The sequence below is a fragment of the Vespula vulgaris genome, chromosome 3 (assembly GCF_905475345.1).
Source record: "Vespula vulgaris chromosome 3, iyVesVulg1.1, whole genome shotgun sequence".
Lineage (NCBI taxonomy): Eukaryota > Metazoa > Arthropoda > Insecta > Hymenoptera > Vespidae > Vespula > Vespula vulgaris.
The window spans coordinates 8930936-9070000 of NC_066588.1; the positions used below are offsets into that span (position 1 = coordinate 8930936).

The window sequence follows — 139065 nt, forward strand, 5'->3', positions numbered from 1 at the left end:
TACGATGATGAATCAGTTATTTTTATAAAAGTCGTTAATCGGTTGCCCACCATGATAGTCAATGTGTTAAGAAAATTTAGATTTTTTTCTTTTCATTTTGTTTGCGGATAGATCGATTATAAATTTATAAGTCGATGTTCAACAACGAGAAATTAATAGAAATACTTTCGAGGTTCGAAATAAGAAACGATATTATCGACCTAGCAAATATAATTCTATTCGTACCAAATTGTTCTTATTAATGGAATTCCTGCTTTATTTATTATTATATCATACGAGTCAATTGAACGGATGAAAACTTATGTAATATGAATATGTGATTGAGAATCACTGTTGTATCGTAGGTTAGTTGTCTTTGGTGAGTTGAGTGACGTAAAAGTCGATATCTGCGTTTATGCTTTTTTCTTTTTTCTTTCTTTATTTTACCACCACTTCGTCCATTTTCTCGACGAGAAAGAAAACCGAGACGAACCGAGGCTCCGCGTGCAGATAGTAAGAAGCTGACAGGAAACGCCGGTATTTCCATCGTTCATTATCCTTTTATCATTTATGGTACCATTTATTCTGACGTTCTTTGAATTATAATAACCGTTTTTTTTCTCTTTATTCAGTGGTTATACAACGGGTGGTAAAAAACTTGAAATAAGCGGTATAAATAAAGTAAAAATTGAAAATCTCAACAAAATGACATCGCAAGTGAATGATTTCTATAACGGCAAGAATATTTTTTTAACTGGTGGAACTGGTTTTCTTGGTATTTGTTTTGTTGAAAAGCTTCTTAGATCTTGTCCGGATGTGAAAAATATTTATTTGCTTATTAGACCGAAAAAGGGAAAGCAAATTAACGAGAGATTGGAAGAACTAACACAAAATTCGGTAAGATTGTCCTATAAGATATTCTCTTTAATATATTTCATTTTTATGCTTTATTAAATTTACTTATACTTTGTGGGTTAACTTAGGTCTTTGATAGATTGAGAGAAGAAAATAAGACAGAATTATTTAAGAAATTAATTGCTATTTCTGGTGATATTGGCGAAGACAATTTAGGTTTGTCTAACGAAGATCGGTCGCAACTGATAGAAAATGTACAAATTGTTGTACATTCTGCTGCTACTTTGGATTTTGAAGTTAGTTTAAAAAATGCTGTTCTTATTAACTTGTTAGGTACTCGAAGAGTTATTCAGCTTTGTCAAGAGATCAAGAATCTTAAGGTAAGCCAGATCGTCGAAGATAAACTTGAAGATATTTTATCTATGAATATACGTACATCTTGTTTATCTTTAAATATATATTCTTTTTTATCATAATTACTTTTTTATTATAGGCTTTGGTACATGTTTCCAGTGCTTATGTTAATTCAGTATTATATGATGTTCAAGAAAAAATTTATCCACCTCCAGAGGATGTAAATAAAGTATTAAAATTAGTAAAAGAACTGGATGATAAAGCATTGGAAGATGAAACTCCAAAACTATTAGGAGAACATCCAAATTCATATACATTTACCAAACATTTAGCCGAGCACGAAATAGCTAATGCTCACTTACCGTCTGCGATAGTACGACCTTCAATGAGTGAGTTGTATATAATGTGTATCAAATTAATAAATATTTAGAATTGTGGTCTTGTACTTTTATGTTTTTTTTTTTTTTTTTTTTTATAATTATAGTTGTAGGAGCATGGAAGGAACCGGTACCTGGATGGACTGTATCTAAAAATGGGCCAACTGGCTTTCTTATGGGTGCTAGTAAAGGAATTGTGCGGAGATTACCTATTGCTAAATCTTTGGTATATGATTATATTCCAGTAGATATTGTTGTGAATACTCTTATTACTGCTGCTTATGCTGTTAATCGTGATGGGTAACTTAAATTTTAGCTTTTTAATAAATTCTTTATAAGGTTATTCTTATAATATATATATTTCTTCTATTAGTTTCAAAAAAGATATTAATTATAACGAAACAGAATTTATAACAAAAAAGAAATTAATTATAATATATTTCGTTGATTTCAGTGGAAATAATGTGAAAGTATATCATTGTACATCAAGTACGTGTAATCCCTTTAAATGGGAATGCGTAGAATCAAAAATTACTCCATTTCTACACAAATATCCATTGAAGAGTGCTGTTTGGTATCCGCATCTCAAAATTATAAACTCGTTATTTTTATTTAGAATTTCTGCTTTTTTTGTACACATAATTCCTGCATTTATTTTGGATACAATTACAAGATTACTCGGAGGACGACCGATGTAAGTTTTGAAAAATATATTTCAATAAATACATATAAAATATTATAAATAAGTTATATTTTAGATTAATACGTTTGCACAATAACATTAATAAGTCACTAGACCGTCTTGAAAAGTTCATTTTTACGGAATGGAAGTTTAATAACCCACTTTTTATGGATTTAAAAAAATCTTTATCTGAGGAAGATAAAGATAAATTCTTTATGAACATTGAATCATTGGTTTGGGAGGATTACTTTTTGAATCTAGTTTTAGGTGTAAGAATATATTTAAGTAAAGACCCTAAGAAGACGCTCAAGAAAGCACGTTCAAAAAATATGATGTAAGAAAAATGAAATGCTTTGTATATCTTTCAATATTTTCTTATTTTTTAATGTTAAATGTATTTTGTACAGATTGATGGTGGCTCATCTAAGTTTACAAGCTCTATTATTAGGATTTTTTTGGTGGGTTGTCAAAGTTTTGTTCAACTCATCTTGGACAAAAACAAGCATGGCTGTTCCAATCATATACTTTTTCTTCGATCAACTTTAAATATAATAGAAAGGTTATTCTATTATTTGTTTATATAATATTTAATCTGGGTATGGTATTTTACATGATGCATGTTATTCATTTCTTAGCTTTTTAAAATTACTTTGATTAAAATAAAGTTGCATATTAGGATACTTTTATTTATATATAAAGCTATTCGTATATGATTATATTTATGTTGAAACTTTTTGCTATCAAATGTATGTACACGAGATTGCATCATAATAAGGGCTCACTCGTAAGATTAAAGATAAAGACACGTAATAACATTTTGATTTTTGAAAAAGACATTGTTTTCTTTTGTAAAAATCATGTCAAAATAAAACAAATAATCTTTGAATAAAAATAAAAATAGCTGTAATGTGAGTGTAAAAAAAAATGTTTTTTATCAATTTTTGTTTTTGATCTTTTGGATGAGTCCTTGATCATCGAAATCCAACAAGAATTGTGATCAAAAGAATTTTTAGTTATTTTAGTTCAAAATATCATTATACTGGTTTCGCATTTGTGTTAGACGATTAAATACTTGCACGCTATAGATTTTATATGCTTTGTATTTTTATAATTCAAAGAAATGTCTATATCTATACTATACCTATACTAATGCTATAGTAAGGTACTACAAGAGCACCATGAAATACTCTTAAACCTAATTCTAGATCGATTTTAATAATCAAGGGTTTATGTAAAAGATGAGAGATGAAGACACAAGGTTCTTTAAAGAAAATAAATATATATATATTTTTTTAACAAAGTTATATCTAAAAAAAATAATTATCGATTAATTTAAAGAAAATCTTCTTTAAGAAATTTAAAAAGATTTTCTTGAATCTTCATTTTTTATTTTTCAAATGAGCTTTTGATTATCAGAATTGCTTCATAATTACAGGATGGAAAAGATCTATAACAATTTATAGTTTATAATACAATAATTGGAAATATTAAATGTTCTTATGAGAAATTTATGGCACATATGTAATAAGGTGAATATTCATAAATATATATATTTTCTACTTTTTTGTAATATTGCACACTATGAATATAGTTAAAAAATATTTAAGATCATTTTTATGATCTGAATATTAGAGATTGGTAACGCATATAATCAATAAAATTATATTCCTCAGATGCAAAAAGTTTATAAAACATCTTTTATCAAGGAGAAAGCATTTTCTACCCTACCAGCATTTAACAATTCGTTTTGGTCATCGAGATAAGATAAAGTTCTACCAAGGTCAATTAGTACGACTGTTTTGAAAATTACACGTTAATTGTAAAAATATGATAACGATTCTACAAACAGGCGACGAGAAAGCGATTCATAAAATAAATATGTGACTGCTTTGTTTTATTAATATCACAACTTATGATGCTATTTGAAGTATTCAAGTATCATTCATTGTTCAAGTATCATCCACGATTTAAATACAATAATCTTATTATCTACATTATATTAACATATATAAGATTATAATGCGTTATATACCTTAAAAGTGAAACTTATAGAATGAAATAAAAAAAATAATTATACCTTTATAGTTTTTTTTTCATTTTGTAAATTTCTCTGATCTTTTATGGTACAGTTTAGATTGTTTTATATTCAATGATATACTTATTACATCAATTTTATCGTTTGTGATATAATTGTAAAAAATAGTATATTAAAAAAGGAATTATAAAAACTCAAAAAACTATCAATAAATTAACAATATTAAAAATGGTTAGTTAGAGGAGGTAGATTTAATTTTTACGCAAGAACTGATTTATATTATTAATTATTACGTATAAATTGTGCCATCTATTATAACGAAACAGTACTGAATTGCAGTGTGAAAAGAAACAAATGCATTGTTCAGATAACTGACTTTGCAGAATGCATATTTGATCTTATTTATGAATGGTTATGTAGTAAACTGAATGCTTGCAAGAGATTATTGTTTGTAATATTTTAATGAAATCATCCAGATTTCATAGATTTCTACTAAATATTCTATTATATGTATACATACATACATTTATTTACATAAATATACACGCTTTATTAATCAATCTATAATAAATTAATCAGTCTATATTATAATGTCTATATTAGCTATAATGTCTATATTATAATGTCTACTAATACAGTCTATATTAATAATGTTTTTGTCATTTGTCTCATTATTGTTCTAACTATTCAACTAATTTGTCGATTTGGACACATTCAAGAGTAACAATCATGTACTTTCTTCTGCTACTCTTCGTATAGAGAGTATACAAATAAATTTATCTATAAGAAATTAAATTTTAATTAACAAGAGCTTGGACAATATTTTTATCTACTGTTTTTATCTACGATTTGCTGCGTTCTATTATAATTTTATTATAAGTTTATATAATGTAATATGTCTAGAATTTTCATTATATAACATTTTCTGTTTTATTGAATTTGGAGAATATTACAAAGTATAAAGAATAATAAAAGTACGCGTTAAATTCAAATAGAATAAAATTTCCAGATACGTTCAACTAACGACACGATTTAATTTAATATAATAAATTAATGATTAAATTAATTAATATTATAAGTTTTATTATTTCAATGTTAGTCATTTTCTTTTAATGCTTTTTTTTTTCATTCATTTTAATTTTATATTTATTCACGCAATTAGTATTCTGCAAATCTATTGCGATTATATTTCCATGTAATTATACTTCTGCAAACCTATTGCGACTAAATGTATTTTTAAACAATAGGTAAAACGTGATTTTGTTTATTTGTTTGTTTTTCTTCATTTATTTTAATATAGCTAACAAGTTTTATAATTACAATTATTGTTTATTTTATCATTTATTTTTTGAGAATAATAGATAAATTGCGGAAGTAAACACTACACTTTAATTATTTTTATTTAATAAATAATTCTTTATTTAATAAATAGTTTTTTATTTAATAAATACTACAGTTGATCGTCGTTCAGTGCTTATATTTGTAAAATAGTATGATTAATTTTCAATCTGATAGATTGCTTTAAAAATAAAATAAAATTGCGAATTAAAGTCAGCGCTTTGAATAAATAAGAATAATAAAGATATTAGAAATTTTCAGTGCGTTTCTCTAAGAACTTTATTTTAGAATTCTACTAAATGTTTGAAATAATTGTAAGTAATTGTCAGTAATTCGAAATGTAAGTACTTCGATGTTTAGATAGAATTAGAAAGAAGACAAGATTTTGAAAACGTACTGAAATATGTAGCCATTTGACGGTAATTGTACTTTAAAATTGTCATTCTCGGAGTGATATGAATTTACTGAAAAAACTATCTGGAAGAGGGTCAGTTTTCGATTACGGATAACAGTATTATCGTAACATCGTAGCTACATATATCTTGATATATAGATCAGTTGTATTAGATCTTCTATTCGAAATTTTGAGCTATAAAACGGAATCTACGGTAGGACTTTTAATAGTGCCTGCGAATGCCTATACAGATATGAGAACGAGTATTCTCCCTAACTTATTACTGTATTTCCGCATAAAATCTTTGATGATGAATCTAACCGTTACATTGATATGTATCCTCACAGATTAACTTACACAGTATCCTTACAGCATATGAACAATTTATTGATGAACTAGTCTGAAGAAGAAGTGGAAGCAAAGAAGAGAAAGAGCGCGAAAATGATGGAACATAGAAAAAGGGTTCAATCAAAAGTTCGAATTTGTTGACATTACATATAGTAAAAACTGTGAGGAAAATTTAAACTACTGGAATGTTAAATCAAGATTATTTTATATTTATCATTTATTACAAGTTTTGTAATGTTTAAAAGAATGTACTATTATATGAATATTAGTTTATTGTATTCCGTGTACATTAAAGATTGTTTAAATAATTGGAAAATTATCAAAAGTATGTTATATTTAAGCTTAACTGTTTGGAAGAGACTTGGATGTTTATTCATTGAAATGCAAAAGAAAACTATTTCGATAAAAATTTGTTAGAAATGCTCAAATCTATCTTTGTTACTGTTTGTATGACTAGCTATTATTGAAAACGAGTATCAAAATTTGTACCAATTGAAGTTTAAGATTGAAATTATTTTATTTGAATGATATATTCTCGCTTATGTAATGTTCTAACGAAGGTTTAATATCGTCGAGATCAGCATTCTTATATATTTGTACAGTAGATGTATGCTACTAAGCGAGAAAGTGTTTATCTACTTATCTTAGTATTGAAAATATGAATTTTTTCAAAAATTAAATATGTACGAATCAGTAGTGTTCGTAAATTTAAATCGAACTTATTCCTCGTGCAATCTTGTGCAGCATCTGTGAGATAACAAACGAGTTATTCGTTCATCCGCATATTTTATTATTAAATATAGATATATTTTCAAAAAATTATATTAGTCAGTGTGCTAATTCTTTTGAGAATTTACGTAGGTTAATAATATTTGAAAATGTAAGTCTTCTTTTTCTCATCTTATTTCAATTAATTATTTCTTCGTCCCAGCATTATCTTCTAAAGTCATTAAATCTTTTGATTATGATCGAGTCCATAACAAATACCACGAATATAAATTTTTTGTGAATTAATATTTCTAGAACTTATTAAGCAAGTATAATATAATATTATTATTTCTGAATATTTATAAGAGAGATTATTCATAGAAAAAGATAAATTATTCGATTTACTTTTTGACTTCCATAATAGAAGAAAAACGAAAGCTAGGTAATTATATATCCGTGGTCGAAATTTATTTTGTAACATATCTTAATATAAAAATAATTGTTTATTATCATAATAAAACGATTGATAATATCTTTTTTATGATTTTATATTATATTTTATACTATTTTGCAATTAAATGTTAAATGTCATGCAATGTTTTTTTTTGAGCATGATATAACTAAAATGATGCAAATGTATACGCTACACGAAACGTTTAATTTAATCATCTTTACGGTGTGGATGATGCTATTGCTGTTTCAGTTCGTATCAGAAAGACGTAGATCAGTATCAGCTTCGTCAATTACAAGTAATTAGTAGCGGTTAAATAAAACGTTAAAAACAATTACAAATAAAAAATAACAGATCTTTTCTAACTTACACCCTTTCCCTATATACCAATCGCTAATTAATCGTGCAATTTTATTGATATCACGTTTGGAAGTTGGGAAATCATTGAGTTTAAAAGATATTCATAACAATAAAATCGGCCTCTCATAGATCCTCCTGGGAGTTATTGATTAATACTTTTTTTCTTCTCTTCCAGCTTTATTTTCACAATATCGATAATTCTCAAGTTTTTTAACAATGCTCTGGTTAATTATTTTAGTTGATAGTTGTTAACAGTCGATATCTTGCATTAAATTTGATATTCATCGATCAGATATATATATATATATATATATATATATATATATATATACACATACATGTACATATATATGCGCGCGCGCAGACATACACACATACAAACACACCAATACTCGCTATACAGACTATATATACATTTGTGATCCTATCCTGTCCTAATTGATCTTACTTTTTACAGATTTTAAAGAATTTTATGAATTAAAATAATATAGCTCCGAATACATTAGTTTTATACATATACTTTCTTTTTGTATACATACAGATAAGTTTGTCTCATTTAGTAACATAGAACAAGACTTAATAAAAAGAGAAATAGATAACTTTTGATATAGAGATACACATTAACAGATTAACAGTGTTTCCAAGAAATTTTTCGGCCAAGAATAAAACAATAATCGAGCTTTCAAGTTCATTCAATTAAAAGAGATTTCTATTTTTAGACAGGTACTTTGGCGGATTTTACGAAAGAATTGATTAATTTTATATTATTAATTACGTGTTTTATTACTGAACATTTTTATTCTAACTTTATCACGATTAATTTAATGTTATAGGAAATTTATTATTACATAAAATGATATAAAAAATTAATTGTTTTTACATTTTTACATTATCGCTGTAATTATTGTTCCATTTTAGACAATTTATTAGAATTTTATTAACAATTAGCATTCCAATCAGATAGTATGCAACTATCTTTAAATTTTGAGATCTGGACAATTGGTATTAGTTAAGTTTGTATTTTAAGATACTAAGGAACTATCTTTTCAGTTAAAAAGCATAGTTTTATCAGATATTGTATGGAAATACTTGTGTATTACTAGTATATATATATATTATTACGTACTAGTATGTTTTGCTCGAGTCATTTACGCAATAATTATTAATTTTGACAGTCAATTACAACAATTAATATATGTTAATTAGGAATCGCGTTAGACTAAGCCATTGGAAGTGTCCTAGAGGCACTACTACTTAGTACTATATTTAGGCACTATTATTCCCTAGTATAGACTATTGCATTGTATAGATTATGTGTTTAATTTTAATCAGATAAGATTGAATAAATCGTATATTTATCCCGTTTCCAGATATTAAGCAAAGTTTCAGCAAATTTTAAAATTATTCAGTATGTGTTTTCCTTTTCTTATATTTTGCTGATACTCTGTATTGCGAGATATACATATCACAGAATCAAACAGTTTAAAAGATTTTGCATTTATTTAAATATTCGGTTCTTTAAAATTAACTAAGAATTTTGAATGTGTTGGATACTTAGCATTAAGCATATTAACACGTCGTACTTTCTTTCGCGATTATTTCAAGAATGTAAAATTTGTTATATATGTAATTTATGGTAATGTAAAGATAGTAAAGTAAAAGTGATTCTATAAAAGAGCAAGGTCTTAAGATGTATTATAGATTTTGTATTTTTTTTCGATACTTTATAATTTTCAAGTGCGGAGTGTTAGTAATGGACCTATTGATTAGATTAAATATCTATTTAGGTATTCGTGTAAATGTGTCTGTGTAAATGCGTACGATCGATAGATTCTTTTGATCCATTGAGCGTCTACGAAGGCTATGAAACATCAAAGTTTTCATTTTTAATTTTTTTTTTTGCGTTTCACTTAGAGAATGCTCTACAGCTGTGGTTAAGATCATGAAGCAAGAAAGAGGCTATTGATCATGAGTCATCTTATCAGAGGGTCGAAATATGTTAATGCAAGTCGAATTTTTCTTTTTTCTTTTTACCAAGTTATCATTTTCCTTGGCAATAGTAATTGTTACAACTGGAGATGATGCTCCATCTCCATGACATGTAAAGTTCGTTTATCATTCATTTAAAAAATACACAAGTTTTTAATCAGTTAGAATAACAAATACTTGGATACTATTATTAGATTTTGTAAATTAATTAATTTCGTTGGCAGTATAGAAATTTGTGTTTTATAATTTTTGATTTTGATCCGATATTGTTCTTAATTTTCAATATGTTCCTTAATTTTCAAACGTAGAGTCACGCGTTTGTATGATGAATATGAATATGCATTTCTGAACACAAACGCAAATTTTAATTTTATTTCCAGTTCTTTAAAAAATATAATTCCAATATATAATTTTAAATATTTGTAGGATATACAAACAAATAGAAAGATTTTGAAAATGTTTTTTAATAAAATATTATATTTGGTTTGTTTTTTATATTAATAATATCGGTAGGCATACAGATTGATATTGCACACTTTTGCAGTTTTATTGTTTATTTTTGATTTGTTATATATGTATTGTTTTTTATTATAGTTATATATAGAATATTTTTGATGCATGATCCATATTGGTATTTTAATACTTCATTCTTTACGCTTTAGCAGTTCCAGTTTTAAAGTTAACTTATTTTTAATTATTTTTATTTATTTAAACACACTTAGTAATTAAGTTAGTTTAAAAACTTAGGTATATATTGAATTTATTCAGGTATCTGTGTCTTTGTTTATAAATCATTATTTACTTATGAATTCATACAATAGTTTTTTCATAATTTGCGCAACTACCTTATTTCATTTTTAAATCTCTAACTTTAGATTTATCGATAACCCAATATATTAATTATAATATATTATTACTTTATATATTGATTAATTATGTTAAGATAGTTGTATACAATTGCAAAGATATTATATATATATATATATAAACTTAATGTAATAAACATATAAATATGTTTAAATTTAATAAAACTTAGACATATATAGAAAATAAGTTTATGTTATATAACATTAAATATCTGCAGAACTATAATCCGTTAGCATGAACGACTAAACATATTTTATATTTTAACGTAGAATTATCTATCTAAAGTTTATTAAAATTTCCGAGTAAGTATTTGTTTTGATTCTATCGATCAGTTTACGTATATAAACAAGCAGATTTGTCATGATATTGAAACACACATTATATAAGCGTGTATATGAAAATTAGTAGTAGTTGTATGAAGCTTCGTTTATATCAGCTTAGATTTTTAGAGACGCCACTATACAGAAATTAGTTTTCATAGAATTTATCAAAAACTTGGCGTTTATACCAAGAAAAAGTTCTGACGTAATTCTTGATCGATTTTGATACATAAAGTCTCATCTTAAAAATGACAATTTAAGTTAGGAGATAACTTTTCAAGTATCAAAAAATTTTTTTTGTAACACATAAAATTTCTTAAAAGAATAACATTCTCTGCCACGATTTCTTTTAAAAGAAAATAAAGCTTTTTCAAAAATTTAACGTAATCAAGCAAAGGTTTAAAACTACGTTTATAAAATGAAACCTTGTTCATCGAAATCGATCAAGAATCGCTCTTGGTTTCTTTATTATTGTAAACCATTATAAAATCAAGTGCGATGGACACTCTTAGCAAGTTGATAATTCTATCGAAATATCAAAGATAATTTCAAAATTAATTAGAATAAAAAAGATGTAATTATTTGTACAGAAGAAATAGAAATATTTATCAAAAGTATTTAAAAAAGATAAAATTATTTTTTATCAATTTTACATATCCGAACGATTGCGTATTTAAATAGATTGTTTATATTATATATTCACACACAATTTAGAAAAATTTTGTTTTGATGAACAAATAAGTAAGATTTAAATAAATATGTGAGATATATATTATTCAGCAAATTTATATATATACTAGTACAAAAATACGTATACTGTGTTCGTTTGCTGACACATATATAATAAAAGCAGATTAGAGACGAAAGAAAGGTCTTTTATAGATACAATTATATATTATCATTGGACTCTTCTATCTCTGACTCAGATATTGATATCGTGCCGAAGCAGAAGGATCTGTCGATACAAGAAGTTGAATTTTACGTAGCATTTAAACTCATTCTACATAATCTAAATCACTTATACGATTTTTTCATCAGAATTATATAGGTAAATATATCTAAAGAATTCATAATTAAATAAATTGGATTAATAATGTGGATAATAATGTGGATAACAATGTGTTATTATAGAAATAAATGTTGTTCGAAGATCACGCTAATCGTAATACTATCGAACGTGTCCTATAATTATTTAATATTTATAGTATACAAAACTCATATGAATATATATACATTATATTAAATTAAATAACTTTTTTAGACTTAATATTAATTCTAAAATTTTTAATAGACACGAAGAAATTAATGTGCTATATTAAGCGTGTTTAAAGCTTAACAAAGTAATTTTTTCTGATACAGAAATGACAAAAAAATACGTTTTTTTAAAATATTTTATCGAACGTTTTTATAAAAAACGATTATATTCATTTTTCAAGTTAGATTTGTCTCGTGGATAGCATCGAATTTGTTTAATTTTAAAGTGAGTTACGTTTAATTAAGATTCTTAAAATTGTGGTAAAATGAATTTTACGATAGACTGTGGTATATAATAGCGATTTTATAAAATTTCAAGTAAACGTAACTTGATCGAGCATTATATCAACGTGAGCATTAAATGGAGAATGTAAACAATACGATCAGATTTGCAAAATGTGTATGTATATTCACTTTTTAAAAGTTTTAACTATAAAAAACTATATTTTTATTTAATTCTTCATATAAATGAAATATTCTTAAATTAATTACTCTTGATCTTTCGAATAATCGATTAGAAGATATTTTATCAAAACTTTTTTATAACTTAGATTCATTAGAAAACTTATATTTATATAATAACAAATTATTTTTAATTTATATATTAAGTCGCTCGTTTTAAACTTATTCGTTTTATCTATAACTGATAATGAAATGATAGCTGAAATCTAAGAAATAGACCTTGAAGATGTAATAAATAATCGAGCTTTAAAACAATTGTATTTAAGTAATAATACAATTGCAAATATTTATGAAATTCCAATGTAATCTCTCTTTAGAAATCCAATTTAGAAAATTGGAATCGTTAAGGAAATTACATTTAGAGAATAATAATTTTCTTAAGTTACTGACTGAACGGAGTAACGATTTAAGAAATCTACGTTATTTCAATTTATCCAATAAGAAATTTATATTTATGCAATTTTTATCATAATGTGAATTTCTACCAGTAATAGAAATAAACTTAATAAATAATCATTGAATTCATATGAAAGCTGAAGTATTAAGAAATTTATTGGAAAATACAATCATTGATTTCTCGATTAGAAAATAGCGAATTATTTAAAGACAATTTATAGATTATTAAAATATATAATAATTTATATTTCTCCGAATTCATATGTGTGTGTGTTTACATCTTTTGAGTTAGACTAATTAACGAAACGAAATAAATAAAAGAACAATGTACCATTCATAGGAATTATCTTTTCAATTAATTTCTAATAACTCTTGAAAATTAAATAAAATAAAGTGTATACTCGAGCATTTATTTAACTTTTCGAATAGTTTCGTCGAAGTAACTTTAATAAAAAATATATTCTTAAATAAAAAAAGTATTTCTAATAAAAAAAGTATTCTTTAAAAATATACACGATTAATGTTCCAGGATACGATCATGAAAAAACAAACAATACATGTCATATTTTGTACTTTAATTCATCTAATATTATTCGCAATCGGGCCATTGGAAATCAATTGCGAAATAGTTTTGGATTATGGAAAGTCTTACAATAGTATGTACAATGAAGATAGAAGCCAGGAAGAAGAATTCGCATTGCATAGAAATACAGAAGACTCCGATCTGGAGAAGTATATCATGAAAGGAGATTACGAGAGATTCAAAGTTTCGTTTAATTTTTCACATATGATTATAAAAGAATTAGGAAAAGAATTCATTAGTTCTCCGTTCATTGTATGTTTGAACTTTGAAGGAAATCAAATAGAATCAGTCGAATCTGGTGCATTCAATAACGTACCTGCTTTGGAATATCTAAATATGGAAAGAAATTTCATTTCTTCTTTCTTTTCTTTTAACGGTCATAAAAATTTAAAAACATTGATACTTGCACGTCAGTCGGAATCGAGTTATTATGACATAAGATTGGAAATTATTGGAGAATATCCCGCACTTCTTCATTTAGATTTAAGCGTTAATAAAATATCATCCTTTGTTTTTCCAAATAGTGAATGGAACTCGCATTATCAAATTAGTCGAAATTCTACATTTCCTAAATTACAACATTTAGATTTATCTTATAATAATCTTAAGGAATTTAACTATGATGATTCTTTGTTATTCAATCCAAACATAACATATCTTAATTTAAGTAATAATTATTTTGTCAATGTCGATTTGCGTCTTTTTAAAAATTTAATTGAATTAAGATTAGATAATAATAACTTAGAGGCTATCAACGAATATGGTTCTAGCAGATCTTTATATATAAGTGAAATGCCAAAATTGACATATTTTTCTATATCCAATAATAGATTAAGGAGTTTAAGTCAGTTCGTATTTATAAATATACCTAAATTAGTTACATTGAATCTTTCGAATACCGAATTAGAAAATATTCCATCAGACGTTTTCCATAACTTAAAATCATTAGAAAATTTATATTTAAATAATAACAAATTATTTACAATTTATAGTGTAAGTTACATATCAAGCTTATCCATTTTATCGGTAGCTCATAATCAGATCCGGGAAATAGATCCTGAAATACTCAACACGCATGCTTTAAAAAAATTGTATTTAAATCATAATATAATTGAAAATATTCATGAAAATACATTTTCTAAATTAGAATCATTAGAGGAACTATACTTAAACAATAATAATTTAGCTAAATTACCGACTGGATGGGATAACAATTTAAGAAATCTACGTTATCTCAATTTGTCCGATAACAAATTTATGTTTTTGGAATCCTTGTCGCTAAGCAAATCTTTACCAGTAATAAAAATAGACTTAATAAACAATATCTTAATTCATATGAAAGTTGAACTATTGCGAAATTTACCTGAAAATGCGACCATATATTTAAACTCACAATTAGAGAACCGTGAATTATCTCATAAGAATTAATAGATTGCTAAATATTAATAAAAAATAAATATTAACTAATTTTATTTCTCCAAATTCATGTATATCTATTTACGTATTTTCTAATAATATATTCTAATAATATAAATATAATAAAAATAAACATAGTCTAATTGTATTACGAAATGTGATAAATAAAAAGATAATGTACCATTTATGCGAATTATCTCTTCAATTAGTTTTTAAATAACTCTTGAACATTATTACATTTTTTCATTGTATTTAAATAAAAATTCATTTTCATTGTTTCAATAAAAAAATAGTAATATGACTGATTAGAAATTGCTTTTTATTTACAGATTGTATTCATAATATGGCATTCAAGTACGTTTATTATCCATGTAACTATTATTAGTATAGGAATCATTCACAGTATATTCGCTACGACAATATCATTTTGGCCGGAGAAATTCGAAGAAAATCTCAGTCTCAACTTTAAAGAACCGATGGACAAGTGAAACAATTCGGAACATGAAATTGTAACGTGGGATTACGAGTTGTGAGAGACAATTTTGACGAAAGCGTTAACGTGCGATCTATCAATCTCAAGGACAGAGATATCGTTGATATCTCTCCAAATGCTTTCAAAACTATTCCAAATTTGTCCTGTTTCAATATTTAACAGAACTGTGCAGTCAATATATAGCGCTAATTTCTAAAATATTTTAACCACTTTTCATTAACAGAACTAAATTCAGATTGAACTATCTTAAAAAATACTTTGGTCGATTATAAGAATTTACTTCTCGTACCAAAACATTGCAATATCATCAAAAAATTTCTTCTCTTATATCACACATTTGCAGAAATAATTTTGATATAAAATATTTGATTGACGAGACGTTTCTATTTAAACGTTAAATATATTTTATGCAGATTAATGGCGATCCATCTAATTATATCTTTAAAGCCATTGTATTATATTTTTAGACTTGATAATATTCTTTTATAAATAAATCTAAATTATTTATAATAATTTATATATACGTTTCCTTTTTAATATTTGTTCTTTTGTTTTAAATATTGAAAATTTGTTTCATATATATACATTTAATAATATGATTATATTCTTTAAATGCATAAAGTTAATAAAACATCTTTTATCAATGGTAAATGTGTTATCTACCTTACCGACAGTTAACTGTGCAGAGTTCGTTTCGTCCATTAAAATAAGGTAAATGTATTAAACGTAAATATACGATATAAAAATGATCAATTAGTAAATCGAAGAAAAAGTAAGTTAACCCTTTGCGAAGAAGAACTTTGTTCTTGTATTTTTTGGTAGTCAAATTTATTTTTTATATAAAACTAATTAAAAATATATACGTTTTAGTATATACAATATATTTCGTTACTTGCGAGAAATGATATTAATATTATTGCTGTTATCATATTGTCAATATTATGTGAAAAATGTATATTTGTAAAATTTTCATTTACTATATCATCGTTGTAAAACAAAGGATTGAAACTGATATTAATTAAATGAAAATAATATTAATTATTGCACCATCAAAAAATTATTTTTCCATGATAAATGCATGGCTCGATTAAAATGCAAATAATATAATCAAACTTTCCTCAAAAATATTTTGTAATAATTATCACTTTTATCAATAATCAAGGCGATCAACCTCGTAAAATTTTTTGTAATTATGGACTTATATAAAAAATTAATTTAAATCTATTGAAATAAATATAAAAGAGGAAGATAGGATAAAAAGATCAAATGGTAATTTCATCGTTGAAAAAAGTAAAATATAAATTTGTATCTTCCTTATGAAATCCAGATATAAAGGGAAGTATGATGAATTCACTATAAAACCTGTATATGGTATCATGAAAGGAACGAGTAACAGGTACGCGAAGAAGACGTATAAGAATAAAAGAGAGCGAAGAAGACGTATAAGAATAAAAGAGAGTGAAGAGAAACGAATTTTGAGGTTCTTACTACCTTCCACCTCCCAGTATCAAGGTTAACAACATAGTTCTTCGTGGTAGGTGAATATATAGTAGTTGGGGATAAAGCATCGTGGAGAATGAGAATTTTCTCTTAGTTCGTTTCTGCGAGCGCTAAAGTATGAATCATTAAAGTTCGAAAGCATTCGACCACTCTCTTTACTTTGCTCCATTGCATTTATTTTTGAGAGAGATCAGTCTTTATCGAGACGGTTATACTTACGGAACTCAAATAAATCAACTCAGTGAATTTTTTTTTTTTTTTTCGAAGATACCTTTTATCGAAGAAATTTCTATTTCTCTTTGTCTTGTAAATTGTTTGTTTCTTTTCTTCGATATCTACAAACGATTGAGGAAAAGACATAGAGAAATTTTAATCGAGACACTTGCTAGTTCCTTTGGGATTGTCGTCATTTGGCAACGAACATTCCTGGGATCCCAGTGCTGTGAAACAGGTATGTATATGATCTAGCGTTTCTTTATATTCATTTCTTAAGTTACATTTTATTTTTTTTTATTTTATTTTATTTTTTAGTTAATTGCTTATCATTTTTTTTGTGAATAAGTAGAAATATAAATATGTAGATGTTTAAAAATTCGAGGTATAATGTGACTGAATGAAAAACTTTTGTGTTTAAAATATATATTTATATAATATGGAAAATATATATATTTCATATATTACCTTATGTATATATGTATATATAAATTTTAGTTTTAATACATATTGTTGTATTACATATATTTATATGAATTACAACAATGCTTGGTTTTTACTTCGTATTATTAGAATTTACATAGTATACACATATTATATATGTTAATATAATAAAATAATAATATATATTAGTTTAAATTATAATATATATATGTTAAATTATATATATATATTATATATAATATTTTATAGTTTAATATATATTAAATTAAATTATATATAACATATATAATATAATATGCATTATCGAATATAACGTATATATTAAATGATATCTCTGATAATAAAATATACCAGTGAAAATAATTTGGCAACGGCATATTTTGAAACAAAAAAAAAACATTATTTGGCGATAAAAAATTAAAGGAATGGTCAAACAATGAGCATAAAAAACATAAAAATGGTCAAATATTCACAAATAATTTATTCGATTATTCATTCCTAAACACACAAAAAGAACAAAGAAAAGAGAATTAAAAGAATTAAGAGGACATATTTGAGTGACAAGTTAAATAATCATTTTGAAATAGACTATAAGAAAATTATTCTCTGAGTATAACGTTTTTATCATTAAAATGAATACTCGAATACTTGAATTATTAATGGAATAATAATGAATTGCAACGACCTTGTCGTTTTGAAAGCAACTTATTCTTCCCTTCGTCAGACAAGTAACATCGTGTCTCAAAGACAATTCATGCACATTGAAAATGATTCTATACACATTAGAATTCATGGTCATGTTTATGTGGATGGTTGTACACACACATGCGCGCGCGCGTGCGCACGGATTTATTATATACTATATATAGAAGAAAATAATATATTGTAATTATAATATAATGATATTATGTTATATACGATATTATATATATATAATTTAATATATATATATTATTATATTAAATGTACACATAATAATATGTAATATAATAAGGCATACAATATATATATATATATATATATATATATATATATAATATATAATATATATGTGGGTATGTGCTCATGCGCCCTCCTTTGTATGTATGTATGAATATTTTTAATTGACATTGACGTTATTGACATATTTCATATTATTTGTTTTGTTACAGTCCTCAAGAAAGAAAAAAAATAAAAATAATGGTTATGACACCATCGATACCAGAATGGTTTCGAAAGAGAAACGTCCTTATTACCGGGGCTACTGGATTTGTCGGAAAAGTTCTGATTTACAAATTATTAATGAGCTGTCCTGATATTGGGAATATTTTCTTGATAATTAGAGGAAAGAAAGGAGTTGATTCGCAATCAAGATTGAATGTCATCATCGAGGTAAGTTATTGATGTGCTCCTAAGTAATACTTTAAATTTGCTTTGTAATGAATTTTATGAGCTCTTATTATTTCTCTCTCTCTCTCTCTCTCTCTCTCTCTCTCTCTCTGTCTCTCTCAAATTTTATGAGAAAAAAATAAAACATAATATTTTTTTTCATAAAATCATTTTTATTTTATTTTATTATATTCTCTTATTACTCTTTCGTCATTTTTTTTTCTTACAAAGTCCATTTCTTTAATCTTCCTTTTCATATTGCTACAATAATTCTTAAATCAAATGGAATAAATCAAGTCGAATAAATCAAATTAAATCAAATATAATCAAATTAAAGAAATATAAAAAAACTTAAATCACCTACGAAATAATAAAAAACAAATATTTTTTATTTATTTTAAATATCAGTTAATGTGGGATTGTGAAAGTGAAATTAAATAGGTAGAGATTCGTAACGTCAAAAATGACGAAGTGAGAAAAAATTCGAATGAAATGAACCTCGCGAAAGTATGGAGAGACGGACAGGTGCGTGTTAAAAAAAAAAAAAAAAAAAGAAAAAAGAAAAAGAAAAAATTCTGTCGAAACGTAGATGGTTTCGAGCTTATGCAATGTAATGTTATTGATTACAGAGGAGAACAGTTTTTAATGCACAAATGACATTGCAACATGGGTAAGAAAGAAAGTGAAACTCGAGCTAATTCTAAAATTTCATCGAAAGAAAAAAAAAACGAACAAAAAAGAAAAAAGTAAAGAAGAAGAACTAATATAAAAGAAAAAACTTGTATTCGTGTAACACGATTCTTGTATTTCGACTTGATACTTTATTGTTGACAAGGTTACACGTTTCGTTACTTAAGATAAAGCTGAATCAACGAAGTCAATAGTATGCGATGGCAATGATCTTTTTATTCGATAGTTATTTCATGTCGATTTATGATATTCAGATTTATTTCCTGTTTTTCATATTCCTAGTGCTTAAATTGTTTCATTTAATTTATTCAACACATACAAAAGGTACATACATATATATATATATATATATATATATATATATATATGTATGTATGTATTTAATCAACAATAGATTTTCAGTAGAATAAGAACATATATAACATATATATATATATATTTTTCGTATATTTTTTTTTTCTTTCTTTATTAGCTTACAGGTTGATACGCGCTTACATTCGTTTATTCATTCAAGAAAGTGGTAGAACGAGTACGAAGTGCGGGGAATGCGCTTACAACACACTCTACAAGTTACTCGGTAGAGTGATCTTTTAGTCTCTTGTGCGTTTATCCTCTTAGTAGCAACTTTCCTTATTACTTTGTTTTTCCTTGATAACTGATGATTACATTTCTCTAGTATTGAGAAAATGTTTTTTTGTTTCGTTCGTTTATTTTTCTTTGTTGTATTTCTTGAAAGCTATTTTAAGCTCTTCGATACAATCATCGACTTTAATTGATTTAACTGATATTTAAAATAAATAAAAAATATACGTGCATATATATATATATGTATGTAATATATATATGTAATATATATATATATGTATATGTATATGTAAAAAACTCATACGTCAACCTGTAGGTATTTCTCCTACGCTAATTATAAACCTGTATCTATCTAGAAAAAATTTATTTTATATTTTTGTCTTTTTTACGGGCGCATGTATTATCACGGTATATATTATTCTATAGAGAAAAAACAGATTATAGATAAGCATGTTGTCTATTTTGCAATTTTCTCATAACTATTAGTCGAAAAAGCGTTACTGTTTTATATAAATAATACTTTTATTAAGAAAAAATCTTATTATTTTAATCTTTTTATTAGTCTCTTTTTTTAATTCACAATTTTCTTTTAGAGAAAAGGCAAGAAATTTGATTATTCGATGTACTTCTTCTACGTATTTCTATTTATTTATTCATTCTTTATTTGTTTTTTATATATTTATATCGGTTTTATTTAACATCTTGTACTGAAATAATATATCATTCTCGTGGAAAGTTAATCGTTTCAAACTTACAAATAACATGCCATAGACGTGAATAGTTTTTTATTTATATAAATTAAGAGTCATGATCAATTATCTATATTTCAATATATTTTAATTCCTGAGCGGGAAACAAATAAAACTTGTCGATAAATAAAATTTTATTAAAATATAAAGATCGTTTATTGTACAAACAATTCAAACCATTAAAAATAGCACGCTGTGGTGTAAAATATTATAAATTGTGCAAATTTAAATCAGGATTGTTGTATGAAATTTAAGATATACATGGGTCAAAATGTAGTAAAATATTCAGATAATAATGCATCAGAAAATATCCTAATTTTTTATCACATTTGATTTTGTGCACATCAATAGTGGGTTAGAGACATATTCTGTTCTTAGATAATTGGTATTCTTCACAAAACCTATACCGAAAATTGCATACTATAAATATTAATATCATAAAAACAGTAAAATCTATATAACATCTGCCTATAAACAGAGTTATAATATACCTTAAATATATATAGAAATTTTTTGATACGAGTCTCGAAATGATACTATTGTGTCTCCGCCGACTTGCGTTAAATTATGGTTTTCTATACAGTTTGATAAATCATAAGATACTTCTATATGTGTATCAATGAACCAGTTGCCAGCACAAGTTCACTTGTCACTTAAAAGACAACTTAAAGTGATTTTATGAACGGATAAAGAAAGAGTAATACATATGAAGTTAATCAAGTACGAGAAAAGAGACAATTCTTATGTTTTGAAATTTTTATACTAACTTTCTTTATTAAAAGAAATCTTATTATTTAAAAAAAAGTATTATTTAAATATTATTATTATTATTATTATTATTATTTGTTTATTTATTTATTTATTTATTTTTATTTTTATGATATTTGCTAATATATAATTTTTACTAATAATATAATATAAGTAGTTATTTGTCAAGAAGCAAGTCATAGATTAATATCTATTAAAAATGTAGTATGTTTATATAAAAAAGTACAATATTTTATTAACTTGCTTTTAATTCATTTTTTATTTTTTTATTTTTCATCTTAATGTATTGCTCAAGTGACGCACAATTCGAGAAAAGAGAGAAAGAGAGAGAGAGAGAGAGAGAGAGAGAGAGAGAGAGTGGTAAATAATAAAATAAAGAAATAAGGAGCGTCATATTTAACATAATAATCGTTCAATTATTTCAATAATTATTGTATTATTTATCAGGAAATAATCGATGTTGAAATTCTGCTGAAGAATGTATTATTAATAGTATTTTTTCTTTTATCTACTATAAGAGATTTACCGATTGGAAACGTATCTCGAAGTTTTATATAATAGTTTCTCATAATCACTTTTACAATAGGTATTTTCTTTTCCTTCTCTTCCTCCTTTTAAATTTCCTGTCCACGTCCATATCTAGTCACAAATTATGCAATTACATATCTGATTAACCGAATCCAAACGATAATAAATAATATCAGTTTTTTATAAAGATTCTATTTTGCATAAAAAAAAATAATAAATACAATTCTGTATTAATAAGTTTTTTGTCATGCTCATCATGATCATCATGATAATTAATCTCTAGATCTATAGATTTATAATAGAATCTGATAATCTATAGAATCTATAGAATAAATTAATCTCCTTTTGATTCATAATCATCGTAAATAATACAATAAATTAATTGCCTTTTAAGATCACAGTTTTAATAATAAGGCATTTATGTCGTAAATATGTTTAATATATTTAAATTTATTTTTTTAATGAATACGATTATGATGTTACCACGTTTGTTAGATTTTAACGTGTAAGAATTCGAAAAAACAAAACTGGTTATTATCTGAAAATTAATTAAGAACCGATACAAATCTTTTAATTTGAAATAATTAGTTAAATAATTTCAAAAGATTTATTCGCGTTTTGTCATATCGTTAAGTCATTGGAAATAAAAAATTTACGAGATGTAATTTAAATTAAGAAAAAACATTTTTAAATAAATGTCTATTTATATCGCACAAAAACTCACATGAGTATTTCATTTTGTTCGACAGATGTATAGATACGTATGTATATACGTATGTATATATGTATGTACGTTCATGTATATGTATATATCAATGCACGAAAGAAATATCGTGTGAAAGTAAATTCTATCTTACGTTATGTCATTCTTTCTTATCCATATTAATTTCGATCTTGCCAAATATCGTTATGCTATTCGATAGACTATAAAATATAATTTCAAACGTTCTGCATATCAATTCATAGAGCCTAAAGCCGATATTTTTAAATCTAATAAAATATGAAACGTTCGTCGAGAATATACTCTTACTTGGCCATCATCGATGGTTTCTTTGGACTTTTAAAAGACGTTTCAACTAGGTCGTCAAACTCTCTAATACTCATCTTTAATTCATGTTTCTTGGGTAATCTTCCAAGATATTTACACACGATCGTAGTCAAACATCTTCAATCAATGCGTCTACTTTTGACTTAATCTTTCATAATTTTTTTTTAGATAAGAGATACATAGAAGAGAATTTCATTGTCATATTCTTTTACATAAGTGTTTATTATTGTCAGGAAATATGTCCTCTAAATATCATCAAAGCAATCTTAAATGAAGATATTTTATATTAATTTTGTTATTAAATTCTGCTTACACCGAACACTATTGATGACTTTCATTGCATAATATTTAACATATTACTAAATTAGTTAATAAGAAATCATTAAGGAAAAACTGTTTGGAATCTTGAACGGTTTAAAAAGTAGGTGGATCATGTAATACTTGGAAAGAAAAGTGAAAGCGAACGTTTAGCCTCGAATTTGTGTCTTATCGTTTTACACATGGTTCATATTGTTGTAGAAAAAAAAACGAGTTTAATAAGAACATAAAAATCGATTGTATAAAACATACAAATACAAATACTGACAAAATGATTAATTACTTTCTTCGAAATTAACAAATATAATTTTCTTTTTATCTTTTTGAGAGCCTTGCAAAATTGTGAACAATTAAAGAGAAATGAATGTACTAAAAGTGCAGGAAAATAATATAAATCGTCTGCTCATATTTCTGATGTATCGTACATAGATATAGATATATATATATATAATATATATGTATCTATACATATGTATAACATATATACACATACGTATATATATAGGTACGACAAGTATACGAATAAGAATGGATCTCGATATTCTTGATATGGAAGTGGTCCTTTCACATTTTACGTCACTAAGTTACGGGCCAGTTAATTCTTCGATTAAAAGGCGAATGCCATATGTCTTAGATATTTTACGGAGAAAGGACCTTGAAGTTCTATCTACTAGATCGCTCGTCTGCCTATCCTTCATCCTACCCCTTTCTGAGATTTACCATATTCTTCGATGAACTTGATCTATTTATCAATATACATCAAGATTTCGATTGGTGAAATAAATGCGGATCATTGAATGAGTTTGATATTTTCCAGCAAGAACCATTTAGAGTACTTCGAGAAAAGTATCCCGAAAGATTGAAGAAACTTGTAGTGGTGCCTGGAGAAATAACCGAAGATGGATTAGCTTTAATTGCTTCATATAAGGAACGAATTATAAACGAGATTTCGGTGATTTTTCATACAGCTGCGAACGTTAAATTCGATCTTCCATTAAAAACTGCGATCAATACGAATACGAAGAGTACCATGAATATTTTAGCATTAGCTAAACAGGTAAAATTTAACTTTGGAGGAATATTTCATAATTCATTAATTTTTTCAAAAAGATTTTCAAAGGAATCTTTTTAAAAACGACATTAATTTTTAGATGCCACATCTCGAATCCTTTATCCACGTATCTACGTCTTATTGCCAGTGTGGTGAGGCCGTGTTAGAGGAACGGGCTTATCCAACAGAAATTTCACCTGAAAGTATTATATGTACGGTGAATAGTATGCCCGATCATGTATTAAATGCTATGACACCGAAACTACTCGGTAAACAACCGAATACTTATGCGTTTAGCAAATCTCTCAGCGAGGATCTTTTGTTCAGATCTAATTTACCTGCTGGAATCGCTCGTCCGTCGATAGGTATGATGAATTTTTAAAATATAATTCGCGTTATTTCGCTTATTTGACATTTCTTTGTTTGGACTTTAGTGATAGCGTCATGGAAAGAACCGACACCTGGTTGGATCGATAATATCAATGGTCCAACTGGACTGATGATTGGAGCAGGAAAGGGTGTCATACGTACGATGTTATGCAACGCAGATTACTTGACCGATTTAATGCCCTGCGACATAGCTGTTAACTCCATTATCGCATTGGCCTGGCACGTTGGCTTGGAAAAACCTGAGAAACCAATTTTTATGAATGTCACGGAAAGCGGAGAAAATCCTATATCCTGGGGTATGGCTTTGGAAATTGGAAGGAAGCATGCTCTGAGCAATCCATTTTCTGGTAAACGATGATAAACAAAAAAAAAATTCATTTATTTTTCATTTAGACGTCTATGTATTGTTAAGATATCAAAATATCTGTTGGTCTATCGTTAAACGTGATTTCTCATGATTTAAAATCTTCAAGCCAAATAATTGATTGTCTATTGATTAGAGCACGTCAAGACGATAATATCTCTATTTTACTCTTGACATTCCCTATGAGTTAACATATAATAAAAGATAATTTGTATATAATCGGTATATAATTTGATATTTTCATTGGTTATTTATCCGGATTAATAATTATGTCACGTACTGTGGAACATTATATCATTAGGTATACGATGATTGTTAGAATCAAGGTCTCTCTATTACCGACAGAGATAAAAATTTTATCTTCAATTTTAATATTTTTATTTCCAGGACCGCTTTGGTATCCAGGGGGAAGAATAACTTCATCGAAAATCTTACATTGGCTTACCATGTTATTTTTTCATTTTATACCGGCATATTTCTTAGACGCTATAATTGTTTTAACTGGGAACAAGCCGTTCTTGGTGAAAGTTCATCAAAGAATCACGTATGGTTTGGAATTATTACAATATTACACAACTAAAGAATGGATATTCCGGTAGGTATTATTTACGAAAGTATTTGAACTATCATGTATATACATATATATATATATATATATAAATTTTTTTTTCTTATAATTTTTTAAAGAAACGAAGGGAGGAAAAATTTGCAAGAACGTCTTTGCTCCTCGGATAAAGAAGTTTTCTTCATGGATACTAAGGCCTTATCTTGGGATGAATATCTATTAAATTATATTTTGGGGACAAGAAAATTTTACCTAAAGGATGATCTTTCAACTTTACCTCGGGCAAGACAAGTTTTTAGATATTTATATATCGCGGATTTATTTGTGAAAATTCTTTTTGCTGTACTCGTCGTGTGGTTTATTTATTCATGGATGAATACCTCCAAAGGAATAACCGCAGCTTTAATTGAGGAGAATGAGATTTAGTTTCTACTTTATCGACTCGATAATATTTACCTTATCGACTTACAGTATCTTACAGTTTCTTGATGTATCATCAAGAATCAATGTATTTATTAATAAAATAATATCTTTTTTAGGAATTTAATTTAGATTAGTTTACTTTATTTGTTCTTGATGACAAAACAAAATGTAATTTGGCAGCGATGATTATAATGTAAATTCTTTCACACTCATAAATCGTATCTTTTATTCTGTTATTTTTTGTAAATATTTTATATCCCGTCTAATCCTAAATTAACATTGTATGTGATGACGTAACACTTTTTATCTATATACGAAATGTACCGCTTAACTTTATTATTTGAAATATTTTTGTTATTCTGTTTTATACAGCAAAGTTATACCATTTCGAAAGGCATTTGACTATGAAAAGAATTTTTTCTCAAGGCTATTTTTTTTACGAGATTTCAGAGTCATCCGTATTTTTTTAAGCTAAACTGCACGAAGTTTCTTATGATATTAATTTCTTATGGTTATTAATTTATCCTGTCATTCTAAATTACGAAGTATTAGAGTACAACGTTCAAAAATGTTTACTTCATGAGATATGTTTAAAGATGTCTAAAGATTTATGTAATTATAACAGTTTGAGGAGAGACGTATGATTGAAGGTGAACTACATATTTGTAGTTATATTTTTATTGCAAGTGCATGTACGTGCACCTGAAAAAAATATCATTCGTGTAAAAAACCTTGAGTAAAATTTCCATCGTTAGATACATCTCTTGAAGTAGTATAACTTTGTTTTGATCATTTGTTTCTATGAAATCAAATATAACAAGAATATTTCAAATAATAAAGTTATACGATACATCCTATATAATATATATATATATATATATATATATATATATATATATATATATATATATATATGATCCATCACACAGGTGTAGTTTTATTGATATTTAACTATCAATAAAACGATATCTTTCTTAGAAATATCATGTTTGAGAAAATTAATTTCTTTCTTCAATAGTAATATCAAAATAATTGTATATCTCCAAGATTGATAAATATCACGCATTATCTGTATATATATTCAATAATATTATATATATATATATATATATATATATATATATATATATATTGTATTTCTTAAGAATAAAATAAAATATAGACATAATACAAATCAAAAGAATCAGCAAAGGATTGTTAAACAAAAAAATTTGATAGAACGTTATTCAAGTTTAACGATTAAACAAAAGGTAAAACAAGGGTAACAATAGTGATAAAAAATGATTATCCGATTCATTTTTTTCACATAAAAATCAAGATCTCGAATGCAAAAAAAATTAGAATTAAAAGGAAAAAATAAAAAATCTATAAGCACGTGTATGTGTGTGTTTACATGTTTACATATATATATGCTTATATGTATAAACTTATTATATATATATATATATATATATATATACATATATTAATGTTTATAAAAATTTAATTCGAAATCACGTTACAGTACTATAAAAATAAATACTTCCTGAAAGATTCCTTTCCGATCAATGAAATTAAAGAAATTCTTTCACATACATATGTATTTCGAACAAATTACGGAAAATAGAAATCATGAGTTGAAGACGATAATCGCATTTGGACATAGTCTTGTACTTACTTTTTCTACTTTTTTTTTGTCAGATTTACATCGTTAATGAACAATGTATAAAAAAAAAGGTAAGTAAGAAATGAAAAATAGAAACGACGATGTAATGTTTGACGCACCTTACCACGAATCGTCTCGACGTCTTAGAACGTGTTGAAAGTACATATTTCCCGTCTCTTTTCTTTTTACGAAGCAGATAAAGAAAGATATACACATATACCTACGTAAATACATACATACGTACCTATGTATGCAAGATGCAAAGTTACTGTATAAGCAAAACGGCAGTGAACGAAAGTGAAATTCTACGAACGAATAGAGGTCGAACATGCGGCCTAAAGAATCAATGTTCGAGCTTCTCTCACCTTTATTTTGAGTTCTTGAATATTTTAACCCTAACTTGTTGCTCTATCAGTATTTGTAAATATTTCTCTCTCTCTCTCACTCTCTCCTTTTTTCTAGTATTGAGCGTTGTAGAGATAGTTGAATTAATATTTAATTTGGAGCATAATTTAAATCATATATATACACGTACAATTTATCGATAAATTATAAATGATATAATAATTGAATCTTCGACATATATTATATTTTTGATTTGCTCGTACATTTGAAAAAGTATTGTAATTTATAAAGAAAGAAAGTTTTGATATGATAGAACAAAACAAAATTTAGTATGTCAAAACTTTCTAAGGCAGTTAATTAGAACCTTAAAGAATCTTAACTTTCATCATCTATGTATACTGTTTTTTGAAACTTCTTTTATCTGTTCTTGGAATAGTATTCTTGGAACTCCTGTGTATACACACACACACACACATACACATACGCATGTATATAATTATTGTTTGTAATAATTATGGTAAGTAAAATTATTTATATTTATAATTTTAAAATTATAAATAATAATAATTCATTTCTAAGCTATATCTGAATTTATAAGCACGTGTATGTGTGTACATGTTTACATATATATATGCTTATATGTATAAGCTTATATATATACTTATATATGTATATATTAATGTTTATAAAAATTTAACTCGAAATTACGTTACAATATTAGAAAAATAAATATTCCATGGAAGATTACTTTCTGGTAATATTCCTAAGAAATTATATAATTATTAAGTTGTATCTCCATCACTGACAACTCAGCTGTTAAATGATAATAAAAAAGAAATGTATATAGTAGGTTTTTATTGTGATGATGTCATTAAATTTTTCTTGCGTATGATATTCAAAGAATAAATTAACACATATATTATATCTTTTTTTCATTTGTTTCTATCAATTTTGTATTATAGGTATGATGTAAATTATTATGTATTCAGATAATCGATCTTTTAAAATCGTAATAAATTTTTTCGTTCACATGAAAAAATAGAAAGATCCAATTTAAAAAAGAAAGAGAATTGGACTTATTTAAAGATTAATGAAATCGTTTTTTTTTATTGTTTTTATTTATGAAGTTTTTATTTGTAAGTTTAATAATTTATAAATATTATTTAAGTAATATATTATATAATTTATTATATTTATAATAAAATATTATAATAAAAATAAAAATTATATAATTAAATAATTATAAATATTATTTAAGTTTTTACAACATTTCTGTAAATATAACAAAATAATTCATGATTTACAAGACAGAAATAAAATATTAAAATAAAATATTTTATAAAAAATTAATAAGAAGCTTATATTTCTTTCATATATTATATCTCACACATACACAATATTATATATTATACACGTACATATATATATGTATATATATTATATATTATATATATGTATACATATTATATTATATATATATATATATATATATATATATATATATATATATATATATACACGTATATATCGTATGTGTGTATATATATGTACGTACCTATGTATGTATGTATATATGTAATATGGTATATAAAATAAATTCGGAGAACATTAACTTATAATGAATTTTATTTGAAAAACAATCATAGTAGAATGTTTTCATAAATTTCTGCAATTGTCTTCAAAAGTGAATGATTGTAGAAAATATTAGAAAAACAGATTTGGCATTCTCCAAGATGGTGGTAATGTCATTAGCAATAGTGGTGGAAGGAGTAGAACGCTGATCTAAACTTTATATATTTACTGGAGGATAGGTGGGTACTGGTATGATTCGGTCTCCGATGAGTGTTCAGTGAAAAACAGTAGGCTTAAGACGTTATGCTTTCTCAGTCTACGACAGACACACTATCAGCAGTATAACGAGCAGCATTAGACTCAAACTCGTTCGGTTAGAAGATTTTTCTAATGACATCTTTGTCGTCATTCTTTTGTTACTCGTTATCTTCGTAAATCAAGATCCATTTCCAAGATAGAAATTAATTTCATTGTGTAATTAATTTCATTGTGTAATCCTGATTAATTATTAACGGTGTAAATATCAACGGGGAGAAGAAGAAATATAAATTTATTTCCAAAGTAAGTGTATTACTTATTATTGATGATTATAAATTTTTAATTTTTAATCAATAAAATGGAAGAAAGAGAGAAAGAGAAAAAGAGAGTGAGAGAGAGAAAAAGTGTGTGTGTGTGTGTATGAATGTGTATAATTAATAGTTAGAATTAATAAAAAGAATCAGGAACGAATATTATACGAATATTATATTATACGAACTTGAAAGGTTTTGTATTTAAATCGTGAAGTACTTTTAAAACTCTGTTAGCGATATATGCAAATTGTTCATTGTAATATGTCGTTTAAATGATGAAATCATCTTATTATTTCTTGGACAATCTCTGATACGTGACTTTATTTAATGATATAAAAAAAAACTGTTTATCGTTTTCCTGATCATAAATATTTTTCTTCCCCCCCCCCTCTCTCTCTCTCTCTCTGTGTCTCTTTGTTTCAATGTTCATGACATTTTAAGGTCGTTTCAGATTTCCTGCCAATTGCATCATGCAATTCTTAAGATTGAGAACCTAAAATTAAGATATGTCAATTAAAAGTAATTTATTTCGTCCGTTTTCTTTCGTTTTCCTTTTTCTTTCCTTCTCATTTTACTTGACAAGCAAAATATACCTACCGATCGAAATTACGTTCACATGCTAGCTTATATTTGCAAATACGTAGAAAGAGAAAGAAAGAGAACATTGTCCTAATTTTCATGGTTCATTATTCTTAACCACTAGTTACGTAATCATGTGCGCGTGCAAATCAAATTCATAGAACGTACAACACAATAAAATTAGAATTTATCGAGGACGTTATAAAAATATTAAAGTGGCTCTCTCGAAGAAAAATATTTTATTTCGTGTGTGTTCATTTTGATTACTCTTTAAGTTTGTTGTTTTCTTTTTCTTTTTATTTTTCTTTTCTTTTTGATGAACATTTTTAATCGTTATCAGAAAAAAATCAGGAAAACATTTGCTTTTTCTTTTGTCTTCATAATTATTTATCGAAAAAATTGAAACATTTCGTTCCTGATAGATATCTTTTTCGTTCATCTTTTTTCATTTATTTATTTACTTTTCTTTTTTTATTATTTCGTATAAATGAGAATTTATAAAATAATGCATGTCTCTTTTCATAAATATCTGTTTTTTGATTTGTTGTTTTTTGTTTACTGAAACGATTATGCATAATAATAAATTGTAAAGAAATAAATTATGCATAAAACTGTTGTGCACTTATTTTTTTATAGGCTATATGTTGTTTATAAGTATTAGTGTTGTGATTATTGTTACCACGTCGTCACAATAAATGGAAATTACATAATTATAGCGTTGTTTATGTATCTATTTCTCGTCTTGCGCAAGCTTCAAAGTTAAATATTCAGCGCAATCCAATGACTTGTATCTTTTTACATATAATTCTCTTTCTTTATTCTTTTTACTTCCTCACGAACTCTTCCTTTCTTTCTTCTTTCTTTCTTTCTTAGCAAATTCAAGATATTAACACGTATTATATGTGTACATGCAAAGTGTATGCACGAACGCAATTTACTGTTCAAAACATAAGTTGCACAATCGACTTAATGTTTAGAAATCGTAACGGATTCAATGCAACGTTTCTTTAAAAATCGATTAAGTACACAGTTTCTATTATTGATAATAATTATTGTTTTTTTTCTTTTGTCTTGTTTTTTAATTAAATAAAAAATCTGAATAGAAAAATTCTATAGCTCATCTATACATATATTCTATCATTACTAATGATTCTTGTGTTTTTAATAGATATAAATCATTTAATAAAGTACATTTAATGTAATAATAAAATTATCATAAATTAATACATTTAATAAAATAAATTAAAATATATGCAAACGGAAGAAAATGTTAATTAATTAAAAAAAGAAAAATAAAACAAATACACTGCTGATTCTTTTTAAAGAACATTTTTAAATATTCTATATCTATCTTTCTTTTCTAATATTTCAAAAAAAAAAGAAAAAGAAAAATAGGAAAAACAATTCATTATATCAATAAAATTAACAAGACAATTTATACCGAACAAACATGAATTAACAATTAAATTTATAGAACAAAAATCAAAGGCTTAAAAAATATATATACGTATAAATGCATGTGTTTTCAAAATTGTATTTCCCATCATGGAGTTATGACACAACGACATAAAAATGGAACAAAAAATGTTATTAATATAACGATAATATTAAAAATGAAATAAAAAAAAAAAGATCTTCTTCAGAATTGTTTTTACCTCGTCCGTTTATATCTGTCGTATTTTTTGTTTTTCTTTTTTTCTTTTTAAATTCGTTACAAACATTTGACATAAGTGTCCGCTTTCACCAGTGTAATGAGAATCGGTTGTTTGTTTCTAAAAAAAACAGTTCTTAAAAACATCAAAGACGTAATGCAACAACAAAGAAACATGATCGAAAGTATTAACCGATAGTATAGACAGAAGAACGGTCAACGATTTGTGGTTCATCAACCATCGTTTTCATTACGAAACTCGTAATTCTCATCAAACGGACGTGTCTATACTTCTTTCTCTCTCATTCTCTGTCTTTCTCCCTCTTTTATTTCTTAGCGTCGCGCAATACGCGGATATGTTTCGGAATTGACGATAAAACTATTCGTATGCTTTTGTAATTTTAACGAGCGAAACTTAAGCAATCATCCTGTAAAAAATCAAGCGATTATACACTGCATTCTGCGAAATCGGAATGTATAATTAATAAATTAAATATGTAAATATTTAAATGGGATTAAAAGAATTATGGGATTAATAGAAAAAATGTAACTAATTATTATACTATTCAGATCTTTTAATTAATAATGACGAAAAAATAAATAAATAAATAAAAAGATGCAGTATGTATTTTTTCAATGAATAAATTAATTATATTATTCAACTACACTCATGCATATATATATTAATATATAATAAAGAATATATAATAAAGAATATATATAATACTAATATATAATAAAGAACTAATTAGTTATTATATTATTAATGTTTTTTAATAATGTTTATCAATTTTTCTTTCTTAATTTTAAATAAACATGAAGCATATATATATATGTAGGTAACAAATATATAATTATATAAATTATATAAATGAAAAAGTATATAAATATATATGTATGTATATGTGTGTGTGTGTGTGTGGGTGTGTGAATGTGCGTGGGTATACATATTGTAAACATTATGTAAATATGAATATAAATGTTATATAAGTATATATAAACCAAAAGAACAAAAATCGTATAAAAAATAAACAGTTATAACTTTGTATTATTTCATTTCTTATTTTATTTTTATTTCTTTTATTCTCTCATATTTCAGACAAAAGGAAAGCTAAATAGAAGACGAATACAATCGTAATGGCGGATAAAAAAATGGATAATTTACCGGATAGGATAGAGCAGACTTTTCGAGGTCAAAATATCCTGATTACCGGAGGCACTGGATTTCTTGGAAAAGTGATGCTTGAGAAATTTCTACGTTGTTTACCAGGAATAACACAGATCTTTATGCTCGTTAGACCTAAAAAGGGCAAAGAACCTAAGGATCGTTTAGATGAAATCTTCCAGGGTCCGGTAAAGTTTCCTTTTAATTCGTAAACTACTTAAATATGTCGTAACATTAAAACATTGAGAAACCGTAACATGTGTTTGGACAAATCATTCTAATCGTTCTATTGAATTCAACAAATTGTTAAATCCAAATGAAAATAACAATTAAATGTGTGAACAAATCATTCTAATCATTCCATTGAATTCAACAAATTGTTAAATCCAAATGAAAATAACAATTAAATGTGTGAACAAATCATTCTAATCATTCCATTGAATTCAATAAATTGTTAAATGCAAATGAAAGTAACAATTAAAACAAAGGGAATCCTTTAAAAAAATATAAATATAATATTAAATGATTTGAACTTAAGAAAATCATTCGATCGTTTGATTCGTTTTATTAGACAGATCTTCCGCATTTAACTATTTTCTCTCTATTTTCTATACATTCTCTGAGTGATAATGACGTTGAAAATGAAATTGCATCATGAACGTATTACTTGTTACATAGTTCAGATAAATCTAGAAAGAGGCTCGAAAGAAATCATTTCTGATATAAGAAGAAATAAATCATTTCTTTGTGATAAAATAATAAATGTTCTCGTGAAAATAATAATAAAAAAAGAAATATGAATAAAAAAAAAATAAATATATACATAAAGTTTTACTGATGATTTTCGAGAAATAAATGAAAAAAAGAGAAAGAAAAAACAGACAAGGCGTAGAGAAAAAAAAACAAAAAGGAAAAAAAAAAAGAAAGAAAAAGAAAAAAAGCTTCACAAAAAATATCGACGAAGATTTTTTTCACAAATACGAATAGCAGCAACTAAACAATTGTCCTTTTGTTTCACTTTCCCGAAACATTCGACGATTCGTGAGTGAAAGTCATTGCATGTTATCCGAGATATAAATGCATCATAGAAAACAGAGTCAAGGCCTCGTTCAAATAGCAATGTAACGAGAGAAATTATTATTATTATCGTTGTTATTATTTAATCATACCAAAGCCAGTGAAAGTAGTCTATTCGTAGTTTATCTGGTATATATGTTATATCATGTCTGTTCGATTGGTCTGTGGTTACCTTACTCAATGGAATTACTGGTACAGATTCGTGCGAAGTGGTGGAAATTATTTAAAATTTTGTACTATCTATTCATTACTATAGATCTAGTCTATGCGCGCGCATGTATGCAAGTGTGTGTATTATTGGGTAATAAGCAATCTTTTTCAGAACAAATTCCGGTTTATACGATTAAAATTTTATTTTTTAAGGAAATCGCATATTTTTACGAAATTCGAATTCTCTCTCTTTCTCTCTCTCTCTCTCTCTCTCTCTCTCTCTCTTTCTCTGCATTTAAAATGAAAAATTTTTAATCGGACCTTAATTTTAAGTTATCTATAATTCATTAAAAAAAATATGAATTATAAAATAAATTATATCATCTTTTCGCATGTAATTAAATCATTGCTTTCTCTTTTTTCATTTTTTCTTGTTATTATATGTTAGTATATGCGCACGCGCATGTCTGTGTATATATGTGAGTTTTCCTTTGACATTAAATGTCAATTTAAAGTTTGATTAGCATCTTCAAGAATAGTCTTTGAAAGTAGAATTCATCTAGGCAAACCAGTAAACGTAATAACATCTTACGTATCTATATATATCATATATCTTTTTAATCTAACAGGTTTGTTATAGCCAGTAAACGTTGTAATACATCTCGAAAAAAATTACACTGTACGTACTGTGTCATAAGTGATGTACGTATGTCGTGAAGAAAATAATGAGGCTACCAGGTCAAAAAATTATCTTGACCTTTTATCTGATAATGATCAACCTTCCACAACTATAAAAACAAATAAATGTTCTCTTTTCAAATGGTAAAAGTAGCTGTACGGTCAAGAATATATACTTTTTCTTTTTCTTCCCTTTTTTTTCTTTAACTGTGAATTTATATATTAACAGTGACTACGACCCGTGAAATTCCAGTTTTGCAAGATTTCTTATTATTCAATTAGTAAGTAAAATATTTGATTGTCATTAAAAAGCCAGACCAGAAATTATATACGTTTTCTTGAACGTATATAAGTATAGAGTAGAGTTTTTTGTTTTCTTACGAATCCTACTTTTAATATATTCAATATTCTAAACGATCGGTACGATCGAAAATAAGAGAATGACATTTCTTTTTTATCGGATTTATTAGTAACGTTTTTTATTTTTTAATTGCATACGATTTATACGCTTTAATACGAAAATTGTATCTTGTTGATCTTTACTCTGAATTCAAATCATTAAAATGTAATATATATTTTAAAACTCATAAAAATTGTAAAATTTTAATTGTAATATAATTTTAAATTCATTATAATTTTAAAATTAGAAGAAACAGAAAATCGCAAATAAAATACTTATCGTAACTTCAAAAATACTCATACGTGTATATAATGCAAACATGTACAGTATGTATGTATGTTTTACAAACATGTATTACAATATTTACACATAAATTTACTTCACAACGATTATTCAACTTTAACTAATAATATGTGCAAGCACATAAAGTAAATGTGAAATGACGAAAGATACGACTTTTACGATTTCTATCGCATCATTTCTATGCATCTACGTGACGAAACTGTACTGCAATTGCCTTACCAAACACTTTCTAGAGACTTTACAATAAATTTCCTTCGATATTTTAGAGCCTAAAATATATAATATATCATTAAGATAATAAAAAAAAAAAATGAAAAAAGAGAAAGCAATGATTTAATTACATGCGAAAAGATGATGTAATTTATTTTATAATTCATATTTTTTTTAATGAATTATAAATAACTTAAAATTAAGATCCAATTAAAAATTTTTAATTTTAAAATGAATTATATAGAATTAAAATTAATATCGAATTGAAATTTTAAATTTAATAATAAATCAGTAGGTATTCGATCAAATTCGTGAACAAAAAGGATTGGGAATACTACACAATAGGGTGACGGCGATAAAAGGAGACGTGATGTTACCAGAACTTGGCATTTCAGCAGAGGATAAAAAAATGTTGATTGATAAAATCACTATTATTTATCACGCGGCAGCAACGGTGAGGTAAGAATTATAATCTTCCTTATTTCTTTCATCGAATTATCATAAAAAAGTATTACCGAGTTTTCTTATACATTAAAGATTCGATGAGGCGTTAAAGAAAGCGGTATTGTTGAATACACGTGGTACGAAACAGATGTTGGAGTTGGCCAAGGAAATGAAGAATTTGTTATTTTTCGGTCATATCAGTACATCTTATTGCCACCTTGATCAAAAAGTACGTATAAATAATAAAAATAAATAGTTATATACATATATATTATATATATATAATTATATATTTATATATTTAAAATTATATAGTTATATATATATTATATATTATATAAAATATCATTATAACTAACAATTCAGATTTATCGTAAGAACTAATATTAATTATATTATATATTGGTATACACACATATATATACCGATATACATAACTGAAAAATTACCTCTATTTACAACGATGATCTCAATATTTCTTTTAGTTATTGGAAGAAAAGCTGTATCCACCTCCGGCGGATCCACATAAAGTAATACAATGTATCGAATGGATGGACGATGAAATAGTAGATATTATAACAGATAAGATATTAGGTAAAATACCAAATACCTATGCCTTTACGAAAGCTCTGTCCGAAGGGATTATTGAAGAAGCCATGCCACACATTCCAGTAGTCTTATTAAGGTAATATCTTCAAACATTTTTGATTTTTTTTTCAGTAGATATATTCTAAGAGAATCAATCGTGTAATGACTTTAAAATTATAGACCAAGTGTTGTGGTACCCATTTGGAAAGAACCACTACCAGGTTGGACAGATAACATCAATGGTCCGACAGGACTTTTAATTGGTGCTGGAAAGGGTGTAATTAGGAGCATGTATTGCAATGAAAATAGTTATGCCGACTATGTTCCTGTCGATATATTGGTCAATGCTATTCTTGCTTGCACATGGAATTATATTTATTTTAAAGATCATGATAAGAGAATATACAATCTTACCAGCAGTAGCGATTTCAAAGTAACTCTCAATGATTGTTATATTATCACTTCTATTTATTTCCTCAATATTTTTATTTATTAATGTTAAATATTTTGTTAAAATAACTGGGCAGTTATACGAATATTTTGATTGATATAAATAATTAAATATCAGAGTTAAATGCATCAAGTTTAAGTCATTTATATCACGTACTGATATTTTATGATAAATTAAAAATTCTGATTAAATGTTTAAAAATATTGATAAATTAAAAATATTAATAAATATCAATCTTATATAGCGTATATTTATCAAAGCTTGCAATTTAATATAAAAATGTTTGTCGTAGGTTTCGTGGGCTGAAATCATAGAGATCGGTCGTAGAGTAATAGAAAAGATACCTTTAAATGGTGTCCTTTGGTATCCAGGTGGCAGTATGAAAAGATCACGTCTTCATCATGATATTTGTGTTTTTCTATTTCACACGATTCCAGCTTACTTCATTGATACAATTATATTTCTTGCGGGTTACGAGCCGATGTAAGTGATAAAAAGTGATTCAGAAGTTATCAATTGTATGATTGTTATTTTCTTTTCTTATGTAGCATGTGTCGAGTTCAACGTCGCATACAAAAAGGATTTGATGTGTTCGAATATTATGCCAATAACCAATGGGATTTTATTAATGCAAATATAAAGGAAGTAAGAGATAAACTTAATGCCAGAGAATATAATAAGTATTACATGCACGGAGACGACATAGACGTGTACAAATATTTTGAAACTTGTGTACAAGCTGCAAGAATTTATATTCTAAAAGAACTTCCCGAAACTTTACCAGCAGCTCGTCGGCACATTAGAATGTAAAATTCTTATATTTATCTTTTGTTTACATTACAAAAGATAATACTGTGCCTCTATTTGTCTTTTTTAATTTTTGAACTTTTTTTACAGAATGTATTGGGTAGACATATTTACGAAAATACTTTTCTTTGCACTTCTGATCTACGTGCTGTTTTCATGGATGGATAGTTTCGAAACACTTTTTGAAGGAAGCTGGACCGGTGTTACCAAAATATTATCTTTGTAATTATATATATTCTTAGTTTATAGTTACTTTTTTATAATTTTGTATTATATAGAGACCAAGTAAAACTTTCAAACTATTTCTGCCGTACTTTCTATGGATTTCAACTATCTGAAGAATTTGGATTAGATGTGTTTTCAAATAAAACAAGAAAACATTTTTTTAACACGAAATCGTGGTTTTTACTTTTAAGAAATATAATAAGAGAATAAATCTCTTACACAGATTCTTGCACTGGAGGTTCATAACCCTCAGGCCTGTCAACCTTCGAGCCACTTTCTCCAATGTCTTCGCTCTTACTACCACCGCCATCACCATGTAGTTCGAGCAATTTGCTTAATTCAAATCTTGGCTTCTTCAAAACTTTTACCTAAATACAAGAATCGTGATTAAAAATTATTGAATAATCATTGTTTAGTATAATTTTCTTAAAATATATGTTCGATCAGTTAGATTGATACCTTGCGGATGTAAACATCATGAAGTGGATATACACTTTGAGACACCTTTTCTATGTCTTTGGCCATAGCATCAGGCAAAAGCTTGCTAACCACACCTTTCAAATCACTCTTAATAACATCATTCGTGATATTGTCTACCATTTTTTGCCTAATTCTTTTAACCTAGTTGTGAATAAAAAGTAATTAAAGATTAGTGAAATATCGATGGAACTAGACATATTTAATAACATTTTCTTTGCTATTCGAGTTGTTGCAACATCAAATATCACTATTTCTTTATCCAGGAATAGTGTGGTAAGAGAGTGCTTTTTTATATATGCAACTTTATATAATATTTATATATTAATATATACTTATAAAAATATTTATATATTAATATTAGTTGCAATGTGATTTTGTTATTTTGAACAAACAAATTTTACAATCGTGAATACTCACTTGCGCATGTTGAGCATAACATGTTTTTCTAGTGCTCATTTGGTCTTTATTTGTAAAGCCAATACAAAAAACTCTGAGCAAATAACCATCAGTCGTTTTTACGTCAACATTAGCTTCTATCAGAGTCTGCCATTTCTTTACCATGGATCTTAGTTTGTCTGTTGTTAGGTCCATTCCATGAAAGTTAGTCAAGACATTACGACCTTGCACGTCCTCCGCAATCAATCTAAATTTACGAAAGGATCTTTCTGCATCATTGTCATCTTGAAGGTCAGCCAACGAAACTTCGAATACACGGAACTTCAGACCTTCCGATGCAATTTCTATCGAACAAAAAAATAATTGATATTTAACTTGTAAAAATGAAATAGTTTGATTAACAATATTAATTTTATAGCATCTAACAATGTTATCATTGCTATAAGCAAAACAATAATGTAGTAAGTACATGCTAATTTTAATATATGCAACGAGAAAAGCCATAAAAATTGTAGAATATTTTTATAGAGCTGATCTCTTCTTATATAAATATAACTTATATATCCTAATCATAAAAATTTAATAAGATATCTTACTCGTTCCTTGCGTTCGGTTTACTAATGTTTTTCCAACATGACGGTTTGTAAACATAGATGGTGCCTTCACATCATACCAGTCCTTCCTTGTGAAGGGATCAACACTGAAATAAAATTTCAATTATAATATAAAATTAATACATATCAGATAATTACATGTATTACTCTGTTATAACAAAATAGACAAATAATTTTTATCCTAGATTAATCATAATCAAACATCCCAATGATAATAATTTTGAGGTTAAGCATTTTAAGTTTTCATGATATATTCTACAAAGAAGAAACGTGATATTCTACAAAAGTAGTATTTTTAATTTTATAATGAAAAATATGTAATTTGTATATTTATGAAAAAATAATTTTAATATGACAGTAACGATAATATAAATATTTAAGTTTACTATAATTTTTTATAATCTATTATCGATAAAACTACAATATATAAAATATAATTCATTTACAATTTTAAAATGCGAGTAAAATCATAATTTGTAAAATAAGAAATATAATATTAAACGTTAACATATTATTACTTCTAGTGCAAGTACCGCAGGCATGAAATGGTTTTATGGTAGGTTAGAAGAATCCATCAAAAAAAGAGACATCGCAAAAATTAAAACTTTGAAGAATACTTTTCTGAATGCTCAAGTGAATGATATTTATGAAAAACATATTATTATTTACTTACATCTTCTTTTTAACACCTTTTTTGCCACCTTTCGACAGGCCCTTATTTTTACCCACCGCCATGATTATAGCTACAAGCGGAAAGAAGAATGTCTACTTCTGAACGGAAGTAAGCCACATGAACTGTTGAATAAGAAAAGTGGAAGGAAATCTCGCATGGCTATTGGTCGAAACTACGTGAATTAATGATTCAAATTTATTGCTTTTTTATTGCATTCAGTATTAACATGGAAAACAATAATACCAAAAATAATTTAAAAAATAAAATTTAATGAACGATGAATATTAAAAATTGATTGAAAAAATATTTTTAGAAACATATACCAGAAATTGTTAAAAAACTTATAAGAAAAACAGATAAAGTTTATTAACTTATAAACAATGTCTAGAAGTTCTAATTTTTTCTTTTATTTAACATTTTATTTTCGCTTTCTTAAAACGTACAAGATTTCTTTTTTTAAAATTATAATCGTGAAATAATTTCTTTTGATATAATAACGTGAAATTCGCGAAGATAATATTTCATCAAAAATTAATCAAAATATCAGATCTTCGAAAAATTATTATCAAAAAAAATTGCAGAGATTATCAATAACTGTAGATATAAGAAAATGATAATTTCTAATCGCTAGAAAATACATACAAAACACACGTATATATGTATATGATAAATTGAAGTTTCGTATACTCACGAAGTTTTCTACTATATTGTACGTATATCGAATGTCGACAGCTGGTAGTGATGGCCTTTGGCTACTTTCAGTATGCTCCGAATTTTACTGCGATACGGTGTAATTTATTTTTTATGCAGACAAATGCATGATCCACTCTCCGTGATTTTCCGTAATAGACTGCGCGATAAATGAAAGATCACTCGTGGAATGTACAGAAAAATTTATAAATATCATCGAAAAAGATTTGATTTATCGTGGCAGTGCTGATAAATATGAATTTGCAAACACTTTTCCAAGATTTCAATCCAAGGTAATCCTTCTTGTCTTAGTATTTAGATCTCGAACTTATTCTAAATTTATCAGTCAGTTCTTTGTGATACGTTTATGTGAATATCAGTCAAGGAAAAGATTATTTCTACTGTGTTTAAATAATATCGTGGGATATACAAAAATATAAATATTTAATCTGTATGTTGCATAATTTTAACAATTACAACAATAATTACAAATGATAAAGTAGAAAAATAATTATGCAGTAAAATTCATTATTTATACATTTTTTATTTTATTTTATAGCAAATTTTTAGTGTACTCATGTTTGATGATATTTACTGCTTTGTTCGCTCTTCGATTGGATGGTTTCATAGAATGGAGCTACTGGACAATATTTAGCCCAATTTGGTTTTGGAAAGGTATGGTAATATTGGGTGCTACCATTGGAAGTTACGTATGGTGGAGACATCCACATTCGAGATTGGAAGGAGATGCCTATGTTCATTATAAGGCTATGTTGATTACTTTGGCATTACATTTGATCTTGTTAATGTTCGAATTATTAGTATGTGACAAACTGGAGTCTGATAGGCATTTATGGATATTAGTGTTTATACCACTGATTTTCATCTCTGTTGTATCTATAGCTGTAAGTATTATTTATTTGTTTATTTAGTTACTACAGACTATATTTATATATCGACTATTATTATCTTTTTATTTTAGGTTTGCATTTGGGCTGTGAAACACGATAGGTCTTTTGAACTTGAACTCTTCTGTGCAGTCAATGTATTACAATTTATTTTCTTGGCACTAAGATTAGATGGCTTTATAACTTGGAGTTGGGAGGTGGTATTTGTACCTCTTTGGGCACTTCTTTGTTTGTCTCTAGTTGCTGTTCTATATGCGATAGTGTTTGCTGCTGTTTTATTAAGAACACCTCAAATTAATGCAAGGCAAAGGCGGACATCTTTAAATTCAGCGCTAGCATATACATTTCTCGTGGTTCCAATTTTAGTATTTCAAGTGAGTAATAAGAAAATGAATATTATATGTCGATCGATTAATATTAAATTTTTAAAATGATCTATTGTTTTATTTTATTAGGTACTGTTAGCGAATAAATTGGATGGTGACATTTCTCTAAATTATACGACAGTGGCAATGCCTCTTCTCATATCTCACATGACACTTATCTTCATGTCTTTTGGAGCGAAAGGAGGAAATAGATGTAAGGAATGTAATCGTACTTAAACATTTGTAAATCTTTAGTCAATCTGTATAAACATACTTTCATTTTTTATAGGGTGGTTTGGTATTAGAAAGGACTTCTGCCATTTTCTGTTAAGCCTATGTCCATTGCTTCAAGAATATGGTAACATTTCTTATCAACCAAGAGGTGATCAAGATCAACCACCATCTGAACCAATGGTTAGTGAAAAGAATGAGAAACACATCAAGAAAATCGACCTAACAAAACCTGTAGTGCCTATAATTTCCATAGACATACCTGATTGATCAAGTTGGCCTAGGTATACATATATGTTTATAATCCCATTTACATATATTAGATTAATATTTCCAAGTTAACACGCTTTACATTAAATTACAGAATTTATCTTGAACATTAATACATTCTCTTCAATGTTACTGGTTGGTTCACATACCACGTATGTAACATGAAATAGAGAGGTGGGTATATAATTGTATATTAAATTATAAATACAAAATTGTTATTTTCGCTACACTAGATCTTATAAAAAATTGTTATTGTTAGTTTAACATGCGCCAGGGCAATCGTGATGATCATGTTATGCATCTTGTTATTGAAAATTGAAATTTAAACATGTTCAAAAGGACATTGTTTGTTTTATATAATACAAATTAGAAAGATAATTATGTTGTCCCTATTTGAAATAAAGGGTGGAACGAATTTATGTTTTCATAAAAATTGAAGTAATTGGCTCCTAAAATATATTATAATTTAATTGTTATGGTGCTCAATATGATAATGATTTTAAGTCTATCTTAGCTTCTGCATATTTGATCACTTAATTTGTGCTTAGCATAAGTAATTGACCCGTCCATTTGTTTCAATAATTCTGTTTTAAAATGTAAGTCTTTTTTCCTAATAATTTATCTTTTCTTGTCTATCAATTGTAAATTATATTATGATAATATAATATAGTTGGCCTGTGTTGAAAATAATATATATGTAAATCAATGCATTAATTACAATAAGTATGTCTACGATGGTGCTAAAAATCGATTGTGGTATATTGTAATGATAAAACGCTTAAAAATTTGATCATTTGCAATTATTGCTGCAACTCATTTTTCATTTTTCTGAAAAAATTTTGTTTTGATCAAATAGGTAGCTACATATTAAAGAGCAAATAATTATTATATATAGTATATATTTACCGATACAAAGTGGGTTGAAGCAGACATTAATAAAAACATCTTTCTTAGAATATTTTTCATAATCATCCGTTACAAATGATATATTTTTAAATAAGTTTAACAGTCAGTTTCTATTGATATCTAGTAGAAGTATGTGATGTACCCATAAATACATATATATTTTCAGTAAAAATTATTTAAATTCTATATTACATTATGTCTTCAAAAGTGTCAAAAACACAGTACAAAAATTATAACACATACGATTGTTCACAGTATAAATATATATATATATATATATATATATATATATATATATATATATATATATATATATATATAACAGACACATATTTATATTTGCGTAACATGGACATCATGAAATTTTTGTAACAATGTGTTCCTGCAACATTGCAAAAAGTGCAATATTGCATAATATATACAATTCGCGGTTGTGATACACAAAGTTCTATTATTAAATGTTATTATATTTCATAATTAAATATGGGTACATACACATTAGAAATTAAAAGGCTTTGTTACTTCCAATTCAATATTTGAGTACTTGTTATAAATATTTTAAATATATCGATATATATACATATACTAACGATTTATTCGATATGAAAAATTCGATTATACTTTGATGATTTAGGTCGAGTGATACATTTTTTCATAAAATTATTTCCCGTACGAAAGAAATATTGTACTAAAATATTTTGTATCCTTACATTATTGTAAACTTCGTTATAAGCTGAAATATGTAAATTGTTCAAATGTTAGGTACTTCATGAGGCTTAAAAACAAAGAGATTGGATTTACTGGCTGGGATACAAGACTGAGCACCTCGCATCTTTAGAATAATATTGGCAAGATATAAAAATGAAAAGATTACATATATATAAATTTAGAAAATAATAATCGGAAACAACTGTTAACGTTTTAGAAATCGTTTAAATGCCCGATCATTCTTCTGTTATATTGTAGAAAAATGTACAAACCTCGTTGCATTACAATAATATTGTGTATGTATGTGCGCGCGCGTGTGTGTGTATTATATTAGATACTGTATAATATATATATACACATATATATTATACATATCAGCTACGAACGATGGTTACAATGAATAATTAGTGATATTATTTTATTTTATATATATATTACATATTAAGTCCATTATAATCTAATAAAGTTTATATTTTTTGATATCAACGAATACGATTAATTTATATAACAAAGTATATATATATTATCTAAAATATCGATTTGAACTGAAAACACTAAACACATAACGAAATACAGAATATTATCTGCCTTAAATATTAAAATAATATTAATACATCGACATTTTTATCGTTATAAATATTGCAAACTTCTAACATAAACAACATGTATATACATTGTATTATTCAATGATCTACAGCCTAAATAACTTATCGGTTAAAGAAGTAAAAAAACTGATATCCTTGGGTTTTGATTATCACTTACGTATAGTTTTCTTATACGTATCGTTTATCACATCGCGTAACATTTTAAATTAACGTCATTTATCCTTATTGTTTCAACAGTTCCCGTTATTTAATCGTTTCACCATAATGGTATATATTCAGGTACCCAAGTGTCTCCAAGGAGAGAAGAAACCTTGGCTGTCACATCCAAGACATCCAATTCTGAATCTTCGATCAAAGATGTCTCCCGGATATAAAGTATTTTTAAACGTTCGGCGCATAAGGTAACAAATTCTAGAAGACCTGCACAACTATATGATAAAGAATTATTAGAACAAAATTATGCTCGAACTATTTTCATAAAGAAATATCGACGTTAACAATTTTAGTCATTATCGTATTACCTAATTTCACAATCACCCAAACCAATGGCATTAAGACGAGGACATCCTTTAGCAACATTGATTAAAACATCGTCGATAAGGCCAGGTCCGTAAGCAGCTATAACTAATTCCATTAATCGCGGAAAGTAACTGTGAATTCGCAATGCCACCGATTGCGAAGGCGCTTCTCCAAAATATAAATGCGTCACTGGAATATGTGACGTGAAAAGGGATTCATGTTCTTCATCGGTTATGTAAGACAATCTAAAGATAAAAACGATCGCTTATATCAATAATACATTACTTAATATAACTGTGATTTTCATTATTTCGTTTTCTAAGGTCATCAACGAAGATCGAGAATGAAATGATATAAAAATATACATTGATCACTCACAGAACGAGATTGATATTTGGAAACCGATCAGAAAAGGTCGTCCACACTTTTTCATCGATAATAGGAAGTGGTCTTGTTTCAGAATGTATTTCTATTCTTAATGTCTCCAAATTGACTTCTTCTTCGGTGCACAAAGCCATCAGTAAATCGTCGCTCAATAAAGAATAAGACATGGATAATTCGCGAAGACACCGACAGTGATTCACCAATGTAAGTATATCTGAAAAATTATTTTGTTATTTTCTTTTTCTTTTCTAAATTTTTTAAATTATTCCGATAAATCGTAATTTTTTCTTTTTTCATTTAAATCTAAAAAAAAGAAGAAAGAAAAAGAAAAAAATAGAACTTACCTTCTGGCAACAAATGCGGCGATCCTCTGATCCTCAGAAGTTGAAGACTCTTCGTTAACGCGTTGTCCTCGACTTCTCGACGTTCCTTCCTTTGCTCTACCGTTGTCTTCTCGTTCGACAATGTCAACGCAGTATTGAACCCTTCACTGTCGATATCGAGGTACGCCGATTTCGACGTACTTATCAGTGCCAACATCTATCAAATCAATTCGCAAAATGGATGAATTAAAACGTGAAAGAAATAAAAGAAAAAGAAAAGAATCGTAGAAACAATAATACGAATAAAATTATAATAACTAAATTTTCTACCTTTGAAATATATTTCATCGAACAAATTTTTCTTCTTTAATATTATAAAAAAAAAAGAAACAAACGAACAAACAAGCAAACGTTTGTAGAAACGAAACTAAATAAATATATATATATATATATATGTATATTCAAGCGTAAAAACGAGCGAAACTTCAGTCACGAAGAAGGAAGACAAGTCGAAGATTCTTGTCGTCGCAAAGTGGCAAAGTCTTTTCAGCAACTACCTAGGAAAGATCAAACACCGAGAAAAAGCGAAAGGAGGATTGGAAAGGCACGTAATCATTGTGTAAGTTCACCATTGATCTCAATTTGTACAGGGGATGAAGTCAAGAAAAGAGAGAGAGAGAAAGAGAGAGAAGAGGAGGGGAAAGAAAGGAGTTTTCTACTTAGGGAAAAAAGGGAGAGGGGACCGGTTTGACCGCTGCACGTGAGGATATGGACCAAAGAAACACTATTGGCCAAGTATTTTACTCTGGTGTTAGTATGAGCGAGAAGGTACTTACATATGGTAAAAGTACTGCAAAACGGGTCAGGGACTTGTCGGAGTATACTAACAGCAAGAATCTACTAGGGCACTCACGTGCTTCTCTTCGCCGCTCACGTGTACGCTCGTTTTTGCCTTAAGATATTTTTTATACGATCCCTTCGTTATGTTTTATTTATTTTTCGAATAACGAATTGCGTAAAAAAACTACAAAAATATTTGTGATCTATTACTTATTTTGTGTGTGTGTAATATGTGTATATATGGGTATATATATATATATATATATATATATATATATATATATATATATGCAAATATGCATATACGTGTATGTGTGTTTATATATATATATATATATATATATATATATATTGTATATAATATATATATATATATATATATATATATATATATATATATATGTTTAGTAAATCATTATTATATAATTGTTTTCTTTTTTTTTCGTCATAGATCGCTCTTGATATTTAATCGATAAATATAAAAAGAAAAATAATTGTGTGTAAATAATCAAACTAAACAGTAGGAGAAATCGTTCTAATTCACGTCCCTGACACGGATACGCAGAACCTGTATCGACTCACGTGTATGAAAAGCGATTTAGTCGGGACCTCAGTAAAAGGTATTCGGAGTAAAAGCTATAGTTAAATACTTGGTAGGAAGTAAATGGAATTCACGATACGATATTCATATTCTTGGATATAGGTGTCTGGGAAAAAAGTACGTGCAGATATTAAAGAGCGTAAATCATTGCATTACTTGTAATTTTGTTTGATTTCAGAGTCCGTAAGTTTCTCCGCTATTGCAGTTAAATAAAGGTGATACGACGAAGAAAATACACCGTTCGTTTCGTTCCAAAATATCTTTGAAATTGCGCAAGTATCTTTCACATTTTCTTTCTTCAACATGGTTTAGAAACTTTCTCTAACACCTGCAAAAAAGATATTGTTTCTACAATCAATATATTCAATGTATGTATTCTGCAATACACATATTTATTTATTTAATTATAAATTATTTTTATCATTAACAATAAATTGTCTATTTCGTGTATGAAATAAAAATATAATCGATGAATAAAAATATTAATACTTTAGATATTAGTTATCGAACGTAAATTATCAATTATTTTAACATATCTGAGTAAATCTGAGTTTGTCGAGTTATTAAAAAATCATGATTATTTATGAAATGAAATAAAAATGTATTATGTATCGAATGAATTATTCATTAGCGTTAGTATGATTTCCGTATATACATATATATTGAATATAAAAGGCTACTAACAAGCACGATCCTTTGATTTACGGCTCTTCGATACATTTGACATTTAAGTTTAACTAACTAGCTTGCATATACGAGTTTGGAATTGTGTTATGAATTTTCTTCGATGGATACTTCGATCATGTAATTTTGCAATTTTATACAACACATTGTAGAGATATTTTTCAGTCAATTCGATTGATTCAATCTACTCTATTCACACATCGATCCGTCATATTCTATATTAAGAAAATGATTTGTTTTCCTACTGCGAAGTTCTTACATTATATTAAATATAAATTAATAACACATTTACATATTTCTGTTGCTTTTTTTTTTATAATTAGAAAAGAAAGTGATATTTTATGACCTACGATACCATAAAATCAAAATTACATCAAAAATTTGCAAAAGATCTAGTAAAAAGGAATTGATATATTCTTAGTTAAATCGTACAATGATAATAATTGCACTTATGTTTCTCTTCATAAAAACAAAATTACATGATACGGTTAACAAACAAAATGACATGATTAATAAAAAAAATGATAAATTCTTAATTTGACTATACGATGATGGAGAACTTTTTCAAAACGAATTAAAACAGATTTAAATGAACGATACGTAATTATCGACATTTGGTCGTTCATTTGAGACCAGAAAACGTAATATATACGTACATAAGCACATACATGCGTATTCCACGGGTCGTGGACTTAGCCTGCACGTGCCTCAACGCTCACGTGTGCCGTTGATGTTTCAAATACGTGGTCGATCAAGCTGCCGGCCAGCCAAAGAAATTCTTCATCTATCGGAAAATACGCAACTTTTGTAATCACATTCTTTCACTTTAACATTACAGTAGATAATTCTATATAAGTATCATTTACGTGTGAATACTCTGTTATCTGACAATATCTTTTCTTTTCTTTTATCACAATTGCCATTTGTAATATAAACGAGATACTTCATATATTATATACTGACGAAAAATTCAATAAAAACTTACTTGATTATCTTTCTTTTTTTAATTTTTAGTTTTATTTATTTATTTATTTTTTTATTTATTTCTTTTCTCACGAAACCAAAGAATAGTGTCATTAATTTCACTTTTAATAAATATTATTAAATACATTTGTATAATATTTACATATTGATTATTGAATTTACATGTTATTAATGGATTAAGTAATTATTGACTTGAACAACAAAAGCATCGCTATATTATTTATAATATGGTTTATGATACGTATATGATTTACGGTATGATATATATATAGGTATTTGCAAAATTACACGTCATACATATATATATAAAAAAAAAATAAAAATAAAAAAAATATATATATATTTATAAAACAAACGTAGACACATTGATACATCCAGCTAATTGTCTATTAATATAATAAATTTGTTTAAACATTTACTTAAATTTATCGAATACGATGTTACCTTGAAATAACTGCGAGTTCCCAATGATTAGTAAATTTTACATTACAACATAACAAGTTTTAAGGATTTTTCGAACAAAATTCAGAGCATCTCGTAGAAAAAAAAAATTGACAACTATTGCGAAATCATCGATCACTTTTCACTTTATAAGAAAACTTGTTTTTTCTTTTTATTTAATTATTGTTATACATATTTTAATTTTTTCTATGTTTTTTCACTATTTTTGGAAGCAACGTTACGTGTTATACACACAATACTTCGCTTGATCGACTGACACGAATGAAACGTTCCTCAGCTTTTCACGACTGCGCAATGTACGTGTCGATTACATAGATTTCTTAGTTATCAACTTATTAGATATAATATGTGCATGCAATAACATGAAATTATTGATTAGTAAATATGTACAAATTTATAACATCTCGCAATTTAAATTATATTGAATTCGTATATATTTATCGTTTGCTCTCTTTCTTTTTCTTTTTCTTTCGTTTATGTATTAGAGAATTTATCCATCATATCAAAGGCCAATTCAAAACCATAGAAGCAAGCAGCGTTTGCTATAAATGCCCGTATCATGACTGTTGTCACTCCTCTATAAAGTGCCAGAAATCCTCCTTCTTTCATTATAATAGGAAGAACAGATCTCATACCGTAAGGATACATATTCATTGGTGAAGCTTGTAATCGTGTCTTTATTGAATCAGCAGGTAAACTAACGAGCCAAGTTACTACTCCTGCTATACCACCAGCCAATAGAGGTTGCCACGTCATCTTAATTAAAAAATAAAGTATTAGAATACGAAGTATTAGATATACGGAATGTCCGATTCAACATAAGCATCTCAAATATCTCGCTTATTTTTTACGATAGAAAAAAATGTCGAATGGAAACGTTCTTTTATTTGATGGGTAAAAAAACAAAAGATTTTTTTTTAAGACCATTTTTGTCGATATTTCAAGGTCATCGAAGTTTTTTTTCTTTTTTTTTTCAATAATACTATACATACTTTTATTGAGAAAAAACGATAACTGTAATCAGAACGAATCCAATTACTTATAATATTACAATCTTTATCTGAGTGACCTAGGATAAAAAACGAAAAAAAAGAAATTCACGAAAGTTGGGCTGTCGGTGTAAATAATTAAATAACTATGATTAAAAGGATTAGTAAAGGAGAATCTATTTTAATTTTTTGAATCTTAGTGAAAATGTTCTTCATCGATTTCAGTATACATTTCTTTAAAATGTTACTCCTTGTAACTTGTTCATTGATATTAGCAAATATAGTTCTAATATATTTTTTTATATTTTCACGTGTTTCATAAAAACTGTCTTATAAATTATTTTTTTAATTGGACTCCAAAGAAGAACATTTGATAATATGCAGATCGAATATCTGCATCACGATCGATTCAACGCTAAACTGGTTATTAATGCATTGTGAGCCAAACGTCTGTCGTTTCAAAACCACATTGGATATCTTTGAAATGTAGAAATGTCTAGTTGCTTCAACGATTCAACTTTTATGCATTTTTTTATGTTTTTTTTTTTTTTTTTACTTAAGGTCACGTGAAGATCATAGTACAATAGGATTCGTTGAATTCGTTCTAATCTCAGCTATCATTTCACCACGACAAAAATATGTAGTCCTATTAAAAAAGAAAAAATTTTGCCTTGAAGTATCAACAGAAATGATCTCAAAAGAAATTGTTTCTATATCATAATATTCGATCCTTTCAAGCGAAATAATATTTTCCTCTGATATGTTTTTTATCATAAAAATAATTAAAATATTCAAAATGTTCAGGTTATATATCAGGAACAGTCTGTATAATAAACAACGTATATATTTATTATATAATATATGAATGTATACATAAAATGAGTGAAATAAAGTATTACCAATATGTTTCACTTAATAAGAATAATGATAAAATTAATAATCGATATTTATAAAAGTTTCAATGATAACAAACCGCAACATTTGAATTGGCCAAGTTTTTACATTAAAATATTGCTTACTTCTTCAGAGGAGTTTAGAAGAATTCCCATGAGTCGTTCATAAGTATAAAAGTATGTGCCGCAGGATGGTACATCTCGTAACAAAGTAACACAGGTACCTAAATAAATATTTCGTATTCCACCTTCATGATATAATTTTTTCATACAATCCATGAAACCTTTGTACTGCCTCTTCGTTCCTATATCCCTCTTTATCAAGATTTAAAGTAAAAAGAAAAAAAGAGGTAACGTGGAAAGACATGCAATTTGGTTTTAATATAATCTTGCGAATATTTTTTTCTTTTTTTTTTTCATTAATAAAGATATTTAAATATTATGAAAAACGATACAAATGATATTTCGAAAAAATTAACATATTTATAATAACTATACTTGTGCTTGAAGAAGACACTTTATACGTTCGCTTGGCGCTGCTATAAATGACGTGCATGCTCCGCTGAACATTCCTGACAATAATAATTGTATGTCCGTGAGTTTTGTTTGATCTGGCTTAGAAACAAGTAATTTGCCAGCACCATAAGAAAAGAAGCCCATAGCCGATAATGGAATGACAGTTATCAAAGGTGCTGATATACCCTATCATATATAAAAAATAATCATTATTTCTTTTGTATTTATATTTTCTCTAAATACTTTTAAAGTTGCCAGTTCTTTATTATTTTTGTTATTGTTATTAATGTTATTGTCGAAAGTATATTTTCTATAAAGAATTTTTGTTATCTAGAAATTATGTATAATATAGCAGATGAGCAACGATCAGCTTACTTAGATTATTCTGTTGTTAGCGGTCCAATTGAAAATTCTTTTAATCGAATGTAACATGATTTAAAGAGAGCTTTTATAATGATTGTAATACATTTTTTTACGAACTCTTTTTTTCCGGAATTTTCACTTACTTACAGTTTATTCTTTTTCTCTTTTTCTTATAGAGAAATCTATAATTTTTTATATACGATCTATCTTTTAAAAAATACTGAGACGAATTCGATAAGTATTATAACAAATTCATTTTTTTTTCTTTCATATGAATCGGAAAAACATTAAAAAAATATAGTATTCTCTTCGAAAAAATTTTGCATGATTTTATGAACGAGTAAATGTCGTATGCTACACTGTAGTGCATATTTTTTAAAGTTGTTAATAAATTAATATCAATCTTTATTAAATTAATCTTTCATATACTGTTAATAAACATTTCCTTCTATACATCGAAATATATCTAATGATATTAGAAGCTTCAACAACGAAGAAAATACGTCAGAGAATTATAAATAGATAGTTATCTATTAGTACAGATGCCATTGAAAGAGCTAAACAATGATTTATTTTTGGTCTAAGCAAGTATATTGCAAATAATGGATATTATTCTGAACATCGTTTCAATTAAGATAAAGGATATATAAAGAGTTATTTTGATTCGGATATATCTTCAGATAAGAAAAAAATATTTATTATAATACCTGCTGAATTTATTTAAAATATATTCGCTAAAAGATAGATGTAAAAAAAATTATAGTTTTATTTACAATTATGATAATAAAACTAAAGGTAACTTTAAAAATTCATTATTAAAAAAAATTATTAGACAAAAAATTTACTATAAATTTAATATGAGTTAAAGCTAATTACGTTTGATAATTTACTTAGTGTATTAAAATATATTTATACATTTCTCTAGCAACCCTCCTCCCTCTCTCTTTTTCTTTCTTTTTCTCTTTCTCTTTCTTTATACTACATTTAAAAGTAATTCGTTAGATTTACGAAAAATGAAATAAAATGTACCTTGTATAAACTCAAAGGTCCTTCTTTTATAAAGAAATTTCTAAGTAAATGATACATATTTTTATTTCCTTTTTGTTCCATTTGTAATCGAACTTTAATGGTATCAAATGGATGACCAACAATTGCCACACAAAAGCCTCCAACTGCTCCTCCTTATTAAAAACAAATAAAATTTATTATTAACTAAATAAATTTCAATATATATATATATATATATATATATATATATATATAATCAATATATATATAATCTTATTAAGGTTAATTGTATCTCTTACCTATCAAATATTCTAAAGGAGTACGTTCCACCGACATATTATTAATCGATATATTTCATATTTTCTGAAATGGAACTTTTTATTATCATAGAATTTAAACATGATTGCCAATAAAGCATAATTCAATTGTATTAAAAGACACATATATAAAAACAAGGCATAATATTAAAGAAATCGACATATTGTATGTGTATGTTTGTGTGTGTGGAGAGGTTGGATGATGTGAAAAAGCAGTTTAAAAATATCGTTAGATAAAAGAATCGTTAGATATCGAAATGATGATCTTTCGATTTTCGAGTTAAGGAAGAAAGAAGAATTGTTATTTTAAAATTAATATAATTGTTATATTTTGGTTTGTAAATTATGTTTATTTTATATCAATTTTTACAAATCAATTTTATAAAAAGAATAATAATTTCAAGAATCTCAAAATCTTGAAATCGAGAAAATTTTTTTAAATATATCTTCTAATACTAAAAATCAATAATTTTACGAAACGTAACCTTAATACAATTTGATATGGTTAATTTATAAGTTTATTTTATTCGTATCAATAACAACTTAATTTATTATTTTTTTATCATAAATTTTACATATTTTATATATCTTTTTTATATATTTTCTACATATTTTATATGAGCATGTATCTTTATACATTGTTAACGAAGAAATATTTATCCCTTTCAAAGAGACTAATAAATAAAACTACTCACGAAACTTTTCGTAATTCTCGCTATTACCGTAAGATGGCACATCAAGAACATATACAAATATAAATCATATGATGATTAGAATTTTAAGTAAGTTCAAAAATTCTTACATTCTATTAAACTAATAAATGATTAAATGATTAAATATAAGTTGTATGTATATTTATAGAAAGTATATAATATAATTGCACACACACACGCATATATATATATATATATAAAAGATATTAATATTATAATAAATCAATTTTAGATTGATCATAGTGTAACTATATCATAAAAAAAATGTATATTAAAAAAATATAATTGAAAATAATCACTAACAAAAAATTACTATCAAAAATAATCATTGACAAAATGATAATTAAAAATATTATAAAGCAGATTTATTCCTCATATCCGGAATTAGTAATATAAGGTTCATTGATAGCATACCATCTTGCTGTAGAATAGCGACATTTCCTGAATGTTTTTTCGTATAAAGAGGGACACATAACGTTTGGAGGTATACGTATCCACCTAACTCTACGTTTCAAATTATTCGGATAAATACTTTCAGGTATAGAAAATACATTTTCATTTGGAAAATGCATCGGCGAATTTATCGGCAACTTAGTTATTATATTGTTACTATTAGAAGCCCTGTTATTTTTCAAAGGGCATGACACATCAGCCTTCATATAATCGCTGGAATATCCGATTTTAATTTCTTCTTCCGGACTTATACGCGAATTTATCTCCAATTTAGGCTCTACATCGTTACGATTAAAACCTCTGTTACTTTTTAAAGGACGTGACATACCAACATACATGTAATCGCTGGAATATCCAATTTGAGTTTCTTCGTCCGAGCTTATTTGCGAATTTATCGGCAACTTAGACACTACATCGTTACGATTAAAACCTCCGTCATTTTTCGAAGGACGTGACACAGCAGCCTTCATATAATCACTGGAATATCCAATTTTAGTTTCTTCGTCCGTGCTTATTTTTGAATTTATCTGTAACTTAGGCACTACATCGTTAAGATTAAAACCTTTGTCATTTTTCGAAGGACGTGACACGGCAGCCTTCATATAATCACTGGAATATCCAATTTTAGTTTCTTCTTCCGGACTTATACGCGAATTTATCTCCAACTTAGGCTCTACATCGTTACGATTAAAACCTCTGTTACTTTTCAAAGGACGTGACATACCAACATACATGTAATCGCTGGAATATCCAATTTGAGTTTCTTCGTCCGAGCTTATTTGCGAATTTATCGGCAACTTAGACACTACATCGTTACGATTAAAACCTCCGTCATTTTTCGAAGGACGTGACACAGCAGCCTTCATATAATCACTGGAATATCCAATTTTAGTTTCTTCGTCCGTGCTTATTTTTGAATTTATCTGTAACTTAGGCACTACATCGTTAAGATTAAAACCTTTGTCATTTTTCGAAGGACGTGACACGGCAGCCTTCATATAATCACTGGAATATCCAATTTTAGTTTCTTCTTCCGGACTTATACGCGAATTTATCTCCAACTTAGGCTCTACATCGTTACGATTAAAACCTCTGTTACTTTTCAAAGGACGTGACATACCAACATACATGTAATCGCTGGAATATCCAATTTGAGTTTCTTCGTCCGAGCTTATTTGCGAATTTATCGGCAACTTAGACACTACATCATTACGATTAAAACCTCCGTCATTTTTCGAAGGACGTGACACGGCAGCCTTCATATAATCACTGGAATATCCAATTTTAGTTTCTTCATCCGTGCTTATTTTCGAATTTATCTGTAACTTAGGCACTACATCTTTACGATTAAAACCTCCGTCATTTTTCGAAGGATGTGACACGGCAGCCTTCATATAATCACTGGGATATCCAATTTTAGTTTCTTCGTCCGTGTTTATTTTCGAATTTATCTGTAACTTAGGCACTACATCGTTACGATTAAAACCTCTGTCATTTTTCAAAGGACGTGACACGGCAGCCTTCATATAATCACTGAAATATCCAATTTTAGTTTCTTCATCCGTGCTTATTTTCGAATTTATCTGTAACTTAGGCACTACATCGTTACGATTAAAACCTCTGTCATTTTTCAAAGGACGTGACACGGCAGCCTTCATATAATCACTGGAATATCCAATTTTAGTTTCTTCGTCCGTGTTTATTTTCGAATTTATCTGTAACTTAGGCACTACATCGTTACGATTAAAACCTCTGTCATTTTTCAAAGGACGTGACACAGCAACCTTCATATAATCATTGAAATATCCGATTTTAATTTCTTCATCCGTGCTTGTTCCCCTCTCGTTCAAAATTTGTTGTGCCTCCTTTGTGTCTCCATTCTCCATTGCGTTGGCCGCCATTTTGACGAACGTTTGGTTTAAACAGGCTTGGTTGGCTTTCTTCTCGGTAGATGTTGGCTCTTCGCAATCAAACTTATTAACTAAATCTCGAACTAAACCTTTCGAAATATGACGAGTGTTATTTTGTACAATCTTTTCCAATTCCATAGATTTTCTTGTCGAATGAAAAACATTGTCCCAAGATTCATCCGTATCCACTTCTTCGAAAGAACTCTCCTTTGGAAAATTGTTCAAATTCTTTCTCGGCGAACGTATTGCAGATTCTCTCATTTCTTTCAAACGATATAAAAGTTCTTGTTTCTTCGAAATCAGATCTTTCAAAGCCAATAATTTTTTTTCTTTAATTTTTAAATCCTTAAGCTTTTGTTTCTGATAATCTATATAATTCTTTGGAGAGTATATCGACGTTATTGATGATTGTCTGCTGTCATACAATGAATATTCTTCATTCTTCAAAGTTGATGAAAAAATGGCCATCCTCGAGCCACCGGGAGTTGTCAAAATACGTGGCTTAAAAGTTTTTCTTTTTGGCGGCTTCGAAGCGATCGAAGGATCATTATGTACCGTAACTATATCAGATGAAACGACTCTGTTGCAACATTGTTTTTGATTATTATCATCCTGACAGAAATGTGGCCGTTCCTTCGGGAAATATCCAATTGTTTTTAAAGGGTCAGTCTTTTGTAGAAACTCTTCTGGTAATTTTAAGGGTTCTTTTTCTAAAGAAGGTGGAAACACGATATTAAGATTTTCAACTTTTCTACATGGTGATTTTCTTGGATATGTCACATTGGCGTTCTCGATTGTTACGATTGGAATTTCTACATTAAATTCTTCTTTTCTGCTAGTCGAAGGTTTCGATAGGATTTCCTTTCGAGTCTTTTCCATAAAATCTTCTTTTTGTCTGATTAAATTGCTCGGTCCAGGCGTGTCTTCCGAGATTCCGTTAGATTCTGCTTTTTCTTCAATATTCTTCGGAGAATCCTTAAGATCTATAATTAATAAAAATTGTTAGATCGTTTAGCAAGTGAGTATAATATAAATCTCACATAAATGAAAGAAAGAAAAAATAAAAATATATGCTTTAATAAAAAATAAGAGAATATTAAAATAACTTACTCAAGTATTTATAAGAATCAGAAGTTTGCCATACTGCTGAAGGACCTGCTCCTGATACAATTTCTTTATTTACCTTCGAATTGTTAGATTTGCTTAAAAACCAAGACGGCACGAATAGCTTCTTCAAAGATTTCTGTACTTTTACTTCTTCGGAAGATTGTCTTCGGGACTATATTAAAAAAAGAAAAAAAACAATAAAATAAATCACTTCACTAATACTTCTATACTTCTAATATCTTTATTTTATAGAAAAAAATGTATAAATCTATAAAAATATTCTATAAATAAAATATTCATTTATGTTAAAAATAAAAAGAAAACGAACCCTTGCCGATTGCTCCGAAGATTTACATACATTTCCTCTGAACCATTTTATTGGTACAACCATGATGATTAATTGGAATTCTTTCACAAAAATTAGAATTTACAATTATTTCTATTCACTTAGTCTGATTTTTTCACTGATTTTATCACTAATTTTGTCACTGGTCGTTTCATGAAATCTACTGCGATATACCAGATATACACTTTCCGAAGATTTCTTAAATTGGCAAGCAAAGTGAATTCTACCCTGCTTTTATACTTAATCCCATTTGACCTATCTACAAGGAGGGGAGAAATACCTGACTAAAGTTTTCAAGTGGAAATATTTATTTCAGAGATTTACAAACGAAGGAAATACCTTTATTACAATAACACCATAAATACCGCTATTTTATGAAGATCCCTTGTCGTACAATGGTAATATACCTGGGCCAAGTAACTTACTGAATGGAGGAATAGACTTACTGAAGAGTCATTAAAATATTCTTCTTTATTTCGTTTATGAATGTGTGTGTGTGTGTGTGCGCGCGCGCGCGCGCGTATATATATATGTATATATGTATGTATATATATATGTATATATATATGTATACATATGTATATATATATGTATATATATGTATATATATATATATGTATTGATAAATAAATAGGTAAATAGGTAGATAAATAGATATATTAATATAATATATATAATAATATTATATATAGAAATATTATATATAATATAATATAATATAATATATCTGAATTTTTTATACTGTGCAAAAAAGTCATATAAAGAAAGTAGATAAAATTTTTTTTTTAAATAATATAAAATCTATATTGAACTAACTGACTATATAAAAAGCAAATTAAAATATAGGAACGCATTCGCTGAAAACATTTTATTTAAAAAACACATAAAAGAAAAGTTAATATTTCGTTTGAAAATGACAAAAATAATTGTACGTTTTTTCAACCATGTAAAAGTAAGTAAAACGCATGAATAAAACGTATTAAAAAAAAAGAACTGTAAATATGAATCATATAAAAAGATACATGCAGAAAGAGATCCAGTATCATGCGCGCAAACGTGTACATACACACATCATAGACACATGTGAATATGTAAATATGTAAATAGGTATGTATACACATATGTAAATATATATAAATATTCATACATACATACATTCATCATACATACATACATATATACATACATACATACATACATTCATCATACGTACATACATACATTCATCAAACATACATACATATATACATACATACATACATACATTCATCAAACATACATACATATATACATACATACATACATTCATCATACGTACATACATACATTCATCAAACATACATACATATATACATACATACATTCATGAAACATATATACATATATACATACATACATACATACATACATTCATCAAACATACATACATATATACATACATACATACATACATTCATCATACATACGTACATATATACATACATATAGATATATACATATGTATAAAATATTAAACAAACGTATCCACTAAAAATAAAATGTTAAGATAAAATTGATTAAATACAATTGACTAAGTGGAAACACTAGGAAATTCCCGTCATAAAAAAAGTTGTAAAATCTATATAATCCTCTTTACGTTATTCATCTAGAGCCAAGACATTTGGGATTATCGTAAATCATCTTCGGAGGGGCTGATAGTATTCAAGGTTCGTACAAAATATAATAACTCTTAAAGTAATGAATCTGTGAAGGAAAAGAGAGAGCTGTAAGTATTTACCTGTCTCAGGTATGTACCCATATATAATAACTTTTTCAGGTAATATTATTTATAAATATACGCGAACATACACATACATATACACATAGATACATGCATTTTCGTCATTGTTTTCAAGTAATGTTCATATTTTTTGTATTCGTGAACGATAAATGAAAATATTGAAGAAAAAACAATATAAAGAAGAAATGTCAAACTATATTAATGGAACGTTTGATACGTCTCATTAAAACTGTTTTCTACTCAACGCTTTTTTTATCTATTAATAATACTATTATTATTTATTGATAATATTATCAAAAAAAAAGGAAAAAAAGAAAAAGAAAAACAAAAGAAAGAAAGAACATAAGACGATAATTATTTTTCGTTTTTTTTCTTTGTAAATCGCATACTCCTTATATCTCTTTCTCCCAAAAAAGGCGTATTTTATTTTACTAGAAAAAATAAAAACAGGTATCCGTACTGTTTTAAAAAACAGCTTATTTCCATTTCGTATTTTGCGTAACGCTTATATTCGTTCTGTATTCGAAATAAAATCAAAGAAAGAAAGAGAAATATATATATGTGTGTATGTAGAGAGAGAGAGAGAGAGAGAGAGAGAGAGAGAAAGAACTAGAATGAAAGAGAGAAAGAGAAAGAGATAAAGAGAGAGAAAGAGAGAGTGAGAGAAAGGAGGAAAGACAGAGAAAATAGATAAAAAAGTGGGAGGTATATCCGTTCAGACCTTTCGGTTCTCTCTTCTTCAATGTGACTCCTCCATCAGCAACAAGTCCATCTATGAATTGTTTTAAACGCCGGTCACGTTCAATATAGTGTCAGTATAGTCATTCTTTGGCGAGATATTGTATTGTTTTGTAATATATTAATATTATATTATTTTACATGAGTACTTAGCGATAATATCGTGTGTATAAGTGTTAGTTTATCGCTTATGTATATGTGTATGTGTACTTCTCTTTCTCTCTCTCTCTCTCTCTCTCTCTCTCTCTATATATATATATATATATATATATATATATATATATATATATATATGTATGTAAACATATATTAAAATTGTATATACAAAAATATATAAAAATATTTTAGCTGGACATCTTTAGAAAATCTGTGCGTTTCTAATGGAGGTACAGTTAAGTGCAAGGTATGATTTATTATTTTATTCTTTTCGACAAAACATTTATAACAACGGGATATTTATAACTGCTACCATAAAAATAAAATAGAATGTCAGGTAGTCGAATCGTTTTCAATAAATCTTCTTGATAAGGGAAAATTTTGAAATTCTAATAAAATATAATTAAAATTATTTTCCTGCGAGTTTTCAAAGGGAATGAGGATGGAACGTTCCATAAATTGAACATTTCTAATCGTAAGTAGAACATCGTAATTTTACTGAGCGTCACCTCGTTATTAACGTAAATTTTGTTTACATTGTTTACATCACAATATTAAATTACCGTTTGGAAATAGAAAATTATATTATGTTATTTCAATATAAATAATTTATATTGAAATTTATTATAATTTGAAAAAGGATGTTCTTTTTCAATAAAAAACAATATTCTTTTTGAACTTTATTGGAATAATTCAGATATATTATTTTTTTTAGAAAATTTGTTAATTAAAAATAAAAGAAAAAAAAAAGAAAACAAATTTATTTAATATGAATAATTCATTATAGAATTTGATAGACCGTCTTAAGAAATGTTAATTATATTCCGAGGCTTCTAAAAATAGTCTCATGTTTCGTGACTTCCTTTTATTATTGAGAAATGATACTGTTAGACGTTCGTTTCAAATTGGTTTAAAGAGAAAGCGAAGTTTCCCTGATCGGAATCCAACGTAGATCATATGAGAAAGGAGTAGCATACAGATTATCGTTCACATTTTTTTCAATGAAATTAGTATAGAATTTAAAAAAAAAAAAGAAAAAAATAAGTAAAACATTTTAAATAATGAATATCCAAAACAACGATAGCCACGATTTTGTAAGCACTTCCGGTAGTATGATAAAAAATTCTTCATTGATGCTCGATCATTAACAAAAATGATTATTATAATTATATTATTATTTGATTTCCTTTTATTTTTAATAATAAGTCGCGATCATCTTCATTTTTACGTCAATACAATCTCCCATTACGTTCGTAGAGTCAGCCGACTTTTGCGGTTGAGCACTTCTATGTGCAAGAGATGCAAGAAAGATATACTTTCACGGATGTTGTATACTGAAACGGTAAATCCTGCTGTACAATAGATTATATACATTTTATTTTATATCAGTTATATGAATTGTTATCGCACACGTATCAAATAAAATTTATATAATTTTTTAGTGTACTAATGTGAATCTGGGATTTAATATAAAACCGTATGATGAAATACCAGGACCAAAACCAATTCCAATATTGGGTAATACTTGGAGAATGCTACCATTGATAGGGGAATATGAAATTTCGGATACAGCAAAAATAAGCAGACTTTTTTATGAAGAATACGGAAAGATCGTTCGTTTGAGCGGTTTAATAGGTCGACCGGATTTACTTTTTGTTTATGATGCAGATGAAATTGAAAAGATTTATCGTCAAGAAGGGCCGACACCTTTTAGACCTTCGATGCCTTGTCTGGTTCATTACAAAAGTGTTATTCGCAAAGATTTCTTCGAAGATATTGGCGGCGTTGTTGGAGTGTAAGTAAAAACTAAAAAAATTCATTTTTTATGATGTTTTAATTTTTGATACATGAATTTTATCTCATCGAATAAATATATTCTTAAATCGTTAATTATTTATTCGAATTAATATACTTTTCCACCGTTGAAACTATAGCATTTAAAATGATTTATTTGTTTAAATAATTATTCCTTTTAAGATATAGCTATTTCAATAAATCAATATGGGACATTAATCAGGATCTTGTTAGTTTAATAAAATTAATAAAAATATTTTAAAATAATAATAATTTACAAAAAAAAAAGAAGAAAATAATAAAAATATGAAAACCAAATGAGATAAAATGAAATAAAACTAAAAGATATAAAAACAAAAAAAAAGCAAATGTAAACGGAAACAAGAAATTATTTGTTGAATGAATACCTATAAAACGTTTAAATAATATTGGGTTGGCTAATAATTAATATCGAAATTTTTAATATAAAAAATACTAATGTAATTTATATCGATATAAAATACTATATATTTTCGATAAAAAAATACTAGTGTTATTATTAATTTAAATAATAAACTATTAAAAACTCTGACATTAATTATTACTTAATCTGATAAAGACAGACAATGTCTATTATATTACTTTTTTATACACATATTCATACACGCATACCTTCCCATAAACGTGTCCTGTTTATATATACACATACACCTAATTAATTCTTTTACCTAATTAATATTTACCTAATTAAGTTATTATCTTATATTTAATTAAGTTATCTATCTAATTAATATACATATTTAAATGATCTACATAATTAAATTTTATTATTTTTTGTATATATTTAAATAGTGCATTTATATATATATATATATATATATATATATATATATATTTATATTTATATAATATATATATTTATATTATAATTAATAATATAATTTATATATATACATATGCATCTTATACATAATTCAAACAAGAATATAAAAACTAATCATTAAATAAATAAATATTCTTAAATTGTTGAAATATTATATATCACTAATTGTTAGAGTTATTAAAACGTGTAATTATAATGAATCAATATTTATGCAGACACGGTGAGCCATGGAAAAAATTTCGCACACGTGTTCAGAAACCGGTTCTACAGCCACAAATCGTGAGGAAGTACATAACACCGATTGAAACTGTCACAAGCGATTTTATAAAGAGGTATTATTTAAAATTATTTAGAAAAAAATTCCCACATCGAAAAAGATTATTTAGTTTTATGAAGGTTACAGAAAATATATATGTTTACAGGATAGAAGATATTCAGCAAGAAAATGGAGAATTACCGGGAGATTTCGATAATGAGATACATAAATGGGCATTAGAGTGTAAACGTTATTTATATAAAATTTTTATTTGATATATTATATAGTCGTATTTTTTCAAATGATTGTGATATAAGAGTACATTTATATGCAGGTATAGGACTCGTTGCCTTGGACGTACGATTAGGTTGTTTAGGTGGATCCCTTGTCCCAGATTCTGAACCACAAAAGATTATCGATGCTGCTAAATTTGCTTTGAGAAATGTAGCTGTTCTTGAGCTGAAAGCTCCTTTCTGGAGATATATACCAACTCCTCTTTGGACTCGATACGTTCGTAATATGAATTACTTTATCGAGTACGTTAATCTAATCTTAATAAATTGCTATTACTTTTTTTTTACTCTCTTGTCTATGTTCTTTTTTTTTCTATTACAAAGTATGATAATTTCGATTTCAGAGTATGTATGAAATACATCGATGCTGCGACTGAAAGACTTAAAAAAAAAAAGTATACCAACGAAGAAGATCATTCTTTGGTAGAAAGAATTCTAGCGACCGAAGCTAATCCTAAAGTAGCTTATATTCTCGCTTTGGATTTAATTTTAGTCGGAATTGATACGGTATGGGAAAAAGAAATAAGAAAATAATTTAATACTTACTTAATCGTATCAAATATTCGTTATTATTTATATTAATCAAAAATTTAAATGTCCCTATGAAAATTATTATTTTAGATATCAATGGCAGTATGCTCGATATTGTATCAACTCGCGACAAGACAAGAGGAGCAAGAGAAAGTTTATCAAGAGTTACTTAAAATTCTACCTAATCCAAATACTCCTCTTACTACATCGCATCTAGATCAAGCAATCTACACAAAGGCTTTCATTCGTGAAGTTTTCAGGTAAATTACATACATATGTATTAAATGAAAATAATAATAATTGATCTTTACTATTCCTATTTTATATTTTTTAATAAATATCAATATACTCATGTTGTAGGATGTATTCTACTGTTATTGGCAATGGTAGAACATTACAAAATGATACTATAATATGTGGTTACAAAGTACCAAAAGGAGTAACTATCGATAATCTTTTAATCAATTTAATAATAGTATTAATAATATCTTACATTTATGATCATAACTATATATCGTAGGTTCAAGTTGTATTCCCTACAGTCGTAACTGGAAATATGAAAGAATATGTAAATGATGCAAACATATTTAAACCATCGAGATGGCTTAAAGCTGCTGCCGATCAAAAGCTTCATCCGTTTGCTTCACTACCGTACGGATATGGTGCACGTATGTGCCTTGGTAGAAGATTCGCTGATCTTGAAATGCAAGTGCTCCTAGCGAAAGTAAGTGATTTCAAAATGAAGAAAGATTATATTTACTACGTTTAATAAAAATTATTTTATTCAAAATATTTATTAAATCAATTATATTTTTAATAAAAATAGTAAATAAAATTTTTCTTCAGTTTTTGTATAAAAAGTAGGACAGACTATTGCATCAACCCAATGTGCGTGCGTGCGTGCGTGCGTGCGCGCGCGTGTGTGTGTGTGTGTGTGTGTACGTGCGTGCGTGCGCGCGCGCGCGCGCGCGTGTGTGTGTGTGTGTGTGTGTGTGTGTGTGTGTACGAAGTCCATAAATGTCCGAGCAAATATCTTGCAACTAGATGAAGTTACAAGAAAGTTTAATGAAAAAAATTTGCACGGTTCGTGAGTCAACTACAAAGTGCATGTGAAATTTTTTTTCTTTTTTTTTTCTTTTTTTTTTCTTTTTTTTTATTCGTGAACTTTTCACTATTTATGAAAATCAATGTAGTTTTTATTAAATAGATACAATTTTATTAAATGCATATAATTTTCTTTCTTTTTCATATTTATATAGTAATCATTTGTAATCAAAATTATATTAAATATTAAAGTATGTAGTTGCTTTTTCGTATTAGAATTTAAAAAATAATCGACAGATTACATAATATTTTGGAGTCGATTACGTCGAACATTATTATTATTGTAATTTATGGATTGTTGAAACTTTCAACTAGTCAAAACTACTAGAATTATAAATGTATAGTATGAAGTATGAATTATAGTGCAGCATGAATCTGTTAATCGGTTGTTGTAAAATATAGATTATGTTTGTAAAGTTTTTTATTAATAATGAGCAAGAAGATTCATATATATCATTTTACAATGATGCTTCTATGTTCTATGTTTCAGCTTATACGATCATACAAGTTAGAATATCATCATCAACCATTAAAATATAAAGTTACATTTATGTATGCACCAGATGGAGAACTAAGATTTAAATGCATTAAAAGATAGTATAATATTTGAAAACTTTATGCAATATTGATGAATACATAAAAAATCAAAACATTCTATTTGAAAAAATAACATATGTTCTTGAAAGAATATAAAAAATTATAAAAAATTGTATTACTTTTTATTTAAAATTGATTGGCTAAAAGAGATATGCACTAATGGATATTTAGTGATAATCAAATCAATTTTAATAGATTTTAATTTTCACAAAATTTTCACGGAACATATTATGTTCTGTCCATCTTGCATTCCTCTTAAAAATTCCTAAAGAATAATAAAAAAATATTTATTCCTATAATCTTTCTACTAAAAAAAGAAACAATAAATATCTGTAAGTTAAAAATTTTCTTCTAAAAGTTTTGATTTGATTTTCAGTTGAAACCTATTAATCAAATTAAAAAAAATAAATAAAAATAATTAAAGTTTTAAATATTTACATTTGTAAGATATATTTACAAATGAATGCTCCTGTAACAAATAATATATTTATAATAAATATGATATATATATATATATGTATGTATATATATATGTATATATATGTGTGTGTATATATATACACACACACACACGAAAAAGTGTAATATACGTTTGATTTATTTTATTTGTCCCTGTCGTAAACCGGATAATTTTCAACAAAGCACTTTTACCATTATGAATCGGGATATTACCAATACGAGTAAATAGTTATTTAAGAAGTGAAATCTATACGGTTTATTTTATTATTTGTACACACGCATACAGTCTCATACGCTGTACATATAAAATAGAAACTAAAGATGAACTTCGTGACGATAAATTTTGTACGCTTATTATATATTATAAAATTAATTATATTCATTTATTTTAAATTTTAAATAAAATTCTGCTGAAATTGAAAGCTGTAGATGAACGTAGTATATTCTGAGATCTTCGTGGCAACCAATCATCTTGTATATTCTTTTATTTCTATATATTATAGACAAAAGATGTTTAACTAATTATTATTATTGTAATTTATTACTAATTAAAAATTATTAAATTTCTTAATTTCATGATTTTTTATCAGATTATCGTAAAGATAACCACGATTAAAAGTCATGGTTACTGTTATAAAGACTACCCTATATATATGTATATATATATTTAATTATTCTATATATTGTAATTATATTTTATCGTTTTTATTTGTTATCATTGTTATAAATAAATATATTATATATTTCTATATATCAAAACAAAACTGAAAATATAAAGTAACATTTTCAAACAAAAAATCAAAGATCTTTTATTTCTAAAATTACTTAATATCGTAACAAAGCATCAAACAATCAAAATAAATCTTCTACGACTCTACATTTTGAAACCTCGTTACATTTAATTAAACCTCGTACAGCGAAAGTTAGTCCGAAAAAGTAAAATTTCCAAGCAATAATTAATTGAGAGTTCTTCGGAACGTATTATGACGTGAAAGAATTAACCTTGATTCGTATTATATATCAGATAAAATAAACAATATCCTGTTTTCTTGTCTAGTGTGTGTTTTAGCTTACAAAATAAACTATACAACTCTTTATTGAATTATTGATAAATAATAATTAGTATCACGATTTCTCCAATAGATGGCGACTTAATTAAACGTAGCGTCAAAACATATTTAGAGATATTTGAAAATCTCATTATACGTACTGTTACGTCCTACACTGACCCTAAACTTAAAGTAGAACTATGTAACCATAAATAAGCGATATCTCCTCCTTTGTAAAATTAAAATGGGAACCTACCCTAACCAATAAAAGAATTAGATATATAAACAAAGATTCCATCATTGTACAAAGAGAAACGTCTCTAACAATGGAAAGCGAAGGAACAATGGACGTCACAAAGATGTGAGACACGTGCGTTGAGTCCACAAAGCCTCATCTCTACCACGCAACATTCCAAATTCCCACAGCCGCCATAGAACATTTCTGCCGCCATTTAGGGGGAGAGCTACGACTAGCCAATGACAATACCGCGGGAAATCGCTCCTCGCTGATTGGTCAAAGCTCCTTATTTAACCGGCCGTACACGTCGTCTCGACGATTATTATTGTTTAGATTATTGTTCGGATTATTCGTTTAGATTATTGTTAGATTATTGCTCGACGATTATTATTATTGTTGTTCGGGTCATTTGCTACGAGTATTATTCAGATTATTATTGCTCAGATCACTTTGTTGTATTTTCGTTAAACTATTCTTACTTAGATCATTTTGCTGTATTTATTACTACGATTATTATTACTATTGTCTTGGATCGAATATTATTTTTATATCTATTGTTATTATTTTAAATAAATTGAGCATTATTAAAACAGTCTAAGTTAATAATCTCGGTTATGTCTACGCAAGCGATTCGCTCTTCCAATTCTTATAGACACAAATCTCAATTTTAATTTTATTTACAAATCGTTTAAATACGATCGAGGAATTCGTTTTCTGCGGGATTATCGATAAATTCTTTGTACGATTTTACCGCCAATTAATTCTACTTTCTTCTGGAACCGAGCCAATCGAATGGAGGATAAGAGAATTAGCCTATCCGGCAATAAATATATTCAATCCACCAATAGAAGAAGTGAATTCTAGCGTCGAGTATCCGTCAACCAATCCTCATCCTTGAAATAAAGATAAATCGTAGTATTCTCATTTGTCAAAGATGAAGATAGCTGTCATTTGATTGGCTTGTCGTCAGGCATTCCGTTGATTGCCAGTCCCATGCCATAGAAATGCATACAGCAGTTGAGGCCATTAATCTGAGTCTAACAAAAACTCCTCGAAGGAAATTTATTTTTTCGAGACTCGTACTTCGTAAGATGTGACAGTACATATTTCAATTTTAGTAAAGTTTAAAGTTCGTCAAATCAATGCTTTCTTTCTACTATCTGTGTTGAGTAATCTATTCTTCATAATCTCTATTTTTACTGTCTCACAATTTTTTACTTTGACGTTTGACGTGATCAGTGATAATAATGGCAAGATCTGTAACATGGAAATATCTTCTTATATTAGTAATGATACATTTTGGTACGCAATTTTTTTTTACATATAGCATGTATTTTTCGTACATTGTATTAAAGTCATTTTTGTAACAGATAATTTTTTAATAAAATTCCTAATTGCAGTTACTGCCGAAAGAATAAAGGATATGATTTATACAGAACTGGATGCACTTGCATCTTGTTTCCGAAGACACAATGGAACACATCAGTTTGGTTGCACTTGTAAGTGTCCAATTAGATTAAATCTTTATATATTTTATTTCATCTATTTATTATCATAAATATCTTCACAACTAAAATTATTGAAAAAGATTCTCTCTAAGATGTTTAATATTAATTACTTTTGCCCGTTGTAGCAAGTAGATCTGGTAGTGTTGGAGCAATACATTTAGTAGAACATGAAAATGATATCAGATGGTTAGAGACAAATGCAACTGCAGGTCCATATATTGCAGTTTTAACATTTTTTACGTTTACAAAAGATAATCTTATACGTTTGAAAAATTCTAATAACATTAATGGTATTCTATTAATAAGAAATGTTAGTGAAAAGTATCCAGATTTTTATTCACCTGAGGATACATGTCCGAATAGATATTCAAGTTATAAAAAATGTAATGAAACAAATCCATGGAATCCTTATGGATCATCCATTTTAATGGAAGACTGGCCATTTCCTATGTTCTATATGGAGGTTATAAATTTATGTATATATATATATATATAAATGGATTATAATTATAATTGTACTATTACATATATTATATATATGATAATAGTAATTTTTTATGATTGCAGAATAAAACACTTGTAAAAGCTGTAAAGTCTTGTTTTTGGACTTACAATGCTTATGATCTTGAAAATCAAAGTAAACGATCTTTGTGTGCATTGGAAATGACATCTTTTATGTTTTCGGCAGTTAACTCTGAATCATGTATAAAACGTAGTAACTTTTATTTGAATATTAATCCAACAATGTTCTGTGATACACTTGGAGATAGAAATATACATTGGCCGTTAGCACCACTAAAAAAGGATTCCAATTCTGTAATTATGGTAACAGCTAGACTAGATGCATTTTCTTTGTTTGATGGATTTTCTCCTGGAGCTCAAAATATAGTAACAGGCCTGGTTACATTAATAACTACTGCAACTTATTTGAATTATTTAAATCCAACTGTAAATAGTAAGTTATTTCTTCCATAATCTTGATGTGTAATTATCTAACAAAGAAATATAACTTACACGATTAATTGTTTCAGACACAAATGTTGTTTTTAGTCTTCTTAATGGAGAAGTTTTCGACTATATAGGTTCTAGTCGATTAGTATATGATCTGAAAACGGGTAATTTCGATGCACTCGGTGGAATTAATTTAAAATTCGATGAGATTGTAAAAGTAATTGAACTTGGTCAACTAAGTGAAGGAAATTTATATATGCATATTAACAATAATGATAATGATCAAATAATAAGGCAGTTAACTAAAGATTTACCAGCCAAAGTATTAAATGATAGTGTCCCACCTACATCTGTACAAAGCTTTTTGAAAACAAATCCAAATCTTACTACAGTCGTTATAGCTAATCATCCCAAACAGTTCATTAATAAATATTATAACAGCGTTTTAGACATTGCCGATTCTTTTAAGTCCAATAGGTATTATAAATTATACTAAAATATAGAAGTATATAATTGTAATAATAATTCCTTTTTTTTTTTATTTTAGATACATGAACAATCTTGTACTAAATTTAACAAAAGTAGCCGTTACTTTGGCAGAGGTTCTATACTATAATGTTACAGGTCATGATGCAAGTCGAACTGAAAATTTAACTTGGGTTGAAGATCTTATTTCAGAGATGTTATCCTGTTATTTAGAAAGTGCAAATTGCAACTTATTTTATGCATCAAACTCTCCAGGAATAAGATTACCAAATATAATTTTACCATTATATGTCGGTATAGACAGGTTGCCTAATACTATTACAATTTTAACTGCTCGACTTTTTTCTTTCTTAACTGGTGAAAACATATTAGATATAAATGAATCTGAATGTTATGCTCGTAATCTTGAATGGATTAATGGATATGATTTAACTGGAGTATGTTTAAATTCGACTGTAAATTATAGTATAGCTGCAAGCCCAGCATTCATCATCAACAGTAAGTACTTTTATTACTATTAATTTATTGAAGTAAATATAATGATCATATAATGATAATTATACATTACCCTATTTAATACAGATTATGATATGAAGTCAGGCATCTACCCAACATGGACAGAATCAATATGGCAAACGATAAACCTAAGAATGTTTCTGAAAGCTTCAGCGGCAACAGAACGTCTTAGCATGATTCTTGGAAGTATAGTAACCAGTGTATCTTTTCTCTTAGTGTGGTTTATTAATGTCAAGGCTGATATATTATTTAATTCCAGGTGAAAATATATATCTTAACTTAAAAGAAGAAAAAAGGCAAATATAGTTTCTAAGATAATAATTACAAAGTTTCATTTTACAGGCAAACCGCAGATTGCTAGGAATACGCTGTGGACCAGATATCAATGATCAGGTTGGATCATCGAAGAGATGATGTTCCCGTAACAAGTTTTTAAACATACATGTGCATTAATGTGCCCTCGGGCAATCTTTTTATCAGTGTCAAAATTTAAGTCTCACCTCACTAGAAAGAAACTATTTATCTGGGAATATTGTAATAAGTCTAATGTACAATACAGTGTTTACAGTAAGAATGTATGTATGATTTAGCGTGAAATGTTTTAAGAAATATTTCACTTCTTTAAGCTATAATATTAAATTCAGATTTTCAGAAAAATTCACAAAGTCAAGTTGAAAAATTTAATTCATAATAAACTTTTAATCGAAGCGTTCATACTTGAAAAAAGATATTTTTATGAAAATTATTCAACATCGTTTGCCAACAAATTATAATAAGTGTCGCTCTTACTTTTATTGTTAGTCAATGAACTACTTTGACGAAAGACACTGTCGTGATATATATCGTTATATTTATAATGATAAAGCATTTTTGTCATATCCTGCTTACAGATTTTTGTTAATAACTTAAAAACTAAAAATTAATCTATTTACTTAATTGCACTCAATAACCAACGTATTTCTATAATTGAATGAATAATGAAGATTTCTAATAAGATATATTTATTTCTTTTTTATTTAATATATTTAATATTGTATTACCGTGTATAATACTATATATTTTTTATAGTAAATTCATCAATTACTTTCCTTTATACATTTCATCTGTATATTGTAAATGAAATTTTGCATTCTTCATATAGCGAGTGCATAGTTGACGAAAGCCTGTACAATACCTTTCATGTAGTACAATTTAAATACTTATAAAACTCCAAATTAAATAGAATAATGTATTCTTTAGATAGAAGAAAAAAATTATAGAGACAGTCATTTTTATATAGCATTGTATAAGAACGTGTATACCACATTTTTGAAACATCCAAACTGATTATACTAAACGAAAAATTAAGTATTTCGATGTATAACATTAAAACTGAATAAAAATGAACACTCACATAATATCACTTTAAAAAAACTAATTGATACCTATATGGCATAAGTCTTCTTATTGATTGTATTTTTTAATTATAATCCAAGAAATGGAATAACATGTACATAGAATGTATAGGGTGAAGAAGTAGACAGACAATTATAAGAACAAAATTTATGCAGGATTAATATCATTTCAAGTATATATCGTATGCTCATTTACTTGGCATAAACTGTGAAAGCCAAATGTAAAACACAAAACTTGAGCATAAATTTTCTTAATTGCTACAATATATCGTTTTTAGTTACTACACTAAAATATGTAGCAGGATCTTATATTTGTTTTACAAAATGCTGTATATTATTAGTAACAATATGACCAGTGACTTATCAGTATGATAAAGATGGAAAATTTGTATTGCAAGCGTGATGGCATTTATTATCAATAAACAACTTATTTAACAGGGCCTTGATGTACATGAGAGAGAAATATTCGTTTTATTTAATTATGCTTTTTAATACGCATTTTAAGTATGTAATACGTGTAGTTTACGTCTTAAAAATTTGGCGGAAGTTAGGAATGGACCAATTATTTTCAATTTTTCCTTACGCTTTAATTCCAGCCAAATAAAGATAATTAAATGTTCTATCAATGGGAATTATTTCTTGAAACTGCAAGAAAGAATTTTTTTCATTTGTAAAATTTTAATAAAAGATACAATTGTAGTAACGCGTGCTTAAGAACTTGCTTTTTTTATGTGAATACATTCACCAATTCAAAGTAAAATAACAAATTAATATAATCTCGTAATTCAAAGCAACAAAAAGAGTAACAAAATTTCTTAACATTAACAAATAAAATGACATTAAAAACCACAACTAAACTTCATATTCATTTCAAAATAAAGAACGTTTCAGATTACAATAACGTGTTTCTGGTCCATTCCTACCTTACTTAATGTAATTCACACGTAGGACTCGCACATTACATGATAATCAACGTGCAGAGACGTGATGAGGCCTACTTGTTCAGTTCATATGCACATGTGGAAATTTTCTTTTCTACGCACATGTATATAGAGGACGAAAGTATTTAGATATAATAAAAACATGCCAAGTGCATACAAAATTACTTTATTCATGTGCATATGGACTATTTTTTTAATGTTTTTTTTGTCCTTTTTTTTGTTTTTTGTTTTTTTTTCTCATTTAACGCGCACGTTTACGACACACGTTCAACCTCCTCAAAATCAGTAAGTTTTTCCCCACTTGTTTTTTGTAAGTATTTCGTAGCTTTTAGTATACAAGTATGAAGTAGGAGGCTGGGCACCGCCCACCGAGTTATCACAGTCGTCTGGTGCCGCAGCACATACGTATACGTGGTTCAGCCTTACAACCTACCTCTTAATCTAACATTATCTGAATTCTAATCATTTAAAAACAGTATAGTTCCGTACCAGGTAGTTTATGTTACATATTAAAGCAATGATTCTTTTAGTCTCTCATGCCGCCAGGAGCATGTATTATTGCTGTCATTTAGAAACAGCGGCCTAACTAGGTAGCATTTGTGCCCTTAAAAATTTGCAAAGAATTTTGATGAAGCTACAAGGGAACAGATGTTTTGAAAATTTAAGCGTACATCATTTATCAAATAGTACATGTATTTCTAGTTAAACCACCGTTCGTTCATTCGTACATCACCTTTACACATTTCCTTTTTTGTATTATATTATATTAATTTCTTTTACTACCACATATATGGAGCTATACTGTCAGCTGTCTTCAACTGATAATAGCGTTTTACTGGACTTTAATTGTACAATAATGTCAGCACATCTGTTTTTGCATATCTCAGTTTACAATAATACATTGGACAAAATTTTCAATTGAAGTTAGTCAAAATCTTACATTTAATCTCTTCAAGTACACGTTTGTAAATACACTGAAGGATAATTTATAAATTACTAATGGAAGCACTCTGTAAATCTACTATGTACATTAAAGCATAAGGAAGTACTCAAGACTTTAGGTTTATGTAACTTTACTGTGTACAAGTGATAGTTCAATATTATTGTTTTAAGAACTTTGTTTTTTTCTTAGACTCAACTGACTAGTGTGATCGTGTATAAGCTGTGAGATATCTGTGCAAACTCATAAAAGAAGAAACTGAAATATGTACTATACATTGAACTATTCAAATATAATCCTAAAGAAAAATTCTAAATTTCATTGCAATATTCTTTTTACGAGAGAATTTCATTATGTTACATATGTCTGCTCTGGTTTTCTTTCATTTTTATTCTTTCTTTTCCTTCTTTTCTTTCTTTCTTTCTTTCTTTCATTCTTTCTTTTTTTTTTTTTTTTAAATTATCCAGGAAGAAAATGTATCCGTAAATGTACAAAGTGATGGACGGAACATCAGAAGAGATTACATGGAATAAGTATAATGTTTCTTGTACATTATGAAAGAAACACTTTCAAAATTTGTAACAAAAATTATTTTTAATATTTCTAATCGACGCAACTCATTATAATAGAAATTCTATTATTTTTATTATTTTCCATATAGAATATTTATCGAATCAACCAAATTTCCAACACTCTGTATTCAGTAAATATAAATATTTGTTGTAAAACGTAATGATCATGTGTAGACAGCAAAAGTACAAATACTTATATTCTACAAATGGCATGTGGGTGTCGTCGTTCGCTAGACTTTATCAATTTAAAAGGAAAGTTCCATTTTTCTTTTAGATAGTAATAATTTTTCTTCAGTTTTGTATCTTAGTAACAGTTCCATATTCATATGTACAGTAATACCGTCTTATAAATTACGGTACTTGCACAGAGACGACACTTAGAGTTTAAAAATATAATCATCATATATTTAAAGTATTATTATATTATCATTGTGTTACTAATAGTCGTATTATTATTAGTACTATTACTATCCTCGTCATTTTCGTTATTGTTATTATAATTATTATTGTTAACTTGGAGGGACAGCACTTTGCTATGTCACGACACTGCAGAGCTGAATAAAGATTGTGGAAGTTACCACGCTCCTTGATGGCACAGAAAACAATGATTATAAGTCTACAGTTTTATATATATATACATATATATAAAACTTTTATTAATTATATCTGCACAATTGAAACAACTGAGTCTGCGGCGAATACAAGACTAGTGGATGTCGTGTACAGGAAGAAATTCAACATTTAATTTAACAAAGTCGACTCGTTTAGTTAAATTTACTAATTTTCTTTACAAAGTTAAGTCATATTAAAATACAGGTGAAAGAAATTAAATATTGGTTACTCGTTCAGACACTGCCCTTCTTTTATTATTCTCTCATTATCACACGTAGATTAGAAAAACATGATAAAATTTAAGTTATTGTAACTTTACAAAGAATATACCTTTTTAGAAAGCAATTTCTTTTGTATAAAAATATAAAAACGCTAGTATATTATGGCATGTTCCGCATCTCCGAAGATATTCTTAGTGAAATTAGATGATTGTAATAGAAATTACAGTAAATAACAAAATCGTATGATATATACAGATTTTAATATCATTATTATATGTAGCATTTTATCTATTGTCTGCATTTCTTTATTTCTTTTTTTTTTTGTGTAAATTAAACAGTGCGGATAATACTTTCAAGTAACATTTCTATTGCTTGCAGACTAAAAAAAGTTTTTACGATAAATTGTAAAAAAATATTGAATCGTGGAAGTACTAATTATATTTTCTGCAGATACGATGGTGTCATAACTCTCGGAACGACTCTAGCAATAAACATTGGTAATCCATAAAAGTGCTAGGAATAATTTAATCCTTATTACTAATTTACCAAACTGAAGATGTATCACCAGTAAATAAATTTTATATCTTTTCTCGTAAACGCAATCGTATCTCTAATTAAGTTACACATCGAAGACCTTGATTTCTTTCCAGTACTTATGGAACATCGATTTTCGTATTTCTGTTTGAAATATTATCTTTTGGGTAATGAGTGGAGATTAATTAATCATTTAGAGACAAGAATTTTGTTTTAATATAAAGGAAGCCAGACCAGAAACATCGCTAGATAAGAGAGCGTGATAACCTCTACTCATGTACCCTTGGTTGCCGCGAGAATGATTACGTATTTAACAGTTAAAGCGAAATCTATCCTCGAATACCTTAATACTGTAATAAGCAACTGGATTTGAAGGTACCTTAAAGAGGTTGACGTTTCAGTGATCGACAGAGGTCAGTGAAGATCATCTTCATCGCTATCGTTACCGTCTTTTGATCTATCGGCACCTCCTTCACCATCGCTAGAACCCGAGTCACTTCCCGATTCTTCGGACTGCCAGCCAGCTTGTTGCTGTTGAATTTGTTGTTGCTGAACCGCATGCTTGGACACCTTATGACGTTTTCCTACACGAGATACCGCTTCAGCACCAGCACCGTCGAGCATAGGTTGTAAGATTCGTCTGCGCGCATTTATAAACCAGTTATTAACTTGAAGCAATGTTAGATTTGTCTGACTCGCGATTTGTCGTTTCTCATCTTCCGTAGGGTAAGGATGCTGCAAGAAAAGTTTCTTGTTATAATATTTTCTTATCGTTATTGTATCATTTGTTATATCACGTGATTGTAGAACTATTAACTTACAACTATATGAGCAAAGAGCCATGTTCGCATGATACTAGTCGCTTGTTTAGGTAGAACGCCACGCTTCTGTCTGCCCTTTTTGACATTTCCATGATTACTACCGTGAATACTACCATGATTTGAGGTAACAGTACCAGTGCCACATTCTTCTTCATCTTCGCTTGGAGCTGGAGAAGGGGATCCTGCAACAGTAATATCTAAAAACGATTGATTGTTGCGGCGTATAGAAAACGAGTTAAGGTTCTTATAATAATAAGTATATTAACAATAATGTGCCCAATTTTATCGATTATCAGCATGAAAAAATCCTCTACGTTTCATTAAAAGATATCGACGACTTATCGTTCTTTAACTTAAATTTTTTTAATAAGTGCGTATCAAAAAACTCAAGATATGTAATAATGTCTAACCAAAATACTTTTCATCATTAGCATCTCCAACATCCACATATTCGGTTTCCCGTTCTTGTAGTGCTAGAAGACCCCAGTATCCAACTTCTTCTAAATATATTCTGTCAGCAGTATTTACATAGTCGATATCATCTATAAATGTGAATTTATAACTTGTTTTTCTCAACAATTTAGGACTTCTTTGAAAACTAATTACTATACATTACGATCCTTATTACATAAACTATAAATAAAAAGAAGACCTCGATGAATAATTTAATTCGGGCTAAAGTCATGAAGATGAAATACAATTTTATGTTATTTGTGATATATTAAAAAACATCAAAATGAATTCCTTCACTAACCTTGACCAAGATACATATCGTTAACAGGAGTGCAAGGATGAGCGCCAATCTGAGAAAGTGGTGTACTTCCATGTACCGTAGAGGGTGATACTGGCTCATCATGATCCTGGCTGTTAGATCTGACAGAACATTGATTGGTAGATGTCGATCGAACCGAGGAAGGTCTATCGTTTCCAACATCCTCTTGTACGGCTACTTGATTTGCACCAACGTTTTCCAATAGCAGATCCCCTCTGCTTACTCTGAATCCGTTAGTTCCCGACTCAACATCATTGCCTGTAGATGACAGCACCTGGCAAATATATGTCGCAACTAGCCGTCAGAGAGCAGGGCGGGGTTCTATTATATTTTAAGGAATATACGAGTATTATTTAATATTTAATAGTAAATAAAAGATAAAACATATGCATTTAGGTAAAAGCTAGTCCTTACACCAAATATAAATATTATATTCTACTATGTTTCGAGAGAAAAATTATTTTTTCTAAATTTACGAAAAGTAGAACATATTTCGTTAATACTCGTACACCCCTGATCGTAAGGATATCTACTAAGGTAAGGGAACAGGCCAGGGTGCCCTGAGCATAGTGAAAACATCTAACCTGCAATGGACTGCTGCCATTGCTGCCACTGGACGGACCCATGTCGTGTCCATGATGACTGTAATCGCTGCGTAACAAATTCTCGCTCTGCATCTTGCCTTTCAGGCACGTTATGTATCTGTTGCAGAAGTCTTTGCACAACTCCTGTACTTTTTCCAATTCCAGGAGATGAATTCGCAGCACTTGTATCGCCTTGATCATCTACAATCGCGTATATGTGAAAACAAAAGAAATTCGTTAAACAGTCGTTCTTTTATTTCAATAGCGAATATATCGAGATATGTAAAAAGCAAGTCATTAAATGTCTTTTGTTATTTTTTGTTTCTCTTTTTTTTTTCCTTAATAAACTTACCAAACCATCAATTTCTGGGTCATTGATTAGGAAAGGTTTTCGATCTCTTTCTTGATGCTGAACAAAAGCTTGTATATCCATGTTGAAGCTCTCGGACGTCGAGTTGTCCGAACTCTGAGTCGCTTGTTCGCATCTTTCAAAGAGTAACGCGAGAAGCGGGAATAGGGGATGCTTATATACGGCCCTCTTATCTGCTTCGAATTGGGCCTGGTCCTGATGGGTCGTATAATCGGCAACCCCGCTCGCAGGGTCCTGATCATAACCAGGAGTCACCATCGCTAGCGCCACGGCGGTGCTACCCTCTTGCATTCTATCATTCCTCCCTAATACTCTCCATCCTTGTTTTGATCCACTCGAGTATAATTTGTAGCGAGTTTATCTCGCTTCAGAGGCAATCTCACATGCTGGAAAAGAGAAAAAATAATATTTAAAAACATGAATCGTTATGTTTCCTTTACTTCCTCATATATATATATTAAGCGATAATATGTAAATAATAATAATAGTAATAATAAAATTATAATAATTATTATTTTACTAAACAAAACTAATAACGTTAATATAACAAATACTATATTAAGAAAATTTGAGAAAATATGTCAATAAAATAGAATATTCATGTTGTATGTATTAAACTTCTTAATACACATTTAATCAGTCTAAGTAAGGGGAGAAAGGAAAATTGAAGGAGGATCGTTAATTTGAGTGCGACATAAACTCGCACGATCCTTCGTGCAAAAGTGGAAGAAGCGGCTGGTGGTAGAGAAGGTGGTTGGAGGTGAAGAAGGTAGGTGGAGAAGAAGTGGTAGAATAGTAGATAGAAAGAGAAGTGTACGTGTATATGCGTGAGAAAGAGAGAGAGAGAGAAAGAGAGCTAGGGGGAGGGACAGAAGGAGAGCGAGAGAGAGAGAGAGAGAGAGGTCGTCGTGGTACGAAGAACCGAACGATGCGGCACTGCATTTAAATGTCATCATTAGACGGCTTCAGCGCCATCAGTACCACTGCCACCGACACCCAGGGCTCCGAAGGCTTTCATTCCGAACGTCCCTTTTGAATTTTCCTGAAATTCCCTCAACCCCCATTGTAGACAACGTTTCGGCATGAATAAATAAAGTACTGCGGCATCGATAACGCTGGACCTCCAGTTCCAAAGGCGAGAGCCAAAAAGACGCTCACAAAAATATCTCAATCCTTTCAACTTCGTAGATTGGATATTGGAATTCTGATTGAGTTGGAAAATATCCTTTTCAACGAACGATGCTCTTTTTTTCAATCTATTATTATCTATTATTTATAAATCTTACGCATATTTTAATAATACGTGTTAAAGTATTATATATAACATTACTATGTATAATAATATATTTTTCACGCGTATACGTGCACGCGTGCTCATAGAGAGAAAGAGAGAAAGAGAGAGCATATGTATAATTATTATCGTATCATTATATCGCAATTTATATAATATATAATCCGCGTTTTGCGTGTTATAATGTAACGCGTTTATCGTCGTTAAATAATCCGTTATCAGCTGACGAAAAGTTCAAGGAGATCCGCTAAACATTATCGTATCGTTAATAAATTCTATGTAATTTCGATTAAAAGAAAGAAAAAGATACATACATAGGAGAGAGGAATTGACATCGTCTTCGCGAAAATACTTTTTTTTCAAGCTCTTTGCACGTGATAAGAAAAAGAAGAAGGTGAGGGAGAAACATCTACCGAAGTGCCAATCTAATTCGCTTGGCGCGGGAACTTTCATTTACATTTCAAAGCGCGCACCAGTCGTAGGACAATTAAAAAATAATTTCTTGAGGTACTAAAAAACGAGAGAAAAAGGATGAGAAAGGAAAAAGAAAAAGAATATGAAGGAAAAAAAAGAAAAGCAAAGAAGAAGAAGAAGAAGAAGAAGAAGAAAAAGAAGAACGGAAGGAAAGGTGTGAGATGTGGCGTAGTGTCGTCAAAAAAGAAAAAAAAAGAAAAAGAAAAAGAATCAAAAGAAAAGAAAAGGAAAAAGAAAAAGTCGGAAGAAAAAAGATTCGCGTCTGTGATTGGGAATAGAAGAAGGGACACGCGGTGGTGAGGTGTCGAAAGCGCAGAATGGCGGGGAGAAGGAGTAGGAGGACGGGGAACGCGCCATTACTTGCAAGTGGTGCTTCTTCCTCTCCCCTACCTCCAACCCTTTCCTATATCTCTCACGAGACCACACGATTCTTTCCGTTAAAGCACCAATATTTATCGTCCCCGCTGTCGCCACGCTGTGGTTTTCATTTAAAAATATTATCGCTGACGGTGAAAACGTAAGGGCACGGATTGTTTCCACGTGACTTTTATGAAATTTATATCGTCGTCCGCCATTTTCTATTCTCTCTCTCGCTCTCTCTTTTCTCTTTTGTCATTCTTCGAAATGCTGCAAACCATTTCTTTCTTTCCGTTTTTCATTTTTTTTCTCTTTCTTTCCTCAACAGATGACAACAATCGAACTTCTTTTGTTCGTTCTTTTAAAACTCTGTTGTATTATATTGCAATTCGAATTTTTCGAATGCTTCGTGAGGTATTTTAACGCAGCTGTTACGAACTATCAAGAAATGAGGCAAAAGCTCGCGGTATCCTGTGTTCTTCTAACGAGCAAACGAGATTAAAAAAAAAAAAAAAAGAACGAAAGAAAGAAAAAAAAGACAATAAAAAAGAAGTATCGTTTACGGACGTTTGGTACATCAAAATGTTCTTTACTTTTATTTTATTTTTTCTATTAACTTTCGAACAACCCTTTTAACTTTACTTTTAATAAAGAATAAATATTACATAGAAACGTGAGTAGTGATTTATAAATAGAAGTCATTTTATAAAATGTTTTACTTTTTGACTGAAGAGACAAGAAAAAAAAGAAAACACTGGTAGTCACACAAGTGGCTCGCCAGACCGCTTGGCGTCTTCTTCTTTTTCTTATTTTGTCACGTTTCTCTTGAGTAAGTACATCATACCCGTAGACGTTCAAATAAATCGAAACAAACAAAGTTTTGGATAACGTCAATTTGCATAGTTTAATATCTTTTATTCGTTTTGCTTATACAAATAAAATAACAAAAATCATTTGAATAAAAGAAATTAATAAAAAGCAATTACATAATAAAATTCTATTGACAATTATTATTGCCGCAATATTTATGGTAATGAAAAAACAGACGAAGTTAACCACTTTAATCACGTAAGAAAATGCAAGGTGGTATAACTTCTTTTTATCTACGTTTAAATCCTCTTGATTTAAGATTATGATATCCCTTTAATATTAATCGTGTTTCTTTATGACCAGAAATTCTTTGATCTCCCGTTTTTCTTTTTTTTTCAACATAAACAAAAAACACAGAAAAAGAAGCGCGAAATTCAAAAACGTTTAAGACAAAGTAAACGATTCAAACTTTTATATCTTGCATTATGACGCGTAGAAGTATTGGCGTATAAAATATTATTTATAATATTATACATTCGCTTATTTACATGTAAATCATAATATTTCGAGTTACATCAGAAGAAAAAAAGAACTCACTATTCTCGCTTTCCCCTTCCACTCTACTTCACGTGCACCGAAGCAAGCGAGAGATGGATAGCGCTTTAGTCAAGGACGACGTGAAATCTTATAGAGTCCAATCATAATTCCTGTTATTAGAATCAAAATCACTGAATAAATTGACTTTTCATTAAAACATACACACATAAATACAATAACAAACTTTTTTTAAAAATATCATATGTACGTATATCATTAGTACTTAATACCTATTATATATGTTGAAGAAATGAATGGTGCAACTTATGATTTCAATACGACATAATAAAAATAAAAATAAAAATAAAAATAAAAATAGAAATAAAAAAGGAAAGAAAATAACAATTGAAGAAAAAGAAAAAAAAAGAAAAAAAAAAGAAATAAAAAATGGAGTGCAAAGTTTCAACAAAATGGCTGTTAATGTGTGTTATATTTGATTGTAAAATACGAATTAATTTATCTTTACATACATCGATAAAAATACTTTTAAGCGAGCACGTGCTTTCAATCTACCCCAATTCCTTCTCCCTCTTCTCTCTCTCTCTCTTTTTTTTTTTAAATGCACGGTGACTGACTATATTGCCGACGGAAACGCAATGCGGGAAAAACACACCGTCGTGGCGCGTTTCACCAACTAGTTGTTTACTATCGTTTGTATACTAACACAACGCACATACACGCACACACAAAGAAACGCACGAGAGTAAGTGTTAAACACGCCCCACGTTCGACTAACGAGCACTATCTGTCTCTCTCTTTCACCCTTATGTTTTACCTAATACCCCTCTCTTCCCCCACCCCTATCTCTGTCAATCCCCACTCTTCCTTGACATACGACGCGCGACGACGTCTGTCAGTCCGGATATTTTCGATAAACGGCAAATTCAAAGCATGGGAGATTCACCATGAAATTGTCACTTTTTTACTAATCCACAATCTCTCGTCGCTGATCATTTCCTTTTTTTTTCTTTCTTTCGATTCTGTTCTTTTTTCCTTTCGTCTCCTTCTGCATGAGCGAATGATAATTTTCATGAGAAAAGAGGGCGTAACAAAAACTATGGGGCTATCGCTACCACTGCTGCCGCCACTGTCTGCGAATGATCAGGACCGTACAAGCTGGTAGAACCGATCGGGTTCGAAAAAAAGGAAACAAATAAAAAGAAATAAAAAGAAAATTAAAATCTTTGAAATTATTATCGATTAACGATTATAAGTAACATTCATGATTCAATCGATTTACTAAATTCTTTCAAATGATTGTTTCGTATTTAAAATGTATTTATATTTGCTTGATTATTAGATTCTTTTCTGTTAGAAATTATATCGATTTGCTATTCGATAAAATGGTTAAATGTAATCTAATTTCAGTTATGATTACGTTATTTGCGTTATTGAAGATATATAAAAAAGTAGATATAAACAGATGCATATACACATACATATCTATTAATGGATTATTAATATAATTATATATATATATATATATATATATATATAGACTATTAATACAATTATGTGTATTAATGGAATATTAATATAATTATTTCGAATCGGGATAATTCATTTTCTATGTTCTATCTCTTTCTTCTTTCGATGCTTATGGCGTTCCTTTCGCCACGAAGAGACAGATAATCGCAACAACGGTTCATTACACTGATTGTCTGCACAATACCGCTCGTCACGATACGAGCTCACTATGTGCGCATGTTATCATCGATATTAACGCCCGTCTCTTAATATCTCGTTATATATGTATGCATATATGTATATACACATATACATATCCATATATATGCGTGCAAACATATAATATATGAATGTACGATTCAAACCATTCTCTCTCGTCAAAATGTAGCAATTAATATAAACGTAATCGAAGGTAACCCGCGATATAAAATATACGTATTTTAAATTGTTCCGATTGTATCACACCCGACACGAATATGTTTCCATACTTTGATCTCTGATCTTTTATAAATCGACCGAGTTATACATATGTATGTAGAGAGCGAGCGAGAGAGAGAAAGAGAGAGAGAATATCGACTGAATAAACAATTCAATAAATATTATTAATATCATACGAAAAAACATATCGATTAATTCGAATATTCTTTCAAATATTTCTCTCTCTCTCTCTCTCTCTTCTCTTTCTTTTTTTATTTTTCAACACTATTTCTACAGATATTTTTCCTCATATTCGTCATTATATTTTGTAAAACTATTGATTAGAGAAAAAAAAAAACAATTAGATTACGAGTTAATACAATACATGTATATATACAAATTATTCGATAACAAGTAGTTTGTTTATATATATATATATATTTCATAAATTTCGTCCGAGAGATCGACGTAACTTAGGAAAGATAGAAAAACAACAAAGTTGAAGAATGCAATCGTGTATGTAATCAAGAAACGATTAGACCGACTCAGCTGCGTCACATTCCTATCCTGACATCGAAAACCGCGTGGCGGTGTTAACTATTTTCGAATAGAATACCATCGTATTAAATAATTTTTTTTTTTCTTCGACCGGTTGATAAACGAAATCATAAAGATATAAAAAAAATGTGGTTATGAAATTATAATATCATTGTGAAATGTGATGAGGGTAAATGCGATGATATCGATCGCATCAATTCGCGGATTCTGTCAAGCGGAGGCCGCTACGACTCCGAGAAATGGGCGTTCACTTGCCACGGCAATGCGCACACAAAAATGAGAGTCTCTCGATGTGTGTTAAGCAGCGCGCGTGCTGCGGCACCAGGGAAGAGAAATAAAGCGAACCTAACCTCTAAAGGCGCGCACTAACGAGCGCCTGTGACGAAGAAGCAAATGCCTCGAAGTGAATAGTCAACAAAAATTGTTTTAGAATGATTATCAGTAATTTTATGATATGTTACTTACGTTAGTTTCTTTTCACGTAAACGAATCCATCGAGATTTACGTTAATTTAGAATTTTTCGTCTCGGTCACTCTATATTTTTTGGACAAATTCTCTTTCTTTCTTTCTTTCTTTCTTTCTCTCTCTCTCTCTCTCTCTCTCTCTCTCTCTCTCTCTCTCTTTTTCTTTCTTTCTTTCCCTACCTTGCTTACCGTGATCACAGGCTCCCAAAGCTGGTTCTTTGGACAGGTCACGCTGCACTTTCCGTTTTATCCTCTTCTTCCTCTCCCTCTATCTCACTCTTCGTGTTCGTAGCTCTATTACTGAATCTTCCTTTTTCTTTCTTTCTTTCTCTCTCTCTCTCTCTCTCTCTTTCTATATGTTTATTTTTCCTTCAAAAATGTACTCGTCGATTCGATTCCCCAAGTTTCTTCGACGAACGACCACTTCTTTTTTTCTCTTTTTTTCTCCCTCTCTATCCCTATCTTTCTCACTTTGATTTTTGTTCCTCCTCTTTTTTATATATATATGTGTGTATATATATATATATTTTTTTTCTTTTCTATCTTTTTTCTGTCCACGTGTTAAAACGGCGACACAGTAGCGTCCAGATTTGATACTACACCGGCTCAAAGATCTACTCTCGTGACGATACGAGCGCGGTCTGTTTACCAGCGTTCACCTCGATGATAAATTAAAGTAATCGGACATTTTTCAACGCGACCGTCGTGCACCCCACCGTTCTACTCCACCATGTCTCTCGGCTTTTGTGACGTCATCGATTCAATACTTTTCGCGAAGGTCCCTCGCGAGAGAGAGCGCGCATAATACCTGCAAGCGCCGTCCGGTGGCGCCACGAACGCTAAGCTCGAACCAGACTCGACCGAGTGTGCAACGAGTGCCGCCAAATATAAACGATTTTCGTTCCCGTTCTTTTAGATCTTTTTTGTTTTTGTTTTTTTATCTTCTATATATTGCATATTATATTATATTATATTATATTATATTATATTATATTATATTATATTATCTTGTATTCGTGCGTCATTTATTCTTAAATCGTAAAAACGATAAATGATAAAAAATTGTAGAAACAATTATTGAAAAATATACACGAGTAAATATTTTCTGTGTTTAATAAGTTATCAATATCGTTCGTCACAATAGGCCTTTGTTATCTGCCATACAGTACAATGGTCAAGTTATACGTATTTACTTATATTTTAAATTTATTATCGACGTCTCAAATTACGCATTTCTTTCAAGGTAATCCCAATTAATTCCATTTATGCTTTCATTCTAATCGTATAGAAATGTAACGAATCGTTGTAAAATAAAATGAAATAGAACACTGAGATTAGATAAGAAGCTTAATAAACATAGCATTTATTCGATATATTACATTTTCTAGGTCTTAATTCGAAACACAGCTAAAGGATTAATCCACGTTTCTCAATCATATGAATAAAAGGAATCATCGATCGAAAAATCAAAATTGAAGCTATGATTTTTCCATGGAAGTATGACGCATTCAGGAATCACTTTTAGATTAATGATTATGATGATTAAGAATGTACGAGTTCGTAGAAATCGTACGTAAGACTTACGATACGCCTTAAAAAAAAATTAAAAATATCAACGAAATAAAGAAAATTCATTCTATCTATTTTTCTATCTTTGTCTTTTTCTCACCTGGCTATTCCGATGAGTAATGCTTTAGCGATATCTTATCATCGTTTCGTTATCAGAGGATAGTCGAACAGATAGAAGCAGACTTCATCTCAGTTTCTATTAGGTAGTACGACGATCGACGATTACGTTTCCGCCGTTTCGAAAATATGGATCTTCGTGCACTTTTATTTTCGATCTTCGTCCTCTCCGTTAATTGCCAATCGAATTCTAAACAGTTGGTTGATGATAACAATTCAACAGAAGTTCGACAAAATTCGAAAACGTCTATTATTTTGCCAACAACTCTTCAGAATTTGTGTACAATATGCTCTTGTGGTTGTACGTTATTTCATATTTTTTCGTATATAATTAGATTTTGTATACATACATACATACATACATATATATTTACCATTGATTATATTAATAATGATTTGTTTTAATAGTGAATTTCGTGAACTGCACTCAACGAAATTTGAATACTTTTGAGGATATGCAATGGCCAGAAAAACCGATCGTAGAAATTTCGTTTAAGAAAAATAAATTTGTTCGCATCAAGCCTTTTCCATCGGTCGTCATAGAGAAATTGATTCTTCGACAAAATCATATTACAACTATAGACAATTGCGCTTTCAAAAAAATTATTAATCTTACCGAACTAGATCTGAGCGATAATATGCTCACGACGGAAAATTTAAAGCCACAAGTCTTCGAGGTAATATATCTTGTTATTTTCTTCCTTTTGTTGCTTATTTTCGAATTTATATACCCTATTATTTTTTCTTTCTTTTTTTTTTTTTATACTTTACATCTAAATTGTGTTGTTACTTTTTAGGGCAGATTTTCGCCGGAAGCTTACGAACCATTATCGAAACTAACGTATTTAAATCTCGCCGGCAATGTGCTTCACGCTTTAGACCAAGATCTCTTCGAGCATATACCTTCGCTTAAAGTGTTAATTCTTAATGAGAATCCATTGAAAATGATAGAAGGTCATACGGCTCTTGCCTTAAGTAGTCTACCGTATTTGGAAGAACTTGATCTCAGTTCTTGTGATCTGGATGAACTACCAAAATATATATTTTATAAACCTAGGTAAGACATCATTTTCATTATCACCATTAAAATAATCATTGTTCTTGCATGTATATATACATATGTACACGCACACACATACACAATACTACTATTGTTATAATTATAATTTATGATTATAGATACCTGAAGAAATTGTCTTTGAATAGCAACAGATTCACTGAAATACCATCGGCTTTATCAAGAGCAACAGCTTTAAAGATTCTAAGTCTTGACGAAAATCCGATAAAGAAAATCAATCGATTGAACGCGTTCCCGCTGATGCCTAATTTGAAAGAATTAAATCTTTGCTGTATGCCAGATCTGATTGAAATCGGTAGTGAATCTTTTGCTAAATTAACGAATCTGGAAATTCTCCGTATACAGAACTGTCCGTTGTTAAAGAAGATTGACGAGAACGCCTTAAAGGAGGTAATTCTTAATAATAATAATTAATCAATGATTAAATCGAAGATATTAAAAGTCAATTGGCAAAGAATCGATTATAATAATTTTCTTCATTTAACGATATCACATCACCACGAGATATAATTTTACATTAACTAATTAATTAAATATTTTCATCTTCTATCTTTTTATTTTTTTTTTTCACTAAGGAAATGGCCCTGTGGCCGCCTTTGAAGATCCTCGATTTATCGGATAACGCCCTACGTTATTTACCGTCGCAACTCGTAGGAAGGTGGGACAGGCTTGAAGAATTGGATCTGATGAACAACGAATGGAGCTGCGATTGCGATAATCAATATCTGGTAAGTTCTGGCAATCACGGCCGTTCATACGCGCGTTCTCTCTCTCTCTCTCTCTCTTTCTCTCTCTTTCTATCCCTATCTTTCTCTGTCTATCTGTCTGTCTATCCGTCTGTTTGTCTGTTTGTCTTCTCTCTTTCTCTCACTTTCTCTCTTTTTCTCGTGAAAAAAATAAAAAAAAAAAAAAAAATTGCAACGTCCCTTTCATCCTCGACTGATCACCATGATCCCTTCGTAACTTAACTCGATCATCGGCCAAGTCTCATTCCGTTCATCGGTACGATCAATTGCTTCTCGTTTTGAGTTAGGAAAATAAAAAGCAAAAGGATTCATCTTCTACGTATTTATCCGTAGAAAAGAAAACGATCGGTGTGCAATTTTTCAGTTTAATTTTCAACAACGACTACTGAAATCGAGAAAACAAAAAGATAAATGAAGTTAATCGTTTATAAGTAACTGAGATAACGTTGAAATCATTTACATATTTATTTGTCTCTTTTAAATTTCATTTCTTTTTATCGTTACAGTTATTATTTCATATCCAAAGTTTCTCTTTTTTTTTTTTTTTTTTTTAAAGTATAAGCTACACCGAGTGTAATGCAATTATATTAAATTAAATAATATACTATTATCTTTATGTTACATAAGTTTCGTGTGGATATGAAAAAAATTAAATCACGAAGAGTAAAATAAAAAAAAAATACAATTAAAAGCAGAAATACGTAACGATAATAAACGAATTTCTTTAATTTTTTTTTCCTTTTTCTTTTTATTAAGTTCTTCAAAAATCATTCATCGAAATAAACGTAGCTGATGAGAAAAATATTTCTTATCTCTTTCTTTCTCCTTCTCTAATATTCTTTTTTATGTTATATAGATCAATTCTTTACTACCACGTCATGGAAAAAGATTGATGAACGAAACAGTGAACGAATTGAAGTGCAGTACGCCGAAGGAATATGCCAAGCAAAATCTTACGTCCCTAGCGAATAAAAAATTACATTGTTTCGACCTATACGAAGCTCATTCGGACAAAGTTGGCGTCTTACACATCGGGGTTGTAGTCGGCTTATTGTTCGTTATCCTGCTCAGCCTTGCGATTATCATTCTCTATCAACGAGGATACTTTATCCTTTGTGGTACTCGAGGAGCAGCAACATATTCCCGAGCTTTTTACAAACGCACATCAAACGATTATGACATTTAGGAATTTCTAGTAATTAGTACGATTAGAATCTAGTCTAAACGAAAGAGACCTTTTATACAGATTAGAAGTTCATTGTTATCATTAATATTCATTATTTCATTTATTCTTAGATATCTTAAATATTCGATCGTTGTATGATCGTTGAAGGACTTTCTTTTTTATTTTTTTTAAGGTTTCTCTTCGAAAAACTTGTATATGTATATGTACGTATGTCTCTCTCCCTATCTCTTTCTTCTCTCTCTTTTTTATTTTTTTTTTTAATCGTAGAATAGCTCTCATGATGATCGACGTAGTACATTCTAATCATCGTACCATTCCAATCAATTATATATGTATCCAAATATTTTTATATAATAAATAATAAAAAAGGAAAAAATTTCAAATCCCAAGAGAATAATATTTCAATGTTAAAAGAAGATTCGTACGGGAAGGACAGCGGATGAAGATTGCTCTTTTAAATTGATTTACGTTTACTCCATCTATTTTCATAGTCGTTAAAAGGAAACAAAAAGAAACGAAAGACAAAAAGAGAAAAAAAAATAAATAAATAGAAAAAAGAACTGGGAAAAGAAAATAAGAGAAAAAAAAGGAGCGCAGTCAGTTGGATTCTTCAAAAGCAGGATAATCACGGTGAAAGGCTTACAGCTCGTATTAGAGCATGCGGATGCTATATAAGCGCGGTGACGATACAAAGGACGACGGACGCGTGCCGGTATTTAGATGTAGATGGTGAGAGATAGAGAGATAGAGAGAGGAAAGAGAGAGAGAGAGAGAGAGAGAGAGAGAGAGAGAGAGAGAAAGAGAGAGAAAGATAGAGTTAGAGTGGGATAGAGAGGGAAGGGGACTTGCCTCCGCGATTATTGAGTAAATTAACGTCGTAGTAATTGTGTTACCGACGCGTGTCCGTTCGCGTCGGTCTCGTCCATTGGTTTCTCTCTCTTTCTATCTCTCTCAAACACGTTGACAGAAACCTTAGACAATGCACAATCCCTATGTTTATTCCCACTTTTCCTACGTGGCCCAAAATGAACTTTTCGATAGGCACAAATTGTACCATAACTTCCTCCCTCTTTCTCTCTTTCTCTCTCTTTCACACACACACGCACACACACATTCTCTTTTACTCTCACTCTTTCTCTCCCTCTTTCTTTTTTCTTTTTTATTTACATCATTCATACACCTATCTCTTTTTTTTCTCTCTCTCATACATCATAAAACGTCGAAAGCCGCTTCTCGATGTTTTCATCCCAACGAGCTCGTGCTAACGTCCCAGGAGACTTGTTAAAGGGAAATACGACGTTGGACGATCCCACAACCACTATGATGGCGAGCCGTGAATTCGGCAAGTTTTAATACGAGGCTTTTGAAGGGTCACCGATCGATCGTTTATCGTGGTAATTAGCGACATCATTTTCCTCGGTTCGTTAAGTAGACGTTAACGTATGAAGTCGATGATCGGAAAGATGTATGAATTTTTTTTTCTTTCTTGTTTTTGTTGTATTATACATCGGATGTAACTACTTACACGTTTTTTTTCTTTCTTTCTTTCTTTTTTTTTTTTTTTTATCATAACTACATAAATCCTACGAATTTTGAAATATAATTTTATTATGAAATTTACAATATTATCTATCCATTGAATTTCTTACTGATTACTGGTGTACAGTTATATTCAAGAAGATCCGATAAAAAATCAAGTAGAAAAGCTTTGATCCTTTGTGTGTGTGTGTGGGCGCGCGCGCACTCTCTGTGTGCTCGCCGTTCGGAAAGCACCGTATATACCACCGAGGATAAGTAATTTAATCTCGTGCTTCTGTTCGTCCACGCGTCCGTATCCCTCTCTCGTATCAAATCTTCGATACAGAGAGTCTATCGACTCGGCTACGTGATTTTGCGAATATTCACTCAAAGTTAACGCGTTGAAACAGATATTTTATTCCATTGTATCACATTTTTCGGTTAAAAGTATCGGATCCGTAAGATCAGAAGAAATATTCTCAAACCAGACTAATCTCAAACATAATCGATTAACCTTGATAGTAATACTAAATATCTAACATCAGAAAAAGGAAGAATACTTATAAAAGATCTTTGAAGAAAAGTGAATGCATCACTGATTCAAGATGGCATTCCTAAAGCAAAATTCAATGTAACTCTGAGAAACGACGATCGTATTCGAAAGCTGGCATTCGTGTAACCTTCTCACCGTGTCCTTCCTTAACGTAAACGCGTGTTTGTGAATATATAAACACATGGAAAGGATATCCATCTCTTGCGGATAGAGTAGGATGCAAGAAAAAGATAGAGAAAGAAAGAGAAGGAGGGAGGGAGGAAGAGAGAGCGAGAGCGAGAGAGAGAGAGAGAGAGAAAGGGATGGATAGATAGATAGAGGAGAAAGCAAACAGGATGTAGGAGAATCAAGAATAAACGGGAGAAAAAGAAGTCAAGCTGAAGGTGGAACGACGCAAAGAACGGCTTTGGGGTTGGGAGTTACAGAGGAAGGACTGGAATGTCTTCGATCTTCCATCTCTCTTTCTCTCCCTCCTTGTTTCTCCCCTCCCCTTTCTCTCTCTCTCTCTCTCTCTCTCTCTTTATCTGTAGAACACTCTGATATCTACATTGCTAGGTGTAGAGAAGACTAGAGGGATGATTCGCGACGCGAGAGCGTGTCCATGACAACGTTGAACGTTGGTCACGCCCTGATGCTTCATTGGGACCAACCCCAGCGTCGTGAAGCGTCGCGACGCCAACCAATACGATCGTGCGTCGTTCCGGGAGGCCGAGTTTCCTCCATGCGAGGGAGCCCGCGCGTCACCAAAAGCTGCTTTTCTTTGGTAGGGGGCTCGAACGATATCGGGTCTCGAATCTCCTTGGATATCACGCACCGATACTCCCTAAACGACGACAAACCCTGCTGCCTCTCCGCCGGCTGGTCTTTCCACTAGTTTTCATTGCGATATATCGAACGAGGAAATCATCGGTTCGTTTTAATTAATCGACATCGAGGTTACACGATTTCGTCTCTTATCAGAGAAACGGGCATACCGGTTTACCAGTTGTCTTGTGATTATTTCATCGAAAAGTAATTGCATTGTTGTTACATTCATCGAGTTTAAAGAAAGACGTTCAATTTCGTCGGGTGTTTCTTTTTCCTTCCTTTTCTTTTTCTATTCTTCTTTGATTTGCTATTTCGTTCCGATGATTAAAGATCAAGTTATTTCATTTAACTATCTTTTGTTAATGAATTTCGGTTCTCTTTTTTGGATTCCTTTGGAATTCCGGAAGGATTGAGTGCGAGTTTCAATATCTGGAATTATTTTTACAAAAAGTGGTACTTGTTCTTTTTTTTGTTTTCTTTTTATTTCGAGGATTCGAAGAGTGTTGGTATTGAGAAATTCTTTGAGGATTCATACGTTGAACATGATTAGAGAACGGATTGCCGAAGATGTACAGTGCTCGAGTGTGTTTTGAAGTGTTCGAAGCATCTCAAATATGAAACCAATGTGTAACTTTCAAGTATTGCGAACGAATAGGATGTAATTTATACCTGGGATAGATCGAATTACCATCTCAAGATTATTCAGGATTTCACATCTTTGAAATTCTTACGAAAAATAAACGGAAAGATGCAATCGACCTGTCAACAGCAAGCTCAAGCACATCCTGGTCAAAACGGTACCTCCGCAAGTCGGACATCCTTTCTGATCGAGGATATTCTCAGTCGTGGCAGTGTACCACCCCATACACATCATCAGCTTCATCATCAGCATCTGAGCTCGGCTCACGGCCAACAGCATCAGCAGTATCAACAATTCGCTAATTTGTTGCCTGGATATCCGTCGGCGCCACCCACAGCTGCATTTTTTCTGGGACCACTTTTTGGTAGCGCTGGTATGGGGGTTGGCGTGGTACCAGGGGTCAGTGAACTTGCGGCCTTAAAACATTGTCGTCGACGAAAAGCACGAACGGTAAATGGACATTCATTTATAAGTTTTTCATTGTCTTGGCACTTTTATCAATACATTCCTAGTTTGTAATATATGTAATTGTTAGTTATGTTTCAATCTGATCAATGGACATTGATTTTCCTGATTAGGTGTTTAGCGATCAGCAGTTAGCTGGTTTGGAAGCCAGGTTCGAAGTTCAGAGGTACCTGAGTACACCGGAAAGAGTCGAACTAGCGGCAGCCTTGCATTTGTCTGAGACCCAAGTGAAGACATGGTTTCAAAATCGGAGAATGAAGCACAAGAAACAATTACGAAAGTTGAACACGAATTCGAATAGTAATGGGATTCAATCGTCTGGTCAACAGTGCGGTACTCAACCCGGTTCGGTGACATCTCCAGCAGGTGAGTGATTAAATGTGTCATCTTCACCTTTTTTTTCCCTACGAATCTTTCGTAATAACAAATGTTTAAATAAAATGATTTTTTTTATATAGAATTAATTTTAACGTAATTAGTAATCAATGCACGAAAATAGCTCGTCGTTTCTTTCCTCATCGTTACGTCGTATTTCATTTAAATACGTACAGAAGAAAAAGAAAATCTAAGATATAATCTAATCATTATTGTCGTTCGCAAGATAATCGTGATTAAGTGAGATTTCGGTTAGATTTTTAACAAAGTAGTACGTCGGTTGCGGGCTAGCGCTATGATTACGATCGATTTGCCATTTACTCGGTCAGCTTTAGAATTTTAGCGCGTGTTAAATATTCCCGTGCGATCGTAATAATGGACCAGTATGACGATATAATGCAACCAAAATTCCACTGACAATAAATTACGCAAGTTCGGCTTAACTAACCAGACCATAACCCGGTGGGGGGCTTGCAGGAACTGTAATCATTAACTAGCGGTACCTAGATAATGATCGCCATCTATAGTAGAATTTCCCGCAATCGTGTATGGCTAACAATGTTACTACATGGAAATTATATTATACAAGACGAAAATTCAACGATGAAGTTACATGCACGCGGTAGATACGATGGCCGAGAGGAAGATACGTTAGAGGAAAGGGGAGCGAAATGTTGGCTAAACTGATATATCAATTTGGGAATTATAGCGTTGAAGTATTTCCTCGTTAGTAAGTAGAGAATGTTTGCGAAACCGTTACGCTCGTTTCGACCTTTAACGAATTAATATCGGTTTTGTATAAAAAGGATAGATTTACATTGCATAGGAATAAGAGAAAAAGTCGAAGTCGATTCTACAATGTTTGTTTAATCACACTTTCGTGATTACGATTTACTAATCGTCCGAGATAAGAATTTGTAAAACCGTCGTCGAAAAAATCTCTTTTATTGGATGACAGAAAGGGTAACTAGCGTCCGTGGTAAATAATTTCTGATGCCGATCGAGATCGCTCTTTTCCTCCATCTCGGGGATCGCCTAATGAAATTGGGTCAGGTGTATGCCAGTACACAACTCAGACGACCGGTACTAGTCTTCAGTGGCGAACAATTGAGAGAATATAGGTCTGGTCGAGCACTTAGCTGATAATTGACTAATTTTCTCGAAGACCGAATCGAGGAACGACGAGAAAAGGGAGAGTGAGAGAGATAGTAGACGGTAGAAGGAAATTGGAAGAGAGGGAACCGGGACTTCTTAAAGTATCCGGTAGCGTCTTGAAGACGCTGAAGATGAGAAGGTAGACAAGACCTCCCTCGCTCTCTCTCTCTCTCTCTCTCTCTCTCTCTTTCTCTCACACATACACACATATACACATTTCTATCCTCTCCCTTCTTCTTACTTGCTGCCCCCTTAGCTTGCTACCAAGGAGATGCCTCGATAACTTCGTTAGCCCTTCCTACTGAACGAGAAGCCATCTTGGCTAGCAAGACGGAGTAACTCGACGACTCAGAGGTTAGGACGGCGAAGATGCGGTGCTTCCCGATTTTAGAATCGTGCACTGAGTGCATAAAGCCTAGTATCTCTCTCTCTCTCTCTCTCTCTCTCTATCTCTCTCACTCCTTCTCTCCTACCCCCTTCACCTCCCCCTAGCCACCCTCAAAAGCGACGCAGTTACCTCCCCAATTGCCACGACAACGCCCGAATTCACCGTTATTGCTCGGATCACGACCCATCTTTCCCTTCGGTCTTCCCTCAGATTAACTCCGTCGCGTCTCTTTGAAACGGTGGATCGATGAATGATGTACATCCCTTTTGAAGATATCTAAAACGCGTCTTAGATGTTTCCATGTGGCACTTTGAATTGGAGAATAACGGTTAAAATTTAAACGAGAGGTTGTTTTAATTATCTAACGACAAAAGTTGAAATGAGATATTACAAATGACACGATCGACGAATTCTTTTATCGTGTCACGCTTGTGACGCAACAATTTAATTAATCATTTCATAGTCATTTATAATCTTATAACGATCATCGATTATTACCTGCTCTATAATAAAATAAAAGTAACGTTTGGTGATCAACCGATGTAATGATTATTAATAGAACGACCTGTGGACTTCTCGCTGAGCAGCGGCGGTGCTGGTGGTGGTCGAGAGTCTCGAGGAAGTAGCGATGCTGCTATGGACTCTGATGAAGACGAAATTGATATTCTCGGCGAAGACGAGGAACCATCACCTTCGAGGAGCGTCGGAAGCTTACACCTGCCAAAACGTAGTTCTTCGACACCCTCCTTTCATCAAACGACGCATCCGCATCCGGTTACCCTCTCGCATCAATCATCACACCAACAACACCAGCACGGTGTTCAACGTCAGCAGCATCGCTGAGAATTCAAGGACGAAGGATTCTCCCCGAGGAACACTATCTTCCAACCAGAAAACTCTTCTTTTTCTTCTTCTTCTTCCTCCTCCTCCTCTTCTTCTTCTTCTTCTTCTTCTTCTTCTTCTTCTTCTTCTTCTTCTTCTACTTCAACATATTCTTTCGATCCTTCAGCTTCTTCGTCATAACTTGAAGATGAAACGGCATTAACATTGAGAGAGAGAAAGAGAGAGAGAGAGAGGGAGGGAGAGGGAGAGAGAGAGAGAGAGAGAGAGAGAGAGAGACAAAAAGTCTCTCTATGATGACGAACTTGATAATTTCGAGAGAATAGTGTTTCCTCGAGGAAGTGAAATCGGTGCCAGACGTGCTATCGGAATCTTTCCGTTCGATATAATAACGCACGTAATAACAAAGCTGATCGTGTGCGCGAATATATCCGATAAAATTAATCGATCATTTTCGTAGCCGCAAGCATGAATTTACCTGAACCTTCCTCGAAATCAGTAGGAATAATCACGGATAGAATAATTAAAGTATTACGCGATCATTAACCGTTGTCGTCGCGCGGGTGAGGGTGAGAATGAAAAAATTTGTGCCATCTGGAAAGGAATTACAAAAGTGACCGGACACAACGGAGAGAGAAGTGTGTTCGGATAATGATAAAAGGCAACGTGATTCGAGTCGGATTCGGATGGGTGAGAAGCAAACGCTGGTAAATGACTCGCTGATCGAGCTTACGCGACACTTTTTATAGGCAAAGTGCAAGTAATAAAGCTAGTCTCTCGTGTCACTTTTTATAGCGAAGTGTAAAGTTAGCCTGCGGTTCTCGTTGGAATTAAAATGTCGTACTATGACGCTGACCTTGTGTCTTCATTTAATCATACCCAATCATTAATTATTATCATATTTTTCTAATTCGTTCACATAACGTTGTTACATATCATTTGAATTATTTTAATTGTTATCGTTTGCATGAAAGATCCAAACTAATTTGAAAAGACCCATTGACATTTCACGGTGTCCTAGGTGAGGAACGACGGAACATTAGCAACCCGCTAATTGCCTGACATTTTCTTCCTACCATTCAGGACATTTTCCAGCCTTAACGATTACAAGGCGAACGCAAATGACGCAACTACGTCGTAGTTCGCAAAGTATCAACGAAAACAAAGTTAACGATAAGACGATGCAGGCTCATTTAATAAAAAAGGTGAGTGTGCATGGGTGTAGATTTACCAGCTTAACAAAAGTCGGACGTAAAAGAGAGAGAAAGAGAGAGAGAGAGAGAGAGAGAGAGAGAGAGAGAGAGAAAGGGTGAGGGAGAGAGTTGCGGTCTCGGAAAAGTTACTTTCTCGAGATTCTATTGGAAATCTAATTTATGGAGGACTCTCTCTCTCTCTCTCTCTCTCTCTCTCTTTCTCTCTCTCTACTTGGTGAAAGACACGTAGCAAAGGGAACCCTATCAACTTTTGGTCAGATTTTTAAATGACAAATTGTCCTGTCAGAAATATTATCACCTTTCTTAGTACTGTTTCAGTCATAAAATTTGCAAATGCTTTTCAAAAATCATTATAAAAATTATCATCGATACGAGAATATCCACTACCTGTTGCAGGACAACATTAGATTAAGTTAGGTAAATACGACTAGGAAAAAGAGGTGGTAGGGGTGTCCTGGCACGTAGATAGGACGAGCCGTTGGTTATAAGAAGAGGACGAGAATATAGGCGGAGCCTGTGGGATACGCCGTGCTTCCAGTTCGGCTGAATCCTAATACCCAGATAATGGGAAGTAATTGCAAGGGATCACAGCGAGCAGCTACTCTCTCTCTCTCTCTCTCTCTCTCTCCCTCTCCCTCTCTCGCGTACTTCATTGCTCTATACATACAGAGAACCCTAAACCAAGAGAGAGAGAGAGAGAGAGAGAGAGAGAGAAGGATAGTGGCACTGTCGACTACTCCTTTCCACCCCTCTTGTTCACCCTCGACCCTTCATCCCAATGGGCCCACGACAAACGTACGGAGTGGAGGATAGACCAAGCTTGGAGAGATAAAGATAGAGAGGAATGGAGAGCAACGTAATCGCGTTATCGGACAAAATCACGAAGCACGTTCTCGAATACACTTTGGATGATACCACTCTCGATATTCTCCGTATTACGTCGTATCCTTTACGTGATCTCGTGGTAAAAAATCGGATACATACCTGAGCGTTTATAAAAGTTTCGTTAATTCATTGCTTTGATCATATGAATATATATGATCAAAGGAAAAATAAAATTTTCGGAAATTTCACGGATCGTTAACGTTGAAAATATAAAGCAATTTATTCGGAATGTAGCAAAAAAAAAAGAAAGAAAGAAAGAAAAAAAAAGAAGAATTCGTAAAGAAGAACATTCTCACAAATTGTTATAGTCACGTTGAATCCAGTTAAGTTAGGAGTTAATAAAAGGTAGTAATTACTTTAACTTGTTTTCAAATTTTACTAATCAACGCTCATTGAAACGTAAAAATGTTCGTAGATACGGATACCGAAGCAATATCGAACTCAAACAAATTACGAATGTATTACAGTATGCGAGATTACTCTTTTTATCCTTTGCTACCAATTTTATATTCAGCAAAGCGTGCCAGAAAAGAATAGAATAGACTAGGTAAAGAAGCGAGAGAGAGAGAAAGAGAGAGAGAGAGAGAGAGAGAGACAGAGGGAGAGAGAGAAAGAGAGACAGCGGGGTACCTTAGCAGGTAGCCTACAAAGTAATAGGATCATGGGTGCCATTTATGACATTTATTACATTCCGTTAAGACGTCTATTATTACGGTACGTAAATAAAGGGGAGAGATAGGCGGATAAAATGAGAGATAGACAGAAACAGAGACAAAGAGAGAGAGAGAGAGAGAGAGAGATAGAGAGATAGAGAGAGGAGAAGAGGGTATGGGAGAAGAATTGTCGAGTCTCCCCAAGAGTAGAAGCGTCGGAGCGGAATGCGGCGAAAATAATGAAATAAAGGACAATGAAGTGGCAGGTACAATAGCCAATACGGTCGGGGATGAACGAGGCCTTACGCGGCCTTCGGCCAGGGTGCCAACGACGGACGGTTGGCAACCAGTGTGGGTGGTTGTGTTGGGGTTGGGATGTTGAGTGGGAGGAGGGTGCGCGCGCGAGGACCTCAGCAAAGAGAGGATGGGAGAGAAAGAGAGAGAGAGAGAGAGAGAGAGAGAGAGAGGTTGAGAAAGAGAGAGGGTGAGTGTGAGAAGAGGGGAGCTGGACGTCGAGGACGGGGTTGAGGCGGGATAGTTGCGTCGAGCGGACTAAATGCAGTGGGCGTGTTCCCATTACTTTCATTATTTTCCGTCGGAGGGGTTCGGTACCGATATGCGTGGGCTTCGGGGTACGTGTAATGCATTCACCTACGAGTTTAACCCCTGACTCGTGTAGGTGACTATCTCTCTATCTCTCTTTATCTCTCTCTTTCTCTCCCCCTCTCTGTCTCTCTCTTTATCTCCCTCTCTCTATCCTCACCAACCCTCCCTCCTCTCACTTTCACCCCTTCGCGCTGCTTTTCGACGTCACCTCCTCTGTAGTCCGTACATAAAACGTCGAGTAGAGGCGCGCACATCACACGAGAAGATCGAAAAGGGGCCGAATATTAAACGTACGGACGCCCGACGACGAGCGTCGAGCGGCGTAATCATATCAAACGAAATTACTGTCACGCATTCTCTATCTATCTACCTATCTTCCTCTCTCTCTCTCTCTCTCTCTCTCTCTCTCTTCTCTTTCTCTCCTACCTCTATCTCTATCACTCTTTCAGAGTAAGAACATGAATACGTGAGCACGTTCATATGTATGTACCTACATGGGCTTCTTTGTTGGTTCTCTCTTTGTCAAATGGCACGTAAGCGGAGTAACGAACCATATGGTGGCACCAGTATCGCTTTAAGGGATCACTTACGTTTGATCGTTGATTTTAGATCACTTGATACATTATATTTTCTTTTTTCTTTCTATATTATAGAATTTCGTTAAAATCTTAATGTTATACGAGAGTACCTACTCGAAAAATAATGATGAATATAATTGTCAGAATGGAAATATGTTAAACGGTGACAATGGACAATATGTCTTGTATGTGTTCGATAATTCGCAAAGAATAAAAACGTGACAGAGTTAATTCGAGAGTGAGGTTTCGAGTAGGAAGAAATGGAAGGATAGTAGGCTATGGTATAACGTCCCTGCGAATCGAAATGTCAAGCTAAAGAGCGCTAAAGAGGCTCAAGCGCATCGTGTTCGATGAACGGAGTTCGGCCGTTAGGCTAACAAGCTGTCAAGACGTCGCCGCGTGTCAATCCGCAGCTCTGCGACCGACCGACCAACCCTCGAGATAAATCCACCCTTGAGTACTCTTCTATCCACAGAAAATCCTACCGGATCTACTCTCACCATTCAGTCGTCTCTTCTATTTGTTTTCTTCGTTTGAATATTAGCGAATTTGCAGAAAAATAAATTATTTCATTTCACGAGTATCTTTCGTGTCAACGTTTACGTTACGATTTCTTTCATAAGAACAAACTTATAATATTATCTACTGATTTTAAAACTGAAGAGAGAGAGAGAGAGAGAGAGAGAGAGAGAGAGAGAGAGAGAGAGAAAGAGAGAGAAAGAGTGTGTATACAACAAGGAACGAAGAGATTGAAAATTCGTAAAAGTAATATAGTGAATCCAATCTGATTGATTTAGCATTTACCCCAGATAGTCACGTGGCTTTGAATAACGTCAGCATTATTTGATTAGTTAACTTATCTTAGTTAAATCATTCATTAAGTAAGTTTTTAATTAATAGCAATAACGTTGTGAGATTCATAGACGTGATCGAACTATATCGAAAGAAAAAAGAAGTTTAGTATTCTCGTAGAAAAAGAAGGGCCATCCGGGAGTCCACTCATTCTCAAGAACGGATTGAGTAGGGATCGAGGATGGATCGAGGTTGAACGTCGAGAACGGGTAGGCGATGTCGTGGCATAGGCGACGGCATTACTGCCCACGTGCCGTTTAACTTGATCACCCTGGCCAATCTGGCCTCGTTTCAACCTCCGGTTACTACGACGCTTCCGCTAACAAATAACATTGTCGACGACCCTGCGGGGGCGTTCTGATTCGATTTGCACACCCTGAAAGGCGGCCTACCCCCTAGAGGGGTGAGAATGAAGCTCGAGAAAGACAGAGATACCAATATAATATATATGTGTGTGTGTGTGTGTGTGTGTGTATACATACATACATATATACAACAAAGAAAGAAAAAGAAGAAGAGAGAGACAGATAGACAGATAGACAGAAACAGAGAATGTAAAAAAGAAAAGAAAACGGATATTGAAAACGATTCGATCAATATTGTGAAAATAAAAAAAAATTTATATTCTTACGGATTATATCTTTTAATATATCCTTAAAATATACGATTAAGAACAGTGAATTTCTATAAAGGATTAAAAATCAAGATCCTCCATTTCTCCATTTCTATACTATATATAATACTTTCTATACTAATACTAATACTCCATCCTTCATTTCTAATACTATATTTAAGAACATTAATTATATTTACTTTATTACAGTTCTATTTATTTTTAATAAAATCCGTCGTTAGATCGAATATTGTTATATTAAAATGTGTATATTGAAATGCGATTTATTTAGTTATAAAATCGATACATATCACTGCAGTAATAAATTAATATTAATTGTTAAAAAGTAATATTTGTGATTTGTTTCACTTTTATGAAGTTTAAAATCTCTCAAATGTATGATTTCCGCAAATCTAGTATAGATGTTTCTTAACGATGTATTTAAAACAAAACCTTTTATTCTTAATCACTTTGTAATCCATGTAAATAGAATAATTTTTCTCCCACTGATTTCTTTTTCCATTTATAAATTGATCTTCTATTTCCATATAAATACATTCACAGACACAGACACACAAAAAATTGGAATATTTTGTAAGTGACAGAATACAGAAAAAAAATTTTTTTATAGATTTGTTTGGTACGAAAGCAACACATCATGTGATATCAATTTTATTTTTTTATTTCAGGATTAGTGGTGGACGAAAGATTAAAATCAAATTCATTTTTTTACATTTAAATATATATTTTTCTTTTCACAGTCCGATGGTATTTAAAATGTCAGGTCATTTGTTATTATAAAATATTATAAATTACATTACAAATTTGTGAATTTTTCAAGAGTAGAATTCTGTCTTCTTGGTTACTGATTGTTAAACTGCATGATGTAAACAAAGAAAGAATTTTTATGAAATAAATTTCGTACACTTAGATCAAAAATTTTAAAAGCACGGAAGAAGATAAGAAGCTCGTCCTTTGTTAAGAATAGTATTATATCATATTATATTGTATTATATTGTATTATATTGCATTATATTGTATTATATTGTATTATATTGTAATATATTGTATTATATTATAACGCAATTTATATGATAAAGTAAATATTTGTATAATTATGAAAGACGATGTAATTATTAAGTATTGTTAATAAAAATAAAAATAAAGGTATTTAACCTCAAAAGAAATAAGATGAATTCTTTATTAAACCTTATTATTATTATTATTCTTATCCAAAAAATTATATTTGAAATCCTGGTTCAAAAAGAAATTTTTTCCGCAAATTGAATTTTATATCCGCATCATATAACTCGAAAAGACGTGGTACGTAATCATACTATCTCTTGGTAAGTTATGTTCTCCTGATCGAAGATTTAAATTTTAGAGAAAGAGAATTATCTCACAAATCGAGTTTTGGATTACATGATACGCGAAGAGATAGTACGCGAAGTCATGCCGCCTCCTGGTCAATTATATTCTCCTGTTCGAAAAATCAAAATCTGGAGAACGTAAAATTTTTTCTGCAAATCGAATTTTGTGTTCAGATCACATGATGTAAGAAGAAGTGGCACATGAGGTCATACTACCTCTTGATAAGTTATGTTTTTCTGGTCGAAGTTTCAAATTTTGGACAGAGGATAAATTTTTCCCGCAAAAAGAATTTGGTATCCAGATTACATAATGCTGAAAAAGATAGAGAAGTCATATTACCTCTTGGTAAATTATACTCTTTTGTTAAGAATTACAAATTTTATTCAAAATGAAAAGTTTATTTGCAAATCATTCTTTGCAAACTTTTTATCTTTTTAAGAGTTTTTAATTTTTTTCTGGTTACTTATTTTTCCTTTATATAATTATTATACAAATAACAATTTCTATAATAATTTATGTATGGTATATGACGAATAATTGGTATAAATATGATTGGATTTAAAAAATAACACATTGAATTTTTATTCTCAATAAACATTTATTTTCAGTTTAATTATTTGTATGTACATAATACATTCTATTTGTTAATTATACGAATATTTGCTTAATCATATAGATTGCAATTTGATATAATAGAATATTATATAATTTAAAGCTATATGACGCAGTGTAATGTAAAGATATATAACGCAGCGTAATATATATTAGCAAATTAATAAAGAACAATGGATTTAATTATTTCGCTTTTACAGTTTTTTTTTTTTTTTATTTATAACTGATATCGATACATCGTTGATTTAACTTCTGTTAGCATGATTATCTCTTTCTCTACAATTCTTCTATAGTACAGATTTATCCTGAAACCTCTTTATTATCCTTCTTTATCTTTTCTACTTTTTGTGTAGCTTCAATATTCTCTTATTTATTTTCATTGCCATCATTAGTTATCAAATCTTGCAAACATCTAGAATTTATTTGATTACATTAAGATGCAACTGGCCAATCGAAAAAGAAAATAATTAAATTATTTTTCAATAAATCATTTCATTATTTTATTTAATAATATTATTAATAATATTATTTAATAATAAATTATTAAATTATTAAATTAAGAAAATATTAATTATTTTTCATACTTGTTTAATTTATTTTGATTATGTTTAGAAAGAAGAATAACAAATTTACTTTCTTTACGTAATCTTATAAAATTCCGGTGCTATTAAAACTGGAAAATTGTGATATTCTGCGCCATATATTTTCTTTTTCAGTTCATCTGAAGTAAAAAAATTGATTGAAGTTTATTATTACATAATTTTGATTTTTGCGAAGAATTAGATGTCATTGGCTACGTACAACACATTTTTTGCATATGTTTCAAAATAGAAGTTTTTTCAGAAAAGAATAGAAAGAACTCTATTAAGCGAATTCTACAGATTAATACAATTCAACAATAGAAATGACAAAACCTAAACGACTTTCAAAAATTGGATAAGAGGAAAATTATGTCCAGGTGGATAGAAGAACAGAAACATAGATATATATATAGACGATCCCATTTATAAGAAGGCAAGATCAAACTTTTTACGAAATAATTTTCGTTTACTTGGTTTGATAATCTGAAAAGTATTAAAAGAAATAAAAACTTCGGTTTTAGTTAAATTTTTAACATGCAGCCTAACAGCCGAGAATCAACGATAGAATGTTATACTCCTTAGAAATTTGTAAATTTATAATATAATTGATAATAACAAATGATCTCATATAGAATATTGTCGAATTCGTCTCAACGAATGTTCTATAAAAAGCAAAATATGTCATTTTATTAACACAAATGAATCAGGCTTTGAAATTTTCAGCACCATTCGACTGACAAAAAAAAATTAACATCACATGAAAATATCCCTTTACAACAAATATATCTGTCAAAAATTTTTTTTTTTTACAGGTTTAATCCCTCGCGAGATATTACAATTTTTCGAGATAAACACGACATTCTATATATATATACACACACATATTAGATACATACATACCCACACACACACACAATTACTTGTTTCTCAATATTAATAGAATGATTTTACGCTCACATTAATATATTTATTTTTCTTCTTTATAAATCGACCAGAGAGAAAGAGCTGACAGCATTCTCGTTATTCTCATCGTCTGCGTGTTTTGCGGTAAAATAATTATCAACGAGTATGCATATGTATATACATACATATATATATACATATATATGTACGTATGTGTGTATATATATATATATATATAGTAATACAGTACGTGCTGGTCTCCGAACAGAGGTCTGATTAGTCCGGTTATTTAGTTAGGTACCAAGGAGTGTCACGAAGAGTTTACAGGGTTGTTCGGTACTAGAGCCAGCGGAGATTCGTATCTCCACGACGTGTTTAAAAATAATTACCGAGGAAGATTCGCCGATAGTCACGGAGTCGAGCTCTCACCTACGTACTTCCTGGGCCCTCAAGTGGCCCTCCTTCCGCGACATAAAAGCGGCCTCGACTCTATCTCTGTCTCTGTCTCTCTCTCTCATTTCTCTCTCTCTCTCTCGTTCTTTTTCTCTTTCTCTTTTTCTTCTCTTCTTCTCCATCTACTTCTTCTTCTTCATCTGCTTCGGTGATACGGGGTTACGTCCTCCTCTCACCTCTTCCGGCACCGCTCGAGTGGTACTCACCTTTCAACCACTCTATCACGGCGTTTAAAGAGAAGTAGTAAAGACTAAAGGCCCCCTCTACGACTTTTTTTTAAGGGGTTAGCATACGATCAAAAGGAGTTGTTTCTCGATGACAATGTAACGCGCGACCCGACGTAACCTCCTTCAACTCCGTCCCTTCCCCGTCTCCTCACTATCTTCCTATTCGAGAGATTTCACCAACCCCTAACGATCCGACGAAGATCATCGATTGACTTTCATATTGACAAGTCCGATCGATCGATCTGAAATTTTATTCTCTCCATTTAAAACGAGGCTATATATAAATATACGATTACTTTTTGTCGCTAAAAGAAGAACAAAAAAGAACATAAGAACATTTTAAAAGGAAAAAAGAAAGAAAGAAATAAAAACGTGACGATGAGTTCTAACCAATTTTCATCAATTTTTTATCAAGTATTTTTATAAGGATTGAATATATTTCTTTTGTAGATCACATTTTCTCAATTAAACTTTAATTTTTCTTCCATTGACAATTTTTTTGTATGTAAATTTCGAAGAAATAAAAAACAATAATAATAATAATAATAATAATAATAATAATAATAATAATAATAATAATAATAATTATGTGTACATACAAGGACGTACAATACATACAATAAGATGGGTGTAGACGATAGACAAAGCGTTGGTTAAATAACTTCTCCATATTTATAATATTTATATTTGTTTACATATAATTTCTATATATATATATATATATACATATTTATTTTATATATGTATGCATATATATATATATATATATTCAATAAGAAGAATATTTGTAGTAGGCAAAACGGTATTCTCTAGTAACAAAAACGTTTATAAGACGAAAAGTATACAGCTAGAGGGTGGGACGAAATATAATAAGGGTTAGGACAAAAATCGTTCAGGCTGAGAAACGGTGGGCTTTTAAACGCTCAAAAGCAAGATTACTATCAGCCCTTCAATGTCGTATATAGGATTAGTCTTTTTATGTGGTCTCGCGAAAAATGTTTTTCGTTACTTTTTTTTTTACTTATTTTTTCCCCCCCCTCTCAATCAAAGTAAATCTACATCATATAATCCGCATTATTTCATTAGGCTCTTTCTCATTCTTTCTTTCTCTCTAACAATAAGTCTAAAAGTTATATCGTACATATATACATATATATATATACATACATATACATACATACATACATATATATATTTGTATATAAATGTATATATATATACATATATGTATATAAGTGTATATATATGCATATATATACACTTATATACATATATATGTATATTATATGTATATATATATTTGCATATATATATGTACACATATGTATATGTGTGTATATATATATATATATATATATATATATATATATATATATGTACGATCGACATGGGCAATCTGAAATTATTAAAAATAAACATCCTTTGGATGCATCATCATCATTGCGTATTATATATTGCGCAGAAGTATCTTGTAAATAGTTTAAGTTTCTTTTTTTCTTTTTTATAGTTTACTGTTCAGGCGTATTACATTTAGGTAACTCGCTAAAACTATATAGGCCTTTTTCTATAATACGGCATAATATTCGCAAGGGTCGAGAGAGATTGTTAGATGTCTAGAAATCCTTTCTCATTTTCTAATCACGCTATTATATTGTTAGTAGCTTTTTAAATACATTTAACTACTCGTGCATGCATATTTGTATTATTTTTCTCTTTTTTTTTTGCTATTTTCTTTTTTTTCTTTTCTTTTGCTTTTCCCTACTAACTTAATTAGAATAAACGAAGAATTTAATCAGAACTTTTCAATTAATCTCAAGTATAATACGATTGACGGAAAGATTGTCGTTTAATTTAAAAATTGAAATTCACAAGAGCGTGTTCGTAAAATAGTTGAAATATTATATTATTATATGTATATATATATATATATATATATATGTATATGTATATATATATATATACACATATATATATATATCAATAAAGTTTCAATGCATTTTAATATATTCCGAAGAAAATTTTATGTATCATAATATCGCGTTTTTTTGAATTTGAACTTTAAAAGTTTTCGTTATATAGGATATATGTATATTTGGCTAGGAGATTAATTCATTTTTTCTCCATTTTATATCATAAGAGTTGAAAGTTTACATCGCTATATCTTGTTGTTCTTAATTTATAACAACGCCTTTATTGTACAATATTATTCAAATAGGCTATGAACTTTCATTCTACTTTATAATCAATAAACGTAAGACGTTTCTCAAAAGCGAAAAATTTTCGCGTAAAATATCACTTTCGTTGAGTACCATCGCTTTCTTTTTCTCCTCTTTGATTTTTGGTCGGGAATAGAAAAAATGTGTAGAGTTCTATGCGAAGAGGTGTGTATATGTTTTTACGAGAAAATATATGGTTATTTTTTATCAATACCATTAGCTTCGTGTAATAATAGTTACATGCACCTTCGTAAACTATCTTCTAAAGATCTACTTAAAATTTCTTTGCGAGTAAACCGGCCCTAAATCAAGTTATTTTGAATAATTCGTAGAGAGCAAAATGTTTTATTTTTTTATTATTTTTTTTTCTTCGAGGAAATAGAATCATTATAGTGAGAACATTAACTTGTTTTCTACGTCATACTGTTGCGATACAATTAATGTATCGTAAAGGGTAGATTAAATTTATTAGATAAAAATTGTCGAAACATACTACAGATCTCAAAACGAGGAAATAATCGCGTTAATCGTATTTAGATAATGACGATTTAACTATCGATTCTATAGTTGGATTTTATATATATATATATAAAATCTATTATCTTTTTAATTCAGAGTATCATTTTTATCTCGAGACAATTGGTTCCGAATAGTAATCTTGATTTCAAGTCGCATCTTTTTATCCGTAATCTTGCTAATCCATAAATTAACTTAATTTGTGTGTGTATTTTTTATACATAAAGACTAAATAAAAATGAGAGCATATACAAAAGCTATATATATATATATATATATATATATATCCAATGTGGACCAGTCCACAAAAGAACGTAATCATATCGTTACACTTTTATAAAACGCTCAACTTAATATTTCATATATATATATATATACCTATATAAAAAAGAAAAAAACGATTTATCGAGTTCTTCTCGTTTCATTATCGATATAAACGAAGCATTATAAATGTGTACCAGAGATCGAAATAACATTAACAGCAACGCGCGTAAAAAAATTTTCAAATGAATTATTCATTAAAGTACGAAGCAATAAAGCGCAAAAGTTCGCTAATAGAAAACGTCGAACGAATTTCACACTAAACATTGACAACCAACGCTTTATAATATAAAAAAGATATCTCATTTATAATCATTATTAACAACGAAAACGCATACGCATTTGCGGCGAAAGAAGCGTTTCAAAAATGTTCCTATACAATCAACGTGCTCACTTGAATATACTTTCGTACTAATAAATGCAATTTCGCAGACACACACAACTCTGGTACATACGTCCGAAGTAAAACGTATAATAGAAGCCGATAACAGAACAACACAATAAATACGAACGACGGGCGAACTATTATCTTTGGGAATAGTAATAAAAAGTATCTTATTATTAAAATTCGTAACAATGGAAAAAGAAAAAAAAAAAAAAGAAAAAGAAGAAAAAGGGAATTAGTTACACTCGCGATCGTTTAATAAGTTAGGAAGTTCCTCGGGAAAAAGAAAAGAAAAGAAAAGAAAAAAAAAAAAAAGAAAAAGGAAAAGAAAAAGGCAAAAAAAATTATTTATTATATTGCACGTTTCAGCTTAACGGTGCAATCTCACAAATCTTATATCTCATATTTGATCATCTTCGTTCAAACAATCAATAATCTCGGCCAACGATGAGACGAGTCTTATCCTCAAAATTGAATTTTCCGAAGGAAAAAAAAAAGAAAAAGAGAGAGAGAGAAAAAGAAAAAGAAAAAAAAATCAGTGCATTGGCAGCCTTTTTAAATAGCAGGTTTTATATATTCTGAAATTCAAGAAGAGAATCAGATCAGTGTCAATGAAATGACGGCCTTGATGTTCTCTGCTTTAATCTGGCCAACAATGCCTGTTCACCGTCACCTTCAGCTTTCGAGGACATGCCACGAAAACTCTCCGATCTATATTTGTCTCTCAGAAACGTCCGCCTTTCCTCTTTGTACTTTTCTATTCTTTCTCGACACTGTGGGTCACCCAAGTCGAGACCACCGAGATTCTTCAAGTGAACCTTCTCGGAACTGTTAGGGGAAGGATTCGTAACGGTGCCAACGTTAGGCGTGGAACTGTGCTGAACGTCATCGGAAGCTTGTTTTACTGGTAATGAGGTGTCACCGGTCATCTGATTGAACTTTGCTTCGTCGAGAGATCTGCTTAAAGCGGCACGCGTAGCTCTTGCATGACGAGCTCGCAAACACGGTGGCAAATGATGTGTACTATTTACAGGTGGTTCCTCGGATTTACCTCTTGCCGAATCTAACTCCTGACGCATTTTTCGTTCTCTGACGATTTCTCGACCAATCTCGGAATCGAAACTTCTTCGTTCTCTGGTAACCTCGGTCTCGTATCTTCTTCTAGGAGGTGGAATGGATAATTCCCCTACCATACCACCGGATAATCTCTGTAAAGCTAACTCTTGTAAAATAGCAGCTGTGTCACGTAGAACGATGGAATCGTCGACTGGCGACGAACTGTCGGAAAAGGACGAATCCAAGGGCATCGCTTCTGATGCACCCTCTGGAACATGTGCGATCTCGCAAGGTTCCGCAGCATTCTCCGAAGGTATAACAACTTCGATATTCTCACGCAATTGCGAATGACGTATACTGTTTCTCTTAGGACTCTCACCCTCGTGTTTCGAAATATATTTATGTTGCGGACTTTGTTTTTTCTGTTGCTTCTGAGACAGCTGCTCGAAACTTTGGCACTTTTCGGACATATCTTTATCCCCATCCGTTCCGATTTCATTGACCTCTTTGTTTTTGTCGGGCTGTTTTGAACATCTTTGGTGATCGGTGTGCTTCGAGTATTGCAATTTCTGATGACTTTCCATAGATCGTTGTATGTCTTGTTGTTGTTGCTTTTGCTGTTGTTGTTGCTGTTGCTGTTGCAACATGTTTTGCGTCTTATCGACCTCGCACTCCGTTCTCTTGCCGTCTTGATTCTTATTCGTACTATGCACATGCGTGTTGTCCAACCGAACGAAAGAATTGTCTATCTTCAGCTCGGGACGATCCTCGTTCGATTCGATGTCAGTTATATTCACCTCGCAAACTTTCTCATTACCATTGTCTTGATCCTGTAAAATGGAAGGAAGATCATTCGTAAACTCGTTCGTAAACGTCGTGGATGGTCTCTGCGTATCCTCGTGCTCTTCGAAATCCTTGTAATCTTTAACGTCGTTAACGTCGCAGCAGGTCATATCGCCTGACACTTGCGCCAGAACAGGACTTTCGGTTAAATCACTTGCTCCGATACAGGAAGTATCCGTGTCCACCGTAGAACCCATCGTAAGGTCCAATGACGTTCGCGAAACATTTTCCGACATGGATCTCAACTGTGGTGCCTCCGTAGCTATCGCTGGATTCATAGTTCCTTCTAACGGATCTTTAGGACTACTGGATTCGCTGCTTGGCGTTGTTATGGAGCCAGTTGTCCTCTCGACGATAACCCATTCACCGGAATCATTCGTAGTAGTTACCATTGGCTGAGTTTCCGTGTTGGTAAATATCTTATCGGAACTATCGCATATTACAAATCCTGAATCCGGCAAGTCTTCCAAAGTTTGCTCGCAAGACATCGGGGAATCTAGATCAGTTGTATTCGATAACGGTAAGCCCGCCAATTCGTGTCCATGTACGTCCGAATTCTCGGCAATCATTTCTTGATTCTGTACGTCGGTAGATCGATTGTTATTAGGGGTTTCTTGCTTCTTTGCATTCGATGTATCTTTCTTATCGATAGATAATTTATTTTTCTCGATCGGACATAGTTCGGACTCGTCCGATATGTCCTTAGACGGTGAGGTTACTCTACTGGACTCGACTTCGCTACACAATGATATTAACCTCTCGCAAGGGGTCATTTCTTGATCTGGAATATCGGATATTCCAGCGTCCGTCGACTCCTCGGTATTTCGAGCTTTTGACGACTCTATTACCGTGTTGCTATAAGGATCCTCGTGTCTATCATAGCTACGTATTCTTTCGCAAGACTTAGCGTTATTCTGTTCGTTTAAACTTACTGATAACCTATGACTAGGGTCGGATGTTTTATCGGAAGACACGCTAGCTCTGTTCAAATTATTTGTATTACTTTGTTCGTCGTCGATTTCTAACGGTAAAGTAAAACTTCGAAAACTTATCCTAGGGCTATTGACGGGTATCGGTGAGGTGGAGTGAGACGTTCCTTGCAAAGTTGCCGGGGTTAAAGGAGTCGATGCTTCGGACAATAATGGCAAATAACCTGGAGTTGGCAACGGAGACGGCGTTTCCATGTTGTGCACATCCGCGGACACCATTACCTGCAAACGATTAGACGTTTATAACGTTACCGCATACGTATAGATTTTCTTGTTCTTTTTGGGCAATGATCTCATACCTGATCGGGACTCTGACTATCGATAAAACGTAACTCGACGTCGCAATGCAACCGTTCCTCGAGTCTCGATCGTTTTCTCTTGGAACCACCTGTAATGGCAGGACACTGCGTTCCTTCCGTCCTCTGTCGTCGAGGCGATGCCTCGACCGATGCAACACCAGCACTCTCCTCCTCCGAAAACATTCTCATTTCTCTTTCTTCAAGATCAAAATTAAGCTGGATTTCCGATAGATCCAGAGGTGATGTCGCATTTGGCGCGTCAGCCAAATGATCGAAATAAGAGTCGTGAGAAACTGATCTGCTATGGCCGCAAGGTCTCGCTGGTGGTGGTCCTAAAAGAGGACCCAAACTGTCCTCTCCATCCAAGCTATCCGCGCTTTTTACAGGTCTCAATCGTCGCAAAGAGTTTAAGGAACTTGGCACCGTTTCTACTTGAGGTGGCGTGCCAACTTGTCTGGCTTTGCCTCTGGTACCACCCAAGCCACCTCTACCGAACAAAGCTCTCCAGTTTAATGACGGTGAACGCTTCGAGCCATTTCTCTTTCGTGGCAGCTCTATGACTGTATGATAATGCAATGGCAAACCAGCCGGACCAGCACCAACTTCTATATAATCTGGTTCGCCCCTTACACTTCTATTTCGTGCTTCCTCTAAACTGAGTAGACGAGCAGGTGTCGTAATGGCTAACGATTTTGGTCTACCGACCGGTCCATCTCCAAAAATTAATTCGGCGTAACAGACCAAGAATTCTGTCACTACAGCTTGCACCCCAACTCCTTGAAGAGCTGCCACTCCACCAACCTCGAGTTCCTTGCATCGTAAAAGATTCGGAGCCCATACGATCGCAACGTTACGTGGAGTCATACCAGTTTCTGAACCACGAGCTGCCACTCTTACCAGATGACGCATCAAATATTCTAATGTTCTACAAAATTTCACACATAGCGTAAGATGGATTATCGCATATCTCTCCACGTTCTATTTAATATTTCGTTCGATATTAAACAACTTTATTACCTATAATGAGGCGGGGGCAATTTTCTAACGGCATCTCTCATTCGCCTCAATCTTTCGGCGTCGCTATTGGCTTGAACGGCGCTGACAAATGTGGAATAGAGTTGGTATGTACACAAAGGATTCGGTAGTTCTCTGAAATACATTTTCAACAGGGATGCCACGGAGTGAATGTCCTGAAGGATACTTTCGTCGGAATGCAACGCTGGAACGCGATCTTCGTCAAACGCGTTTCTTAGTCTTTGAATGTTGGAGGTGACGCCGCTCAGCCGATAAATACCATCGACCAGGCCATGATTCTCGATGAATTCGGCACAACAAGTTAGAACCGTTGGGACTACGAATAGAATTGTCAAAGTGAGATTAAATATCTAGATGAAAATAAATAAAAACAAAAAAAAGAGAGAAAATACGAATTAAAAAAGAAAAAAGAAAAGAAAGAATACCATCTTGTCCGGAGTTCAAAAGATGTTCACCCAGATCGCAACCAAATACACGTTCCTTTAAAATCCCTGATTGCTTTAACCTTCTCCTCGACGGTCTGTTCAAGATAAACGATCTGAAGAAGGCGATTAATTTGCCGTGCTTTCTAAGCACCGGTTTTACCGGTAATTTCGATCTGACCGTCGCCGAGACTGTTAAATGACGTGGAACTTTGTCTCCGATTACTGCGACACATTCAGCTGGGAAGAAGCCGACTGCGAATCCGTGTTTACCGCGCCACCACGTACTTTCTCCTGGTGGTGGCATGTCTATCACCGAGATCATGTCTCCGACCTGTAATACGTTTTACGATGTATGACCATGTAGATAGATACAGGATGTTAGATAAAACGAGATCCGAGAGACTTTTAAAAATCATTTAAAACCAGTGTTTCTCAACTATTAAGGATTAATTAATTGATTTGGAAGCTGAGAAGAAAAAAATAAGAGAGAGGGAGAGAGAACTATCTTGGAAATCATTAATCCAAATATAGATCAGTAATTCTCGCAACGGAGTGACGACGAAGAAAAGGAAAAAAGAAGGGAAAAAAAAAAATCACCTGAAACGAGATTTCATCCTGCGCCTGTGCCACGTAAGGCCTAACAGCATAGGCCGCTGCAACAGCCGGTGTGTTTATGGGACAAGAATCAGATTCTGGCACGAGTATCCTTCTACCCCTGTTGTCGAGTTGCAACCAATTTAATACGGGACCGCAGTTTAGACCCTCGTGATTTAGGCGTGAGAATCGTTGTAGGTAGTCCTTTATCATAACCCAATGTAATTTAGGCCTGGCGTCTGGTAACTTTGGAAGGGATGAAAATTTTCTATCGAAGATACATCGATGCAATTGTTTGTCGAACATTAAGAAATTGTCGTAGGATCGTTGGAGCGTCCAACAGGCATCTCCGGAAGTTACCCTAACTGCGTAGGTGTCTGCTTCATTGGTGCCTTCGCTCACGGAGACCTACAAAGACATCAACCATAAAGGGTCTTGCTTTTCACCGTACGTCAAACGATCAATTAGCCAAATGATTGAATAATAGAGAAAGTTGCGTTAGGTTATAACTTCGTTGCTTAATATTTACGTAACGGTTGCCTGCCATTTAATTGTTAAGCTTTTGCAATTATTGCGAGTGAGCTAGTAGTAAACGGAGCTAGTAATAAACCGATGGCTCACCTCCAAAGCACCAAGCTCCACGTGTTCGTAATGAAAGTGGGCGCACTCGTCCAATTTCGGAAACCTTGCGATACTCCCCATGTTGCTACCAGAACTTACAGGTGTGCTGAAGTCGTCCGTTCGATTACATCCTAATCCCTGCGTCATAGAAAGAAAAGATTATTATGCTAATTGTAAATTATTATCGAGTACGAGTTTTGGTGAAGGGGAAGAGGGGGGGGGAGAAAAGGAAAAGAAGAAAAAAAAGAAGGAAGGAAAATAAAACACGAACTTCTCAACGAAAAAAGGAAAATAAATAAATAAATAAATAAACGAAACAAAAACTAACGACGAAGATATTTGCTTTTTCTTTTTTCTTTTTTTTTTTTAATTCCTTTTTTCTTCCTTCTTTTTTCTTTCTTTTAAAGCTTCTTTTCTTCTTTTGTTACGTGCGACGTCGTTTACGAAGATATTTCTGCTTGGTAATCTTTAAATAGGCCAAGGAAGGCGCCATCTCCAAATTCCTGTTTTCCTTTAAATTCGTTTTATTTCTTTTTCTTTAATTTTTCTTTTTTTTTTTCTTTTCTTTTCCCTTTTCTTCCTTCTTTTTCCTCCCCGAGACAAGAATGCCGATGTTTTGTTCGTTCGTTCGTTTGTTCGAAAAGGACAGGACGCCGCGTTCACTCTGTCTCGTCTGTTAGAGAGACAAGATCAATGAGCGAGCCTTGGTACTTATGTTAGTTAAATTCTCCATGCACGATGATTCATCCAAACAGCCGTGCATCTTCGTTCAATTGCTAGACCGGACTCTCACTTTGTTTCCTATCCACCGTGAAATTAATCATCTCCGCGCTAAGAAACGCCAACTGACTACCGATTAACAACGTTCAACGTGAATTATCACCGTCCATGGATATTCAATATTGCTCGATAACGCGAAAGCTTCCTTTTTCATGATTTTCCCTTTGAAAAATGACCTACCTTATAGAAGGAATAATTATAGCAGTACATTTGCAATGATAATAATCGAGTCTAGTGAACTGTTAGCAAAAGAACCGGGAACTGGTCTTCTTGGATCATACGTTTTAACGCACACGAGCGTATATATGCGTACGTCGTGTATTATTTATTACGTGTGCACGTATATACGTGTATTATTTATTACATGTGTGCGTATATACGTGTATTATTTATTACGTGTGTGCTGCTTTAACGTCGGGAAGGAACAAAAATCGTTGCCTTTTTTTGTGGCTACGACGATCTGAATGAAGGGTCTATTCGTCGAGTTAGAAGCATAAAGCTCTACTGACCGTGTGGATTCCAATCCGAGACGATGACGTGAACGTATAAAGTGGATAAATTCGTCTCTTTTTTTCTTCTCTTCTTTTTCTTTTTTCTTTTTATTTTTCTTTTCTTTTTTTTTCTTTTTTGTTTGGATAGGGTGAGGGAGAGACAGTTCGAAAAAATCTCACGGTAAATAATTAGTGTCTTTTTTAAAAGGTTAATAGAAAGAAAAAGAAGAAAAAAAAATGAAAAAAATAAAGAATAAAGAATAGATTTTTGTCCCTATATTATACATATACGTTTCCTCCTTAACGTTGAAGAGAAATGACAGTGTAGGCCTTCAATCGTACGAGTATTACCAATTATCTTGTTTGACCAACAAGCATTCGCTTTATTGCTCGCGGCTGTCCTGATCTATGAATACGCAACGAGAAAATACCACGAGGTGTAATTTAAACGGGTTTGTGAATGATTGAAAAAAAAAAAAAACAAAAACGGAAAAAGAAAAAGCATTTTTTCCAATATTTAACGAATTATTATTATACGAATTCCCTTCGAAAAACTATTCGGTTCATATACGATCTTTAGTTAGATCGTTAATTAATAGAAATTATAATTGTTAACACCGAACGTGAATCATTCATTTATTTCTTGGCAAAAGACGCTACGATTATTATCCTCGACAACGATCTTGAATTTCAGCCAAAACAATTCGTTCCGTCTTTCGAGGTTAAAAAAGACAGAAAAAAAAGAGAGAGAGAGAGAGAAAAGATCTCATTAATCCGAGCTAATTATAATTTCCATATATCAATCATCTTATTTCAAAAATTTCGATCAAGTTCTTCTTTATTGATTATTACAATTAAATTTACAAATGATGGCCGATGATTGGTTCTAAGGTTATCGAAGACGATACCTAACCTCGATTTCCACGTTCTCATATTATTGCAACTAGACCAGTACATATGTGTGTGTGATATCTGTATGTGTATGTATGCATGTAGATGCATGTGTGTAAGTGTAGTGTTTTGTATGTATGTGTATCTTTATGTATATGTGTACGTATATATGATTTTGTATGCGTGCGCGCGCGCGCGTGTGTGTATAGTAAAGAACAATGCTTCGAGTTGACAAAGGCCAGAAATTCACAAAGCCTGTGTATCGACGAGAACAGAATCGAAAGTTGGAAACCTTCCACTTTTATAAGTCACGATATATATCTTCCTCTCTTCCTCTCCCACCCCTTCTCTTACTCTTTCTCAACGTATCCTCTTTTTTTCCTAACCTCTCTGCATACATTTGTTTCGTTTGATGAATTAAAAGATAGCAAAAAAAAGAAAAAACAAAATGGCCGATAGCTGGAAGTTTGAACGTTTAAAAAAAAAGAACGAGCAAACAAACAAACAGAAATGTTTCTTATCGAAAACGATTCTAACTGTTTAGAAATTTGGATTCCGCTCTGACTTCTCTCTGTAATATATTCTCTCTGTCTTCTCCCTCTTATTTTCAATTCGTAGTCCATTTCTGTAAAAGCTCGTATTTGAGGATCGCAAGTTTGAAAGATCGAACGTATAGATACCTCGCAAAATTCTTTCTTCATCGTATCACAATGAAAACATAGAAGGAAATCGTATAGGAACGTCGATACATACTTCTTTTTCTCTTTTTTTTTTCGTTCGATATTTGATGCAGCAGCAGAATTCAAACGAAGATAAATCCGAAGAGTAGATTGGATTTTCATCGAATGTCATATCCGAGTTTCGATTCGTCGTAGTTATATATCATACGCGAGGCCTCTGGAGGAAACTGACATCGAGTGAAAGGATTCAAATTTAAATCGAATTTTTCTATTTTATTGAATATTACGTATAAATTCGAAACGCATATCACGAAGATCGGCCTTTTTTTCTCTCCATTATTCTGCATGGACAAATAAAAATAAGTATGTTGTGTTTATGTATATACGTAAAAAATCAATTGAAAATGATTCGATCGATTATTTGAATAAGATCGTAAAAGCACAGTATCAAGAGTATCTAAGTACATATCAATATACATACACGAATATCGTAAATTTATGCAAAGGAAGAAATATTTTTATTGGATGGATTTCAAGAAATCAAGATTTCTAACAATTCGCAATGCAGAGATTGCGTTTTATCGGAAACAAAGAAAATTATTCGTTCCATTTTCTTGTTTTATATAGGTCATTGTATAGGGTGGGCTAGTTAAAAGTCCTTAGATATTTTTGTTGTTAAATCAATCACTCCTTTTCTTCGAAACATTTTAGATTTGTAGTTAGGCTTGTAGTTTTACTAAGTTAGGAATCTGAAAAAAATATCTGAAAAAAGAAAGAATTAGGCTAAAAAATCTTGAAAAAGACTAATTGATTTTTATTAACATTTAAAAACTTTTGGTTCACTCTGTATCGTTTGACGACGAAGATATTTCGTTTTGGTTTTTTTGTTTCCTTTTTTTTTCTAGACAGAATGGATTGTGTAACGCGATGTAATATATTTTTAATAAGTCACTCTTTTAATTCGAGATTGAAAGAAGAGAGAAAAAGAGGAAAAAAATAAAAAGTAAAACATTCAAATGATAAAAGGGTGAATTGTTCTACTCGTACGAATTCAGCGCACGTTTTAAAAATGAAATCTCTGCCGATCTGCTCAGGGATTTATTCGAGTCGCTCCAAAATTAGAAAACCGTTCGTAAACGCAATAAACGCCACGTCCAGACCATATCCAATCGTCCAGAATTATGTCTTATCGTACATGATGTGCGCTCAAACGACATAAAATTCGAAGCGTTTACTTTACTCTACTAAAAACATTTTATCGTTTTATCGACGTCAACGAAGTCATGATATTTTTAGATGGATCGATCCTACAGGGCATTAAGTTTAGAAATTAAGAATGCAACGAGAAAGTATATATATATATATTGCCCTAAATTTTATTCGAAAATTATTCAAAGATAATAGCGTAAAAAAGTTTAATTATAACTCTTAAGTTTTCTCGAAGATTCATTCTTTCTTTTCTTTTTTATTCTAGTTTTTTTCTTAAGAAAATATAATCATAAGTAATAAAATATTTGTTGAATACGGAATTCATAATAATATTTGTTGACTTTTAAAATATAATTTCTATATTATTAATATTTTTGTATAAATATTAAAAAATCATAATTGAATGTTTGTCAAATATCTTAAATTCATAATAATACATAATAATCATATTATTAATAATATATTGTATCAATAACGTAGTTTAAAAAATCATAACCGTCAAAATGTTTATTGAATCGTTCAATTCATCAATTAATAAACTAATGTGTATAATGTTTGAAAAGTATAACTTTTAATATTATTAATAACATTGGATATGTAATAAAAAAAAATCATGTTCAACAGAACGTTTGTTAAATATCTGAAATAACAGACATAATAATGTCTTTGGTGTTTCGAAAAAATATAATTTTTACATCGTTAATAACGTCGAACAATATAATTTTAAAGTTAACCGAACATGTGAAATTCATAATAACGTTCATAAAAATTTATAAACGTTGGTATTTCGCTTTTGACGTAGTTCCGGAAAATAAAAAGACAGAAGGAATAGGCAATGATCGTGAAACAGATTTATAAAGAGAGAGAGAGAGAGAGAGAGAGAGAGAGACAGAGAGACGGAAAGAAAAAGAAATAAAGAAAAATAGAGAAAGAGAGATATGCGTAATGTTTAACCGGCTTTGCCAAAAAGTACGTTGACCCAGTAACGAAGATCGGTTGCAGCTGTTCGTTAAATGCTTCGTGCTTTGCGAGAGTTCCTCGAAAGCCGAGGGAATCTGATAAAAGTGCCTTCTTCCCACTCTCTCACCCATACGTACATATTTTCAAACGCGCGAAACGCAATCATCCGCTACTCGCGTTTACTACTCGCAATCCGGAAGACTTGAAACTTCGTCGAATGCTTTCACGATGTTCACGAGACTCGAACTCGAAATACGAACGGGGAACATTCGTTCTGCTTAAATTTAGAAGAACTACATGAATGAAAGAGAAGGAAAGAAGAAAGGAAAGAAAGAAAGAAAGAAAGAAAGAAAGAAAGAAAGAAAGAAAGAAAGAGAAAAATCCCCCTACAGAAAAAAAGAAAAAGAACAAAAAAGAAAATCTCTTGAATGAATCTAACGATACCAAAATGTAAAGAAAAAAATAACACCGCGAACTAATCGAAATCCATTCTATAACAACTATCAGACATCGGAAACGGCTTACCCATGAGAAACATCGAACATGATCCTCCCCTCCGAAGAGAAAAGCACCGATAACACCGTAACACCAATAGCTCATAAACTCCAATATCTCTCACCGACTGGGAAGAAAACACGCAGCGACCCACTGTACTCGAAGGAAAGAGAGAGGGTGGAGGGGAAAGAATGAAAGAAAGAAGGGAAAAGAAAAGGAAATAATGAAATCCTTAATGAGACGTCATCGTCGGCCTAATGGCAATTATACCGAGCACACTTCAATTCTTTTTTTTTTTTTTTGGTTCGATGTATAGGAAGGATAATAACGAGGATTAGAAGAAGATGAAGAACGATAAGAAGACGAATAAGTAGAATCAAAAAATATAGGAGAGGATCAAAGGATATAATGGAGTACCTCGAAACGACCGGAACAACTGCCACAACCGGTAAGGACACGGCGCATAGTTCTGCTAACTCGAACGGTAGCTCTTAGGGTAGCTCCTCCAAGGGTTGCTCCTCTCAACGAGGAGCTCCCGTGGTGTCTCTCGCGAATAATGTCAGCCCGTGTCCTTCAACGAGAAACGACGAGCCGTGGCTGACGCTGATGCTGTCGGTGTTGCGCATCGACGAGACATCTCTCGAATCCATCGGATCGTAGAGGAATATCGGGGAAACAGCCGAGAGTTGGGCGGCACAGCCGGGGAAAACTAGGTCACGGAGGGCACCAGTGAGACCATCACCACCACCACCACCAGCACCAGCACCACCACCACTACCACCGCCATTACCACCGCCACCAGTTCGATGCTACCAACAAGCGGACTCTACCGGTGGTGATTCGGCACTTTCAACTTAAAACACAGCCGCCATCCACGGGATCTACTCGTAATTTTGAAGCTACCCTCCTCCGTTAAATGACCTTTTCCCTTTATCGTATCTTATATTTCGATTTTCTATATATAATGGTCTATTTTCTTTGATTTCCTCGTTAAACTTCGTTTACTTCGACAACAACTCTATAAGATATTTATCAAAAGTTTAATACTAGATTTAGATTCGTTTTAAACTCGTCGAGTATGTATATATATATATATGTATGTATGTATGTATATATATATATATGCGCAAGTATCGAAGTATACAAAAATAAAAGATACAGATTTCTTTCTTTCGAGAAATTTCACTTGATTTCTTATCCTCTGTACAAAAAAGGCAAAATAGTAAGAAAAATAAAGAAAGAAATAAAAAAGAAATTTTTGGACGCCACCCTGGCCGAGGTAATTGCTTCCGTTTCTGGAGACAATGGTAAAACGTTATATAATGAAAATAGAGAGCATCTATAACGATGGAAGTAGGCCAGAGCCAAAGGGACACAAGGAGATCTGGGAAGCGCTTCTTGGTTTACGATATTATGTTGAACGATGCGCCAATTGCGAAGGAAAATGGTTTTATTGACTGCACTCGGTGAATGTTCCAAATTGTCAAACGTTCGATAGGAAAGTTCTTCTTTCGTCGTTAGAGCAAAGGGTAGGAAAATAACTGAAAGTAGGTCGACGTGAGAGGACGGGATATACGTCAAAAATGTATGGTAAAGAAAATAGAAAAAAGAAACGAAAAAAAAAACAAGAGAGAAGTAAAAGAAAAAAATAGAAGCAAAAACGAAAAAGAAAAAAATATCGACTTCTCGTGTCTTATATCTTTCGATATAAGACACGAGAAAAGAAATAAAGTAACGCTTTCATCAACGATAATAATTCATGCGATTCGATGCTTCACTCGCACTCTCATTGCTCTCTAGAAAACTAGTTTGCCACGAACCAGAATCCCTAAACCGGACTAGTCTAAGCGAACGCTCTTACGCTTCACCAAACGCAACCCAAACGCATGTTCGCAATAATAGGGAAAGAAAAATTTAGAAAGTTAGTATCACCAACTGGAATATTTTTTCCTTGGTCTATGTTAAGTTAAAAAAAATAAATAAATAATATCGAAATTTTCAACATTTTGTATTCAAATGAACGATATTAATACGCTTTACTGAAAATTTTTAACGGAAAATTAAAAATCGATAAAGTAATCGGAATTGTCAATATTTCATATTGGAATAAATGGCATTAATATTCTTTTTTTTTTTTTTTTTTACTGAAAGTTTTAATCACAATGATCAGAACCAGAGAAAGAATGATCGTAATTTTCAATGGTTCATATTTTATTTGAAAATTTTAATCAGTTTAAGTTAAAAGCCGGATTTTTCCATATTTTATATCTACATAAATAATATTCTTGTACTTTATTAAAAATTTTAATCGAGAATTTTTATGGATAAAATAATGAGAATTATCGATATTTTTTACTTAAACAAATAGCATTAATACATGTTACTAAACATTGCGAAAATAAAAAATCGAAAATAAAAAAAAATCGAAAAAATATCAATTGAAATTTCCAATACATACTTCATACATAAATAACCAACATAAGATATTCTTTTATAAAAATCCCAACATTACTTATTGGCTAACCCAATTAGATATTTATAAAAAAAAAAAAAGGAAAAGGAAGAAAAGAACAAAGAAAAAAGAAATAAGACGTAGTAAAAAAGAAACATAAACGTTGATTGAAAAGGAAGAAAAAGAAAAACAAAAATAAAAGAAAAATAATAATAATAATAATAATAATAATAATCACATATTCGAAACAAAAATACACAGATATTCGAAAACAAAAAGAATGAATTAGTAAACCGAACGAAATTAATGTTGTACGAGGATATTATCGATTCGAAAGTGGCGCGTCGAATGATGAGAGAAAAAGAGAAGACATCATTCGTCGTCTCATAGTCGTACACTTTCCTCCTCCCATCCCTAACCACCACCACCATTGCTGGATCCATCCAGTTTGTTCCCAGCGCATAGATGGGTGCCTTTCAAACACATTTCCAAGTGCGCATCTTCGCGAATTGGATCGCAGCACTTAAGGGTATGACTCACGAGAATCTTAGACGAGACTTGGAGGAAAAAAGAAAGAAGAAGAAGAAGAAGAAGAAGAAGAAGGAGGAGGAGGAGGAGGAGGAGTAGGAATAGAGAAAAGGATAGATAACATACTTGCAAACAGAGAGAGAGAGAGAGAAGAGAGGAAAAGAAGATAGAAGACAAAAGTAAGTACTTATATTAAGTCTTCGACGTTTCTACACGGAGAAAATACGAAGTCACGCGCGAAAGCGAAGCGAGAAGCAATAAACTATTTGTCGTGCAGTCTTGCGAGAATGGATAAGAATAGAAAAAACAAAAAGGAAAGATTTAAAGAAAAAAAGAAAAAAAAAAGAAGGGAAGAAGGAGAAGGAAGAAGATTGGTATAACGTATTTAACGACATCGTCTCTTTTATAAAGGGTAACGAGAGGAAAGTAACGAGAGATTTATCTCTCTACGAGACAGTACGTCTCGTGAAAGAAATTTGTTGTTTAACGTTACGACGTACGAGCTTTAAGAAAGGGGAAATAAAGATATAAATAAAAATAAACAAATATATATATATATATAAAAGAAAAAATTCTTCGAAGATAAATCTAGTAATTTGTCGTACCGATACAAGGGGAGAAGTTGGTACGTGCGTGATTAATCGTTCTGCCGATAATACACTAGTGAACTAACTCATTTTCACGTTTCACACTGGTGTATGCATGTTAATGCACTTTGATATACTACTTTCTCTCTTTCTCTCTTTCTCTTTCTCTTAGGAAAGAAGAATGGAGAGGAGAAGGCGGACGCAAAGAGAGACCGTGTAAGGTCGAACGAACACATGAGAAAAGTCGTATAATCGCCACTTACAATTAGTCTTAACGTCGGTAATTAAGATGTATCGAGTACGAGCGGGAAAAATAACGGATTGATTTACGACAACGATCAAACGGATATTTGTATAACATTTTTTTTTTTTATCTACGATGAAAGTTCGGATTACGTTCTTAATCCCGTCCGTTTTTTATTTATTTATTTATTTTTTCTTTTCATTCCTTTTTATCTCTCTCTAATTGACTCATACTACTACGTGTACTACTACTACTGTTACTACTACTACTACTACTATTCTATATACGTACTTCTTTTATTGGCTACTTTTAGAAAACGAGTTCACTTTTTCCTTTATTTCTATTGTTACGTGTTACGACATAAATAACTTTAAGCGTGAAAAAAATTCGACGTAATTAATTATTAAGACAACTTGATATTTATCAGTTTTCTTCGAGAGAAAAGAAAGAAAGAGAAATAAAGAAAGATTAATTATTTAATTAGGTAAGACGATACCGGACGATCGTGAAAAATAGGCCGGAAAAATAAAAAAGAAATGATTAATTAACCTTATTTTAAAAAATCATTAAATCGTTAAATAGCACGAAAATTTCGATTGCATTTCTTTTTATTTCTATTTTTATTATTTTTTTTTTTTTAGAAAATTATTATATTATTATAACTTTTTAGATTAAAAAGAAAAAAAAGAAAGAAAGAAAAAAGAAAAACTAGGCGATTTAATGTGACAATTTTTCTAGTCGCTGGAAGAAAATTTCATATCGAAAATTCCATAACTCGAGAAATAAAAATTTCCGAGCGTATTGTTTTCATAAGACATTTTCTACTTGTTTAGATCTTTAAAACTTATAGTCAAAGTTTTTATAGATCATTCAGTTGTACCGTGTATACAACCATGCCTACTATGCCATGGCCGTTCCATGTCCCGGGCGACAGCTACGGATTCGAATTGGTTACCATAGTTTTATATGTAACAGTTTATACATATGTATATCATCAGCGAGGCCTGGACGTCCACCAGTTACATTTGCTAGCCAATCGATATTTCTCTAGTTTCCCGGTCTGACCACGGAGGGACACAAATGGTCACAACATGTGTCTGAACATGTCTCGTTCGTGCATGACGTTATTTATTTTTAAAAAGTTACTCACAATCTTCAGATACAATAACACCAGAACAGTCTCCGATCTTGACGGATATGATTACTATTTCCGAATATCAAATATTCGAATATGATTGAACAAGAAGCACAGAGGTTATATACAAATATTAACGCATTAACGATTTATTGATATATTAATGTATCCTGTCCATGCACAGTATATCAAATAGATTATTATAGTTTTATATATAACAGTTTATACATTGTCCGTGCCCAGCATGGATATCTTTAAATTATAAATTTGGTAACCATCTTATATTTTCCTTGTTTCCCGGTCTCACCAGGGACACAAATACACATCACGAATTTTTATAAACGTATCTGAATGTGTCTTATTTGTACACGAAGCTATAACAACGTCTGACTTCAAATTGATCGTGACAGATCTATGGACGGTTGTATATAAATGGATTTTGATACTAGAAGCTATGTTCGAATATGAAACGAGCCATGGTTTTATATTTCTAATATTCATACGATTCAGTTTTTTCACGGTTTTGTGTACGACGCCTAACTTCCTCCTCTCGCAATTTCTTTATGTGTGTTTGAACAATTGAACAAACGTTCGACTGATCAGGATGATCTTGGTTTCTCTTTCATCTATCGTTATCTAATCTATAATCGTCTGGATTCTGTCACGACGATATATACCGCAGCTGGCAATCGATCTGGATTTTTTTTCTTTCTTTCTTTTTTTTTTTTTTCTTCGAATCGTCACACGCAAGCTTTTTGTTCGCAAAACCGAATATCCACAATTGTCAAATCCATGATTGCAGTAACATGTATGAACATATAGACACGTACATATGTATAAAAAACATGCGCTACAGTAGAAGACTAGTAATTGGTAATTGATTTGGAAAAAAGACTGATTCGGTACGTGCTGTTACAAGAAAGTTTCTTACCGAATAAACGCGGAAATAAAACGCAAAAAAGCAAACGTGCGAAGGGAGATTCGGCGTACGATCAAAAGAACCGAATCGTGTGAACGTTACAATCGATTAATGCCGATTTGACAAAATTATCGATACGGTCAAAAAACCAAAAAAAAAAAACGTATGAACGATTTCGTAATTTTCGAACTGACCGATTCGATTTCCTTTTTTTTTCCTAATCGGTTATTTTAAGGAAATCGGATCGTCTGAACATTACAGTCGATTAACGCCGATTCGACAATGTTACAAGAAAAAGAAGAACAAGAAAAAGAACAAGAAAAATAAAAAGAAAAAGAAAAAATCTTCGGCCTTGGGATTTGTTACGCTTACAATTGCGAGTAGGAAAATATTTGATACGTCGAATAATCTTAGAGAGACTCTTGACCAAAACTTGTAACTTGGATCACTTTACGAGAGGAAGATAAGGGCAAAGAGAAAGAAAGAGAAAGAGCGAGAGAGCGAGAGAGAGAGAGAGAGAGAGAGAGAGAGAGAGAGACGGAGAAGGTAAGAAGAAACGCTTTATGTCCTCCTGTTCTTTCGTCGTATCTCTCGACTAATGCCCCGTAAGCACTTTTAAATGGCCCTTTGAGGTGCTACTTATCGTTCTCTTTCGCTTTGTAAACGAAAATAATAAATACGATTTCACTGGATATCGATCGTATTTAGACGTGCTGATAAGGATCAAATTTTTGTAAAAATATTACCCGGAAACGTCAATCGTAAACGTAAGAGTCGATTTACATTATATCATCAAATGAATACATTGGTATAATCAACGTCTTTGTCATATTATCATATTATTTCATAGGAAGTCGCCATTTTGAAGCGTTTTTAAACGGAGAAACTTCAAGCGGTAGCAGAATATTACGGTAAATGGAACAAAGTTTCTTGGGATCTTCGCAAAGCGAGCTTCATTACCCTCCGTTCAAAGTCCATGTTTGCACGTTCTGAATATTCGCGGTCTTGGTAAACTTCATCCCAGAAATGCATCCACCGTTCGAGCTCTCAGCAAAGGAATGAGTGAGTGAGAGAAAGAGAGAGAGAGAGAGAGAGAGAGAGAGAGAGAGAGAGAGAAGAGGAGAAGTATATACCATGATAAAAAAACAAAACACTTGTATTCTCTTACATGTAATTCAACGATATGAATTCAAACGATCGATCGATCGACCAATAGCAATAAACGTTTCTAATCGAATATTATTATCCATCCAATCAGGATGTCGATGCTATACAGTTACATTATGTTTGTGTGTGTGTATTTGTGTGTATATACAGAGCACAGATAATCCTTTTTCCCCCTCATATACCATAAACTTGAAACACACGGGTATAAAATTCTATTTCCACCATTACGGTCGCGACATTTCTCCCTCGAGTTGAAGAACTGAGAGGATTGGAGAAGAGAAAGAGGAAGAGAGAAAAATAGCGAGCTTTTCCTTGAGAGTAATAGTAGTGTGGCGGTGGTGGTGATGGTAGTGTGGTAATGGTGATGGTGGTGGCAATGGTGTAGTGGTGTGATGGTAGTAGTAGTAGTAGTAATAGTATAGTAGTCTTCTTAGAGGATGAAGAAGAGGGAAAGAGGAGTGGAAAAGCTGGAACGCAGGAATATACGCGACGCCAGTGGCACCAGCCTATCGATTTGCTCTCACGTTGCTGAGATGGACGAACTGAGAGCGAGAAAGAGAGAAAGAGAAGGGACTAGAACGAAATAGAGTCCAACTTCCGCGTTCTCCTTTGAAACGACTTCGCGAGGTAATACGAAAGGAGAAGGAAGAATAAAGGATTTCGAAGGACACAAAAATCGCTTGTTGCGTTCCGTTCATTCGTCTTTCATCCATTATTATTATTATCATTATTATCATTACTATTATTATTACTATTATTATTGTTGTTGTTGTTGTTGTTGTTAATTAATTTACTTACTTCGTTTTTCCTTTTTTTTCTTTGATATAGATATATGTATATTATATATGTATCTTTAATGAGTGGGCAAATAAGTATATAAATCAAAATTCTTCGTTTTATAGAAAAACACTGTCTTAATATTTAGAGTGCGATGTAATATAAGACATTAAATTTCGAACACGAAATTTGATAACACATATATGCACACATGTATGTCTCGTTCTATGTTGGATTTAGAAAATGTATATAATAATCGATTTCGAAACCATTTTTCTTTTTCCTTTTTTTCTTTCTTTCTTTTTTTGAAAATTATGATTCTTTATATTATTTCGAGCAAAAATTTTGCAGTTTTACTTATATTTATTTATTTTACCAAGGAAGTAGTTAAACTTTGTTATTTTATTACCGTATGTAATAATGTAATTCAGAAGCAATTTAAACAGTATATGTGTACTTGTATTATATACTTGGATTAAATTGTATAAGCATAAACTAATTGATATAATTCAATTTATAACTTTCTTCCTACCATTATTCTATATTTTTGACGTACCCTTGTTAGAATCGTTGATAAAAGCGTGAGAAATAAGTGTAATTTACTTATGATATTAAACAAAGGACAGCAATATAACATACATAATTATATTAACCTACTTATCCCATTTCGATCAAAATTTTATTTCCACTCGTTCGTCTCAAGATAATAATAAATAAAATAAAATAAATCTCTTAATTATTAATCATTACAGGTTATTAATTTTATACGATGTTTTTCAATCTACTTGAACGTTTACAAGTAGAGAAGAAAACAGAAGAAAGGAAGAAAAAAAAATAATCTTACTATTTTTATTTTTTTCCTCTCTAGCAAGAACAGCCACGATCCTATCTAGATAGGTCGATAAACGCGCTTGTACATACACGTCGAGGTACAACGAACTACGAGCTTACGTGGATATAGAAAAATATGGCTATTCGTGGCTCTCCTTAAATAGATTCTCATCCATCTTCGGATAGCTATCGACGGTACGAGATACAAGTTAGAGAGAGCCTATTGAATGCGTAGGAGGTCGTCGGATGATAGTTCATGGTCCGGAAATTATTTGCATTAAAAAAAAAGAAAAAAAAGAAAAAAGAAGAAGAAGAAGAAGAAAGAAAAAGAAAAGAATTGAACAAGTTTGAAACGTTATAGCAATCGCAATTACTTCATTTTATTCAATTCAACAAGCCTTATTTACTTTGAAAGATAATTAAAGAGAACGCGGTTATCTTTTCGCTTGGATTAATTCCAATTACATCGTCTACCACATTAATTATTACTCTCTGTCGTAACTCCCGATACCGACGATTGTCGATAAACGACGATAAAAATGAAAAAGGAGAGAAACAGTGAACGGGTAGAAAAGAGATAGAAAGATAGAGATAGAGATAGAGATAGAGATAGAGAGAGAGAGAGAGAGAGAGAGAGAGAGAGAGAGAAGAAAAAGAAAGAAAAAAAAAGAAAGAACGAAACGGAAGCACGTAAGAGACGCGGTAGTAGGGTCGCGATAAACAAGCTGAAAGAGAAGACGATCAAATTCGTCTGTAGGCGAACTGAAACGAGAGGAGACTCCAGCAGTTTTAATCGAACTAACTCGTCGTCTTTAACTCGAAAATAAGATGGAAGGAAACCAGTCGCGACCAGTGTTTACTTTGCCCAACGTTGAGAATTGATGATCCGATCTGATCTTGTACGATCATGATACATGACTTACGTGATACGAAGTTTGAGATAAGACTCGATATATACATGAGGATGATAGTCGGATACGAGTTTGTAGAGAAAGAGAAAATGAAAGAGAAACGAATGGAAATGAAAAAAAGATGAATGAATGACAAAAAGAGAGAAAGACAGAAATAGTGAGAAATAGAGAGCATATCTCGAAACTGAACGACGATCAAGGTTGACGCAAAGACAGAGAACTGCTGCCTATCGAAACTGTTACAGATCGATCTAGCCGTGACTCTAGAAGACATGCGCGCTCGAGAAAGCTCTCTGCGGTTGTCTATTGGTCCTCTGTCCCTCTCTCTCTCCCTCTCTGTCTCCTCCCCCTCCTCGCAAACACACACACAGAGAGAGAGAGAGAGAGAGAGAGAGAGAGAGCGTTTATTCAGTCACTCTCTCTATAAACCACCACATAGAATCTAAAGTTAAGCGAGATAGATATAGATGATGCTTCTCGATCGATACAAACCGGTCGATTTGAGAGAACGAATATCGTTTTAGACCTACGTAATTTTCTTGATGACCCCCAACGAAGATCTAGAATCGTTTCTTCTATCGAAAGAAAGAGAGAAAAAAGAAAGAGAGTAAGAGAGGAAGAGAGAGTGAGAGAGAGAGAGAGAGAGAGAGAGAGAGAGAGAGAGAGAGAGAGAGAGACAACGATTGGCATTGATTTAACGATGGATAAATAGACTGAACTCTTCATATTCATCGAACGATATTCTTAATTGGGAACACACTCGTTCGATAATCTAAATTACGTCAGTAATTAAGTGATATCGAACAAAAATATAATGAATTGTTATTTTTTCTTTTTTATATATAGGCATGCATATTAATAGTTTATATATATATATTGAATATTTTGATAAATATGTATAAGAAAATATCAATAGATAATATAACTGATCAGTATAAATAACGAAATGTCAGGGTTGCAACTAAGTTTTGTTATAAATACTGATCTATTTATAAAATACCGACAAATTGTTATACTTACAAATATTTTAATAAAAATATGAACAGTTTTTTAATCGGTATAGTACTGATCAGATATACTACCTACTATATATTTTTTTTGACATATATCATTAATATTTATGTAATTCGAATATTTATTATATGATTTCTATATAATGATAAAAAAAATATATATATAGGAATTTTTTTTATAGATGTATATAAATTATACGCATGTATTTATTTGGTTAATATGTCTAATAATTAATGAAAAATAGTTTGTAAAATAAATGATCAGTATATATGAATATTTTGATTAATATGTATGAGAAAATATAAATAAGTTTAATATCAAGTCAAATATCAATAAGAAAATATCAATAGTTTTTTAATCGGTGTAATACTGATCAGGTATATTATCTACTGATATTTTATATGTCCTAGCCATTTATTTAAAATACTGATTAAAATACTTCTATCATAGATAATATAAAGTGATCAATATAAATAATTAAATGTCAAGGTTGCTTCTATAGTGCGTTTATTGGTTTTATTAGAAATACTGACCATGTATGTATTAATAAAATAAATATTATAAATCGATGTAATACTGATCGTTTATATTTTGTTATAAGTACTAACTATAGATTTAAAACGATGATTAAAAATGTTGAAAAATACTGATTCAATAAATAAGAGCCTAAATGATATATAATAAATATTTGAATCAAACAACAAATAACATTTCGAAATAGATAAATGAATTGAAATGATTTAATAATAACGTAGATGATAAAAAAGAGATCAATTGAAAGATATCGAAAATATAATTTCAAATTTAAACGATTTATCGGATTACTTTAAAAACTAATTATCCCGTTCCAACGATTATAAGAAACGAAATGACCTCGAGGGGAAGGATGAAGGAGGTTAGATATTGTACTCACTGAAAACGAAGAGGAAGGAGAAGAGACAGCGCTTATCGAATTTGCGAGGCTCACCTTCGCGGTTTGTGGCTCGATGTCGGTGAGCCGATGAGCGCGAGGTCTCTCTTGCGCCGGTCCTGGCATCCTTTGCAGCCTCTCCGTTGACGAGGACGAGGAGGACGAGGATCCAGGCCTTTGGCCCGGTTTACCACGTGCCAGGATGATGGCAGTATATCTTTACTTTCCTCTCGAACGAATCATTTTCCACATTTATTTCTCTGCAAAGCCAACATTCTTCATATTAAAAATGGCGATAAGAAAGGAAATATAAATTCTTTCTTTCCCTTATCCCCGCTTTATCCACGAGAAAAAAAAATATAAACTTCTTTTCATTTCTCCGAAAAAAAGATATGAATCCCTCTCCCAAATAAGAAAGTAAGAACATCACGTCGTGTTCGGCCTAAGATTTTTTTTTTCTTTCTTTTACAAACACACACCCGCACATACGAAACGTACGAAGAGCATTTTCTAATCAGCGTCCAGCGAAACCACACGCTTGTTAGTTCGCATATATCTCATGATAAAACAATGACAAAATAGAAACATATGTATTTCGAATCTACCGTGACCTGAACGTGAAGTTGATCGTTAAAGAAACAAAGCACTCAATGCTAGTCTTCTAACGCTATTGTTTACGCAATAATTTGTAAATCTTTTTTTAAACGGAGTTTTTAACATATCATAACCCACTGATTGATCCCTTGGGGAATAGAGTTTTCAATCTTTCAAACGAACATCAGAAAGCGGATATGAGTGACGATCGTGTTGAAAGAAATGGCCGCTTTTTTCAATCATTGATTACATTATTTTTTGACAAACGAAAAGAAAATATCGATTATTCAAAAACGAAATGCAATTAAAAAAATATAAAAAAAAGAACGATATAAACGCATTAGTGATAAAAAAAGAAAATAACAATAATAATAATAAGAAGAAGAAGAAGAATAATTCACCGCAGATGACGTCAATTGCCAAAATTTGTTACGTTGCTACGTGGTGGTATTTGGTATACATCGACCATACCAAATGAATTAAAAAAATACAATTCACACCTACCCAAGATATTTGTTTTTGGAGCCACAAAGAACGTGTTAAATGTATACACATAATTTCTCTAAATCTAAATTCTGCTTGGCATTAGCATTACCGGATATAACACGCGAAAATATATATATATATATATAGTTCGATCATACTTTTTGCGCTTTTAGACGAAAAGCAATTAAATTCAGCCACCGTACAACACTTTACACCCACGACATTCGTCTGAAAGACTTTTCTAAAGGATGAAGAGGAAAAGATTTTCAATACTTAAAGAAATAATCATGTATATACATATAAAACAGACATATATAACGTGTAATAGAGATAAAAATTAGCAACAATAGAAAGATATAATGAGATAAAATGAGATATAAAAGATATAAAAGATACAAAAGATAAAATGAGAGAATCGAAGAATAATAGAGACCTTTGAAAGAAATCTCTAGATATAGAAAAAGAGAAGACGAGAAAGAGAGAGAGGAAAAGAGGAAGAAGGGAGACGATGGGTGGGTGGGTGGTTGTTAAGGTGTTAAAAGTTTCGATACAACACACGCTACGTTAAACGTTAAAGCGTGATATTTACTGCACTGCGTCGAACCGAAAGCGGTCGGATGGATATACTGTTTTAAAAGCCCACGACCTTGCACAGCCTACGGGACACTCACACACAAGTATAATATAATATACATAACGTAGCTGAGCGAGAGAACACGAGGGCCTTTTCGTGACCTTTGTCGAAACGGGGAATGATCAAGGGGGGCCGACGAAAGTCGGCCAAGCAAAACGCAACCTCACCGTAGCGGAAACTTCTCAACGCCATCGAAGAAATATAACTTTGTGATTGTGTTCGCGGATCGTCGAGCGAGACCGTTCATTTTCTCGGGAATCGAAATCGTTGAGAACGAACTCGTCGTAATTTAAACATTGAGTCAATCGTTCATCTTATTTTTTTTTCTATATTCCTTTTTTTTATTATTTCTTCTATTTCTTTGTGTATTTTTCTTTTTCTTTTTTTATATTTTTATTACTTTTACCTTCTTATTTTCTTTTTCTTTCCTTCCATGATTATGGTTATACGAATAATTGAATTATCTTAAATGCAAATAAAATACGTGAGTTGGACACTTTCATAATCACTGGGACAAATAACGTGGTATCCGGTCGAACGGACGAGCCACCCTTCTTCGTCAACCGGTTGGTTCATCATCGGGGCTTGCTCCTCTCTTTCACAAAGAAAGAATCTGTCTTTCACGAAGAGGAGAATATCCGGCTGCACGAGCTTAACCGACGAAGGAGAGAAAGATGAGTCTCTCTCTCTCTCTCTTTCTCTCTCTCTCTATCTATCTATCTATCTTTCTCTGTCTCTTTCTTCTTTTTGCTTGCATTTCATTTCTTCGCGAGTTCGGAAGATCTCGCGTAGAGTCTCCTTCGCGGCCGTGGAGTACGACGGAAATAAAAATGTAAGAAAGCCGCAAGTAAAAAGTCCAAGCCACATCCGTTCGCTCGAGACGCGAGACTGCTACGCATCGTAGAATGACTTAGAAGCCCAAGATCGGGCTAATTAAAAGAGATAAGAGAGCAACGTAACGAATTCTTTTTCTCCCCCGAAGAAACCGAGTCACTTCGATTATATACGATCGATCTTCGAGAAATATATTTCTCTTGACAAAGTTCGAATGATTAACTTGGAAAAAAAAACTTGAAAAAGAAATAAGACAAGAAAAGAAAAGAAGTAAATAAATAAATAAATAAATAAATAGTAAATAAAAACAACTTTTTTGCTTCAGGTTCGACTTTCTTACATATATATATATATATATATATATATATATATATAGTGCGTGTGTGTATGTGTGTGTGGTTTCTTCGACAGTAAACTCGATCGATAAAGTCGAATCCATAGAAGTTGATTCGACTCGAGCCTGTTTGGGCTTCGTCATCCTGCCGCCTAAAAGCAGATACGAAGAGAGTGATGTCCGTACACTGTATACCACCAAAGTGCGTTTATATATATGTGACATTAAAGAAAAGAGATATGTATATTACGTACACCAACACATCCACATACTATATATATACACACACACACATCATACACATATAGGATAGAGAGTAGTAGAGATAATGACACAACGACTGAAATTTCAGCATGGCGAGTTCGTCGAGCGGAGACGAATAGGAAGCAGACTCGGTCTGCGAATTCGACGCTCTCCAAACGCGAATCTTCGCACGCTAATATCACCCAACTGACGACTCTGTACATTAGTACGTGACCGAGATATACACGAATCGTGAATTTACAGTAGTATAAACCTCTCGGAGAATTGCGTGAAAGCTATACGCGGATAGAGATATATCCACATTCACATACATACATACATATATATATACATACGTACATACGTACGTACGTAACGACTCGCACGTGCGAAACCGAAGCCGACAATAGGACGTGGCACGCGCTCGGTATTTCTCGTGTGATACCGTGCGAACATTGAAGAAACAAATTAGAGAAAGAGGGAACGAAAGAAAGCGAAGAATTAATTAATAAAAATGAAGTATTCAGATAATTCGACGAACGTGACGAACAAGACATATTGTGAATGATATGTCAATTATATTTATTATCGAAAGTTTCTATGTATATATATATATATATTTCGTCCTTTTAAGAAACGTTGTTTAGAGATATATCTGTTTCCTTTTTTTTCTTTGTTTTTTTTTTTATATTAGATATTTCAATATATATAGTCTGAATATAAGTTTATTACCAGAGATGTCCGCCGACACGCAAAGATCGTTTTTCTTGGTGTACCAGCTTACGCAATGGGTGCGACACGAGGAGGATGATACGCGAGGGTCATGACGCGTCTGCTTGAAGAGACCCTCGACGAGTTATACGGAGACTTAAGCTACTCTATATGATCGCATGTGTGTTCGCATACATACATACATATGTATGTATGTATACATGCCTTTGCAGAAAGAAGAAAAACATATGTAAAATTGAGAAAGTACTGAGAGAAGCGTAATCTATCGTTCTTTTTTTTATTCATTTGACTCGATCGATAAATGAAATCTACTTTCGAAATCTGGTTACACACGTTCTTTATACGTTTATCGACGAAGAGAAATTTTGATATAAATTGTACATATCGGTAAAACAGAACGAATATTGATGAGACTGCCTTTGCTACTGTTACTCTGTTGCCTATTCGACGATATTTTACGATGCGTGTGTTCCGTTCGAAGCTTTTATCAAACTCACCCCTCTTGCAAAAGGGACAAAAGAAAAAAGAAAAAAAAAAAAAAGTAAAAAAAGAGAGAAAGAAAGAGCGAGAAATATAGAGGGGTAGAATTGCGCGCGTGGAAACGAAACATACGGAAACCGGTATCGTTGTCCACCCCTTCCC

General features: G+C 30.7%; 14 protein-coding genes and 2 long non-coding RNA genes across 45 annotated transcripts in view; 11 read left to right on the forward strand and 5 right to left on the reverse strand.

Annotated features, from left to right (window-relative positions):
- The first annotated feature begins 346 nt into the window (after positions 1 to 346).
- Positions 347 to 8224, forward strand: LOC127062785 (putative fatty acyl-CoA reductase CG8306). Of its 3 annotated transcripts, none has more exons than XR_007781198.1 (10): positions 347 to 516; positions 612 to 876; positions 963 to 1214; positions 1328 to 1577; positions 1673 to 1865; positions 2020 to 2259; positions 2324 to 2581; positions 2655 to 2843; positions 3683 to 3776; positions 3921 to 8224. XR_007781198.1 is itself a non-coding variant. In XM_050991521.1 (8 exons), exons 2-8 carry the CDS (start codon positions 685 to 687, stop codon positions 2791 to 2793), a joined length of 1524 nt encoding a protein of 507 aa, XP_050847478.1. In that variant the 5' UTR covers positions 347 to 516; positions 612 to 684; the 3' UTR covers positions 2794 to 3547. The 3 variants fall into 3 exon arrangements, 1 of the variants encoding a protein (XP_050847478.1); XR_007781197.1 differs by having other exon boundaries at positions 2655 to 2806; XM_050991521.1 differs by lacking the exons at positions 3683 to 3776; positions 3921 to 8224 and having other exon boundaries at positions 2655 to 3547.
- Positions 8225 to 11953: 3729 nt separating this feature from the next.
- Positions 11954 to 15353, forward strand: LOC127062787 (leucine-rich repeat-containing protein 15-like). Its single transcript, XM_050991523.1, has 2 exons — positions 11954 to 12105; positions 13699 to 15353. Exon 2 carries the CDS (start codon positions 13708 to 13710, stop codon positions 15178 to 15180), a length of 1473 nt encoding a protein of 490 aa, XP_050847480.1. The 5' UTR covers positions 11954 to 12105; positions 13699 to 13707; the 3' UTR covers positions 15181 to 15353.
- Positions 15354 to 17214: 1861 nt separating this feature from the next.
- LOC127062786 (putative fatty acyl-CoA reductase CG5065) lies at positions 17215 to 26901 on the forward strand. The gene is made up of 7 exons (XM_050991522.1): positions 17215 to 17612; positions 18970 to 19189; positions 24690 to 24929; positions 25024 to 25288; positions 25358 to 25660; positions 26065 to 26272; positions 26365 to 26901. The coding sequence occupies exons 2-7, from the start codon at positions 18998 to 19000 to the stop codon at positions 26666 to 26668; spliced, it is 1512 nt and encodes a 503-aa protein (XP_050847479.1). The 5' UTR covers positions 17215 to 17612; positions 18970 to 18997; the 3' UTR covers positions 26669 to 26901.
- A 3585-nt stretch (positions 26902 to 30486) lies between these two features.
- On the forward strand, positions 30487 to 39604 carry LOC127062784 (putative fatty acyl-CoA reductase CG5065). Of its 2 annotated transcripts, XM_050991519.1 has the most exons (9): positions 30487 to 30788; positions 34129 to 34382; positions 37308 to 37471; positions 37550 to 37685; positions 37942 to 38141; positions 38225 to 38477; positions 38788 to 38978; positions 39044 to 39301; positions 39393 to 39604. In XM_050991519.1, exons 2-9 carry the CDS (start codon positions 34167 to 34169, stop codon positions 39526 to 39528), a joined length of 1554 nt encoding a protein of 517 aa, XP_050847476.1. In that variant the 5' UTR covers positions 30487 to 30788; positions 34129 to 34166; the 3' UTR covers positions 39529 to 39604. The 2 variants fall into 2 exon arrangements, with proteins under 2 accessions (XP_050847476.1, XP_050847477.1); XM_050991520.1 differs by lacking the exons at positions 30487 to 30788; positions 34129 to 34382 and adding an exon at positions 36365 to 36380 and having other exon boundaries at positions 37305 to 37471.
- A 78-nt stretch (positions 39605 to 39682) lies between these two features.
- Positions 39683 to 41830, reverse strand: LOC127062792 (40S ribosomal protein S3a). The gene is made up of 5 exons (XM_050991529.1): positions 41691 to 41830; positions 41000 to 41103; positions 40425 to 40747; positions 39987 to 40148; positions 39683 to 39895 (listed from the first exon to the last, which is right to left on the reverse strand). The coding sequence occupies exons 1-5, from the start codon at positions 41750 to 41752 to the stop codon at positions 39743 to 39745; spliced, it is 804 nt and encodes a 267-aa protein (XP_050847486.1). The 5' UTR covers positions 41753 to 41830; the 3' UTR covers positions 39683 to 39742.
- Positions 41831 to 42381: 551 nt separating this feature from the next.
- On the forward strand, positions 42382 to 46254 carry LOC127062788 (transmembrane protein 185A). 3 transcript variants are annotated; one of them, XR_007781199.1, is made up of 7 exons: positions 42382 to 42673; positions 42940 to 43285; positions 43363 to 43662; positions 43744 to 43867; positions 43943 to 44168; positions 44249 to 44328; positions 45823 to 46254. XR_007781199.1 is itself a non-coding variant. In XM_050991524.1 (6 exons), the coding sequence occupies exons 1-5, from the start codon at positions 42636 to 42638 to the stop codon at positions 44152 to 44154; spliced, it is 1020 nt and encodes a 339-aa protein (XP_050847481.1). In that variant the 5' UTR covers positions 42382 to 42635; the 3' UTR covers positions 44155 to 44168; positions 44249 to 44569. The 3 variants fall into 3 exon arrangements, 2 of the variants coding, with proteins under 2 accessions (XP_050847481.1, XP_050847482.1); XM_050991524.1 differs by lacking the exon at positions 45823 to 46254 and having other exon boundaries at positions 44249 to 44569; XM_050991525.1 differs by lacking the exons at positions 42382 to 42673; positions 45823 to 46254 and adding an exon at positions 42688 to 42831 and having other exon boundaries at positions 44249 to 44569.
- Positions 46241 to 51435, reverse strand: LOC127062791 (F-box/LRR-repeat protein 3-like). 3 transcript variants are annotated; one of them, XM_050991527.1, is made up of 7 exons: positions 51153 to 51435; positions 50393 to 50508; positions 49197 to 49368; positions 47621 to 47816; positions 47271 to 47490; positions 46895 to 47137; positions 46241 to 46801 (listed from the first exon to the last, which is right to left on the reverse strand). In XM_050991527.1, exons 4-7 carry the CDS (start codon positions 47814 to 47816, stop codon positions 46630 to 46632), a joined length of 831 nt encoding a protein of 276 aa, XP_050847484.1. In that variant the 5' UTR covers positions 49197 to 49368; positions 50393 to 50508; positions 51153 to 51435; the 3' UTR covers positions 46241 to 46629. The 3 variants fall into 3 exon arrangements, with proteins under 3 accessions (XP_050847484.1, XP_050847483.1, XP_050847485.1); XM_050991526.1 differs by having other exon boundaries at positions 50381 to 50508; XM_050991528.1 differs by lacking the exon at positions 50393 to 50508.
- Positions 51436 to 52991: 1556 nt separating this feature from the next.
- On the reverse strand, positions 52992 to 55673 carry LOC127062793 (mitochondrial carnitine/acylcarnitine carrier protein-like). The gene is made up of 4 exons (XM_050991531.1): positions 55239 to 55673; positions 54961 to 55112; positions 53551 to 53754; positions 52992 to 53367 (listed from the first exon to the last, which is right to left on the reverse strand). The coding sequence occupies exons 1-4, from the start codon at positions 55273 to 55275 to the stop codon at positions 53158 to 53160; spliced, it is 603 nt and encodes a 200-aa protein (XP_050847488.1). The 5' UTR covers positions 55276 to 55673; the 3' UTR covers positions 52992 to 53157.
- A 6640-nt stretch (positions 55674 to 62313) lies between these two features.
- Positions 62314 to 67940, forward strand: LOC127062647 (probable cytochrome P450 301a1, mitochondrial). 5 transcript variants are annotated; one of them, XM_050991244.1, is made up of 12 exons: positions 62314 to 62376; positions 62652 to 62706; positions 63717 to 63801; positions 63902 to 64254; positions 65331 to 65447; positions 65538 to 65614; positions 65706 to 65907; positions 66009 to 66171; positions 66286 to 66455; positions 66556 to 66634; positions 66716 to 66919; positions 67790 to 67940. In XM_050991244.1, exons 2-12 carry the CDS (start codon positions 62684 to 62686, stop codon positions 67895 to 67897), a joined length of 1581 nt encoding a protein of 526 aa, XP_050847201.1. In that variant the 5' UTR covers positions 62314 to 62376; positions 62652 to 62683; the 3' UTR covers positions 67898 to 67940. The 5 variants fall into 5 exon arrangements, with proteins under 5 accessions (XP_050847201.1, XP_050847202.1, XP_050847203.1 ...); XM_050991245.1 differs by having other exon boundaries at positions 62348 to 62503; XM_050991246.1 differs by having other exon boundaries at positions 62351 to 62478.
- Positions 67941 to 70638: 2698 nt separating this feature from the next.
- Positions 70639 to 74502, forward strand: LOC127062817 (nicastrin). The gene is made up of 8 exons (XM_050991623.1): positions 70639 to 70944; positions 71043 to 71141; positions 71276 to 71613; positions 71718 to 72105; positions 72182 to 72578; positions 72649 to 73085; positions 73170 to 73362; positions 73446 to 74502. Exons 1-8 carry the CDS (start codon positions 70890 to 70892, stop codon positions 73462 to 73464), a joined length of 1926 nt encoding a protein of 641 aa, XP_050847580.1. The 5' UTR covers positions 70639 to 70889; the 3' UTR covers positions 73465 to 74502.
- Positions 73307 to 88022, reverse strand: LOC127062819 (homeobox protein PKNOX2-like). Of its 8 annotated transcripts, none has more exons than XM_050991633.1 (7): positions 87490 to 88022; positions 80847 to 81250; positions 80495 to 80695; positions 79893 to 80184; positions 79549 to 79680; positions 79139 to 79335; positions 73307 to 79052 (listed from the first exon to the last, which is right to left on the reverse strand). In XM_050991633.1, the coding sequence occupies exons 2-7, from the start codon at positions 81153 to 81155 to the stop codon at positions 78732 to 78734; spliced, it is 1452 nt and encodes a 483-aa protein (XP_050847590.1). In that variant the 5' UTR covers positions 81156 to 81250; positions 87490 to 88022; the 3' UTR covers positions 73307 to 78731. The 8 variants fall into 8 exon arrangements, with proteins under 8 accessions (XP_050847590.1, XP_050847585.1, XP_050847586.1 ...); XM_050991628.1 differs by lacking the exon at positions 79549 to 79680 and adding an exon at positions 84394 to 84503 and having other exon boundaries at positions 87490 to 88017; XM_050991629.1 differs by lacking the exons at positions 79549 to 79680; positions 87490 to 88022 and adding exons at positions 84394 to 84503; positions 84864 to 85011.
- A 13-nt stretch (positions 88023 to 88035) lies between these two features.
- Positions 88036 to 88943, forward strand: LOC127062820 (uncharacterized). The gene is made up of 2 exons (XR_007781208.1): positions 88036 to 88543; positions 88689 to 88943. It is a non-coding gene; the product is annotated as an uncharacterized LOC127062820 (long non-coding RNA).
- A 102-nt stretch (positions 88944 to 89045) lies between these two features.
- On the forward strand, positions 89046 to 92372 carry LOC127062818 (platelet glycoprotein V-like). The gene is made up of 6 exons (XM_050991625.1): positions 89046 to 89287; positions 89395 to 89663; positions 89784 to 90043; positions 90166 to 90454; positions 90640 to 90792; positions 91667 to 92372. The coding sequence occupies exons 1-6, from the start codon at positions 89116 to 89118 to the stop codon at positions 91994 to 91996; spliced, it is 1473 nt and encodes a 490-aa protein (XP_050847582.1). The 5' UTR covers positions 89046 to 89115; the 3' UTR covers positions 91997 to 92372.
- A 1274-nt stretch (positions 92373 to 93646) lies between these two features.
- On the forward strand, positions 93647 to 99592 carry LOC127062175 (brain-specific homeobox protein homolog). The gene is made up of 3 exons (XM_050989925.1): positions 93647 to 95964; positions 96093 to 96345; positions 98457 to 99592. Exons 1-3 carry the CDS (start codon positions 95623 to 95625, stop codon positions 98738 to 98740), a joined length of 879 nt encoding a protein of 292 aa, XP_050845882.1. The 5' UTR covers positions 93647 to 95622; the 3' UTR covers positions 98741 to 99592.
- Positions 99593 to 108938: 9346 nt separating this feature from the next.
- The window catches only part of LOC127062532 (GTPase-activating protein CdGAPr), a 40740-nt gene continuing 10613 nt past the window's right edge, over positions 108939 to 139065 (reverse strand). For 5 of the 12 annotated variants that reach the window (XM_050990957.1, XM_050990956.1, XM_050990955.1 and 2 more), the window contains exons 2-8: positions 134570 to 134826; positions 117586 to 117723; positions 116968 to 117372; positions 116371 to 116701; positions 115928 to 116261; positions 114911 to 115835; positions 108939 to 114833 (exon numbers count right to left, since the gene is read on the reverse strand). In XM_050990957.1, the coding sequence (XP_050846914.1) occupies positions 112332 to 114833; positions 114911 to 115835; positions 115928 to 116261; positions 116371 to 116701; positions 116968 to 117372; positions 117586 to 117723; positions 134570 to 134692 (4758 nt within the window). In that variant the 5' untranslated portion in view covers positions 134693 to 134826 and the 3' untranslated portion in view covers positions 108939 to 112331. Of the gene's footprint in view, positions 114834 to 114910; positions 115836 to 115927; positions 116262 to 116370; positions 116702 to 116967; positions 117373 to 117585; positions 117724 to 117913; positions 121858 to 123121; positions 123489 to 123508; positions 124143 to 134569; positions 134827 to 136686; positions 137349 to 138423 lie in introns of those variants that run through there. The other 7 variants (XM_050990952.1, XM_050990960.1, XM_050990958.1 and 4 more) reach the window with 7 other exon arrangements.
- LOC127062537 (uncharacterized) lies at positions 129813 to 132067 on the forward strand. The gene is made up of 2 exons (XR_007781150.1): positions 129813 to 130750; positions 131769 to 132067. It is a non-coding gene; the product is annotated as an uncharacterized LOC127062537 (long non-coding RNA).

Coding starts and splice junctions, on each gene's coding strand:
- LOC127062785 (XM_050991521.1), top strand. CDS start 685: ATGACATCGCAAGTGAATGATTTCTATAACGGCAAGAATATTTTTTTA. Junction 877..962: donor AAGAACTAACACAAAATTCG/GTAAGATTGTCC, acceptor GGGTTAACTTAG/GTCTTTGATAGATTGAGAGA. Junction 2,582..2,654: donor GCACGTTCAAAAAATATGAT/GTAAGAAAAATG, acceptor TATTTTGTACAG/ATTGATGGTGGCTCATCTAA.
- LOC127062787 (XM_050991523.1), top strand. CDS start 13,708: ATGAAAAAACAAACAATACATGTCATATTTTGTACTTTAATTCATCTA.
- LOC127062786 (XM_050991522.1), top strand. CDS start 18,998: ATGGTTATGACACCATCGATACCAGAATGGTTTCGAAAGAGAAACGTC. Junction 25,661..26,064: donor TCTGAGCAATCCATTTTCTG/GTAAACGATGAT, acceptor TTTTATTTCCAG/GACCGCTTTGGTATCCAGGG. Junction 26,273..26,364: donor ACTAAAGAATGGATATTCCG/GTAGGTATTATT, acceptor AATTTTTTAAAG/AAACGAAGGGAGGAAAAATT.
- LOC127062784 (XM_050991519.1), top strand. CDS start 34,167: ATGGCGGATAAAAAAATGGATAATTTACCGGATAGGATAGAGCAGACT. Junction 34,383..37,307: donor ATGAAATCTTCCAGGGTCCG/GTAAAGTTTCCT, acceptor ATAAATCAGTAG/GTATTCGATCAAATTCGTGA. Junction 38,142..38,224: donor ATTCCAGTAGTCTTATTAAG/GTAATATCTTCA, acceptor TTAAAATTATAG/ACCAAGTGTTGTGGTACCCA.
- LOC127062792 (XM_050991529.1), bottom strand. CDS start 41,752: ATGGCGGTGGGTAAAAATAAGGGCCTGTCGAAAGGTGGCAAAAAAGGT. Junction 41,104..41,690: donor AAAGGTGTTAAAAAGAAGAT/GTAAGTAAATAA, acceptor ATTTTATTTCAG/TGTTGATCCCTTCACAAGGA. Junction 40,149..40,424: donor GTTATGCTCAACATGCGCAA/GTGAGTATTCAC, acceptor ATTCACAACTAG/GTTAAAAGAATTAGGCAAAA.
- LOC127062788 (XM_050991524.1), top strand. CDS start 42,636: ATGAATTTGCAAACACTTTTCCAAGATTTCAATCCAAG. Junction 43,663..43,743: donor TTCCAATTTTAGTATTTCAA/GTGAGTAATAAG, acceptor TTATTTTATTAG/GTACTGTTAGCGAATAAATT. Junction 43,868..43,942: donor AGCGAAAGGAGGAAATAGAT/GTAAGGAATGTA, acceptor CATTTTTTATAG/GGTGGTTTGGTATTAGAAAG.
- LOC127062791 (XM_050991528.1), bottom strand. CDS start 47,816: ATGTTGGCACTGATAAGTACGTCGAAATCGGCGTACCTCGATATCGAC. Junction 47,491..47,620: donor GCCGCATTTGTTGCCAGAAG/GTAAGTTCTATT, acceptor ATAATTTTTCAG/ATATACTTACATTGGTGAAT. Junction 47,138..47,270: donor CCAAATATCAATCTCGTTCT/GTGAGTGATCAA, acceptor TTTTATCTTTAG/ATTGTCTTACATAACCGATG.
- LOC127062793 (XM_050991531.1), bottom strand. CDS start 55,275: ATGTCGGTGGAACGTACTCCTTTAGAATATTTGATAG. Junction 53,755..54,960: donor GACCTTTGAGTTTATACAAG/GTACATTTTATT, acceptor TATATATGATAG/GGTATATCAGCACCTTTGAT. Junction 53,368..53,550: donor AGTGTCTTCTTCAAGCACAA/GTATAGTTATTA, acceptor ATCTTGATAAAG/AGGGATATAGGAACGAAGAG.
- LOC127062647 (XM_050991244.1), top strand. CDS start 62,684: ATGGAGGTACAGTTAAGTGCAAG. Junction 62,707..63,716: donor GAGGTACAGTTAAGTGCAAG/GTATGATTTATT, acceptor TTACGTTCGTAG/AGTCAGCCGACTTTTGCGGT. Junction 66,456..66,555: donor TTCATTCGTGAAGTTTTCAG/GTAAATTACATA, acceptor CTCATGTTGTAG/GATGTATTCTACTGTTATTG.
- LOC127062817 (XM_050991623.1), top strand. CDS start 70,890: ATGGCAAGATCTGTAACATGGAAATATCTTCTTATATTAGTAATGATA. Junction 71,614..71,717: donor TTCCTATGTTCTATATGGAG/GTTATAAATTTA, acceptor TTATGATTGCAG/AATAAAACACTTGTAAAAGC. Junction 73,086..73,169: donor CCCAGCATTCATCATCAACA/GTAAGTACTTTT, acceptor TATTTAATACAG/ATTATGATATGAAGTCAGGC.
- LOC127062819 (XM_050991633.1), bottom strand. CDS start 81,155: ATGCAAGAGGGTAGCACCGCCGTGGCGCTAGCGATGGTGACTCCTGGT. Junction 80,185..80,494: donor ATGGCAGCAGTCCATTGCAG/GTTAGATGTTTT, acceptor TATATTTGCCAG/GTGCTGTCATCTACAGGCAA. Junction 79,336..79,548: donor TAATGATGAAAAGTATTTTG/GTTAGACATTAT, acceptor AATCGTTTTTAG/ATATTACTGTTGCAGGATCC.
- LOC127062818 (XM_050991625.1), top strand. CDS start 89,116: ATGGATCTTCGTGCACTTTTATTTTCGATCTTCGTCCTCTCCGTTAAT. Junction 89,288..89,394: donor TACAATATGCTCTTGTGGTT/GTACGTTATTTC, acceptor TTGTTTTAATAG/TGAATTTCGTGAACTGCACT. Junction 89,664..89,783: donor TAAAGCCACAAGTCTTCGAG/GTAATATATCTT, acceptor GTTACTTTTTAG/GGCAGATTTTCGCCGGAAGC.
- LOC127062175 (XM_050989925.1), top strand. CDS start 95,623: ATGCAATCGACCTGTCAACAGCAAGCTCAAGCACATCCTGGTCAAAAC. Junction 95,965..96,092: donor GTCGACGAAAAGCACGAACG/GTAAATGGACAT, acceptor TTTCCTGATTAG/GTGTTTAGCGATCAGCAGTT. Junction 96,346..98,456: donor TTCGGTGACATCTCCAGCAG/GTGAGTGATTAA, acceptor GATTATTAATAG/AACGACCTGTGGACTTCTCG.